Source organism: Triturus cristatus, chromosome 3_1 (genome assembly GCF_964204655.1).
Source record: "Triturus cristatus chromosome 3_1, aTriCri1.1, whole genome shotgun sequence".
Lineage (NCBI taxonomy): Eukaryota > Metazoa > Chordata > Amphibia > Caudata > Salamandridae > Triturus > Triturus cristatus.
The window spans coordinates 345,389,012-345,533,190 of NC_140583.1; the positions used below are offsets into that span (position 1 = coordinate 345,389,012).

General features: G+C 45.7%; 1 protein-coding gene across 1 annotated transcript; it reads left to right on the forward strand.

The window, feature by feature from the left end:
- Positions 1-42,207: 42,207 nt before the first annotated feature.
- On the forward strand, positions 42,208-102,079 carry LARP6 (La ribonucleoprotein 6, translational regulator). The gene is made up of 3 exons (XM_085644060.1): positions 42,208-43,427; positions 79,015-79,225; positions 100,512-102,079. Exons 1-3 carry the CDS (start codon positions 42,241-42,243, stop codon positions 101,568-101,570), a joined length of 2,457 nt encoding a protein of 818 aa, XP_085500186.1. The 5' UTR covers positions 42,208-42,240; the 3' UTR covers positions 101,571-102,079.
- Positions 102,080-144,179: the final 42,100 nt, after the last annotated feature.

A 144,179-nucleotide genomic window follows, 5' to 3' on the forward strand; every position in this document is an offset into this window, starting at 1 on the left:
GAAAGATGTGTATTTATGTGTTTCTCCAATAGCTTGCCCAGGAAAGGGAGAAGAGTGATAGGACGGAGATTGGAAAACTCAGTAAGTCACCTCCTTTTTCCTTTCCCGGACATTATTTGCTTCTGCTTAATGAATTGGACTTATGTTTTACATTTTCTCTTCAATACTGTTTTTTTCTACATCCTCTGAGTATGGTGTTCATCACACCTGTGTCTCATTCTCTCTTTTTTTATGCATTTTCTTATCTGTTGTTACATCACCTATTTTGTCTCACCCTTTTTCTTTTTCTCATTTTCCTTTTCAGCTCATTTCTCCTTTTGCTTCTACTTCTATTTTTCACCCTGGCTTCTGGTCATCTATTCTTTATACTTTTCTATGTCTTTACCTTACATCATTCCTTAACTTCCTCCTTTTCTTTCTAATTTCTTTACATCTTTATTGTGGAAGGTTAGACTGTTGTTCCATCAATCCAATAATTTTTTAATTTTTTCTTGCATTTGCTTATTTATTTTCTATATTTCCCACTGCTCTAATTCAGTTTCTTTTCCTCCTCTTTTTTCTATATATTTTATTGTTATACAATTTGTTTACACGATATTGGACCTTTGCACTGTTATCTTGTATAATTCTGCTGTTGGTTTTCTTTATTCTACTGCATTGGATTATTATTTTTTTATGTTTTTGACATTTCATCTTAATACCTCATGTCACTTAAATTAGTCTCATGGAATATTAGGGGTCTAAATTCCCCTATCAAGAGACAAAGAGTTTTGTCGCATCTAGCTAAATTGAATGCTGATATTGTTTTCTTACAGGAAACCCACCTTACTGACGTTGAATCTCTCAAATTGAAAAGAGGTTGGGTGGGTGAGGCTTATTTCTCTCCAGGAGATGGCAAACGAAATGGTGTGGTAATACTATGTCGCAAATCCTTATCAGTTGCATTGGTATCACAGGAATCAGATGATGAAGGGAGGTGGCTCATTGTTAAACTATCATTAAAGGGGGTTTTGATTTCTCTCCTTAACGTCAATGCTCCTACAGGTGGGGACGCTTCCTTTTGGCATAATTTGGCACAGAGTATTTCTCAACATATGGAAGATAATTTTATTTTAGCTGGAGATTGTAATCAGGTGTTTGATCCCTTCTTAGATAGGAATTCAAGAGTGTCCTTTGTACCTAACAAATCACATAAGTCTTTTACTCACACCATACATATAACATAAATTGCTTGATGCCTAGGAATAATACTCCTAGAAGATGGCGTTTCAATAATGCGCTCCTTTTAGATCCCAATTTCACCACAGCTTTTGCTTTATTCTCCACAGATTATTTTGAAAGGAATAATACAGATTCCTTATCTCCAGCAGTTATTTGGGACGCCTTCAAGGCGTCAGCAAGAGGTTTTATTTTAGATTACGTGGCAAATAAACGAAAAGTTGCGCGTAAATTGACTACAGACCTTCTTCAAGACATTAAGGCATTAGAACATTTATATTATACATCAAAATCAGATGCAACTTTAAAGACCCTCATCAAGGCTAAGTTGGAATTTAATAAAAAATCAACAGAGGATGCCTCACTCTATTTATTAAAATCCAGCGTAAAATTTTACGGTGGTAAAAATAAAGCCGGTAAAATTCTAGCCAATTACTTAAAAATCTGCCAAAATAAACTAAATATTGAATCTATCTTTGATGAGCACTCAGTCTTAAAATGTAAAGATACTGAAATCTTACATGAATTCTCCCTCTTTTACAAATCTTTATACTCATCAGAAACCCAACCTACAGATCATTTACTTTCCCAATTCTTCTCCAGCATCCAAAAGCCTCAGCAAACCCCTTTAGATCTTTCCTCCTTAGAATCGAATCTTTCCCAGCTTGAACTTTTAAAAGCCCTTCAGACTCTGAAAAAGGATAAAGCTCCTGGCCCAGATGGTTTTACCGTTGAATTTTATTCCCATTTCTCTACACTTTTATTGCCTAAACTGCACTCACTTATAAATTTCTTTTATACCTCACAAAATTCTTCTGGATCATTTTCGGAAGCCCATATCTGTCTTATTCCTAAGGAAGGTAAAGACTCTAAATATTGCAAAAACTACAGACCTATTTCGTTGGTCAATATTGATTATAAAATTTTCTCTAAGGTCTTAGCTATACGTCTTGATTCCTACCTTCCAGAATTACTAGGCAAGGAACAATCTGGCTTTGTCAAAGGGCGAGTTTACAGACAACACACGCCTCTTCTTTGATATCTTATCCAAATCTTCGCATCTTGATCATCCTTTGGCAGCAATCGCACTGGATGCCGAAATGGCTTTTGATAGAGTTGAGTGGAAATACTTATGTTACACCCTTAAATGGTTTGGTTTTGGTCCCAATTTTGATAATTTGGTGTCTCTTCTTTACTCTAATCCTCGAGCAGCAATTTGTGCTAATGGCTTAATTTCCTCATTTTTTGATTTGGATAGAGGAGTACGTCAGGGATGTCCTCTTTCTCCCTTCCTCTTTAATTTGGCCTTAGAGCCATTTTTGTCCAAAATACGTCAAAACCCAAACATTTTTGGATTCCAAACAACGAATGTGCATATCAAACTTGCGGCTTATGCTGATGATATCCTCCTCTTCTTGTCCAAACCGGAAGCTTTCACTCCAGCCTTTTTAGCGGAGGTGAAATCCTTCTCGTGTATCTCCGGATATAAGTTAAATAATGATAAGTGCGAAATATTACAGCGAACGAAACATACTTTCAGTTCCCATTTTCAAGCTTCTCAATTTAAATGGAGTCCAAATCATATTAAATACTTAGGTTTATATTTTACACCCTCAATTTTAGAAACAGTATCTTTATGTATGAATAAATGCCTTCAAAAGATTACGGAATTGACGCCCAAATGGCATCCCCTTTATTTGTCTTGGTGGGGCCGCTTGGACACTAAAAAGATGATGCTCTCACCTATAGTCTTATATACTATTTCGAATATCCCAATCCCCATTCCTTCCAAATTAATTAAAAAGATTAATTCCATTTTATCCTCTTTCCTCTGGAATAATAAGAAATCTCGATTATCTTTACTGAAACTCATTCGTCCTAAAACGGAAGGCGGAGTAAACTTTCCGGATTTTCAGGCTTATCACAAAGCATTCTTATTGCGTCAGGCTTCTCTGTGGTTGCTTGACTCTGTAGATGACTGTCCTCTCTGGACTTCAATTGAACGCTTGTTTATGTCTCCTTACTCATTTAATGAATATCTATCTTTCTCACGTAAACCGCAATCAATTTCTACTCCTATATTGAAGCACACTTCTATATTACTCGGCTTACCTAATCGTCCAGCTCTTGATTCTAAGGAGTCTTTGTTAAATTCCACAATTTGGCATAATAAAGTTTTATTGATTCGTAATAGATCCCTTTATTGGAGGGCTTGGAGAGACAGGGGTCTCATTTGGATCCACCAATTATTCTCTAATTCAGAATTTTTACATTTTAATGCACTCATGAAGACATTCAAATTACCAATCTCCTTCATTCATAAATACAACATTCTTAAGCGAGTTGTATTGGAAGCATATTCCCATCTACCTGACACATCATCTTCTCCTAATGGATCAGAATCTTCTTCTCAACTACACGCCTTGCTGTTAACTAGCCCCAAAGCCTCTACTATTTACAAACACTTACAAGGTACTACCACAGATAGACAGAAAACAAAAATCGAAGTCGCTTGGGAGACAGACTTTGGGGTATGCTGGCCACTTTTACTTTGGAAAGGCATTTGGTCCATATTACGTAAGGCCTCTAGGGCAGCAAACACTACCCAAACATTATTTTTTGTTTACAATAGACTTTTATTCACACCTGCCAATTTATGTAAGCGTTTTTCAGATATTTCAGACACGTGTTGGACCTGTTCTTCTCCCAATGCTGATCTGTTTCACATGCTATTCGTATGTCCACAGGTGCAAACTTTTTGGAAGCAAGTATGGCTCCAGGTTAACTTGATATACAGCACTTCTTTCCCTTTTTCTGTTATTCATATTTTTTTGGGTAGTCTCTCTTCTATTTGGGAGGGGGTTTCTCTCAATGTCAAAATTATTGACTTATTGTTAGGGCTGGCCTTTCAACAAATTACTGTTAATTGGAAAGACTTTTCGAAGATTTCATACAGAGCTTGGTGGTATAATGTTTGCCACAATCACAGATTGGACACTTCCTTTGTTTGCCCACCTCAATTGGCTATTGTTGATTTGTGATCACCTGTTACAACATTTATCGACAATAGCGCAAGAATTTGCTATTTGCTAAAGCCATCTCAACAAGAGGTTCCCAAACCACCTTGATTTCCCTAGTAGTTCCATAACTTATTGTTATTCTTTTTTATTATTATTATCTATTGATTTTTATCTTTTTTTTTTTAGATACAGTGCATATACGCTTTATTTATTATACAATGTTTTTTTTTTATGTTTCATCTTTGTATCATTCGTCCAATTCCTTCATTTTTAAGCAGTAAGATTGAAGTGTGATGTTGCACGTTTTATATCATATATTTTGTATGAATGCCTGAATTTTCTTTCAATAAAAATTATTTGAACTTAAAAAATGGCTTGCCTCATGCACAAAGTCCTCCACACCAGGAAACCAGCCTACCTTGCGTCCAAACTATGAAAGTCAGGCCGGTCAAAAAATCTAAGATGCACCAATACTCTTCTGCTCATCCTATCAAAAATACACAAACAAAAAGCCCTCGCACGTTCCTTTTCGGTCAACGCTCCCAAAATCTGGAACTCGCTCCCAGTCCAGATCAGGACGAACCACTCCTATATGAGCTTCAAAAGACAACTAAAAGATCCTCTCCTCAATCGACACCTCAACCTTCCGGATTCTATCACATAGGCTACTACTTACTGTGGGCTTGCTCCTTTGCAGAACCTATGTGACCCAACGCTGAACAAGTCTGTGATTTCTGCAACTCATGTTTCCTTAACACTGTTTCCATCATGTCTAAAGCACTCTGATACCCCTGGGTCTTGCCAGCACTATATAAAACTCTTTTTAAAAAAATGTAAAACTGGTATATCATTGGGGACTTTTCTGACTACCTGATACAGATCATTGATGTAAAGGACAAAAAAGTGGGGTGCCAAAAGGCAAACTTTGTTTTACTCCATTTCTGATAGAGATCCAGTCTACTTTATTTTGATTAGACACAGGAGTAATGGGTCAATTCCAGGCGTTGACAATTTTTCCCTTAGGTGGTATTTGGAAACCAAACCAAACCTGAAGAGAAGCCTAAAAATGACACAAATACGGGCCTTTTTATTACTGTGCTAAATTTATGAATGATGTCAAAAATGTGAAGATCTTATCAATCATTGCAAATCATTATCTAAAAGCCTCCTTGTATGGGGGAGAGGATGTTCTTATTGATGATCCACTCATCTAAGGACCCAAGGATGAGTTTTGAAAAGATCTTACAATGTCAATCAGACTAATTGGCCTGTACGACTTTGGGTTGTTTTTCTGTACCCTTCTTGTATACTGCTACAATGAGGCTTTTTTGACAGGAGGTAGGACACTGCTTTTTGATGATGATCTCTGCAAAAACTATTACGAGCATTTCAGCCCACCAATCTGGATTAGAGAGGAACACCTCTGGTGGTATTGTGTTAGGTCCCGGGGCTTTTCCCTTCTGGAGGATGGTTATTGCTTCCTTCACTTTATCTTGGTGAGGATCTTGGCCCATAAGTCTTTATTGACAATGCTAATTCTTTCGTGTTCTTTGGCCTGCATGCATTTGTCTTTTCAGCTGTGTTATTGAAAATTGTGGAGAAGTTGTTTATCCAGGCTTCTTCAGTGATGTTTGATTCTAGATAGGGCCCGGTTACGAGTTTAGGTGGTATTTATCTCATATGATATATAATGATAACACTGGGTACATTATTGATCAAGTGCGATAAATACCACCTCTTAAGAGCTGCTGGGGAATAGCATGCAGATTTTGGTGTTTAACTCATCAAAATCTGCATGATACAGTAATTACTACATGGTTTTACCCTGTTGAACGATGGTTGAGTTTTTTACCGCATCCGATAATTATCGGATGTGTTACAATACCTAACAACTGGTAATTCCAACCCATGCATAAACCGGCGTTTACGCAATGGGTCAGATTAACTACCCAACTCATAATCAGGGCCATGGCTTTTCCTGGCTCCTAGACTTTCTCCATGTTTTTGCCAGAAGGCCTGTGAATCATTTCCAAGCTGTTTTTGGAGTTCTTGTCACTTTGTATTCAAAGCATCATTTTTCTTATTAATTAGGGATTTGTAGCTGGATCCTGCGGTCCTTATTTTCATTTGTTGTTGAGTAACTGTGATTTATTTTTCTGCAATTCCATTTTCTTTTCTTACATTCCTCGTCAAACTTAGTTTATGCCACTTGAAGGAACCTGATTGTTCATCCAGTGTTTAGTGCCATATGACAACCACAAATGAATGCTTTGCAATCCATCATTACTCTCCCGGATAGAATAGTGTTTCATGTGCTATGCATAGTAAACATAAACCATTGCTATGCAAACCTGGCTTGATAAACTGTTCAAAATATTCTCTGTGTTCCTCTTAGACCCGTGTCCTTCCCCAGTACCACTCCTTTCTTTCTGGAATTGATTTTTCTGTGTGTTCACTACTGTGCTTTCTGTCTCTAAAATTCTCTCTCCCACAAGCGGCCCCATTCCCTGGTTCGAGGGCAAATTTCAATTACACCAGCATAAGTTGCGTTATTTCTGGCATTTTGTGTTACTCATTTTATTTGAAAGTACCATGACACTACATGGCATAACTGGAAGTGGGGGTAAAAATCTTATTGCAGACAGAACGCAATGGGTTCTTGTCCGTGGCACTTGCCTTTTTTGCACTACTTTTTTAATGCAAAGTGTATTCTTGTATCCAAAATTGATACATGGACACATTTTGAGCTAAATATAACGCGAAATGCTGTATTGCCATTTCGTTCAATTTCTCAGAAATGTAATTTAACTACGCAAAGAGAAATTACTAGATTTTTGCTCACCCTTAAAGAGGCCCTGCTTAGTTTGCAATGTTCTAAATGGTTGCTTTTTTAATTGGCATATTTCTGACTTTTGCCTTGCAGTCGCACTCTAATTAACATTCCTACAAAAATTGCATGAAAAACAAACAGAATAAGATTAGAAAACCCTAACCCTTTCCTGGGACACTTGCCAGAAGCACCATCGACCGGGGACAACAAAAACACATAAACAGGATCTCAGGGGCATACATTTTACAGATGGTCCTTAAAAGGGACGAGGACGTGAAATCAATTTTATTAGGGATAACTGTGAAGGGAAGTAGTTTGCATGGTGTGCTTGTTTCCTTCACTTCACATTCTTATGTTAGACAGTGTGCATAAAGCACACACGTAGACCTGGCTCTCCCGTAACGCAGTGCATGGCCCGGTTAGGGGAGACCAGGCCACCATGGCAGGGAACAGTGCAGGTCTGGCTCCAGGATTTGGGATCTGGGAGGACCATGAAGAGGAATGGGTAGACCGCAAAGATGCCTGGAGTTGTCCAGAAACTCCCAGGTGCCTGAGAGCTGGGTCTGGGCATTATAAATGGTCATTATAAATGGTCCTTTATAGGTGTGATCTGCCTGCCATATCTACTGCCAGGTTCTGTCTACTAGTTTCAGCTAAGTATTTCTAGAGGTTTGAACCTATGGGCTTGATCTTTTCTGCTCTCTCCACTTCACTCTCCTTTCTCTCCTTATTGTCCTCCTCTCTTTCAACTTCACTCTCCTTTCTCTCCACTTCACCTTTCTGTCCCGTTCACCTCAACCTCTACTTTCTTCCACCTCACTTTCTTCTCATCTCTCTAGCTTATCCACCTGCTCTTTCTTCACTTCAACCTCATATTTCTCTCCTCGCTCTCCTATTTCCACCTTATACTACTTACTCTCTCTCCTGACCTCACCATCCTCTCACTGTGCATCACTCCACATTGCTTTTCTATTTCCAACTCACCCTTCTCCCTCCACCTTGCCCTCTCTCTCTTTCTTACCTTTCTTTCTCTTTCTCACCTTTCTCTCTTCCATGTAGGGTGACCAACCGTCCGTATATTTCACGGAGCATCTGTAATTTGGATCTCATGTTCGTTGTCCGTGACAAACCCTTTTACGGACACCGTTTGTCTGTAGTTTTGGGCATTGGGCAACATCACGGTTTCCCTGCCAAAAACCTCAGCTCCCTGGAGGGGCCGCCTCACACTCCTCTGAGCACAAGTGCAGCCCCACCCCGCCCATTGTCATTCTGTCGGCGGCTGATTGCCACATACAGAATGACAATGGGCCAGTCTGTGCTCTTACTGCATGTGGTGGGCCTTCTCCTGCCTTGGTCCAGGGCAGGACATTCAGTCAGGTGGAAGAAATGAACAAAAACGCCCATGCCGCTAGGTGACAATCCAGTTCATGAAAGGGCGGTGAAACAAGTTTAAAAAAATAGGTTATGAGTTTTTCACTGTCTCATCATTTTAAAAATGATGCATTTTCAATGTAATATTCAACAAAGCCATGGTTGCTGGGTTTTTTTATTTCATGCAACTAGCAACCATTGACAAAGCCAATAGTTCTGGCTTGTAGGTGTAACACCACTTGTTGTGTTATATATCTGGATGCAATGACAAAAGCAGCAAATTACCAGTCGGGCAGCACACTATGCTAAGCACAGATTTTTAGCTTAGGTGTTTTAAGCCATGCCATTAATTACATCAAACACCCCCTTTGGAGAGACCCCCAGTTTTTTAATCCCACTTAAAGCCCTGGAAACAACACCATGTCACAGTGACACTGTGCATCATGCGTGACTCATGATTGCCTATGTACATGGGCATAGTGAGCCCTCCCCTGCCCCACCCCTTGCTTTAGGAACTACAGCAGGGGTGAAGTCCTTGATGGGAGTCTTCTGTCTGCAACTCAGTAGACAAAGGCTCAGCTCATAATTAATGTGAAAAGGTGTGTAAGTGAATGGATGGGTAGATGGCTGGATGTATTAGTGAAAGGGTGAATGGATGAATGAAAGGGTGAAAGGATGGATAATGAGAGAAAGGATGGATGGATGAGTGAGTGGAAGGATGGATGAGAGAAAAGTTAAATAGATGGATGTATGGGTGGAAGGGTAGATTGATGGGTAAAAGGATGGATGGATGAGTGACAGGTTGGATGGATGAGTGAAAGGGTGGATGACAGGCGAGTGAATGGGTAGATTGATGAGTGAATTGATGGATCGATTAATGAATTGATAAGTGGAAGGGTGAATGGATGGATAGATGGGAGAAAGGGTGGATGTAAGGCTGGATGAGTGAGTAAAAGGGTGGATGGATGAGAGAAAGGATAGATGAATGAGTGAAGGAGTGAAAGGGTGGATAAATGAGAGAAAGGATGGATGTAGGAGTGAAGGAGTGAAAGGGTGGATGGATGAGAGAAAGGATAGATGAGTGAAGGAGTGAAAGGATGGATGGATGAGCGAAAGGATGGATGGATGAGTGAAAGGATGGATAGATGAGTGAAAGGATGGATGAGTGATAGGGTCAATGGATGGATGAGTAGATGGATGGGTGGATCACACGCGGGGTCGACTTGCCCTTCCCGAAGGCGGCGGGGGTTGGGGGACGGCGAGGTTTGAGTGGCTACCTCTGTTCATTAGCCCCCGGGCGGTATGATACCAGTGGACCAATCAGAGGGGCTCATCAGTGACATTGGAAGGTAGCGGAGGGAGCGACATGTCTGACAGGGGGGGAGTTGGAGAGGTCGGGGGCGGGCGGAGTGGGTTGAGTTAATTTGTTATTTCTTGCGGAGACCTCTAGTGAGGCCTAGTAGGACACTGTTGACCAGGATGCTCTGGATGGGATTTTAGGCCGTGCCTAACTCGACACTAATGCAGTGGGGGAGGACTGGCAGACTAGTAAGAGGGTTATGGGATGGGGGGGGCGCTCCTCCTGGGGACCTCGATACCACAGCCGCAGAGCGGGTTAGAAGCATGGAGAGATCTAGGAACGGGCTTGTCTTATAGAGGGGATGATAGAGGGGTACCGATATACTGGAACCTGATCAGGGGGGCTTGACAGGGGTCCTGGGGAGAGTGGTTTGTTTAGGTATGTCCCACCCTGCAGTGATCACTGTAATGTATTGTATTTTGTCTTGTCGTAATAAACTTGCAATAAAGTTTGTTTTAAAAAAATGGATGGGTGGATGGAAGGATGGATGGCTAAATGGAAGAGGGATGAGAGAGAAAGGGGAGATGTATGGATGGATGACTGAAAGGGTGGAAGGATGAGTGACTGGGTAGATGAGTGAGTAACTGAAAGGATGGCTGGATAGATGAAAGGGTAGAAGGCTGGATGGAGGATGAGTGAATGGATGGATGAGAGGAAGAGTGGATGGATGAGTGTAAGGATGGATAAGGTGAAAGGATGAATGGAGGGATGGATGAGTGAAAAGGTGGATGGTGGGATGGATGAGTGAAATGATGGCTGGATGGAAGGATAGATGATGGATAGGTTTGCAAATGGTTGAATATTGATATGGATGGGTACACAGATGGAAGGACAGAATGAATGGTAAAAGACTGAATGATGGATGAAAGAACGATTACAAATTGTATCCCCCATTATCTTAAGTGCATTTCCTATAGATTGACTTTCACATTTTTTTTTTTTTTGCAAATCTGTTTTTATTGCTTTTGTAGGTATAGTAAAGAAAAATACATGGTTCGGTAGGATACATTACACACAGAAGTACATGAACATATGCAGGTTGCTGACCCGTGCCCGGCCTAGCCAGCTGAATATCCCCCGCAATCAAGTAATGTGCCAACCGCCCCCCGCCCGGGAGCCGGCTGCATTTACCTCATCAGTTCTGGTGTTGTCTCTTAAAGAGGGGCAGCAGCCATTGACTTTCACATTTATATGAGTCATTGTCTCTATATAATATGTGTGTGATGTAACGCACTCCGACACCCTGTCCTTACTTGGGATGAGTAGCACTATAAAAGAAATTAAATAAACATGAGAGAGGGTCTATGTGAATAAGAGGGTCACCATTGGATAGTGGTGGCAATGCCGCTAATATAAAGTTCTTTTCACTTGTACTTAAGTGGTTGTCTATTTACATACTAATATACTATTGCGGGACCTCTTCTGATGTGTCTGTAAAACTTACCTCTTGTCCTGAATTTTGACCTCCTGCCCTGACTTTTTGTCCTGAATTTTGACCCTTTGCCCTGAATGTTTACACTCACCATCCTGAATATGCACCCATGCCAGTTGGTCACCCACCTTCCATGCCCTTTTCTGTTCCGCGACCTCCACTTACTTTTGATCGCCCTTCTCTGTCTTTCCAACTTGCCCTCTTTCTCTTCACCTCACCATCCTCCTTTTTTCCTCATTATTCTCACTCCTGCCTCAGGCACCTCCATATTGCACTTCTGTCTCTCTACTTCACCTTTCCCTCACTCCATATCACCCTTTTCTCTCAAAACATCAGCCTGGACTCTCAACTGCAAGGATTTTATGTATGTAAAGGAATAGGGGGGGGTGTCAATCTGCTAGTCTGGGTGCATGGGTGTGCATAAACAGGCCTGGCACTACTGAAGCCTTGTATCTGTGTACACTAAGGCCTAGATTATATAGCACATATGCTTGAGCTTATGAGATCTACAGAGACCTGGAGCCATGCATATTTTATCTAAATAAGTGAGATAACAATTGGAAGAGCAATCAAAGGTGGCAACCTGAGCAACAAAACAAAACTATATATCAAATCTGGGCCTGTTTCTACCACTATCTGCCCACTGTGCCAAGACTCAATCTTCAGAGGTTGACAACTGGAATTGTAATTTGGTGGCTGGTTTCTCGGCCACTGTTTTTCTCCTCAGTCTTTTGAGCAGAATCTACCTGAACAGAAACAAAGAGGAAACACACAGCTCATGGGAGTGCCTCAAAATGGAACTGTCTCTCCTAAATAGTGACTGGCATACTTTCTCTTCTTTACTGTTCTGTCTCCCACCAGCCTTACCCATTCCCATCACCCTCTCTGTCCAACAATCTCCCCTCCCTCTTGCTCTACCACTATCCTCGAGTCACTTCACAGTCCTTTTCTGAACCCTCCTCTGCCACTTATCATTGCTCAGAACCCCACCCTTCAAAAGTGTCATCCTCTGCCTTCACCCTTTTGTATTCCTCTCCCTCTGCACACCTCTTATCGCCGGTCAAAGTAATTGCGTGCCCTTCTTCCTATTCACATCACTCATTTTGCTCATCAATACCCTGCACATCCATCTTACTTCCTCAGACTCCTTTTCCATCCTCCTTCAACCACCTCTCACACCATCTTCTTCACTTTCTCTACTTTATGACGCACATCACCCCCTACTCTTCACTAATCAACCCTGTCATATTTCTTCTCCTCTTTTAATCCCTTCTTTACTCCTGTTTAATGCATCTATTTCCTTACCATTATTTTGTTTAATCCTTCCTTTTCTTTTTTTCTTACTGATCTTTTCCACCGTCACGCTCGCCTCTAATCAACCTCCATCTCCATCTCTCATCTCTGTACCCCATCACCTTTTCCTCATCAGGATTCTAGAATCTTCAATTGTGTTTGTTAGCCATATGACCCCCAGTTTTGAAGGTGGTTGTGGGTTTTTCAGGATTTTCAATGAAAGGAAATGAGAACTTCCACAGTTTTGAGTTAATCATTAGCCAATATGATTAGTGGTCTAAGTGAGTTATACACTCTACCTTTTGAAATGCCTCAAACATCACTTTTATTTGATGCTTAAATAAATGTGTTGTTTATCCAGATCAGGGACACCTAGCAGACGAGGATTTATATATTGATAGAAACGTTTGAGTGAAATTTAATAAACAAAATGACACCAAAATGATAAAAATCCAAAAAGGAAAACTAGAGATACAGTTTTTAAATTGTAGGTGAAAATAGCATCAAAAAGCACATAGAGGCAATGGAAGTCAATGGTCACTGTAGACTGGGTTCAAGGCGGAATTTGAGGCAAACCACAATGGAGCCTGGGTCGCATACACCAAATGGATTGGTCCTGATGAAAGTCTGGAAGTAGACAAGTCCCATATCAGAAAGGGACTTTGGCCCACATGCATCAAAGCGAAAACCGGTCGCAAACGGGCAGATTCTCAGAATCTGCCCCTTTGCTACCGGTATTTTTGCATTTGGGATGCATCATCCCAAATGCAAAAATCGCAATTTAAGTAATCTCTAAATTGCGATTACTTCAATTGCCATTGCATTTAAGGAATCGCAAATTGAGATTCCTTAAATGCAATGCATTAAAGTAAAAAAACTAGCGATTTCACTAATAGGGGGCACAAATTACCATAAAGTTGAACTTCATGGTAATTTGCAAAAACTTTGAAAAATGAAAGTGCATTTTTCAATGTTCCATTTTACACACACACATGCCCTTGGGGCATGTGTGTGTGCAAGATGTACTCATATGCAGATTTAAGGGGTGCAACAGGGTGTCCTTTTGGCACCATGGCACCCTTGAAATAGCATTCTCAATTTGCTATTCTCTAATTGAGAATCGCAAATTGAGAATGTCTTCCCATTCATTCCTATGGGCCTCTAGGCCCATAGGAATGAATGGGGAGGTATTCCTTAATTGCGAGTCGCAATTTGTGAGTCGCAATTAAGGAATGTTTAGAAATCGCTATTTTTTAAGCGATTTCTACATTCATAGCCTTTTGCTATTCCTTATTAGCAAATCCTTATTTTTCGCTAATAAGGAATCGCAAATGGCATTGTTGATGCATGTGCCAGTTTGTCACTTTCTTTGGAAGACAAAGCCCCTCCACGCTGGTACTGCTAAAACTGTAGCCACTGCCATGGAACCAAATCCTGGATACCTGAAGCAGGTTGATCCCACTAACGCTCTGAAGCATTTGAAAATTCTGGCTGACTAACTTCTAAGTCCTAACTCAGAATGAGAGTTTGTTGTTTTTTTCCAGGGAGCGGAGATCTCTTCTGCGAATGAAGCTGAAATTCAGTCCGACTCTGTGGAAGTGTCGATCGAATACTTTCCTCTGCAGACCCCCCTGAAGCTCTTGAGAAAAAGTTTTCAAAAGTTTCCGAACTCTTCTGGTGCCCAAGCAACCATGGGAGTAAACTTATAAAGCCCCAGCACCTCAGAGGAAGGCACTTGAAGGCTCTCAGGGTGTCAGGCAAACACCAACTGCAAAGTTCAGTCCAGCTCCAGTTGCCACTGCTCAGCTCGGCGCTTCAGGGAAAATGTCTTTAGAAGCTTGTTGTGTACCTGTAACCACACAGGATGTCAGCAAATGTTCTCTTGGAGTCCAATTATTTTCCTATGTACAAGAGAGAGCAACTCTAGTCCTTCAGGTCTCCTCTCAGGTCATGGACAGCATGCCCGGTCCCCTTGTGATCTTCACAGGTCCAAATAGTGTTCTCAGGAGGGTACCTTGAGGTGCAGCATTTATGGTTGGCACTAGGTCCTTGCTGGAGTAAAAATTGCCGGGTCCTGGCCTCCTTCCTACTTTTCTCAGTAGTTCCTATTTGCCTTACTGCAAACAGGCCCAAATTAGTGTAATGGAAATTTAAAGATGGCTGAAGTCTTCAGCCATATTAAACTTTGGCTCTGATAGCTGGGGTGTTTAGGTGGGTGTGATATGGAAATGACTTGTGACCTCCCACATCTAACTATAAAATCCAGTTTGCACACTCTTACCCACAACAAAATATGAGAGAGACATCTGGTAAAAACAAAGCAGGGCCCTTTAACAACCAGACAGAGGATGCAAAATATTTGTGGTATGGCCCTCTTTGATCCCTTTAGAGGGCGAAAAAATGTACATGTGCCTCAGATAGGTCTTTCAGACGAGATTTAATACTGTTGGCCTAACAGAAGGGGCAGCAGCCCTCACCCTGAATGTCCAGCTGAGCTCAGAGGAGTCATCACCGCCCATTCAGGGAGAACTATTTATCAAAGTGTCTATTGTGTGGTTCTTGGAAGGATTGTCACACCTCGTTAAAGGCTAAGTACCAACGGGGAAGCTGTTGGAGAACTATTGCAAATTAGCCCTCAGGAGCTACAGACAGGTTGAATGTCACTTTCTAAAACGTACATTTCCTTAATAAAAAGATCCAACTCCACAATTGAATTGAATTTTTAGAACTATTAAAATAGTGGCTTAATTATTGTTCTTGCTGGCCCCACACCAAGATAGCAGTGTTATTATTTTTAATCTGTACTCTGGTTTTCCATATAGGACAGCCAGCCCTGCTACAGTGAAAACATCTGGGCTTTAGCAGCTACAACGAGGGTTGTGTCGTTTATGGGCCTCTATGTTTACAATACTGCAGAAAAAAAGTTCATAATCATCCCTGCAAGGCATACTAGCGATAGTGAAGGAGACGAGAAAGATATGTTTACCGAATTGGGAGCAAGGACAGCAATGAAAAAATAGACTAGCAAGCAGAACAAAGAAGAAAGAAAGACAGATAGAAAGAAAAGTGATGGAGGAAAAGTTAGAAGGAAAGGTAAAACACGTAGGAATCATGCTAAGAGACAACGATACATGATGAATGGAGCAGTTGGATGGAAGGTTAAAGGATGGATAGATAAGTGGCTGAACAGTTGAAAAAAATGAATGGATGGTAGAATAAAGGGGACGGTGAGTGTGAAAAGATGAATGGGCAAAAAAGTCAATTGAAGGTTAGATGGATAGATGGATAACTCAAGGGATGGACGGATGGATGCATGCATAGATGAAGGACGTGTGAATGTATGATTGGATAGAATGGCCAAATGATTGCTGGAATGGTAAAAGATTGAATGACGGATGAAAAAATTAATGGATGACAGAATGGAAAGGTGAAATGGTGGATATCAGGAGATCAACAGAGGTGTGAATGGAGGAATGGATAGAGTCTTGGATACAACAGTTAATGGAGCTTTCTAGCGAGTCATGCTCACTTGCATGGTGCTATTAGAGCTTTGGTTCAAAGTGGAATGCATTTTAATGTTATGGCTACTCCTTAACTACAAGGCCTTCCTGGAGTATTTTTTTTCATATTTAAATGGGACGTCTTTGTCAAAAACAATTCTTTTGTAAGGTTGCACTACAAGTTAGGTTACAATGACTGGCCTGATGCAATGTTTTGCAGGCCCACTCTGTGGCACGCACAATAGGTCCTGCAGTAAAGAAGTGTCATTTTACTTCCAGGTCTTTGATGCTTTTTCTAGACCATATAGTAGGGACTTATATACAAGTTAAATGTGTCACAGGAATAAGTGAATTTAATAATGATTAAGGGGGCAGCCCAGGCACTTTACTCCTGCTTAGCGGGGGTGAAGTGTAAAGAGTTCATAAACAGGGAAAAATAGAGACCACAAAAAGTTGAATAAATCTGGAGTAACCATGCAGAAAAGTCACAGTTCCTACACTGTCTTACTGCTTTACAGAAATGTAAGATTGTAGGAATATATTCTCAGCAAGGGCATTACCCCAGTATATTATCTTATCAGCTTAGGACCCGAGGAGAAACAGCAGTACTACAATCAGGTACATAGAAAACATGGAACATGGGAGGAGCAAATTATTCAGTGGTTTTGACTAAATTATGCAGCTTAATACAAGGTAGTATTACTTTAGCATTTTTTTATACATTAACACTGCCTGTAAAAAGGTTTCACCTCATTAGCACCAGTTTAAAATTCAGTTACAGCAATAAGTAGCTGAAAGCTGACAAGTAAATCTTTGTGAAGGGCCTTCCATTGTAGGGCAATTCGTCCCTGCATTTTTAGTAACATCTGATCCGTTTAAGACGGCTTTTTGTTAAAATCTGCAAATTATTCAGCAGATAATGATTATGTGGCAAATTTGCCAAATCCATTATTTGGGTAAAATGCTGTGGCTGCAGAATCACATTATTCAGTGGCACTGACTATAATCAATTTCTGTCTTTTCATGTCACAAAATGGGGTAATTTATTGGGAGCGAATAAATGCACAGTCATCAGTGCCACAAAGTGGGTTGTCTGTTTGTTAAGTTTCTTCTACTTATTTTAGTGAGCTCCGCCTTCTGCGGGCATCTCGGGAGATTTAGAGTAAGAAGGACAGCAGCAGCACACTCAGATCATCTATTCCCTTTCCTCTGACTCTCATTCCTCATCCTCCTCCCTCCGTACAGGTCTGTGTAACATCGCAGCCTGGATGTTGGGCAACAAACTACAACTAAATGGGGGTAAAACTGAGGTTCTTCTGTTCGGTCCCAACACCACCTTATGGGGACCCCAGCATTGGCCTTCACAAATGGGCCCTTTACCCACCCCATCTATAACTGCTCGCAAGCTTGGCGTCACCTTCGATAATCAACTGTCTATGAAGAATCATGTGGTTAAAACATCATCCACTTGCATCACTATCATTAAGTGGTTGCGGAAAATCATTTGGATGCTTCCCTTGGACACTCAGAAGACAGTGATCCAGGCTCTTATTACTTCAAGACTGGACTACGGGAACATCCTTCTTCTGGGAGCCAGTAAAGAGGTGACGCGTAAGCTGCAGACAGTTCAAAACATGGCTGCGCGACTTCTCTGCAAATTACCTAACACTTCTCCTACCTCCAATGCCCTTCGTTCCTTGCACTGGCTCCGAATTGAAAATCGGACAAAATTCAAGGCCCTCTGCATCATCCACAGAATAAACTCTGGCTTAGACCCCTCTTATCTCAACCCCTTGGCACAATCATACCATCCCTCTCGTAATCTTCGATCTTCTAATCAAAACCTACTGTCGGTTCCTAGAATCAAGAAAGCCAGAATGGGTGGCCGCTCATTTGCTTGGCTGGCTCCCTCACTCTGGAATTCTCTCCCTCTTCAGATACGAACTGAACCTAACTATCTCAGGTTCCGTGGACAGATAAAAACCTGGCTATTTGACATCTAACAGTTCTCTTCTGACTCTTCCCTCTCACTTTTTGGTTTTAGCGCCGGGAAACCTACGGGTAGCCTAGCGCTTTAGAAATTTAATTATAATAATAATAATAATGCCGCCAGTGCTGCCATGGAATTGTAGCCATTGCTTTTCTTTTTATATTAGGCGCTTGCACTGCTTCTTCCCCTTCTGTATCTGTGTTGTGAAACTTGGCAAGTCTTTTCACGTAAGAAGAGTCCAAACTTTGCCATTGTAAGTATTTTTGCTTAATATAGCGCCATAGTAAGGCTGTAGGAATTATGTAATTCTGCATCTGCAGAGTAGTTGGTATAATTATGGATTTAGCACATTAGTGGCATAATCCATCATCTGCTGCACAATTTGCGATATTAATGAAAAAATGTGTTAATATGGGAATCGATGCATACATCGATGAAAATGAAATATCGTCTTTATTAACAGAATCACCCGTTGTGAACTCTACATCAACCTCAACTTGCAAATATGCAGTTAGGCAGTCCCTGAGACCTAGGTCCAGGAAATACCGATTGACAGGTCACAGGTGGGATGTATGACGTTACAACGCACACTTTTACAACGCATGCACTTACAACGCATTTTTTACAACGCATAATCCATTACAACGCATGACATTACAACGCATGACACTACAACGCATTTTTAAAAAATACCTTTACAACGCATTACCATTACAACGCATACTACCTTTACAACGCATACCATTACAACGCATAATATTAAATTACATTTAAGGTAAGTATTCGATAGTATAGGGGTAAAAATTACTATTCTAACTCCAGGGGGTGCAACAGTAGGGTAAGTGTTGGATAGTATAGGGGTAAAAATTACTATTCTAACTCCAGGGGGTGCATCAGTAGGGTAAGTGTTGGATAGTATAGGGGTAAAAATTACTATTCTAACTCCAGGGGGTGCAACAGTAGGGTAAGTGTTGGATAGTGTAGGGGTAAAAATTACTATTCTAACTCCAGGGGGTGCAACAGTAGGGTAAGTGTTGGATAGTGTAGGGGTAAAAATTACTATTCTAACTCCAGGGGGTGCAACAGTAGGGTAAGTGTTGGATAGTATAGGGGTAAAAATTACTATTCTAACTCCAGGGGGTGCATCAGTAGGGTAAGTGTTGGATAGTATAGGGGTAAAAATTACTATTCTAACTCCAGGGGGTGCATCAGTAGGGTAAGTGTTGGATAGTATAGGGGTAAAAATTACTATTCTAACTCCAGGGGGTGCATCAGTAGGGTAAGTGTTGGATAGTATAGGGGTAAAAATTACTATTCTAACTCCAGGGGGTGCATCAGTAGGGTAAGTGTTGGATAGTATAGGGGTAAAAATTACTATTCTAACTCCAGGGGGTGCATCAGTAGGGTAAGTGTTGGATAGTATAGGGGTAAAAATTACTATTCTAACTCCAGGGGGTGCATCAGTAGGGTAAGTGTTGGATAGTATAGGGGTAAAAATTACTATTCTAACTCCAGGGGGTGCATCAGTAGGGTAAGTGTTGGATAGTATAGGGGTAAAAATTACTATTCTAACTCCAGGGGGTGCATCAGTAGGGTAAGTGTTGGATAGTATAGGGGTAAAAATTACTATTCTAACTCCAGGGGGTGCATCAGTAGGGTAAGTGTTGGATAGTATAGTGTAATATTATGCGTTGTAATGGTATGCGTTGTAATGGTAGTATGCGTTGTAATGGAATGCGTTGTAAAGGTAGTATTTAAAAATGCGTTGTAGTGTCATGCGTTGTAATGTCAAGCGTTGTAATGGATTATGCGTTGTAAAAAATGCGTTGTAATGGTAGTGCGTTGTAAAAGTTGCGTTGTAAAGGTTGTTCCCCCACAGGTGGGAGGGTGCATAGCTGGCAGGCAAACACTTGGGCAGGAAACGCTTGATCAATCCCACCGATACTCCCGGCCGAACTGTTTAATTAAACAAACTGTTCCTGTTTTGCCAAATGCCTCTTGTCTTCTGTTTTTTCTAAGGAATTCTAACTCAAGCCACCTTTTGGTAAGCCAAATAGGAGGATTGGGACCTCGTACCTGACTGCAGCAAAAGGAAGGTGATCCCGCCGAACAGATTCACGTTTGCGCAAGGAGAAAGGTGGGCAGACACTGCAGTTGATAGAAAGTTCTAGTGAATCCCCGGGGTGAAGGTCGATCCTGAAGTAGCCGTCACAGAGGGTAAGAGACTGCATACGAACCTAAAACGTAGTCTAAAGCATTTGGAGTATGGTAAACTAGGGAGAAGCATAAAAAAATAACCTGAGCACCATGCCACTGACAGGCTCTGGCATATTACCTATTTCATATGTCCTAAATGTATCACTCGTAAGGCGGCCTCAGAGGCGTTCCAGCGGAAGTCAACTTTGATTGATAGCTGACACCAGCTAAGGTGAATATAGTGCATATTGTGAATATAGCCCTTTATAACTCCCAGGACGCTGATTTTTGTGACATGGCTATCTTGATTGGCCAGATTTGACACCTTAGTCGCAGCTTTTAAGCACAACGGTTTCCCAGTGCTAAAGAGATTTCTTAACACTAGTATCTGGAAGGAGTGTGAGAGGGGCATCTGGCTTGACCCAGTGCATCACAGAGCGGAATTTGGATAGGGAAAACTTGGATACAGGAAACTGGGCATAGCTTTGTGTGGTCAAGAAGGGCTGGTGATTGCAGAGATATTGCTAAATGGTTTCTATGATTATCACCTTTGTCTAGGGGTGGATAGTGGCAGACTATCCAGTTCACTTAGAATATATTCCATGCTAGTCTTCTCTTGCTAGAGGATAATATGTGATGAACATATTAATTTTTTTTGACAAAGTACTTTTTTCTGTCAATTATTATTGAAATGTATTATTATATGTAGTGATATTGCATTGATTGTATTTGAAAACTGTATTGAGTGAAAATATGAGATTGTGCAGATGCTATTCTGTCTTATCGCATACTCGCCATATGTTGCAATACTACATATGTAGTCTTATCTTGTTTTATTGAAATGTTCATTCAAACTGTTTGATGTAACCATTGTAAGTGTTGAGCTCATAGTACATCATTTTTAAGAGTGCACCAGAAATGAACCCCCTATGATTAGACACACAAAACTAGAAAAACATCATCTGAATTGTATTTTTCCAAATTACTAAAATTGACAAGAATTCCCCATAAGGCATTTGGAAACTAGGTTCCGCCAACAGAAAAAAAGAATTAATAAATGTTGTCAAGAGTGGCATTTACACACCAAGGCACACACATTTCCCTGGACCCAGGAGGGAATATTTGACACAAATATAATTGAACACACTTAAACACATATAATAATACTAAATATACAGGACAGAAGAGAGACAAAATGAAGTCAGTGTTAGAATTGTGCACTATCTTTGAAAAGGTTCAATCCAATAATCCCACGATGTTGATAGTGAGCAAGGCATCGGCACCTCCCCCACCACATGCAGGGAAGGATGTACTCACACCAGCTTCCCCTGTACTAAGATATTCAAACCCAATAATAGTAGAAGCTAATGACCCCTCTCCCACAGGAAAAAGGTCAGTTATGTCTAAACCCGAGAAGTCCAAAAGCAAGCAAGGCCACTAGTGCAGCCCTTGTCTCTAGGGAGAGTCCCCAAAGGTTCGACTCCCTTTCCACCACGCTCAATACGTGACACCTCAAAGGAAGGCAAAATACAAATTACCACTGGTTCAGTCACGCATAAACAAGTGTCTGGGAGGTTTGTGGGGTTCTCAATAGTGACTCAGTGAGCTCAGGGATGAAGGGAGCTCTAGACCCCTGGGAACAGATGACTAGGGTGGGGCTAGAGTGTTTGCCGAGGTAGCCAAGGAGGAAATGAGGAGCAAATTTGAGGGCGTAGCGAGGCTAACAAAAGCAACACGTATCTCTAAGCAAAAGAGACAGACCAGACGGGGCGAGGAAGAGAGGCGGGAATGGAGGCTTGAGAGAGAAAGGGCACACAACTGGGAATTCGAGCGAGAGTACAGGACAGCCCACTCTCCTTATGAGGCCAGGTACAGGGCGCAGCGATGGGAAGAGTCAAAGATAGATGAAAGGCTACTACCAGGGCTCGTAGCCACATTGTTCGGTGAGCATAGGAGGGGCTGACCACAAGATACCGGAACAAGGCAGACCGGTATTTACCCACCTGCGGTGCAAGAAAAACAAAATGTCACCCGAGCGTGCACATGAGGGCAGCAGCGACGAGAATACGCGTTGCTCCTTACGGGTGCACGACAAAGCTAGACAAACCTCATGAGAGATAATAGCTAAAAGGGAAGGCAAGACTTTTGTGGACTGTTTTGCGGCCTATCAGCAGATTGGATTGAGGAGAGGCACAAATATGAGGTCTTAGCTGAGGGAAGGATCGTTTAATCAATCAATCAGTGACATTTATAGAGCGCACTACATACCCGTAGGGTCTCAAGGCGCTGGGGGTGGGGGGGTGCCGCTACTGCTCGAACAGCCATGTCTTCAGCTTCTTCCTGAAGGAGAGGTGGTCTTGGGTCAGGCGCAGGTCGGTCGGGAGGGAGTTCCAGGTCTTGGCGGCCAGGTAGGAGAAGGACCTTCCTCCTGTAGTCGCTCTTCGGATGCGGGGGACGGCGGCGAGGGCGAGGTTGGCTGATCGGAGGTGGCGTTTGGGAGCGTAGAAGTTGACTCGGCTGTTGAGGTAGCTCGGGCCTTGGTCGTGTAGGGCTTTGTGTGCGTGGGTGAGGAGGCGGAAGGTGATTCTTTTGTTGACGGGGAGCCAGTGAAGGTCTCTCAGATGTCCGGAGATGTGGCTGGTTCGTGGGATGTCGAGGATGAGTCTGGCTGAGGCGTTCTGGATCCGCTGGAGTCTCTTCTGGAGCTTGGCGGTGGTACCGGCGTAGAGGGCGTTGCCGTAGTCCAGTCGGCTGGTGACGAGGGCCTGGGTGACGGTCCTCCTGGTCTCGGTGGGGATCCACCAGAAGATCTTCCGTAGCATGCGTAGGATGTTGAAGCACGCCGAGGAGACGGCGTTGACTTGCCTGGTCATGGAGAGGGAGGAGTCCAGGATGAAGCCCAGGTTGCCTGCATGGTCTGTCGGTTTGGGTGCGGTGCCCAGGGCGGGAGGCCACCAGGAGTCATCCCAGGCGGAGGGTGAGGAGCCCAGGATGAGGACCTCCGTCTTGTCCGAGTTCAGCTTCAGGCGGCTGGTCGTCATCCACTCGGCTACGTCCTTCATCCCTTCGTGTAGGTTGGCTCTGGCGGCGGCGGGGTCGTTGGTCAGGGAGAGGATCAGCTGGGTGTCGTCGGCGTAGGAGATTATGTTGAGGTTGTGTTGCCGTGCGATGGCCGCGAGGGGGCTCATGTAGACGTTGAAGAGGGTGGGGCTCAGCGAGGATCCTTGAGGGACGCCGCAGATGACATCGGTGGCCTCTGACTTGTACGGTGGTAGACGGACTCTCTGTGTTCTTCCGTCGAGGAAGGAGATGATCCATTCCAGCGCCTTGTCCTGGATTCCGACGTTGCTGAGGCGCTGTACTAGGGTGCGGTGGCAGACAGTGTCGAATGCTGCGGAGAGGTCTAGGAGGATGAGGGCCGCTGTTTCTCCGTTGTCCATCAGGGCTCGAATGTCATCGGTGGCGGCGATGAGGGCGGTCTCGGTGCTGTGATTGGCTCGGAAGCCGGACTGTGAGGGGTCGAGGGATCCATTCGTTTCGAGGAAGGCGGCCATCTGCTTGTTGACGGTCTTCTCGATGACTTTGGCTGGAAACGGGAGGAGCGAGATGGGGCGGTAGTTCTTGAGTTCGGTGGGGTCCGCTGTGGGTTTCTTGAGTAGCGCGCTGAGTTCGGCGTGCTTCCAGCTCTCAGGGAAGGTGGCGGTGTCGAAGGATGTGTTGATGATGTCTCGCAGGTGGGGTGCGATGACAGCGTCAGCCTTGTTGAAGACGTGATGAGGGCAGGGGTCGGTCGGTGATCCGGAGTGGATGGAGTTCATCGTGCGGATGGTGTCTTCGGTGCTGATCGGAGTCCAGGCGTGGAGGGTGGTGGTGAGGGGTGGTTGTTCGGTCTTGGTGTGCGTTGGTTGGTTGCTGAAGCTGTTGTGTATGTCCGCGATCTTGTTGTGGAAGTATGAGGCGAGGGAGTTGCAGAGGTCTTGCGATGGGGTGATGTCGTTGTTTCCTGCACTGGGGTTGGAGAGCTCTTTCACGATGTTGAAGAGTTCCTTGCAGTTGTGTGCGTTGTTGTCCAGCCGGTCCTTGAAAGCAGTTTTCTTGGCGGCGCGGATCAGCTGGTGGTGCTTCCGGGTGGCCAGCTTGAAGGTGGTCCTGTTGTCCGGTGTGGGATCCCTTCTCCAGACTTTCTCGAGGGCTCGGCAGTTCTTCTTGGAGCTCTTGAGTTCGTCGGTGAACCACGGGGCTTTCTTGCTGCCGGGTCTGCTGGGCGGGGTCCTCAGCGGGGCGAGTTCGTCCGCGCAGTTGCTGATCCACTGTGTGAGGTTGTTGGCGGCCTGGCTGGGGTTCGCTGAGCTGGCAGGGGGGTGCTGGCTCAGGGAGGTGGCGAGCTGGTCTGCTGTGATCTTGTTCCAGCTTCTGCGGGCGGCCTGTTGCTGGTGGTGGTGGGTCGTCGTTCTCTTGAAGGTGAAGTGGACGCAGCTGTGGTCCGTCCATTGAAGCTCTGTGGCGTGGCTGAAGACGATGTCTTTGCAGGATGAGAAGACGGCGTCGAGTGTGTGTCCGGCGAGGTGGGTGGGGGTGGATACCAGCTGCTTGAGTCCAAGATTGGCGAGGTTGTCGAGCAGGGTGCTGGTGTTGCGGTCGTTGTTGTTCTCCAGGTGGAAGTTGAGGTCCCCCAGGAGGATGTAGTCGGCGGAGGGGAGGGCATGCGGGCTGACGAAGTCGGCGATGTCCTCGCTGAATTGTGTGCGTGGTCCCGGGGGTCGGTAGATCAGGGTGCCTCTGAGGGTGGTGTTTGGGTCGGTGTGGATCTGGAAGTGCAGGTGTTCGGCGGTGGTCAGGGAGTTGTCGGTGCTGGTCGTGAGACGGATGGTGTTCCTGTGGATGATGGCGATGCCTCCTCCCATCTGGTTGGCGTTGCGGTCCCTCCGGACGATCTTGTAGCCCTCCGGGATGGCGATGGCGATGTCGGGAGCTGAAGAGGCGTTCATCCAGGTCTCCGTGAGGAAGGCAACGTCAGGGGCTGTGGTGTCTAGGAGGTTCCAGAGTTCCACGGCGTGTCTGTGGACGGAGCGGGTGTTGAGCAGGATGCACTTGAGGTGGGTGCTGCTGGTGTTTGGCTTGGCGGCTGCTGGTGCGGGGCAGGTCCGGATGCAGGAGAACTTGCAGGCGTGGCAGCTGAAAGGTCCGTGGGTGAGTCGTGGTGTGGCTTGGTGGCAGTCTGGGAGTCGGCCGGTGTTGAGTGCGCTGAGGGTGGCGGCGGAGTACGTCAGGCGGGTAGGTCGGGGTCTTCGTGGGCCAGGGGTCCTGGCGCTGGTCGCGATCCGGTCGCGGACGGGCGCAGACGGGCTTACCTTTGGCGCGCCTTCGGCGCACAATCGGCGCGCCCGCTGCGCGTGACCGCTGCGCGTTCGCACGGTCGCCATATAAGGCGAAGTGCGCGGGTGGGCGGGGCAGCTGGGAGGCGGGAGCGGGGAGGGATACAGAAGGAAAAAGGGGCGGGGCTAAGCGGCGGTGGCGGTGGCGTTTAACCAGAGAACATGGCAGTAGCGGAGGATTGCATAAGACATGAAGGAGGAAACCCTTATTGGGAATTCCTCTACATGCAGCAATGCCTCGCAAGGTGAGAACGATATGTTCAGAAGAAACCCGTAGAGTCATCTAGAATGAGAATGTGCCTGCTACTACAAAAGGGCACTAGGATTATGGGCCCAGATGGACAAAGACAAGTTGAGAACAAAGTTACCGTCATTGCTGGATGGCGCAGGGAAACTGATTACATGCTTCAAGAAAAACACCGCAGGTATCCATCTAGCGATATGAGACATTAGGAGTCTGCTAGGCAGTCTAATTGGGGAGCAGACTAACGTGATGTTTGCCCCAAGCACGCATTCCAGCAATCGTGCTAACAGATAACCAGCATGACCGCCGCATTTAATAGGCACATCTACAAACAAAAATGTTCCCGGAGGAATTGTTTATACATTACTCAATATTAAATTGGTCATCAAAATTATCCTGCTACATATCATCACTCAATCACTCATGTATTCTAACACAGGCGTACTGAGTGAATCTCACTGAAAACTACTCACTACGGGTCATACAATTGTATGACTCTGTCCGTAACCCTCCCGACAACTCCTCAATGTGAACATAATATGAACAGGTACCAAATCTGGACCACCTTGAGTGAAATATTCCCTACACTCCTAGATGTAGGAGGGCTAATGGTAGAGACCATGAAGCCAGAGGAAAGCATAAACAATTTCCTAAATAGAATGAGGGAAAGATGGGGACAAGAAACCAGACATCCCTAGACAGATATGGGCACACAAGTCACATTTTCTACAATATTATTAAGGAAGGGTTACTCACCGAGATACAGTGAGGGCTGGACAGCGTAGTTGGTTTAGATACCAAACCCTGGCAGGAGATACAAGCTCATATACTCCACTACCATAAGAAAAAGCAGGAAAGGGATAGAGAGAATCAGGAGCAGGCCCAAAGAGACACAGCAAATGTAGTGCAACAAAAGTTGAAAAAGGCTGTCCTTCAAGGAGCAGCATTGGCCGCAGACATGCAGATGTGTCCAGTCACAATGGGGGCTCCACCGCAAAACTTTAGAGGGTTACAAACAGGAAGTCCAGGAGCACGAACAGGCTATGGCAGTGGAGACCATGAAGGCTGGTCTCAACCAGACCTTAGAGAGTACTATTATTTCAGTAGGCTGGGTCACCTGGTAGAAAGCTGCTGGATAAAAGCCCACGAATGTCCCTCCTCAGGACCAAGTACATAGTAATCTGAAAGTACCATATGATCAGTCGCACGGAGGTTTTCAGGCTGCCACACAAACACAGAAGGGATCAGGCAATTGGGCAAGCACGTGGCAGCAGCAGTCACAGACAGGGAACCCAGCGCAACAGGGACCGGGGCCACAACCCCAGCAAGGAGGGGTGACAGTGTGGGGAGGTAGCGCCTTCACGCAATCAGAGAGCCAAAATACACAGTAAAATAGGCCCCTTCAGTAAATAAAGACAGGAAATAATAATAATACCATCAACCTAACCCCTAGTAGTTCACCTCCGATAGTAAAGACAAATAGCATCCCCCTTTTCACAACAGAAAAGACTACAGACAGCATTGGGTGTCCAAAAGGCTTTTACTTGCTCCCAGGAATTTAGGGTTGCAGTGGGCTGTGTCGATCAGGTGTCCACACTAAGTTCCGCATCGACGGTGAATACGTGGGAGCACAGAATAATCAGGTTGCTCAAAGCGCTTACAGAAACTAGGCCCCACTCTGCTGCTGATCTCCCAGGGTGGGGTTCACCATCCACACCCCAGGGGAAGGGCAGCCTGACGAGGCGGCAGAAAAGATAACTGGTTACAATGCCAACACCCAGGTCCAGCAGCCGAAGTCTAACAGGACGCACTCCAATCACAAAGTAAAAAGGTCCCCATTTTCGAGCATCATGCCCACACCCAACAATTCCTTCATGGTGTGTAGTCCAGACAGCATCCCCAAATGTTCCAAAAGCCTTCGAAGCGGTGAAAGCCTCCCTTTCAGTTAGGAACTAAGCCATCCCCGGTAGCGGGAACCAAGGTCCTTCCTGTGCCTGTAATGGTAAGACCCCCAAAAACTTCACAGCGCAAACACGCAAGAGTCAATAATCCTAGAGGCCTCAGCATAGGGTGACCAGATGTCCCGGATTCGCTCAGACAGCCCCATTTTTAGGTCTCGCCTAGCGTTGCAGCGCGCATGTGCCGCGCGATTTGCGTGGTATGCAGTATACACTAGAACGTGGAAGCTTGGTGGAAGCTCCGCCCACTCTCGTGCATATTTTTTATTAGCTTATTTCCTAAATGCAGCCTTCCGATAAGTTTTAGGCTTGTTAGTCCTGCCTCATGACGACCATGTCGTCATTTGTATCCTGCCATGGCTACTGGCCCCTTTACTTCAAGCACTATTTTGTTCCCCTGCCTTCCCCCCTCCCGCAGTCCGTCCTTCTCGGCCCCTGCACTCCCGTTCGTGCCCTTTTGTCCGCCTGCCCGCACTCCCCTCTCTCAGGCTCTCCGTACTGAGGCTCCCGATAACCGCCACCTTTCTGTGGTAAAACTAAATGACTTCACTCACAGTCCTAACCCTGCACTGTGAGCGCCTGCGAGTCAAGCCTCGACCTCACATATGGAACGTACTTCCGTTATGCATGGTTCACACAAACAAAGTAATAGTGGGGGCCATTTTACATTGGGAGGATTCAACAATTTAAATGCAGAGACCACGGACTTTCAGTTCACTTGGGGAAAGATATTTACCCCTATAGGATAGAGATGGGCAGGGTTATTCCGGTAATTTTAGAATGGGATGTTCACGTTATTTCACTGAAAAATTTGCGAGATAAAAGTCAGTACCTCTTTTATAAATCCCGTACTTGCAAGCGGCGTCCATTTATTTACAGTACCATTTGTGGTTTCACTTTTACGAAGAGCAAGAAGGGCAGACATCGTAGAACGTGAGTACGGTTACATTTGTCATGGCACTCACGGATTCTTACAAGTGGTACAAAAGCGGGCTTGACTGTTCATGTCACTTCATCACCGTACATGCTAACAGTTACATTACACAATAAATGTTGGCATCTATGCAGGGCTTTAAGTAGACCTGGTCTTGCCGGTGCTGAAGTTTTAACTAGCATTTTCAATGCAATAGGTCTCGCATTTAAGCGAGTTTAAGCTATTGGCATTGTATTTATGTTTTAAAAAACTAAAATAATAGGCATTGTCATTTACAATGCCAATAGCTTAAACTCGCGTAAATGCAAGACCTAATGCATTGCAAATGCTTGTTTTATTATCTGTCCCAGCAGATTTCGGTGGATCAAGCATTTATCCTAGGTTTTTGGAAGAGACCCCACTGAATTAGCCTTTATGCCCTTGGTGCACACAATCTGTGATTGCTCTGTTGGTGAACGCTGCCTTCAAGGCATTCTGCATCCCTCTGTGACGCACAATTGTAGTCCTTCTCCTATTTTTATGAAATGTCACAATTTTTGGGACTTTAGGAATCTGGTCACCCTACCTCAGTGAAATGACGAGCTTGAGACTCCAGTCGGAGGTTCACTGAACCTTTCAAGGCAGCGTGTGGCCCGAGGGAGAGGGGAGTGCCAAGGACATAGGCTCCCAAGTCTCTACCCCTGCTCCAGATGGATCGCATGGCACTGTGGAAATCTGAAATAATTTCTGTTAGCATGAGCTGAAGCCATCTTGGTTATGGCATCCATTTTGTTGGCTTTGTAATCATCCCATCCTCTGCTGCTCGTCTTTTTCCCTGCCTGTGCAGTCTATTTTAGTTGATTTCCTGACTCAGCTAAAAGCAATATGCATGCTAAAGAATTTGTGGTTTGCCAGAACACCTGGTCTCAGACTCAACTGTCAATCTCTTAGTGCTGCTATAAGCACTCCTGCTCCCCCTCCCACTTTGCTGACTAAGTGATTTCCCATCTGCCCATATTTGTCGGTAACTAATCCTGTGTAGGACTGTACCTTCTATTTATCCACATGCTTACCAGTGCAGAAAAAGCTGGATATAAGGCCTGTGTTCTGTGACTTAAATGCACTACCTCAGGCAGCACTTGAGAGGGCTGTGTGGATGTAGTCTCACTCATGAGTGATTAATAAACTTGTTATTTGAATTCCAGCTTCAGTGCCAATCTCTATTTTGTTGGTCTAAGGGAGAAGGGAGACCCCTGCACTGGTGTGCTCATTCAAAAGCACATTTCCATAGCACCGGGTGCACACCTTCCAGGCTCAACCTCCTTCCAAGCATAGTCCACTCACCTCGCTCCAACCTTGCAAGCACAACCCAGGAAAACAGTCGGCCCAGAATTTGGACCCCCACGGGCGGTATAGGTAGGAAGGGAAGAACCACAGAGTAGCCTTGGACCCTCTCCCTGAGGGGCAAGGTAAACAATGAATTTTGCGATTCAGGGAAACACCCAAACTAAACTAAAAGGAAAAAATGTGCATAAATCAGCCCAAAAGGAAGATTCCAGATAAAAGGCAGGGTCGAAATCACCAAAACCTGGTTTCTGAGGCCACAAGGGAGGACCACATTACTCACCACGTGTCGGGAACAGGGAAGTGCCCAAGCACCAAAAACATGTTAACAGGCACGTGGCAAATAATAGGAACACCAAACGGCAACACGCCCCCTCTTCACCCATTTCGACGCACATTTAGCAATAATGAACTACGCAATGCATAGAAAGAGCAACTAGAGTTAATATCAAAAAGAAGTAGCCCCCAGCAGGAAAATAACCTCAGGAAGGGGCTGCACAGCACCTGCGCTCTTAGGCATGCACCAGACTTGGCACCCTTGGCATAACTAGCGGCACCCACAGGACTCCTGCTAAAAGCCACAATTCTATCCCTCTCTGTACTCATGAGTCCACCTCACAAACATACCTAACACCGATCTCATCACTCAGAATCGAAATGTTAAAAGTTCCTAAACTACCCAAGTACAATTGGGGGGGGGGATAATGGGGGCTTAACAGCTTATAAAAATAGGATCTGGTTAGAGAATAATAATTATCGTCACTCCCCAAATCACTAAAAGATGTTTCTAACAGGGGTTGCCTTCCGATACCTCACTAGATCGCGACTAGTAGGTTGACAGGATCACACTCCTGTGGTAAAATACAGGGTCTCCAAAACCATTAATAACAGAGCAAATGTGACTAGCTGAATTAACAAACAACTAAGTTATTTCAAAACAGGTAACCGAAAAAACAAGTGCACCAACCCCGATTTTTCATCAGTCCCCACGACCTAAAGGGAATAAAGGAAATTTTCGGATTCATGCCAATGGAAGGAGGAAAAACCCATGGCCTTCAGTGAGGGTTCTGCTTAACACCTGATAAGGTATACCGTTTCAACGTACAGTTGAACCCTTTCATGGCGATGACACCGTTGAACTAAAAACTGCAAATTTGTTTTACTGGTCCTAAGAAATACAGCCACCCCAGGGGCACAGATGACTCCTAGGGCACCCATACCTCAAACTGCAGTCTCACAACAAAAGTTATGTATATTTATATGGTTATGTACGATCCGCCTACTATGGGTAATCCCACACTTGAGTACTACCGAAAGTATGCCAAGTCAAAAGAGATTCACTAATGGGGAACTATAGTTCCTGCGTAGGGACCCCTCGCACGTCACCTACAATTACAATAAAAAGGACACCAGCATCCCCATATTCACTGCACAGCACTCTTTTACATAACACACGGTATCAGCACATGACCACAGTCAGCTCCCAAGCATCAGCCAGGTCATATTATGTCTCCTCGTCGATCCCACACGCGGTAGAAGCAGATAGACTGTACTTGTCCCAAGAAGCTCCCTATGTAGGATAAGGGACAAGATCCAACCCAACAAGATAGAGCTGCATAGGGTAGTTGTAAACCTAACCCGATATGACACCAACCCAACAGCATTATACATATTCACTGAACCCACTGATATCCAAACCGAGCTGGACAGAAAGCTTAGGAAGGGCACCACAGGGGAAGAATTTATTTGGCACAAGATTTTCCAGTAAAGAGATGTTTGGAGCTAGCCAAACCCCCAGTTCAGTGCACAAACATGTCTGCTCCAGCATTCCTCTGTGGGCAGAGAGTGGCTCTTAGTGTATTCAGGCAGTCTTTTTTAACAAGTGGTCGCCCGACATGGAATTCCTATGTAGGGCCGTTCAGCTCAGGAAAAAAAAGGGAAATGAGTCGCATGGGGGAGGGTTAATGAAAGTATGACTAATCCATGTCAAGAAATCTGGGACACTGAGGTAGGTGGATACACTTGGCTAGAAGGTGAAAGGCCAACCCCTAATTGTATAGAAACTTACACTGTATTCCTTATGTTTCAGAGGAAAAGGAACGCTTCGGATGTGCATAAATGCTAACTACAGAGTGATACTACATATTTCAGATATGCAATGGGGCACCTCCACACTTGCGGATTTTTTATTGGCAGTACGGCGAGCATGTCTATACTCAGCTAGTTCCTGGATGGAGAGAACTGTGTTCCCTGGTCCCACTGCACAACCCGACCCTGGTCATTCGTGGAGAAGAGCGAACAGACTTGCACCGGCACCCATTAAGGAAAAAGATCACCTTGCTGCGAGTGGTGGACTATTTTGGCTGGGCTCAGTTCAAGACATTCCACAAGAATTTAGGCTGTTCACGGAAGCACCACTGGGGGTAGGGGGCTGGGTCGATACGCTTCTTCACCCTGCAGACAAAAGCTAATGTCCACCGGCTGCAAATAGCCTGGTGGAAAATGCTCAAAATGCTAAACATCACTGAGCTTGGCTTCAATTCGATCAAGGAAGATATGTGAGCCATCCACTTCATTGTAATTCAGCACCTTTATGCACTGGACTTATGATCGCAATCAAGAAAGGGTTCTGTGCCAAGATCGGTGCCTCCTGTTCACGTTCATCCCAAGGAATGACATGGACAATGGAACACTGATGCTTGCCATTCAAGCACTGCATAATCTACAAAGAAGCATTTGTGAAGAGGGAGTTGCTCCTGAGCAAAAGTGGTTTTTCAAATTGGTTATCCTGGCTCCCACGATGGGTATCCAGTTTATGTAAATCACGGTTGCCAGTTATCATTGTGCTTATATTGGTATACAGGGTTATACAATTGGGGATCACCTGCTGTAAAAATGCAGTCCTCAAACTGGGTAGGATACAAGTAAATAGGGAGGTAGTGGTTGTCAATAGAGAACTTAAGGGTAAACAGGCCCTGAATGCAGTAATTGTCGAAATGCATGAGTCAGGTAGTGTAGTTGAAAAATCAACTGGGGGGGGGGGGGGGGGGGGGGGGGGATTTTTCATATGGAAATCGATACACACATCGATGAAAATTAAATATTGTCTTTATTAACAGAATCACCCGTAGTAAACTCTACATCAACCTCGACTCGAAAATATGTAGTTAGGCAGGCCCTGAGACCTAGGCCCAGGAATTGCTGATTTATAGGTCACAGGTGGGAGGGTGCATAGCTGGCAGGCAAACACTCGGGCAGGAAACTCTTGATCAATCCCACAGATAGGTGCAGCGACGTTACAATGGTCTGGGGAGATCGCCTCAATAAAGCACTCATGGCCAGAGGGAATATGCATGCTCCTAAAAACACCATAGGGTCAGATACCACATGAGTTAGGAACACATAGACCACGGTTACTCATAGGATGGCCCGCGGACCTTGCAGACATCCTACCTGTGTTTAAAAAAAAAAATTAAATAGTGTTAGCAAACACTGCCGGGTGCAGCAGCCCGGACACAGACTCTGCTCTGTCGGGCCGGGGGATTCCAGTGATTGTCAAAGTGGAGATGCAGGTTGTCAAAGTGGAGATGCAGGGGCCTAAGAGGTGAAATACAACAAAGCTTTATTAACATGTAAATGGTCTTTTAAAGACCTGTGAAGTACTCGGGTGCGGCTGTGTGTGCTGCGCGCTGGGAAGCTGTCTCAGTGCAGCTGTGTGTGCGCGCTGGGAAGCTGTCTCAGCCGGGCTGAGGGCTGACACACACACGGGGTGAGGGGTGAGATGACAGAGGGTGACGGAGGGAGGGAGAGGGAGACAGAGGGAGGGAGACAGAGGAAGAGAGAGGGAGACAGAGGAAGGGAGAGGGAGACAGAGGGAGGGAGACAGAGGAAGGGAGAGGGAGACAGAGGGAGGGAGAGGGAGACAGAGGGAGGGAGACAGAGGAAGGGAGAGGGAGACAGAGGGAGGGAGACAGAGGAAGGGAGAGGGAGACAGAGGAAGGGAGAGGGAGACAGAGGAAGGGAGAGGGAGAGGGAGGGAGGGAGACAGAGAGAGGGAGGGAGGGAGACAGAGAGAGGGAGGGAGGGAGACAGAGAGAGGGAGAGGGGGAGGGAAGGAGACAGAGAGAGGGAGGGAGGGAGAGAGACAGAGAGAGGGAGGGAGAGAGACAGAGAGAGGGAGGGAGGGAGGAAGAGAGAGGGAGGGAGACAGAGAGAGGGAGGGAGGGAGGGAGACAGGGAGACAGAGAGAGAGAGAGGGAGGGAGGGAGAGGGAGGGAGGGAGACAGAGGGAGGGAGACAGAGGGAGGGAGACAGAGGGAGAGGACGGGAGGGAGAGAGAGACAGAGAGGGAGGGAAGGAAAGAGAGGGAAGGAGGGAGAGGGAGGGGAGGGAGGGAGGGAGGGAGAGAGAAGGAGGCAGGGACTGATATGGAAATGAAGATTGAAATGCATCAAGGGTGCTGGTGATGAAAGGAAGCTTGCAGCACATCAAGGGAGCTGGTGTGGAAAGGAAGCTTGCCGCACATCAAAGGGAGCCAGAGAATGGGAAGCTTGATTCTAGTCCTTGAAGGTGAGATCAAATCCCCTCTAAACTCCTCCCCTACCCTGTGGGAGCCTGTTAGAAATTGGACTTCTGGTTGGCTAGGGCATGCGTCTAAGCCATTCAGAAACCACCACTCTAATCAGGGCAAGGGAGTTACACGCTGAAGATAACCCCTGCTCACCCCCTTGGTAGCTTGGCACGAGCAGTCAGGATTATCCCAGAAGCAATGTGTAAAGCATTTGCGCAACACACACACACAGCAGCGACACACTAGGCACACCACAAAAGAAACTCCAAAAAGGTTATATAAAAATAGCCTTTGTATTATCTATATAACACATTAGAACATAATCACATAAATACTCTTTGCCACCTGGCATGACTTTAAAGGTAGTATATGCACTACAGGGCCATTCGGGCCACTGTCATAACCATCATAATTCACAGTTAGTGAAAGCAACCAGTAATATTCGGTAAAGGTGCCCTTCGCATAAACACCTTATGCATAAACCATCAGTAGCAGTGCACATATCGTAGTCACAAACATCACAGTTGTCCCCACCAAGTAACAACTGGTAGGAGTATACTTAGTATAGCATTTTCAGCATGTATCCTAATTAGCAACAATACGCCACAATAACACCTACCACGGTGCACATCTCATTAGCCCTTCTCAGGCGTAAATGTAATAGCTCACGTGCAACAATATCTCTGGGAGCCCACTGGCCCCCAATCGGCAGTCCCAGCGCCTCCGCGCTTACCACCTGGACTGGGGGGTAGTACGGTCACTCCTAGCAGGCTCAGCCCTTAAGGCTGGCCCCTGGCCCACTGGTTCCTCCACTGGGGACCGCATCCCCCTCTCACCCCTCCATCTGGACTTCTGCACCGTCCACTCAGGAGTGGAACCACCAGACACCAGAACTGGTGGAGCTCTGCTTACAGATGCTCCATGTTCTCCTGACACTAGGAGATCCCCCTCAATGGATGGCCTAGCAGTACAGCCTAGGCTCCCCACCTGGTGTTCACTTAGGGAACCCTCCAGGCCCTGAGACTGGGTTTTGGGCACCTTGGGACGCATCCTATTCTCATTCCTTCTCTGCTGAGACATGACGTGAGTCACTTTACCCTTCCTACTACACCGGGACCTATCTGGGCTACTAAGAACCTTTCCCACCACTCTTGGTTGGAAAATACCTGAGCCACTCCCCTTAGGGTCACTCCCAAATGCATTTTCAGATTGTCTGGCACTCACCCAGAGGTCTGACTCCCGTGCAAGCTCCATGGGATCAGAGAACTCACACTCCAACAGGTGTTGGCGTAGCCCCAGAAAACAACAATGGAACATGTGCTCTCTGACAATCAGATTGAACAGCCCTTCAAAATTGTTTGCTGTGCTACCCATCACCCAACCTTCCAGTGCATCACAACACTTATCCACAAACTTCCCTCAAGACTGGTGAGACAGTCTTCTATTTCCCCTAAACCTCAACCTATACCCCTCAGGTGTGACACCTTTTTCCTGGGAACTAGGTACCATGCTCTGGGATCTGGGAGTGGAACTTCCTATGCTGAACTCTATACTGCTGCCACCACTGGACTCCACCCTCACTGGTGAATCCAGACCTCTAACACTACACTCAGGGGACAACTCCTCAAGAGCTAGCTTTTCTCTGGCAAAGCCCTCTCTGCCTCCGCCCTCCTCTACTGCGCTAGGACCCTTTCAGTCTCCAACTTTTTCTCCTCCACACCCAGCTGTGCTATCTCCTTGACATGCTCCAATCTGAGACTCTCCACAGCCAGCTGATGTTCCCTTTCTTCCTTCCTGTCCACCAACTCCTCTAGGGACAGAGAAAGGGAGAAGACACTACTCCTGGCACTAGACCCAGCAAGGGTGCTCACTGCCTACTGGCGTGCCTGCCCAGTCATTTCCTTCCTCCTCTTCAGACTCTCCAGGGTCTCCCTCAGAACCACCACCCTCTTGGTATGCGGACGGGAAACCCTCCCACTCAGAGTCTTCATAGATCTACGGGTATAGCCTAGGCCCACAATGTGGGTTCCCTGTTGGCACTTTCTCATAGTAATCCCTTAAGAAGAACAGCACAGTATTTTGCAGGTTCAGATATGTATGTTCACCATCTATCACTCGCAACCTCCACTGTCTGCAGAAGCCCTCAAAATCCTCACTTGTATAATCTGCCAGATTTTCAACTTTAAAGGTTGACTTCATTTTGGCAAGGTACTAACCCACACGTGCAACAATAACATTCCTAGGTAAAAGAGCTGAAGCAGGAGTATACAATAAAAATGACTTTTGAGAGAAAATCAGGCAAAATCCCAATACACATGATTTGTCTAAATGTAGAGAATGTAGTGCAACCATGCGTCACTGTGGTACTGCGCAAACGCAAGTACTATCCTCACCGCTGACAACCAATGTTAGAAATGGTATTTCTGGTTGGCTAGGGGATGCGCCTAAGCCAGGCAGAAACCACCACTCAAGTCAAGGCAAGATAGTTACACGCTGAAGATAACCCTTGCTCACCCCCTTGGTAGCTTGGCACAAGCAGTCAGGCTAATCCCAGAGGCAATGTGTAAAGTGTTTGTGCAACACACACACACACAGCAGAAACACACTAGGCACACCACCAAAAAAAACTCCACACAAGGTTATGTAAAAATAGACTTTGTATTATCCATAAAATACATTAGAACATAATCACATATATAAACTGTGCCACCTGGTATGACTTTACTAGAATTATATACACCACAGGGCCAATTGGGCCACTGTCATAACCATCATAATTCACAGCTGGTGAAAACAACCAGTAACTACCAGTAAAGGTGCCCTAGCACAAACACCTTATGCATAAACCATCAGTAGCAGTGCACATATCGTAATCACAAAAATTACAGTTGTCCCAACCCAATAACCACTGGTAGGAGAATACTTAGTATAGCATTTTAGGCATAGATCCTAATTAGCAACAGTGTGCCACAATAACACCTACCACGGTGCACATCTCATTAGCCCTTCTCAGGTGTAAATGTAATTGCCCACGTGCAACAATATCTCTGGGAGCCCACTGCCCCCCCCCCCCCAATCCACAGTCCCAGCGCCTCTCTGCTTCCCACCTGGAATGCAGGGTTGTCCGGAGTAGTTGCTTCCCCCCTGGGGACTACTAAGCTACTCCCCTTCCTCAGTAGGGAGAGACCCTCAACAAGGCTTCTGCCCCTAATGTAGGGCTGTGGGGCCAAGAGTCACTCCGGCAGCTGCCCACTACCACCCGGGATAGCTGCTGCCCTAGCCACGTATGGTGACGCCGACTCGGCGCCTCACCTGCTTTTTATTCCCTAACTGGCGAGAGGGAGCACTGCTTCACCCAGTGCAGACGAAGCAAAGAGCTACTGCCCCCATGTTGTGGCGCATCCAGGATCCTTCAGGATCTCCCAGACCACTGTTGGCCAGACTCCTGAAGTGGAGACAAGGGCGCCTCTTCAGCCACAGAGAAAGCGCGCTGACCACCTTGCCCACAACCAGGCAACTGCTGCCTGACTTCTTGTAACGGGCAAGTCCTGCCCTCAGTGTCCACTTATACTGTTACAGGTCCCACCCACAGTCAGGCTGAGACTCTGTCTGACTTCCGGCCCTCTGGTAACTGCGGAGCGAGGTCTCCGTCTGCTTCTTGGTCACGGCACGACTTCTCTCTCTGCGCCTGCCAGGCAATCATGCCACACGAGCCCACATCAAGGCTCCAAACCCCCAGGGCACAGAAATCCTGGAGCGCTCTCCACGCTGCTACAGGCACAATGCCTCTCCCAGGCACTTCAGGTCACGGGTCACGGGAACTGAAGCGCTCACCACGCACTGGTTTTAGAGGGCAGATCAGGAAGAAAATAATGCACTCAGCCTGTCTCCCACCTGCAGTCACCTACAGGGAGTAGGCATGGTGCTGGGCTGACCTACCGCCAGTACCGGGGATCGAACTGTGATCCCCAGCGTCCGGTGTGTTAGTTGCCCTGGCTGCTGCGCCACACCTCTTCCCTCCCTAGAAGTGGCATTTCTAAAATAGTGATAATAAATCTGCAAACACCCTTACACAGCATTTATCACCACTATTCCAAACATACCAGACTTGATCACGCTACCCCTCTCATATCTGGAATTACCACTGAAACACATATCTGTGAATCCCCGATGCATTCATATGAGAGGGCAGCCTCACAGCAGTGAGAAACCAAATAGGCTGTTTGTCACTACCAGGACATGCCACACAGTTAAGGCACATGTTCTACCTTTTACCTACACCGCATCCTGCCCATAGAGCTACCTAGGGGTGAATGATATATAGTAAAAGGGGAGTCACAGACGTAGCAACCAATGTATGTGCCAAGTCACAGCAGCAGTAAACTGCTTGCACAGGAGGCCCTGCAATGGCAGAGGCCTGAGACAGGTTTGAAAGGCTACTTTGGTGGGTGGCGCAAGCAGCGCTGCAAGCCCACCAGTAGCATTTAATTTACTGGCCCTGAGTATATGAGATACCACTTTACAAGGGACTGATAGGTAAATTAAATATGCCAAACAGGTGTAGACCAATCTTACCAAGTTTACCATAGAGAGCTCATGCACTTTAACACTGAACAGCGGTGATAAAGTGCACAGAGTCCTAAAATCACCAACGACAGGTCAGAACAAGCATTTGCAATGCAATAGGTCTCGCATTTACGCGAGTTTGAGCTATACGCATTGTAAATTACAATGTCTTTTATTTATGTTTTGGTTTTTAAAACAAATAAAAGGCATTTTCATTTGTAATGCTAGTAGCTTAAACTCTCACAAATGCGAGACCTATCGCATTGCAAATGCTTGTTTTTATGCGCTTCAACCGCTGCGTGGACCCTCGCCCAAGTCTGGTCTCAATCTCCATAGGCACAACAGTAAAGGGGTGACACCCTCTCGGTGGGTTATCGGTTATCGTATTTGGTTTTGGTTTGCGGTGGGTGTTGGCTGCAGAGATTGGTAGCAGGCCAGGCCGAGAGTATCCCCCCCCCCAGTCATGGCACTGCAGTATTCCAGGCCCTTCTAATATTCACTGCTGTTGTCAGGTTAAATGTTCTATTAAACTGTTTTTTGAAGTTGAGTTCTATCTTCTATCTACAAACAAAACCTCTGGCTGAATATTGATCGTTAGTAAGTGCATTGGTTTATTCAATATATTGTATCTGTGTCCAGACTTTACTGTTCGACACAGGGGATTCAAGAGTCTTGGCTAACCTTTGCAAACAACAGCATCCCAGGGCAGTGCTGGGAGCGGGCAGCCTCGCCTTTGACACTGGTCGGTACTCCCTGCAAAGCCCAGAGCCTGCAGAGGACGCTGGAGAGCGCACTTCAACACAAGTGGACACCGATCCTGGCGCTATCGATCCGGCAGCAAGCATTCTGTGACACCTGAGCCATAAAACATGAGCAAACACCATGTTAAAGAGGGAGGGCACTGATGCTTCACAAGAACCTCTGAGAGATGGCCTTTCCAGAGGGAACAATATGAAACACGTAAAATGCTTTTATTATAACCGATCAGCAATGATTTTCATTGGGGAGGACAAACAGGAAATGTGTCCGCCACATCTCTTGCGCTGATACCACTTCAAAACAATGCAGGTGGGGCCAGGACCTCGATGCCTGCCCTCTCTGCGGGCCAAAGGGGAAGTTAGGGCTGAGAAAGCCACGTTCTCCTCCAAACATCTGCTCGCCAAATGCAATGTGTGCTTTGCTGGGTTTACTTAAACAAGAAAAAAGTGCTTAGCATCTAATTAGAAGACACCGTGTCACGCTGCGAGTAAAAGATCCAGTCTGTGTGGGCGGGGCCAAAAGGAGACAGGGTGGTAACAAGGAGTGACTAAAAAGCCTCACTCACAATGGAAAGCCAGGGTTTAGCATGTACAATGACGCAAGCCAATGGAAAGAAGGGACGGAGCCTAGACTCCACTTCTGAAATTTGCTTGATTACAAGAAGCCTCACAGAGCGAGCATCGCATGCGCTCTGCAACGCTAGGCGAGACCTACAAAATACCAGGAGGAAGGCAAAAAGTTCGGGGATGACCCTGCAAAAAAGGCCAAGTCTAACAGAGCCTGTACAAGCAGTAGTTGGGAAATAAAGGCCAGTGAAACAGGCCCCCACCTTTCTTTTGGCAATCTCTGGGGGTATCAGTGTGAACTGGCACTCTGTCCAGCCACCACCCTCCTACAGCTAGCCAGTAGCTACTGGACTAGCGGGATTCCAGTAAACTGTGCCAAGACATCAGGCACCTGTGATCAGATCCATGACGTCACTAGAGCTGTGTCCTCACTCAGGACGGGAGGGCACCTCTGTTGCTTTGGGTGGGGTTATGGGGCTGATCAAGAACCTTTGACTTCAAATCATATACTGCAACTATATCCTTTCAATCCAAAGATTGGTATAAATGTTCTAGCTAATGAGAGCAACCCTATGCAACATGGTCTGTAATATGCAATGCTAATTGTGTGTTTTCAGGTTAATTGTGTTTTATAGTGCTTGGCATCTAGGCGCTATAATACTGTTTGGGTTCAGAACTCTGGCCCAGGGGCTTGTAGAGACATATGGTTGTCACTGTCTATCCTAGTTTTATGTGTAGTATAGTTTTCTTGTGTGTATTAAAGTACTTTTCTTTTATAAAAAGTAAAGCACTGACTGGACATTGATTTTATCAGCTGGCAGTACGGTGTGCACTGTATTCTGGATCTCTAACCCCACCTCACCTCCTTGAGTAAGCCTTGGACTGCTCTGTCTTGCTACCCTGAGAGAGTCAAGTGCTGGAGAGGACTACTTGGTTATCCAGTTTTGGGTCCACTAGTATGAGTCCCCGGGACACCTGCGGGGAACACTCCAGTTGATGCGATTGGAGAAAGTAACCCCTGAGTGTTCTGGTGCCCAAGAAGCCGGGTCTAACAAATACTATCTCAAAATGTGTTGCCTTATGTAACATAATTTTCCTTTTCTTTCAACATAAATTAGTCAACTCTTCCGCACAATTTAGTTTTTCGTGGCCGTATAATTCCAATGGTCCTGACCATAAATTAATAATAGGGTCACAGCAGAAAGAAAATAAAACATACCATTACTAAGATACATATCATATGATTGTAGGCACAATTTCACTTACTTTTCTTGCAGTTGCAAAATCTTTTTCACAGTTTCTACCATAACATACATTGTAACCTCCTAATTACTGTATCTTGTGGTCTCGATATAGTGGGGGTGTACTTCTATTTGCATTGCACAGCGATAGCAACCGTCCCCCTATCTCCATGCATTTAAAGTAGCCCAAGGCATTGGTTATGCATGAACCGGGCTTGAAACACAGTAACATTGGGGCAGAGACCTGTGATAAAGGTATAGAGCCAGGGTGACCCTAGGCAGTGTGAGGCACTCTCGCCTGGGGCGAAGAGAAGCTACCTTTTGGGTATAAAACGGAGCAGACTAAAACATAAAGGGAATGAGAGTCTCCCTGGACACAGCATGGGGCGCAGAGAGGACACTGGAGGTGGAGGTACAGAATTCGACAGTTTGGCCCTGAACCCCGGGCCGGAAGGGTATAAAGCCCGTCAGGGGCTGGGCGGCCCCGCCTCAGGATGTTCGCGCTACTCAGGCTTTTCCTGCGCTGTTGGCTTTGGCTGCTGCCGAAGCGGGGCCGGGCTGTGCTGGGCTGGGAGCGGCTCCCAGACTCCTGGCCCAATTGGCGGACTGCGGGAAGGCGGGGGTGCGCGGCGGCGGCTGGATGCGCCTCCCCCCGCCGCCACCGCGTACTAAGCGCCCCAGACTCTGCGTCCATCACCCCGCAGCATGCCTCCCCCGGCTCCCTAAGCCACCACCTCCGGAGGCTCCAGCGCGCCTGGGACTGGCTTCCGGCCGCCCCGCTGCTACTGCATAGTCTGCTGAAGAGCCTGGGCTGGCATAGGGCCTGCCCCCTGGCACACATGACCGAGCTGGAGCAGCCGGCCAGGGCTGGGGCGGCTGTGGTCACCGCGGGCTGCGCAGCAGAGAGCCAGGAGGAGGGCCGCCCAGAGGAGCAGGAGGAGGGCTGCTCCGGGGTTCCGGAGGAGGGGTGCGTCGGAATTCAAGAGGAGGGCCGGCCCGGAGCGCCAGGGGAGGGATGTGTCCTTGTACAGGATGATGGTCCTTCCCTGGTACACGAGCAGCTTGGCGGCTGTACCCAGGTGGAGGGGGCGGAGGGCGACCCCGAGGTGCGAGGGGAGGTCTCTCCTGGGGTAGAGCACGACAACTCCCGTAATCTGCATTACTGCTCCTTTCCGGAGGAGGAGTTGGAAGGCCACCTCCCGGCACAAGCGAGCTGCGTCCCCGAGGCGGAGGCGCCCCCCACGGGCTGCACTGAAAAGAGCCCAGCGGTGGAGGAGGGCTGCCTCGGGTCCTGGAAGCATTCAACAGTCGCGTGCCGCTCGGCGATGGGGCCTCCGGCAGAGAGCGAGTCGGGCCCGTTCCTGGAGGGTTCCGGCGATCCGCTGAGCGAGAGGCCGGTCAGCCTGACCCTCGAAGCAGGCACCATGGGCATCGGAGCTGAGGGCGAGGAAGGTGACAACAGTTTAGCCCCCCGTGGAGGCAGTAGCCGTTTCCTTGTCACCAATGGTCCCGGTGACGACAGTGAGGGGGAGAGTGCTGGCCTGGCCCCCGAGCGCAGCGCCCAGGTGCAGATCACGGTTGCTATAGAGGCGGTGGAGGATGAAGACTGCTACGTCCCTTTTTCGGGTGCCCTGGAAGGAGGGGGCAGTTGCAGCGAGGACGACAGAAACGACAAGTACAGGTACCCCCCATGTGTTAAACAGTGTATAACAGTAGTGTAAACGACAACATTTCACGCAGCCTTAGTAACGTACAGCATCTGGAGTTGTATTTCTTTAATTAGCAACACAATAATGCATTATCACGAGTGCTAATGGATAAAAATGCGTTTTAATGTGTACATTCCCAGAGGGCGGTGCTTGTGCGGGGAGGCGACACTAATGATGGAGCGACTGCTCACACTGCTAGGGTGCGATGAATAACTTGTGATTGCATCAGATGGTAAATTGCGGGTGCACGGCGGATCAGTAGGTCTGACTCACTGTTTACAGCAGCAAAACAAAACGCCCCCGTAGTTTTAAAGTCTGAGATTGGGCCTCCTTCGCTTGACACCACTCTTAGGGCCGCCCCTTTCTCACCAGGAATCAATGTTTACTAAGGCACTGAAATGATGTGTCTGGAGCGCCTTTCTGCCTGACATCGTACACATGCGTGGAGCAGTCCTTCGACCGGAGGCCTTTAATTATGTACAATGTAGAAAGTCCATTCTAACGGCCCATTCACTATAATGTATTGGATCACGTAGTGTCTGGTCCATCCCTGGTTTGTAGAATCGCCGACTGTATTAACAGATTCAGATATGCAAAGCCAGAAAAAGATCCTTGCCTGCCTGAGCGGCGCGATGTATGAGATAATACACCCCATAACGTCCTTACACGAAGATAAGACAACGAACGTCCTTTACCACTATAACGCCTTCCTATGGAGTAGCGTTTTATATCCCTGACCTCTCCTTTCCTAACCTCACCTTTTCTCAACTTAGTTTGCCTCCACAATACAACTGATCTACCTGAACGATTGTCACTCAGTGAAACGCTCAGTCGTGAAAAGGTAGACGTGTTTTGTGTTTGTTTTTTGCGGTACATGGGTCTACAATTTAATGCAGAGCCCCACCCAGCACCTGCCCCCGAGTGTAATTAAGTTGTTTTCACTGAAGGATAAAATGGGGCATATCCAGAATGTAGCTCCAACTATTAATACAACTGTCATGGCTGACTCTGCAATAACGGGGCAGGGCTGAGACCCCATCTATAAATTAATTTTTCAGCATCAAAGTCCTTAAAATTCTGGATCCTGGTTCTTGGTTAATAACTTCTCTACTAGGACAGCCTCGAGGGTGGTCATTGGGACAAAGGCAAACACCCTGCTCCGTTTATTGAAGGTTAAGACCGTCCTAAATGGGGGTCAACGGGTGCCTCGCGCCCCACTGCCACTTGAAACTGCTGCACCCGTGATAGCTACAACACTCTTATTAGAACCCGGGTTTTCTTTCCCTTCATTCTTCATTTGTGTGTCAGTGCGCAGCTCTGCCATCTGTTGAACTGTCACTGTGAATTCCAACTTCTTTAATGGACTTCGGGATTGGGTTTTGTCTACAAACCCTGCATTTTGTAGAGCATGACTGCCAAGTGGGTTTAGTATGCCATTTACAAAAATGTAAACTGAAATAAAATATGTAAGAGCAGTTGTCTCTGACACAAGGACACTCACTGGGTTGCTGATAAATGGGCCCCGCCTTGACTGGAGATCTCAAACAGCCCACTGTTATCAGCTCAGCATCATGACTCTGGGCCCCCCGCCTGGATACCCTTGGGGGTAAAAAGTCGCGCTTTACACATATGGAATTTAGAATGGAGCCATCTGTTAACCAAGCGTGTAGATACAGGTGATGGGCTGGCAGCACCTGGGCCGATTTGAAAGGGCCTATGAGTGACTAGGGGGTCCTAGTATATGGCAGGGCAGCCCATCACTGCTGTGAGCCGCCTTCGTATCTGCCAGCGTGTGCCCTGACCGAGATGGCGTGAGTGAAAGGATGCCTATTGCAGGATGCTCGATGCCCTGAGACCTTTTTCTAACAGCACATAACACACGTGTGGGTGCTTTAACATGACCAGTCTCATCCCTTGTGACGTGGGCACCCGCAGGTATTTTCGTAGAGTCCAGTTTAGATGATTAACACCGTCATAATCTTCTTTCCTGGCAGCCCGTATCTCTGAAAGGATTGTCTGCCTCTTGTTCCATTATCCCGCCAGTCCCCACCTGTAGCACTGTGCTCTGTGCAGTACTTTGCCATCAGAAATGTAACACTAAACTCGCTCAAATGTAGCTCTACACGACACATTTACTGTTTCTATGGTGTAACAAGAACATATGAAGTGTACCACTGTCAACAGTGCTACGAAGTGGCTCCTGTTGTGTGCGCTTAATAAAACATTTCAATATGCTTGTTTCCGATGCATTAGTTATTTCGGGAGAGGCGGGCTGCTGGGAGTATGTTGCTATGCTTGGTTCCATTACTGTGAGGCGTCTGCCGTGACCAGGGACCATGGGTGACGTGGGTACTCCGTGGCGGTGACTTGCTGTGCCTGCGGGTGCCATGACAGTCGCTGCTCTTTGGAGTGATGTGCTTTGCTTTGTGCCCCGGGGTGCAGTTGTAACCGCTTGTTTCCCAGCAGTAATCTCCTGCTCAGTCCGCATTCCTGTCGCCACTCCTTGCTGCGAGGCCGTCCTCCCCGGTGGGAAGGGGCGGTGCTTCGCCGCACAACAACAAGGCGAGCGTGGTGTGCTGCAGCGCGGGCTGTGATTGAGCCGAGGCGCAGCCGCCCCTCCGAGCTTCTGCCCGGCTATACCTCAGCCCCCGGCTCCTTCGCGCCCGACCCAACCCCAATTCTGACGCACTTTCCGACCTATGATGATGAACGATCTGCTGGCGGAATACAAACCTGACCCGTGTCGTCTGTAGGCTGGCTGAGGCCCTGTAACTACCCCCACCCCCTCTAGGCCGCCGGTGTGTGCGTGCACGTAGCTGCAAGACTTCCGCCGCTCACACCTGCAGCTGAAGGACATGTAGACGTCATTCATTGATGTTGAAATCAGTACACCAGGCGTTTTCGACACGGTCAACCATAATTGACATAGGGCTCGGTCTGATTTTGTTCACACATACCCAGCTCTAGGTCATACCCGCCCCTCAGAAATGATGTTTGCTTATATCATTATTTTTCTAATCTTTGTAGTAGAAACCTACGTTGATTGGTCACATCTCTGCCTGGAATATGATGCAAGTAAACGGTTTGATGTAAAACCTTGTTACCGCTTTGCCAACGTGTTCTCTTGAGCGCTTGAATTTCCTTCCTTCTTACTTTTCCTAACATGAATCTCATTGTGCTTTCCTAGCTTTTGCACCATAAACTGACACAAGATAGTGCACTGCTAAGACACGTAGGACACACGTTCTCAAGTATGCATGCTGCATGTAGTTTTAATTATATTGCATGTGATAAACGCATCTGTAAAATCTTCCCTAGAAGAAATTGGTAGTGTAGTTTATGCACAAGCAACAACTCTATCCTGCAGACTTGAGCAGTTGTATCTAGGTGAAGTTTGGGAGAGCTCATTTTCATGGACTACAGAAGTATTATTGCTCCTTCTACCCCCTCTCCCCAGTGCACCTTATGACATTGGATAATTGGCACAGCACTGGCAAACTACCCATTGGCCCTTTGTGCAGATATTGATTTCCAGATGTGACGGATACTCTCCACTGATACATTTTGTTGTCAGACTAGGTTTAAAACAGTTTAAAACTGCACCACAGACTGCAGTGGAGGCCTGAGACATGCTTTTAAAAGGCTACTTTAGTGGATGGCACTATGATGCTGCTGCCCACTAGTAGCATTTAATTTATAGGCCCTGGGTACACGGAGTACCATTTACTAGGGACTTGCAACTAAAATCAACTAGTCATGTTTATTTTCTGAAACACTTTTCACTCTGAACATCATCAGGGCATTCTCTCATTCATCTCGTCATCTCCTATGTTCAAGACGTTCAATAGGTAAAAGATGCATATATGAAGCGTCATATTCATATCCTGACTGCCACGATCACCATAGAATTCCAATTCTAGTAATCAGACACGTGCAAAAATAATTAAATGGTTAGCAGGGTGATAGACTTGTATGTTCAACCAGAGTCAGAAGTCTATCATCAATCATGTGAGTCTTTAATACTCCTCTATTTATTAACCCAGATACTTCTGTAGGGTATCAGTACAGTATTCCATGTTAGTAATGCCACACACATCGCAGATCTGACAAGTCTCCCCCTGTTGAAATCAAAGCCGTTCAATCGTCCTTTTCCTGTGCATTAGCATCTTTGTGAATCTCTTAATAGGTAAGTCCGCTGTATAGCTCAGGCATATCGCAAAGGATCTTGTGGACTCGGAATTTTGTTCCACCCTCGCAGTGTGGAAGGGGGTCGGATGGAATATCGATACCCGGGGTAGGGTGATCCTGAACAATCGATGGTAGCCAGACATAACCTATGCTGCCACAGAGGGTCCAGTTTAGCCAGAGACCGCTCTTAATGAACACCATATTGGAAGGTGGTTCTTGGGATCTCAACTTGGGTAAAGACTGGGAAAGGGGTTGGATCAATTTGTTTAGGTATGGTTACATTACAAACAATGTTTACAATGAAAATATTGCCCTTTCTTTGCCAGCAGTCCACGGGCAGCTGATAGTAAATTAATATTAAGCAGCTAAAGGTAATGACTGGGCAAAGGCAGAGTCACCTCTTCGTGGGTGAAATGAGCCGTAGAGTTCAGGAATAAAAGTATCCAAGCAAGCACAGATCTGCACGTTTTTCTTTCCATTTACATTGAGTCTGAACCATAGCCCCCCCTCTCCTCCCCCCCCCCCCCCCCAAATTGCAGTAAATGGCTACAGAGTCGCCAGCATGAAGAAATAGTCAGGTCCTGTTTGTACTGATCCAGCACCTGCAGAAAAGTATGGTCTTTGTACATCGATTGATTGTTTCTCGCTAGGCACTGGACTCTGTGCAATTGACTTCCATATCTCAAATAGCCCCCTCCTGACACAGCCACATGATTAACCAAGCAAGCTTGCAGGGAGGGACACCAGCCCGACCATGAAGAGATCAGGCAGATTGCCAACTTCTAACTACCAGGGTTGCAGGCTATAGCCATGGGAAAAAGGGTCTGCACCCTTGTTGCCTTCTTTCTGGTGCACCTGTGGTGGCAGGAGCAACTCTGATTGCCGATCAGGTCTTTCTTGACCATGTGGTCCATTTACAGTGTGATGGGTGGATCCAAGCGGCCAGTCCTCTGCTCTCGATTGCAGTGTTGGAAATGAGCGGGGCTTGGTAGGACCTAATCACTGGGGCTGAAGCGAGGACATATTCCGGTTAATCTTGATGTGGATGCAGTCCTAGTGCTGCAGATAATGGCATAGTCTTGTATTGGTCTCTTGGTCACAGTAACTGCTCCATCTCAGCATATGGGTAGAGTTCCACCCATCCAGAAAACCTACAAACCTGTACTAAGTCAAAGACATACGAACAGCATTGTGACATTTAAATGAAGTCTTTGGCTGTGTAGTAAGTTTTCCAAAGAGCAGGGTGGGCAGGTGCTCTTTGCTATAATGTAGGCTTGACAAGCGGCACAAACGTGACAATACTGCTAAGCACTGGAGAGAAAATAAGTAACAAATCTGGCAATGATTGCAAAACGGATTATCCATCACTGGAATGCAGTGCAACGATCTAAGTGGGCCAAATTTGGAACCAGAATTCTTGGAACAGAGCATTTACCAATTCTTAGCGTGTCACAGCCATCTGGATGTCACCCATACCCCTTCCAAGCCATCATTTGACTTAATATACCTGCACTTGTGAGTCTGTAAGATTTAATTGGGTCTGTAGTCTGGAACTCGTACCAGATCACATCAAAGTTGAATTTCTTAGCTGCACAGTCACCAAAGCATTACTGTTAGTTACTTCCCTTTGAGCAGATCGGCGAGCAGCACACTCAACAATTGTTACTTTCTTTGGCAGTTTGAACACATTAAGGAACCTTCTACATAGTATCTGGTTTGATAGGATCTGTTTAATGCAAGAACCTGCAGATATGAGAAACCCTAGTTGAATCCACATACAGAACAAAATTGTGGACAACACCAGCGGTATCATTGGAATCGGGCAAGAGTTGTGCGTCTCTGAGAGGCCAACATACTACCATGGGTTAGTGTAATCAATACAGCTGCTGTGTAAACACTGGCAGTCAACACCTTTGTGTATGATGCAGACAACTTATCCAGCAACAATACAGAAATCCTTTGCCATTTCTAAGTCGGGAACCCTAAACATAACGTGCAGTGTCAGTTAGATGTAGGTGCATTCGTGAGATCGATGTGGGGCATTTGTGTTTAGACAGTTCGCACTTTGACAGGTGCTGCATTTTAGTGGTTAACCATGTGGCCACAATATGATGTACAAGGACAGTGAGCAGTTCCCCAAGGACAATACTTCACTTCAACATTATGGGCCACTCCTGCACACAATCCTGGGTGCAGCGTGGCACCACATTATCCAGAGCAGAGGGATTGAAGAAATAAGCAGTTCTCACTTCCACACTCCATGGTGCCCTGCACCAACACCCGGAGGATAACGGTGTATATTTCATGACCATACAGCGATTTTGGGTAACTCAGAAATTTCGAAATAGTGATACCTTTTCAGAGCTGCAAAAGCGTGCTCTTAAATTGACCAAGGCAAATGTTTGGGGTGTGTCTTTAGTGAAAAGATCTTGTAACATTTTCACAATACTAGCGTAATGTAAAATGCACTGATGATGACCAGCAATTCCTAAGAGTGCATATCGAAGACTAACAGGTCGGGTTAACTTGTGGCTAACCTCCCTGCGATCATGCCCCTCTGACTAGCTGGAGACCTGGGGATGTGTAGGTGACCTGCCCCCTTGTCTGGCTCCTGGATATTATTTCAAGGGGAAGAGTCAATCGAGGAGGGTACACTGGGGGCCTACACTTGTCCACTGGGCATGAGCACACGTTCAGAGTCTTTAATTCTTCGTCCGCGGTCAGTCGCAGGCTAGCCTAGGTTATTGTCCTACTCTGTGCCCAAACGCGCCAAGCATGCAGTTCGGCCTGGTGAGGTGCCAATTGGGACCATACCCATAGAGGTGTCTGCAAACCTCTTGTCTAGGCATTGCACTTCATGCACTACTGTCACTTGGGCTGCTGTTTGCCACGCTGCTCCAGCTTGAACGCCTTTTACCTGCCCGTTAGTTTGTGCTGTGCCATTCTCTGGTGCAACCACTGGTGCAATCAGGCCAAAGTTGGAAACTCTTCTTTTGAATAGCATTAGTCATTTGGGTAAAGAGATCTAGAGGAGATTATGCAGTGGGGCTTAAGATGGATATCCACACCAATGTGAGTAATTTGGTATCTTTGTGTCGCTTTATAAATGAGGATCCTGCTAGCATTCCATGGCTTCCCCTTTCTAATTCAAGCTGCCCCTCCCCCATTATTATGGGGTTCATTTTTTTTGGGCTCCATTAGTCCTTCAAGATTATTTAGGCATTTATTGTCAAATGTATTTTTGCCAAGTCTTGTATCACTATCCGTTCACTTGACCCATGTTTCTATAAACCTACTTGCTTCTGCTATATTGGTTGTGCATGTTATTGGTGAGTCCACCTAGGCAGGGCCTTTTTCGCGTTTGATTCTTTTTATCCCATTTTCCTTACTGCGTTTTGACTCCTATTCAGGTAAAGCATTTGGGTAGTCTGCTTCAGCCTATTCCTGTGGAGGGGAGGACATTTCTGGAAAAGAAGGTAAGGGTGGGTCTGACAGCTCAACTTAGGAAAGTCAAAGTATATTCCCACTTGTCCACTAGCCGCACCCACTCCACTCCCCCTCCCTTGCCCCCTTCAATCAGAACACCTTTAGAGGGTAACAGAGCGCGATGGCTGAACCAGTGTACTTTATAACACATTTATCCATATGGGTTTAGAAGATCCTGCTATTGTGCTTTGGATTTTCACTCCCTTATCTCCTAGTTCCAATGACTCCCCCACCCATCCCTCTTTTCCTACCATGGATTTTCACTCACGTTGATCTTCTAGTTCCCAGTTGTCCTACTTTGCTGACCAACTATCTAATTTTGTCACCTTTCCAGTTGACTTGTATCTATAATTAAAGTATTGAAAAAGTAATTGGTGTACAATCAACAAAAACGAAATTGTCCCTTTTTAATGTAAGGTAATCCTGTTAGACTGTATAATCCAGCTGGCAACACGAATACTAGGCTGTGTTCGACCCAAGTTCCCCCACCCAGAAATCTCCATCTTACCTTGGCACCCGGATTGTGGGTGGATGGTGTGGTTGAATGGAGGTCTGATACAGTTCCAATCACTGCTCTCAGCCATGGCCAATGCACCAAAATTGGTCATTCAGCTCACAATTCAGTTAAGTCTTTACACTGTTTCTTGTAAAATAAGCCTGTGAATTGCTGAAATTTCTGACCAGAGGATTCAACTTGGCAATGGAACCCAGCTCCATGAGGAAGGGCGGGACTCGTATACATATGCTGTACTGTCAACACAGTTTCTAGTATTGATCCTATGATTAAGTACTAACCACGAGTACATTACAGTACAAGCCGGTGCCTAGCTTAGTGCATGAGTTTTAGTAGATTGCCTTTGAGTTACAAAAATGTAAACTGCTTTGGCTGACCAAGATAGCAAATTTCATGTGTGTGATTCCAAGGTGTCTTGTAGTCAGATGGGTACATTTGCTTAGCATTGTTGGCATGAACAAAAACATGCCTCTGATTATTTACAGTACTCTAGAGTAAAGCAAATGTATTTCAACTTAACACCTTCCTTCCGAAAGCCGAATATAGCACCAGAATGCAAGGCTTGGTCCTCGCATCCCTAATGTTGTGGTTGCACAACTACCTGACACCATATTGGCACCTTCGAAAGGCATTGGCCTTCAAACGGTCTTCCTCTGAAGATGCTCCAGAGACTTGGAATGCTCTCATGAGCCATGTGGGAGAGGCCATGACACATTCTCCTTTTAAAATGGACCTCAAACATTGCTTTCCAAACGTCTTTTAACATCCTGCACGTATCTCTCATAACTGGTCTCCCCAAATCTTCACTACAGAGATGTTGCCAATCTGAATAGCCTAACTTCTTTTATGAAGTGTGTGAGTTAACATTTTGGAACAGTCATGTTGTCAACCTCTCTACCACCCTACGCCCAGCGTCTTGATGCACCACACCAAGAACCAAAAATAAATGAAATGCTAGGTAACCATCTGGCTTTGTGAGCACTGTACCAGGAACGAATGCATTGTTATAACTAATAAAGTAATGCACGAAGATAAAGAGCAGAAAACAGGCCTTTTCCATCTGTGCCCCGTGCATCAGGAACAGCTTAGTAACTGCTGATACCTTACGATTTAGAAAGAAACTGAAGACCCAGGTCCTCAAGGCGCACTATCGCCTTACATAATAGAATCCAGATATGTGCCTTATTGTGATTCCTATGTCTGGGCTCTCACCTGATGGTTTGCACTCGGTTGGCCCCCAGATCTGGTGCCTAAGTTTAGGTATTGCTTGAATCAAAAATTATGATGGTTATTCCTAAATGTTGTTCTAGAACTAAAGGTAAACCTATACCAGGGACTAAAACCGACTTTCAATGGTCCGTCTGGATAATTTTAAATAAAAACAGATCTTGTGGTGCACCACTGAAGGTGGTTGCAGCAGGGATAGCGACCAGTGTGCAGAGGAATATGTTGGGGACTTCTGGATCATGGCGGGATTCCTTGGTTGCGGTGGGTGCTGACTAACTCCAATATATGTACATTGGGACATGTGTAGCTCCACTAATCTGAGCTTCCTATAGGCTCATGGCCCCATATTTACATAGGAGACTGGGAATACCGCATATTTCATCAAATAAAACCACATTGAGACAAGATAGTGTTATCTGGTCTGCGGTTCAAGGTGACCTATAAATCCCGCTTCACCAAGAACAGCAGACCTGATAATACCACCCAACTATAAACTTCAACTCTTGGCTTGTTTGAATTATGCTGCTTATTCAAATAGCCCCTGTGAGTTATGATGGTCTCGCGTGTTAAAACGTTCACAAGGTGAATTTCCCTAAATCCGAAATTTTTAGACTGTAGCGACAACGTTGTGTCTCTATGAATCGAAATGCTAAATTAAACTCCTCTCCCCAGTGCTAAATTTTTGTTGGGGGTGGGTGGGGGGTGTAGAGGCTTTGGAGCCCTGTGCTGCAGGGATACCAACCAGCCAGAGTGCCTAGTCTTGCTTTCCTCTCCATGGAACTTTAGTGCTGTACTGTCTTTATCTCTTGGGTACTTTCTTCACCCCTGGTTTCTCCTTTTTTTTTTTTTTTTTTTTTTTTTTTTTTTTTTTTTAGGTCGAGCCTAGCGCAGCGCACATGCGCTGCTCTAGGAGATGACAGTTAGGAATCGGTCCGCTCTTTTCAAGCATTTGTGCTTGTGCTGGCATCCATCTTGTGGGAGCAAGCAGCGGTGTGCAGGGGTCATCTGTTTTCAATTAGTGTGTCTGCGCGCGCTTGTTTACATTTCCCTGCTCGTGGTCACTTTCACTTTCTAGCCGGCTCGGTCTTTTGGAATTCTATGAAAGGGTTTGAAGGCTCTATTTGTGTACCATGAAACAAGCATAGGAGCATGGCTGTCGTGGTTTGCTTGGAAGAGGTCCGTGACCTGAACGCCAACACTGAAGCAGACATTTCCCGCTCATCCGAAGATATTTCTGCAGGTCGGTCATAATGTGCTCTTCTTGTTTACCCTCCCACCCAGTTTCTGGAACTGTACGCTGCTGCTGCCGCCTGTTTAGCAGAAATAATAAGAGACAATCACTTGTAACGCGATTCCTGCAGAATTGCTCTTCCCGTGATTTATGCTGCCTTTCATGACAGTCTCTTCAATTGGAAAAAAAAATGTTTGATTTTCCGCGGGTTGATTTTTGTAAGCTCCAGGTCCTGGGAACTGTTATTATTTTCATAGCTTTTTTTTTTTTTGCACACCATCCAAACCGGCCTGATTGAAACACCCCCTTCTTAATCTTGTAATCAATCCCCCAAAAACGGGTGAAGCTGTTAATTGTGTTGCATATTGATTTTTCTGAAGCAATTTGCAGTTGTATGACAAGCTGGGTGAGCTCACATCGACCGTTAGGATTGTTGATAGAAAGTACGATACTGTCAGCGTTCTATCTCAGGTGTGTTCTTTTGGAAATAGGTATTTGCATGCTTTTTCCATTATGCAGGCGGGATCCTTAGGGTCTTGGATTCAGTCAGGAGTTACATCAATGATTTTACTTTACAGCGATCTATAGCATAACACGATTAAAAAACTGATTAAGTACACTTTAATTTAAAGCGGCCAACGGGCTGTCAACGCGCTATGTAAGCAACACTTTTAAAGCAAGAGGCATAACGCAGAGCCATGCCGTCTGTGGCACAGAGGGTCCCCCGAACTCTTCAGGGGACCTCCCCCCCCCATCCTTCTAATGGCCTCCACTCATCCCAAGGCCAATGAATATCTGAGAGCTATGGGAGATTCAGGCGCTGCCACGCCCGCATCATATTTTGTAAGGGGGTGGGTTGTTTTGCGTTACTCCACTGTGTAAACCATAGCCAATTTACTCTTATACGGAGTCTTGTTTACATACAAAACATTCAGGTGTTCTCTAAACTTCTCAAATGCCCAAACTGGGTAGATCTATATCCCAATTCGTTTTCCTTTGATGCTATCTTTAGTTTAGCCACTCGTACACTGTGTCTACCAGCATTTGTTATTACCATGATACTTTTCCACTGATCGTCCTGCCACATAATTCCACTACAAGCAAAAACGCATAGGTCGGTCAATAGCAGGTGTGCAGTCGTGTATGAGCAGGGCACTGGAATTATTAATCAGGAGAGGGCCAAAATATGCGGCAATGTTGAGTAAATTATGTGGCAAGAAAAGTCAAATTATACAGCATAATTTGGCACATGTATTCATTATTTCGTCGGTTTTAGGTCTCTCCTAGCGTTGCAACGCGAATTCGTTGCCATTGCTTTGCGAGGCATGCAGTATACACTATAGTGTGGAAGCTCTGCCCACTCTCCGGACCATCTTCTTAATTTGCTTAGGTTATAAATGCTGCCTTCCGATTGGTGTTAATCTTGTTAGTCCCTCCCCATAACAGCCATGTCAGTCATTTGTCTCCTTCCATGGCTACTGGCCCCTTCACAGCACAGACTACTTTCTTCCTGTGCCCCCCTCCCACAGTCTGATGCCTTCTCGCTGCCATCCCGTGCCTAGTCGCCGGCATGCATTGCCATTTTCAATGCAATAGGTCTCGAGTAAATGCGAGTCCTATTGCATTGCCAATGCTTGTTTGACTTTGAATAGCCCACACAGGCATGTCACTGAACTCACTCCACAAATTAGTCTTATTAAGAGGAGCCTGCCCCCGTCCACTTAAGCTTCACTACCTCCTGTTGCCATACACCGCTCGTGTGCGAGGCAGCGCTGGGATCCTCGCGGCATTGTAATCGGGTTCCGAGCTCCAGGAGTTGGAGATGTTCTTTGTGGCAATTTCACCCACACCGAGGGGAGCCGGTGGCAAGCTGAGCTTTGCAGCCTCCAGCGCTCGTTTCTTGATCCGGTAGACAACTCCGGCTATCAGGAAACAACTCTGCAATTGAAAATGCGCACCCTGGAGGCCAAAGGGGCAAACACTGGCAAGGTCTGCTCAGCCTTTCACCCTTTGTAATATCGATAACCGACGTCCCATCAAACTGAGAAATCACTACCAATTACAATTGACAGTGCTATGAAGTGACAGCTGCAGTTTCAAGCGCTACATCTGAAAACAAACTCTCGTTCTCAGTTTAAAAGCCACACCTCGGCAAAAAAGGCTTTTTATTCAGAGAACAGCATTTGGGAAGTCTGAGGACAACAATGTCTATTTAGCCGACTTTCAGCACATTATTTATTTAATTCTTTGGTGCACGGCGCTGCTTGCAGCTGCTCGTGTCTTTGAGTGTTCATACGGCCCACCACGCTGCTGCCAGTCCACTTAATCTCCCTGAGCCGTCCCCCCCCCGACCCCTAACCACCTCCCGTCCATCGCAGCTCATTTGCAGTGTTTTCTGTGATCGCTGCACCTCCACGCTTTTAAGGCGGGTTTCCCAGCTGCTCAATTTGTGTTTGTAACAGGAAAATTGTCTACAATTTCCTTTTTAATGTTATGCAACGTTCTAAATAGTTAAAGACGTGATGTTTTAGAAGCTAACATTCACTTGTATTGTAAGTCAAGAGACAATATTTTGCTGTATTTGCACAATGAGCACGTTTATGCTGCTTCCCGTTATGTTTAGTAATCAACGAGGATGAGGTGCCATCAATGAATGCATTGCCCTCCATCAGATCTAGAGCCCAGGAGTATAGAAATATAAAAGGACTCGTCTCACATTGCTGGGTTAGTAATAATCTTGATTAAACTGGCAGCTCCAAATATTAAGCAATAGTGTTTTTTTATGCAAATGGTTCCGATACCTTAATGCCTTTGTTTTATGTGGATTATGGTAGACTGGACGAAAATGAATTAAGTAACTTCGATTTCACTGAAATCAAAAATATTGTCTTTTTTTCGTGTTTGAAATGTGATACCAAGCCATAAACATCTTGTAACTTGAGTTGGACTAATGTGAAAATACTTTTTCCCACAATATGGCACCCACTTCTGTGAGGTTGTATAACTCACAGCGGCTCTGCTCAGAAAAAAGTCCCCTTTCTATGTCCATGACTCAGTATCCCATTTAGCTGCTTCAGACGCACAGGACACAGTTGAACAGTCTTTTTAGGTCTCTCAGACCTTTAGCAATTGCTTCAGCTTTGCTGCCAAAAACGTGCACGCATTGCATTGCTTTGAATGCAACGCGTGCACGTTTGTCGATTGCCTTGCGGGAGCGAGCTTTCAAACCATGTGTTAATTACAAACATATGGTTCCTGCTTGCTCCCGCAAGGGAAACACACAGGCCCCCCTCCTCTCTCCCCTCCCCCTGCTGCCGCCTCCTCTCCTCATCTGTTTTTATTCTCCTTCAGGGCGAAGCGCGCGCTTGTTTTATTTACACAATTGTCGTCGTTTTGCTGGGCAAGGCCTGTTTTTGGTTTTTTTTTTACGTCGGGTAGTGCTTGGCGGATGATCAGTTTTTGGCGGCAGTAGTGGGATTTTACCCCTCCTCCTTTGGCCGCTGGTACCAGCTCACAGCAGCCGCACCAGCTGCACAGGGCTTCATGGCGTACAGTCATGGGGGTACCAAGAAGGTCTGCTACTACTATGATGGTGAGTTGTAACGGTGGATGGCGCAGCTCAGGGTAGTGGATCTGGTGTTGGTTGATTGAGGCTTTGGGGGCAGATTTCCCTCTTGTTTGCCGCTGCTTCTGTGTAATGTTTACAGTGTACAAAAAGTGTGCTCACCGTAGAATCCGGTAGCAGCAGTCTAACACCTGCTGGCCCGCGGTGTGAGGCAGCGGTCTGCAGCCCTCTGCGCAGCGTGTCCTCCTCCCTGCCCACCCGCCGTGCACCCCTGTCTGCCCGGAGGCCGCGACCCTATCTCTGCCAAGGCTATGTTAAAAACCGTGTTTATTTCCTATATACTTTGGGGAACTAAACTGTGGAAACCTGGGGTCCTGCTCTCCGTGCATGGAAGACCGTATGGCACGTCTAGGATGCAGGACATGGTACACTGTGTGGTGTGCACGGCACGATGTGTCACAATGCTGGGCACAACTTGGTGTGCAGGGCATGCTGTAGTTTAATGTAGGCTGTGTTGCACCCTTTTTACTGGCCATGGTAAGTTATGCATGATGTTCTACATATTTCAGGGTGCTCGACATGTGGCACAGTCTAGATCATGGCACAGAGCCGAATTTATTCTCTCTGGTATGACAGTGTAGTGCATATGGGGCAGTGCAGATTTTCTTTTTTACTCTGCGTGGTGTTTTATGGTGATTTGTAAAGCACCGGTAGCAATGCATGGTACCCATGCAGACTTACACCAAGCACCGATTGATAACTAACAAACTCCGCTATTGGAGTATCACCGTGCCGCACATTGACACGGGCTTAGTAGAAGTAGTTGGGGCGGAATGGAATAGGCCCTGATGTCCCCACAATTATTTGATTCCTAAAATGTCCGCATTTTGAGAAGGCATTCAAAGCCGCTGTCTGGGTCTCTTGGTATGCAACTGGACTGACAAAGCATGTGAAATAAAAGATTTAACTGCTGCCGCCCCGTTGATTGCAATGAGTGCTGGTCACCCTCTTAGTCCCAACGCCCCATGGTGCAGTGGGACACTAAATTGAAGTGGGCGTATTTGCTTGTTGGCCATTGGAGCCAACAAGCTGAAACTTTCAGGAGATGGGAAGCATGTTCTGTTTATTGGTTTTTGCTAAAATACTTTAGGCCAGATGTAGTTTTAAATATATTGAATGTCTGCAGTTAGATATGAATTGAAATGTAACTTGCACTCCCTAATCCACTCTATAAACCGGTTTGTTTGTAAGCACTTAAATATTTTTTTTAATTGTTGAAGCCATTTTACAGTATTTCTGAGACTTTCCTGAGCTGTATAAATATACAACATGCTAAGTGTCACGTTTCAGACCTATTATGATTTCACCTAGGAGGTGACCAAACTAGATTAAAGCCAAATTATTTTTATGCGTCGCTATGTGGCTGCGAGCTCATGGAATCCCAATAAATAGGAGACATGCCTTCATGTGTCCATTTTGACTGTGGGCTCCTTTAGATAGCATGAGCCCTTGAGGTACAAACTTAGTTTGCTTGAGTTTCCGAATGACGAGATAAGGTCATAAATGCATGTGTTGAAGCTTAGCTAAGGAGCAACATACACTCCACATAATAATGATTGAGGGGGGACGTTTTAGAATCCTATACAAAACTGGGATTGGGAAGTTGAAGGAACAAGGAAGTTCTGTTCATGATGTGGCCACTGTGGAAAAAGTCTCGGCGTTTTGTTGTTGGCTGGGAATGTAGTGGTCTCTGAAAAGTTTAGGTTTTAGCTCCTTTCATAAGTGGAGGAGTGATAAGCAAGTCCTATGTTATTGGACGTTATTCCAGATACAGGGTGCATATTTTGAGAAGACTTGTTGCATGGCCTTTTTTATTTTGCATATCTTGCTTTTGGGTTTTGCTGTGTTGTGGTCGGTGTATGATGTCTTGGCTTGAGACAGTGAGGTTATGCTAGGCAGGCTAATGTTTGTTTCGATCATTTAGGTCAGGGGTCTCCAACCTTTTTTGTTGTGAGTTACTTCTGATCTGTGAAAATCATTGTGAGCTACTGAAGGCTAAACCACGCACATTGTTACCAGACACCCCCACGCCGAGCTTCATTGACTTTAAGGCTAATATCTATAGAGCCAGATACTATGGTTTGAAAAAAATTCTTTGAATAGGGGCACTATGACAAAGCTGCCATGTGCGCCATTGAGAGTGTAGTCTGTAGGGGACGTACGGACGTGTGTGTATGAATAAGATGTATGTGCATGAGGGACTGAGAGCCTGTGATGTATGTACTTGTGGGACAGTACATACCTTTGGCCGTATGAAGCACAGTTACATATACAACAAACATAACCATTTTTCTAAATGGGGGAAATTTAAAGTGCACTTTAAATTTCTCCCGTTTAAAAAAAAATGACTGTACTTTTCAAGTCTACATATGGCTCGGTGTCTACTGGCCATTAGAAGGAAGAGGCCTGCTGATTTTAAATGCAACACTTTGACATGGCAGAAAATTAAAATGAAGAGTTAACTTAATCATTAATGTAACTTTTCATTTTAGTTTTCTCCCATTTAAAAGCATTTAGAAACATTGTTCTCGGGCTCCAATATTGATTTGTCAAGCACTTTTATTTAAGAGTTAAATACCTCAGTCCTTCAGTTCTTCCCCTATGTGGCCTAGCCCCTGCCCCAGCCAGGGTCGTATAACTAACTGAGCACTGCTCATTATCAGGCCCTGCTATCTGCAGCCCGGTGATAAAAAGATAAAATAAACCCAGCCTTTCTAACTTTAAAAGGAAATTTTGACACTGTACTTATTTAAAAATGAACTAAAGGCTCCGAGCTACTCTGAAGCTGTCTGGGCGCAAATGGTTGCTCGTGATTGACTTGTTGGAGACATCTGATTTGGGTGGAGCACTAGTTCTTCAAGATAAGTTGTGCATCAGTGGGCATCTAGTTGAGGCTCCTAATGGTGTGAGTGATTTGGTTGTACTCCTGTGGCTGTTTCAGTGAAGGGCTAGGAAATAATTATGGTTGCCGATGAGAAGGGTGTGACACTAGTCATGTGGGAAAGGACCAAGACACTGGCATTGTTTCTCAAGTCTGATGTGCAAAAGTAGTTTTATCATGCACTGAAGGGATAATTCGTACTGTTGTGTCGCTACTTAGGCCTAGATTGGGCTACATTGGGGCACATAACACCCACTCCTCATCCGAAGGTCAACTAATGCTAAAATATACCTGTTTAAAAATCATAAAAACATTGTCATAAAACCAGTGTCTCAAAACATCTAAAACAAGCATTGGCATAGCCAATAGGTCTCGTCTTTGGGACCTTATAAGTATTTAGTTATGCATCACAATATCCTTGGTGCAACATCAACTGTTGCATGGCTAAACACTTAGAAGGTCCCAACGGCGAGACCTATTGGCTATGCCAATGCTTTTTTTTCTGGTCAGTATCTACCTAGTCTTTTAGCCTCTGACCCCCTTCCACCCTCATCTGTACTTCGTCTCGGAAAGCTTCAGTGGTGCTCCCATTCTGAAGCAGCTGTGTGGCTCTTCTAACTCCTGTAGTCCAGGGTCCAGTCTTCCTGCCTCCCATAAACAGCCTCAGTGTGATATTGCTTAAAATAATACCTAGAATCCCCCACATAAAACCTCATTTCTATTATTGCACCATCATACAAGCAGAATCTTGCGTATCTTTCCCTCGCTGGAGCCATGCGGGTTGAATGCTCATCTTCTGATTAGGGTGCAGGTGCGCCCACTCGGAACGGGATGGAAGCCTTTTCACTTTATCTGGAAGTGAGGAACAAAGAAGCTAATTGCCTCTTCTGCGCTATCTCATTCTTCGATTAGCCCGTAATACACCTTGCGCACGAGCAGCAATTGACTCCTGAAGTAAAGGCCTCAAAGTTATCACAAGCTGCCATATTGCGCTCTCACGATGGCAGCACAATAGTCATTGACTCGACTGTTCAGCACTGCTCCCTACTCGCTGAACCTGAGGCTAAAGACTATGTGCCCTTTGTAAGGAAAATTAGTTATTGTCTGGTATTTAGACGCCATGACTGTCACAAATGCTTTTTATGATTTAAAAGCAGGTTTTGGGCCTCAGGGGTTAAAGCAGTGGATTTTGCTTCTCTAACAATCCTTCTGTGTGTTGATAAATGAGTACTCTCTCCGTGTGAATAATTATTTTCCTTCGTTGGCACGTCCATAAAGTATGTTTGTTAGCAGTTTGCCCCAATGTCCAACCGATCGGATCTACTTCAGCTGTGATTAAACTGTATGCGAAGGCCCCTGTCCTTTCTTTGAGTGGGAGGAGGGTAGTTTTAATACCTTGGACGACTTGGAAATGCTCCTATGAAGAGTCTACGTTCAATTCATCTGGCCATTCGAAAGGATTTGCTACGATCAGAAAGGTCTCTCACTCTTACGAGTTCTGGTTTGCGTTTTCGGTCTGTCGAGGCATAGGTAGTCATCTGTCTTTCAGGCCACTTGAAATGATCTTGCAGTGTTCCCTTCCTTTTTATTGGTGCATTTTTGTAGATACTGTCCGTTAGAAATTCTGTATTCAGTCTATGGCTGCATGGATAAATACTTATAAGGTCCCAAAGGCGAGACCGATTGCATTGCAAATGCTTGTTAGACTTGGTAACACTGAATGGACATTGGTTGCACCTAATTAGCACCAGTTTGTCACCCAAATATAGCAATAAGAAGCAAATGGGTCACCAGTACAGCTTTGCTATAGCTCTTCAGTACCTGGGGGTATGTACCCAGGATAATGTGATGCATGGCTAAACGCTTTTAAGATCCAAAAGGCGAGACCTATTGGCTATGCCAATGCTTGTCTGTATTTCTCTTCACTCCCCACTGAGCCAAATTGAAAGATGAAAATAAATGCTGGTTCCAACCACCATCACAAATTAAGCACTGTCCGTCTGGACAGATGGTTTATACTTTGTTTACTAGGATGAATGACTTAATGATAAAGTATGCTGATTGGGGGTGAGGGGCAGGACGAGAGCTGCTCTGAGTGAGATACTCTGTTGGATTTAAATGCCATGTTCCATTGTGGTTCATGTATGAAGTACTTACTACTTTTACGTGTTAACCAATTCATCTTCTAGAGGGCAATGAATGCGCACTCTCGTCTGTAACAATAACAAACACCATGTAGCCGTACTAGAACATGATTTTCTACAAGGGAACGTGTTGAGACACCTCTGCTGGTGTGCGGCAGCTGCTAGCCTGGCTTTTATAGGGGAGAGGCGCCTCGGACTGACTTCCGCCTCATAAGAGGGTCTGCTTTTCCACAAAACGTTAACTCCCCGGGCAGTTTCTCTTTCCAGGATGCATCCGGTGTTTCCGGTTCTTCTTTCGTCAGTGCCTCGTGTCACGGATTGCGAAAGTGCGTGACGCGCTAGGCTTTTCCTGGTGGTGACTAGCAGTGCACCACGTCCGGTATAAATAGAATGGTTAGTAATATTTCTCAGAATTCTGTATTGTCCACGTCTAGTGGGGATTGCTGTCCGGGTAGAGAAGGGGGTGGGGAAGTTGTTTAAACTGACATGTCCGAACTAGGACCACATTTGGAAGTTTGTTTTTTTTATCCTGGAAATAGATTTTGTATCTAATTAATCTGTGTAACGGGAGTTAATACGTTCATCCAAGGCAAGTGAAGATCTATTTGTAGTTTATTACAAGAAAATACAGGAACCCACGGTGCTGCGTCCTTCCCCACGCTCTCACGTCGTTAGCGCCCAGCAGTGGCGTTCAGAACAGACAGAGCGAGACGGCAGCCACGGGCCACACCTCACAGCACGACCTGTTTAGAACTGGCATTGTACATATATTTAAACCACAACACGTGCATTTGCATGTACAGTGATTGTAAAGAAATAAATAAGACCGCGTGCACGTCAATACATTCTGCTACCTTGTAGTTCTTGGTACTTTCCAGTAAGAATTTGGCAGGTACGACCGGTTTTTATCGCTCAGAAGCCCTTGTTCTTGGGATCTCTGGGTGAAAGCTCTTGTTGCCTGGAGGGATAATCTCCGGTTTCAGGGAACGACAGAAGGAACATCTTTTGAGTCTATCGTATGGCCAAGTGTGAATATATACATCCATTTCATAACCCATTGCCCATGCCGTTTTGGTATTCCATTACTCATCCAACGAATAAGTGGGAGCACCGAAAGCTTGAGCCAGCCGAACTGGAAATCAAAGCCAGGCCCGGCCATTCCAAATACTGCGCTCCCAATTGTAGCAAACCAAGGCGGACTCTACGAATAGCTCATTGGAGAAGCAGTGGCAAACGTCTAGGCACACTTTTTGTAAATTTGGGGGCAGCACGCTTCCAGTTTACTTCTAGGTTCTGCTTCCTTTCAAAGGAGAATTACTCTTCTGCGGCAAAAGCGGTTCACGTTTTACAAGTGCTTTGGGAATTCTCTTGGGCTCCAGCCTAGCCCTTGAGGCTGCTCTGAGGCAGGAGTTCTCTCACTGTCACGCCCAGCTTCTCAGTTGTGTGTAGTCTCTTTCTAGATGGGGGAGCAGAGCGGAGCGGTCTCCCCCCGGGGGTCATTCGCCCGAATAATACGGACGAAGGGTGACGTAGGCGGCGTAAGCGCGCGAGGCGTAGGTTGAATAAGGAGGCAGGGGCGCGAGCCTAGAGTGGCGCAGCGCGTTTAAGGAAGCAGTTAGGTGGGGGACGTTTGTTTTCTCCCACCCTCCCACCCAAAAAAAAAATATGTATAGTTACATGAAGGGATCATGAGGGTTGGATTGGGGAGGTGTCTCGCCACAGTTGGACAGGTACTCACTCAGGCGCGTATAGTTGTGTAGGCAAGATGGGGGAGGGTAAATTTGGAGCGGATTTTACCCAACCCTCGTTATTGCTAAGTCGTTAAAGAAAAGTGAAGAAAAAGGTTTGAAAACAAAATATGGAAATGCAAAAGTAAACATTGGTTTTGCTTTGAAAATGTACAGTTGGTTAAGCATAGTGATAATAAAATGGTTTTGGCCCAAATTGTGAAATTGTTCTAGGGTATTAAGTTGCCTGAAGTAATGTGAGTTACCTCGTCCAATAAAGTGGCCTTTTCTGCTATCGAAGTATATGTGTAGTGTCCGTTATTTTGGGCGAGCTGGACCGTGGCTGTGTGACGGGAGGAGTAGTCTGAGGAAAACAAATTGCCAAAAAGATAAACCGGCATTGGCAAACACAATAGGTCTCGCCTATACAAGAGCTATTGGCTTTGCCAACGTGTTTTAGCCATGTTGCACACCCCCATGGCTGCTGTAAAACATGGCTACAATTTAGAGTGGAGTAAGAGCGTGGAGGGTGATGGACTGGAGTGTCGTGGAGCGGACTGGCATAGAGTGGAATGACATAGTGTAGTGGAGTATAGTAGAGGTTCATAGTGGGCAGGGTATATAAAAAGGCCCATTAGTTTAGAAAAAAAACGTGTTTTAGAACATATTGCATATCTGTCTGGTTCAGGAAAGCCTTCATTGAGAACTAATGAAAGGCAGAAGTCTCCTTAGTGATGCCCCAGTTATTGAGAGATCTGGTAGGGCCATTTTAGTTATTCTATCACCCCTCACACCAGACCTGCTAGGACCCTGGTTTGTAGCAAAACCGAGGTTTGATCCATTTCAAATATGCACTCCAATCCTCCTTTGTACTTTTGTCTTGGGTTGAGGGAGCAAAAAGGGGCCCGTTGCTGTCTTCCATTCAGCGGGCCACACCACCTTGGTATGGTTCATGTCCCTGAATCAGTGCTTTAAATGGGCCCTAACTGAATACCAGCACTTTATTTTGAGCGGGAGAGTACCAGCACTTTTCAAGAGTGAGGTAATACTTTTAATTGGAGAGTACCGGCACTTCTCAGAAACAATGGTCCTTGACCAGATTGTTAATTCAAGAGAGCCAAATGCTTCACTTAGTCAATTAATTTTATGATCCTGAGCTCAGAAACCAAAACTCTTTTTAAAGGAAGGAGCTCACAATACTCAATATACAATTCAATCCAACAAAGAACAACATCCCACCTTGTTTAAATTATTATACATATTCATTTATTATTTAATAAGGCAGTACAAGGTTGCTCCAAGGGGAACGTGCGTCAAAGAAGAGTGATTAAAGGGTGAGTAGGTGAAACAAGGAATGGAAACATAGTGATAAAGACATTCATTTAGTTTACAACAATAAGGATCGGTTGTAATTCACCGTCCAGTAGACCTGGTCACATTTCTCAATCGCAGAAACATATTTTTATATTTCAAAGACCCAACAAGTGGTCTAGCACGAAGGACTGTATGTGTGTCCCAGGTAATAAGGAGTAAGCGTCGACGTTTCGACCCGTCTTGAAGGCCTTTAGGAGATTTAGACCTTGGCCGTGCGGATCTTCATCAGGACCAGAGGGGGGCAACCTGACTGGGTGATGATATTGATCAACCACCTAGAATGTTAAAACTAGGGGATGTGAGGATGTTGTCCTAATTAAAAACAAACACTAAAACCACATACGTCATAGTCAATCGTGTACCTGATTGAATTGAAGGATTTCAATTCAATAGGGGTCACCAGACTTCCAATGGATGGAGGACTGCGTGTCAAGGGTAGTTTTTCAAGCTGTAGGGGAGTTAATCCATGCTGTGGGGAATATCAAAAATGAAAGAATTCTAAGTATGGGCGGTGTAACCTACACGCACTTACACTGAAAGATTATGGTGCCAGATACACCATAGGTGTAGTGTCACACAATATGTGCGCTTAGTTAATCAAGTGACGGGAGCTAATGACATAGGACTAACGCTCATTAGTGTGGAGAGGAGCATTTAGTCACATCGAGCGCTAGCGCGTGATGTAAATAAAAATTACAGGCTAACCGATACTAATAACGTTACTGACATTCATTAGGTGAGTGGGAGAAACTTCTTACCGCAACAGACGCTACTGTCTGGTTCGGGTCAGTCACTTGTATGATCGTGGCAACGAGACGTATTGTTCACTCGAGGCTAAAAATAAATCGAATGAATTGAGTTCGAAGGAAGCCTTGGTGTTAAATTAATTAATCACGGGGCTAAGAGTGGAGTTAATCTTACCAAAAGGCACAGTGTATGTGCTCGCTATTAAGGAGCGTCCGTCTCCGTCAAAGCTCCCGCTTGGTGTGAGCTTCGTCCGCGTCTGCGTACAATTACCGGGGCAACCGTCTACGTGTTAATGACGGTTACCGGGGAGTAGACAGAGTTGAAAGACTGACCGAAACTTACGGAAAGCAGTGGAACTGGATACATAATTAAATATTGGACGGTGCAGTATTTAATAAATTCGGACAAAATAGCCAAAAGATAAATAAAATTACATGGAATTGTTATAATCATAGCATACTTAGTGAGAAGGAATTCCACATATACTTATAAACAATCCATGTATCGGAGGACAAACACATTTAACAATTATGCGTGCAAACAATCAAAAATATGTAAACAATTAATTGACATATACATCAACATACATTACAATAACAGTTGGTGCTCTACAGTTAGACTAGATTATACACTTAGTCTGTAACTGTAGAGCACCAACTGTTATTGTAATGTATGTTGATGTATATGTCAATTAATTGTTTACATATTTTTGATTGTTTGCACGCATAATTGTTAAATGTGTTTGTCCTCCGATACATGGATTGTTTATAAGTATATGTGGAATTCCTTCTCACTAAGTATGCTATGATTATAACAATTCCATGTAATTTTATTTATCTTTTGGCTATTTTGTCCGAATTTATTAAATACTGCACCGTCCAATATTTAATTATGTATCCAGTTCCACTGCTTTCCGTAAGTTTCGGTCAGTCTTTCAACTCTGTCTACTCCCCGGTAACCGTCATTAACACGTAGACGGTTGCCCCGGTAATTGTACGCAGACGCGGACGAAGCTCACACCAAGCGGGAGCTTTGACGGAGACGGACGCTCCTTAATAGCCAGCACATACACTGTGCCTTTTGGTAAGATTAACTCCACTCTTAGCCCCGTGATTAATTAATTTAACACCAAGGCTTCCTTCGAACTCAATTCATTCGATTTATTTTTAGCCTCGAGTGAACAATACGTCTCGTTGCCACGATCATACAAGTGACTGACCCGAACCAGACAGTAGCGTCTGTTGCGGTAAGAAGTTTCTCCCACTCACCTAATGAATGTCAGTAACGTTATTAGTATCGGTTAGCCTGTAATTTTTATTTACATCACGCGCTAGCGCTCGATGTGACTAAATGCTCCTCTCCACACTAATGAGCGTTAGTCCTATGTCATTAGCTCCCGTCACTTGATTAACTAAGCGCACATATTGTGTGACACTACACCTATGGTGTATCTGGCACCATAATCTTTCAGTGTAAGTGCGTGTAGGTTACACCGCCCATACTTAGAATTCTTTCATTTTTGATATTCCCCACAGCATGGATTAACTCCCCTACAGCTTGAAAAACTACCCTTGACACGCAGTCCTCCATCCATTGGAAGTCTGGTGACCCCTATTGAATTGAAATCCTTAATTCAATCAGGTACACGATTGATTATGACGTACGTGGTTTTAGTGTTTGTTTTTAATTAGGACAACATCCTCACATCCCCTTGTTTTAACATTCTAGGTGGTTGATCAATATCATCACCCAGTCAGGTTGCCCCCCTCTGGTCCTGATGAAGATCCGCACGGCCAAGGTCTAAATCTCCTAAAGGCCTTCAAGACGGGTCGAAACGTCGACGCTTACTCCTTATTACCTGGGACACACATACAGTCCTTCGTGCTAGACCACTTGTTGGGTCTTTGAAATATAAAAATATGTTTCTGCGATTGAGAAATGTGACCAGGTCTACTGGACGGTGAATTACAACCGATCCTTATTGTTGTAAACTAAATGAATGTCTTTATCACTATGTTTCCATTCCTTGTTTCACCTACTCACCCTTTAATCACTCTTCTTTGACGCACGTTCCCCTTGGAGCAACCTTGTACTGCCTTCTTAAATAATAAATGAATATGTATAATAATTTAAACAAGGTGGGATGTTCTTTGTTGGATTGAATTGTATATTGAGTATTGTGAGCTCCTTCCTTTAAAAAGAGTTTTGGTTTCTGAGCTCAGGATCATAAAATTAATTAAGTGAAGCATTTGGCTCTCTTGTATTGACAATCTGGTCAAGGACCATTGTTTTTGGTATCAAGTCTATACCCAGGTCCCCAAACCATGGGTTACCCCATTTTTGTAATGACTTCTCAGAAACAAGCAGGTACTCTGCTTCAGGGTACCTGCACTTCTATTTGTCCTTTTTCAAGCACTGCCCTGAATGATCTTTCTTGTTCCCTTCTGCGTCCTTTGTCTGGGCATATGCCCCTGCATCCTTTCACTATATAAAGGTTCCACAATGACCTTCAGTTAACTGCTTTGTTCAAACTATTTTTTTTTTTGTTTTAAACTTTCAATTTTGTTCAGATTATGTGTAAAGTTTGCTAGCACATCTACATCGTGCTACATACAACAGATTAAATAAAAATAAAAAATCTGTCTTGGTGCTTCTACTCGCAAGTGTGGACTGATTCTTAACATTCAGTTAATCAGTCACAGCAACACGAAGACTGTAAAGGAGGCCTCCTGTTGGTGACTTCAATAGGCCCTTGTATCCACTGCTGCTTTGTGGATGTTTATTTAGAGTCTGAGGAAAGTCTGGCATCGTCCTAGTATGTTTACCCCTTCAGTTGGCCTCCTGGTCTGTGGGTATTGCTTGATTTGGACTCTGTGCCATGTTTACACAGGCCGACTGCATCCGGTTAATCTACAGAAAATGTTCTGGCCGTTTGAACGAGATCACCTTATAGCTGTTGTTCTGTATTTCAGTCACATTTTGAGTTCACCTGAAGGTTTTGAGATTTGTAAAATGGGCGAAGTACTCCTTGCTCAGTGGCTTAATATGCGTGTGCTGTGTTTGTTTTATTTTACAAGTTTTGTTGATGTGTTTTACATACACTTCGGATGTACCAGTACTGTATGAGAACTGGGCTGTGGATAAAGTACGGTTAAAACTTCAGACAGCGCACGTATTTTGTATATGGCTCCTTCTCCACTGTAATATTTCAGGTTGTTTGTTCTGTGTTGTACCCTTTCCTGCAGCTCCTTTAGGTATTGTCATCTTGTCCGTGTCTGTGGCGGCCGCATTGTTTGATCCTGCACAAACCTGCCTGTGATGTTGCGGATTGAAACCTGCGCTGCTTTTCAGTAACACGAGCAAGTCTTTACCACTCAACAATCCTCTTCAGAAAGACCACTAGGAAAACGCATGAGTGAAGACTTTTGCAGAGCAGGGGTTGTGATGTAAGCGAGTGGTGTTGTGGGCTTGATGAGCATGCCCAGGTGCATGGCCCAATTATACAGGACCTGAACCCAATAAGATAGTAACCTGCTCAATGTCATATCTTGGTGAATATTGTGGTTTTACTTTGCACCGATTTGGCCCAAAACAATGTGTAAGGGCAATCTTTCATGCAAATAAACCTATGGCCAAGGATAGTTATATCGTAGTCAAACATCTGTGGTATCCTTTCCACTTTTTTATTGCTGTAAATGACATGGACTGTGCAGTGATAAAGCACCTAGTAAATGCCTCCAGTATTCGTAAGCAATGTTCCTTTAATTACATTTCTCAGTGTGCAGCAGCTGTATGTTTGTATGAACGCTTCTCTCGGTTGTGTGCACCATTGAGGGTCATGGCCTATCGATCGTGGTAGGCATGGCATCGATCGAATGCCAGATGTAGTGCGAGAAAGGCCATACGCAAGGCAGAAGAGCATTATAGAAATGGCAGCTAACAATGACTCAATTTACTTAAATGAAGGCAAAGGCTGCTGCCGAAGCAGTGGTGTTCGGTAGCTGGTAGGATCAGGGCTGGACTGGGAACCAAAACCGGCCCTGGCAAAGTGCCCAGCCGGTCCCCCTGGGGCTTGGGGGTGCCGCCGAGCTCTTTGCAAGGGCCGGTTTTCGGCCGATTTTGTTACAGGGCCGATTTTGCAGCTATGCTGCAAAAACGGCCCTGTAACAAAAACTGCGCTCAGGGGCCCAAAACCGGCCCCCACCCGTGCGGCGCACCGGGGGATTGCCCGGTGCCCGCTACGGCCAGTCGGGGCCTGGGTAGGATAGCTAAGTGAGTTGAGTGATCGCTGCCGACATACATTTGAGTAGGTCCTGAGTTTAAATACCAGTAAGGTTGATTTAGACTCCCATCCTTACAGGAGTAGTAAAGTGAGTACCACAGAAGGTGGTTAGTTGCCGCAGGTGTTCAGTGCTTGGACTCAATCATTTGACCACTGAACAGTCTAACATGAACTGTGGGCCTAAGGTAAGTAGGAAATGCAGATTGTTAGAAGTTACGGATCTTGTACAAGTGAAGCTTTGATGACAGAGTCCTACAGGTGAGAGACGGTGTTCTTTTCGAATGGTCAGGCCATCCTGATATCCAACTACTGTAAATATTAATGCAGGACACTTAAGCACTGCGAGGACCTTCTGTTTTATATATGCATGAATTAACATTTTTTAGCTTCTGTAATCTAGGTTCAAACTTAATAGCAGTACTGAACATACGAACGGAACACCTGTATAAAACAAATGAGAACTGAGTAATTCGCGAAAACGGAGTGCCTCGGATTAGTGGGAATGAATCTGGTAGCACAAGAGGTCAGAAAGCGAACAGTGAAGAGCGGAATAGAGTGACAATGAAGGATGTAAGAGGGGTGTTATGATTTGCCTCGCGCTTTTACCGCGCACATATTTAGAATGTTAACTGTACCAAGGTTCTACTGTTGCTGGTGTTCCTCGCGACCTCGGCAGTTGGTAGCTGGCTGAGGCGTGAGGGACGACCGCGTCTATGTGCTGAAGAATAAACCTATGAAGAAACGTTACCTGCTTGAGTGTTATTCCTTGATTTAAAAATATTTTATTGGCGATGATCTTCAGCCAGCACAGCACGTAGTCAGCGGCAAGGAATCTACGTGTGCGGTGAACTGTCATCGTGGATGTACAGTGGTAGCGGATCAGCTGAGTGGCTGAAGTTGGACACAGGAGAGCCCATCGAACAGTATTACCGGTGTGCTTTGTACAAGCACAGGGAACATATCTGGGGTAAGAACGAGTGTGTACTGACCCCCCCCAACGCATGAAGAATGAACTTAACTCACGACAGCGAGTGGCGTTGTGTAGAGTTGTTCCTTTAAACTCTGTTTTGAAGTTAAGCGCTGAGGGGTGTGAGGAATGATGACTGGAACCACGACGCATCTGCGTGTGATTGCGGGATAGATAAGGAGTTACGTGGTGTACAGTCGGGCGCAAGCAGTTCATGGTTGAGGAGTTACGTTCAGGAGAGTCGTGTGACAGCAGCGGATTTCTCATCTCACCGCGCGTCAAATGGGAGTGTGCGCTGTGAGACATTCTTAACACCTCAGAGGCTGACGCGCGAGCAGACTGCTTGCACTTGAGGCCAAAGATGCACATTGCAAGTTCGCTTAAGCGCTGAGAGGAAGTCCGGTGTAGTTAAGCTCCTAGAAGCTGTCCGTCACGCCCCTGTGTCAGTGGAGCTCACCCTCTTAAAGCTGCAGTCATCCTTTGCAAACACCTGTCTGTTTTTCACCATAACATTCAAGATGGGTTCGTTTTAGGAACATTCTCTTGCAGAATAGTAATCTTGAAAGCTTTTTGGCTAATCTAAAAGACAGTGACTGTAACAGGAACTTGTTTTTAAGCCATCTGGTGTTAATGTGACTGTCTTGGGAAACACATTGCATACAGCTGTCCAGTGGTATTTTTAAACTCTGCCAGAGGGTGCCCTTCGCAGTGTATCAAACCAGATTCCAGTAAAGCATCTTCAGTTTAAACATGGATGTCACCGCTTTGGACGTCACAGCAGTCTCTTCTCCCCCACATTTTCTCTCTCAACCTGGTACTCCTAGCATCGAGTGGGATGAGTGGATCGACATCTTTGATAATTATCTTAAGGCGTTGGATGCTCAGGATTTTAGCTCAAGCAGGAAAAGAGCGAACTTAACAGTCTCGGAAAAGAGGGACCACACATTTTCAAGTACCTCCCCAAACGTTGCCAACCCATTGAAGACTTCTATCAAGAGGCAAGGAAAACGTTGGAGAAAAGGTTTGCGCAAGAGACAAATGTCATCATGAGGAGACACAAATTCTACACAGCACAGAGAAGTGGAGAATAAATTGATGACTTTGTCACAAGGCTGCGTGAACTTTCTCTAAAATGTAGATTTGGTCCCATGGCTGAGGAGATGATACGGGATCAACTGATAGTGCAATGCAGAAGTAGAAAGATGCCATTGATATAGCAAAAATAGTAGAGTTGGAGTTTTGCATGAAGGAGATGGATCGCAGAGATTCAAAATTGAATAGTAATGGTGAAGGGGAAACATCTGTTGTTGAGGGAGGTGAAGGGGAAGTAGCTGCGTCTAACAGAGTTTAGGGCAAAGGTAACCAGAGCTATTCTGGCAGCAGGCTTTACCCCAGCAAGTTGGGTAATAGGATGTGTAGCAAGTATGGTAGAACATATCACACAGCCGATTCTAAAAACTGCTGGGCTATTGGCAAAGAGTGCACGAAGTGCGGGAAAAGAGGTAATTTTGCTAAAAGGTGTAGAGATGTCAGCAAAGGTAAGGTGGCCTTGTTGAGCAATGAGACCTACTATAGTGAGTTTGCCTGGGCCTGACAGAATCCTTTGTGTTGAACCATCATAAACCGAGAAAGCTGACCATGAAGAGGTCCTTACAACTAACTCTACTTGTTTAGACAGTAAGAGAAGACATAGACCAAAAGCAGAATTTGTGATTGCTAATAGAAAGGTTGACCTTATGGTAGATTCAGGGTCATTATACACCATCGTGCCCAAGAGAGTACACAAACGTGAATGGCCTAATGTACGCTTGTTACCCAAGGATATAAACCCAGGGGATATCAAGGTGAGCAAAGAGACATACTGGGTTATATTGGTGGACATTCATTTAAAAAAAAGATCAGTCAAGGGTAAGGTTTATGTAGCCTAATCTGGACCCTCCATCTTAGGTTGGTACCATCAGTACGACCTACATATTAAGATTGACCCACATGGTTTAGAGCAAGTCATGGTCATAGATGACCTCACCGTTGAGCATATCTTAGAGGGAGCAAAGAAAGTGTTCAGAGACCAACTTGGTAACCTTGAGGGTTACGTCCACAAGATAAAACTCAAGTCAGGTGCCATCCCCGTCCAGCATAAAGTCAGAAGGGTTCCCATCATGGTAAGGAGTGAAGTAAAAACAAATGCTAAATGAAATGTTATCCAGAGGAATCATAGAACCTGTGGAGTCCTCTCCTTTGGTTTCTCCAGTGGTCATCACGGAGAAGGCAGATGGTAACTCGCGCTTCTGTGTTGACCGGAGGAGTTTGAATCAAAATATTATTCCAGATGCCTTTCCCCTGCCCAACATTAATGAGCTTATCTTGTTGTTGCAAGGGGTGAAATTTTTGTCAAAGTTGGACCTTCGCCACACCAACCACCAAATACGATTGCATGACTCCTCTAAACACTTGACGGCCTTCATAACCATGGAAGGCATCTTCCAATTCACCAAAATGCCATTTGGTTTATCCTCTGCCGCCAGTGTTTTTCAGAGGATGGTGTCAGATGTGTTTAGAGGCATGAAGAACATCATCTACTTCCAGGATGATATCCTAGTTTTTGGTGATAGTGAGGAAAGTCACAACTTGGCCCTGAAAGAAGCACTGGCAAGACTGCTTGAGTCAGGTCTAACGCTACGCAGAGAAAAATGTGCATTCCTTGTAACAGAAGTGGAGTATTTGGGACACTCCTCTTCTAGTGAAGGTGTAAAACCCAAAAGAGATCTGCTGGCTTCCATTAGGGGGGCTCCAACTCCCTGTAACAAGGATCAATTACGGTCGGTCCTTGGGTTAATTAAGTATTCCAAGTTTGTCAGAAATTTTGCAAGCAAAACTGAACCTTTGGAAGAATTTATGAGAAAAGGTGTGAACTTTACATGGGGACCAGACCAGATCTGATGCTTTGAAAACATCAAACTTGAAATTTGTGATGCTGGTATGGTATTCTAGTACCATTTGATGTTCATGCTAAAACGATTGTCACAGTTGATGCAAGCGACACTGGTATTGGTGCCGTTCTGTCACAGAGAGATGGCACTAGTGAAAAAACTGAAGCTTTCGCATCACACACATTGACAAGTATTGAATGTCATTACTCTGATAGAAAAGGAAACTTTGTCTGTCACCTGGGGCATTGAATATTTCAGGACTTGTGTCTGGGGACGTAAGATTCTTCTCCATACAGACCACAAACCCCTACTAAAAATTTTGTCACCAGGGGGAACAGGAAAAGGATCGACCAGACTAGCTCGTCTGGCCTCCAGGTTGCAAGAGTACAGCTTTCAAATAGTTAATCTCGGGGTAGAGCAATGTCCAGGCAGACTGCTTGTCACGCCCACCTTTAGAGTGGGGAAAAAGTGGATGAGGATGGAGTAACTAAGAGTGAAAAAGAGCCATAGCATGTGTGGAAGATATTGTTCAATGGAGTCATGGGGTGGTCAACAAAAAAGAGTGGGCGAATGCTATGTCTGAAGATTAGGTACTCAAGGCTGTCCAAAATCTCATACTCTAAGGAAGGCGTAGAGAGAGCGCCTTTTAATGTGAGACCTTTTAATTCTATCATCCACAAATTATCCATCATTGCAGACCAGATAGTCATGCATGGAGATAAGATTGTCCCTCCCCTTAGCATTCGCAAGAGGCTATTTGACATGTCCCATGAGGGACACATGGTGCAGACCATTACTAAGAAGAGATTGAGGAATGTGTTCTGGTGGCCGGGAATGGATGGTGAAGTAGTTGATTGGGTTGAAAGGTGCAGCGAGTGCGAGTAAAGGTTAAAGGTTGGAGCACACTGTCCCAAGTTCCATTCATGATCCAGGAGTAAGTTGGCATAGTATTTGCCTTGACTTCATTGGACCCATGCCAGGAGTTCATCCCTGTAAGATTTGGTATGGTCGTCATGGATGTCCACTCCAGATGGCTGATTGTGCACCTTCTTCCCGAAATCACCACTAGAGTCGTCATAAAAGTGTTACGCTGCATTTTTAAAGAAGGCGGCTATGCCAATGTTCTTATTACAGATAATGGCACGCAGCTGACATCTGGTGAAATGGGTGAATTCTGGCGCCATTGTGGGATCAAACATTCCCTCACTGCACTTTATAATCCCCATGATTAAAGGTGTCATAGGCCTTGCTCTTGCAAATAACCTGGACGTTGATGAGACCTTGAACGAACTGGTGTGGGCTTACCGTACCACAGAGACTACCACGACCGGGGTTGTTCCTTTTGTTGCCATGCGTGGAAGGAAACCCTCTACCAAACTTGTTCCTTCTTGGGTTAGAGATTTATTGGAAGGGAAGTGTGTGAGATGCACCTGAATCTACTTCTGCACCCACTCTCGTTCGCACTCCGTTAATGCCCCACACCAGTCTCCAGGCAGGAGATTGGGTGAAAGTCAGATCTGGTTGTTGGGTTAAGGGTGTGCGTAAATTCCATGGCGTTTTCCAGGTTAAAGAAGTTCACCAGTGGCATGTCGTTTTGACAAATGGAGACAAGTGGAATCTACGTAGGGTAGCCAAGTACTGCTTACGAGACAATCCACCCAGGACTAAGGAGGGTAGAGATGCATGTTCTGGATATATGTTGGCGCATGATGATCAATTAGTTAACAGTTCTCGCTCTTCTACAGATATGCGAGCACCTGGTCCCAGTGGTTACAATTTAGGTGTGCGCCTGAGTCAAAGTATTGAAAACCAAGATGCACATTCTTCACAGACAACTCAACTTTGTCTAAGACCCTTACGTGTCAAAGGGCCCCCACACCACTTACAGGATTTCCTAGTGGGTTAGCCCCTTTCCCTCTTGCAAGTTACCTGCTTTTGCTAGCCACCTGCACTCATCTCTTTGCCCCCCACCTCCCCCCCCCCCCCCCCCCCCCCCACCCCCCTCGGGCTCAACCCCTCCTTCTCCCACCTCGGGTTCAACCCCTCCTCCCTCTTGCATTCCTACTTCTGCCTTCCGCTCTGCAGTGTTTTATTCTACCTGCGTGTAGAACAAAGGGGGATATGTTATGATTTGCCTTGTGCTTTTACCACACGCATATTTAGAATGTTAACTGTACCATGGTTCTACTATTGCTGGTGTTCCTCGCGACCTCAGCAGTTGGTCAGTTGGCGGCTGGCTGAGGCGTGAGGGACGCCGCGTCTGTGCTGAAGAATAAACCTATGAAGAAACGTTACCTGTGGAGTGTAATTCCTTGATTACAACAAGGGGCAGGGAAAGGAAGAGTGGTAATGGAAGCAGCGAGGAACAAGAACATAGTGATCACAACTTCTTTGCGTGAAGATAGATTTGTAAGGTGTTATTTTGAACACTTCTGATCAAAATCAGTCTGTAAGAGGACTACTGCCCAGGCCGCAAGGCTATGTGCCTGTCTCACTCCTTGAAACTTCAGATGTTTCCTTGCAGGGTGTTCATCGCTCCGCAGGTCTTGAAGTTTATTTAGGTGATACTGTTTTGGGATAGCAATCCGAATGTTTAATAGTTGCGGTCTATCCTTAACAGGCAGCTCCAAACTGACATGTAGGTTGTATTTTATTGGAATCTGGAAGTTTTTGGCGAAACCAGAGGCTCCCACCAGCGAGGAGAACCTTGTGCTCATTTCAATCTTTGAAAGCACGTGTCTGCCCTAATGGTTTCCTTCTAAGATCCAGGCGCCTTAAACTTTCGAGTCTTACACAGCCAGACTGAGTGGTGTTGCAACGCTGGCACCAAAAGTGACGGAGGCATTGATGCATACTACATGTCCTATTATGCGGATCTGTAGCGGCCAGTGTCCACGGCAATATGCTGCCGTCCTTCCTGAAAACACTAATCCCCAATAACCAAACATGTTATCTAGCACTGCCGTATTCTAGCCGTGACATCTGTCTGATCTTCTCACAATCCATCTTCTTAATCTGGGAGACTCACAACAATACAGCATGCAATTCGAAAAGATTGTACCCCCTCCATGCCAAAAAGTGATGAATGGTCACTATGGATGGCCACCTCTCGTATATAGAGCCCGTAAACCGGGCAGTGACTTCCGAAGGTATGGGGACCCTTTAGACCTTCAGTTAAACCTATAAGTACTGACTCTTGGTATTCTATTAGAGCTTTAGGTTCCTGGTCTGTTCGCTAGTAAGTTGGAGTACAGCGCTCTTGAACGTGTGTATCCTCTCGCTGGTCCTTTCTAGTCCATCTGCCTGGCTCTGTCCTACAGGACCTAGTTTGTGCCCACCCTCTCAAGATCTGGGGTTTGCCACAACTCCCTGTTCAGTGGCAGCTCTTATGTTGGGTAATGGGAGACTGCCTCGTCACAAGAGGTTGCATGGCTAACTTCTTTAACTAGAAGCCCATTAGTTTAGGCGAGAATGACACCTGGCTTTAGATCCATTTCGCCTTCTGTAGTCTCAGTCTCCTATTGGGACTCTGATCAAAGTTGTGCAGAGGTTTCCAGGGACAAGTCTGTAACTAGCCTGTCCTATCGATTAGAAACTGATGTAATTGGAGATACTTTTCAGAAATACAATGCACGATTAATTTTAACACTCCTCCTCTAAGCCGCTTTCCTAAGCAACTCTGTGCCCCGTCATTGATTGCGAGCCAATTTGTTCTGCTTTTGCCAAGATTATCTGTTTGATTGCTGTTGTAGATTATTAAATGGCATGACGAGTGCTTCTGAAAGGCCATTTAACTATCAACAAATGCTCTATGGGGGTAGTCAGGGGTACCAGACATTGGCTCAAGTTTTGACTTTGACTAGAAAAACACCTCCACTTTCATCGTCTCGCGTATGTGTAAGTCCCATTGGATGCTGAATGACCTCGTCCTATCGAGGTTTCCTGCTAAGCTTCCAAGGTGCTGTTTTGTTGTAATGGCAATTTTAGTGTATTACATTGAAGTGCTGATGCGCTCCAATAAGTGCACACTCCTGAACTTAGTGATCAAGTTCTGGTGGTTACCAAAATTGGTCGACATACAGATCCTCCACCGTTCCTACCCATCTATTACGATTTAGATTTGCTCTGACTTATTTAGGGATTGTATTTTAAGTAACTAGCGCTGGTATTTTAGATTTTATTTTTCCCCTTCTATTTGTTTTGACATGAATTGTGTGCTCTGCTCTGTTTTTGCAGTGGTGCTGCCACAAGCGGAGGGGAGAATGATAATGATGACTTGGACCCGAACTGGAAACCTCCAGAACAGGATCTGATCGAGAAGCTCATAGTACAAATCGAATACTACCTCTCGGATGAAAACCTTGAGAAAGATGCTTTCCTGCTAAAGCATGTCCGGCGGAACAAGATGGGCTACGTCAGTGTGAAATTGCTTACCTCTTTCAAAAAGGTTTGATTCCGCTTTATATTTTTCACTTATGTCTGCGATGTGTGCGCCTCGTGGACTTTAACATCTCCAGATATTTGTATGCCATGATTTAAACCTGGTTCAGCGTTGATCTCTATGAATCGCAAATTATAAAAATGCATTGAAAAACCTTTCTTTATGAAGTTGGCCACCTCACTCCAACACTGTTCTGCAACGTAGTGGTTGCTTACTTCGCTCCTCCCCCTCAGTGTTTCTTGATTGTGTGTGAGATTTCTTCCACTCTGGCAAAACGCAGTAGCTTCGGCAGTAGGTCCATTTGCACACCAAACCCACATCAGTGAAATCATTCGAGCTTCAGAACTAGCCCAAGAATTAAGGACTGTCTTATTAAAGTCATTCAACTATCTTTTGGACCTTCAAAGTACTAAATCCGGAGGGCCAGGGGGCAAGAGTAGTAGTTTGCTTTCTTTACCATGCACAACACCAGAAGCCCAAATGCAATAGAATTTGTTTGGTACGTTTTGTGCAACGCTTTAACAGGCTAATGTCTTGCGTTTTTTAACGAGACTTTTTTTTTTTTTTTTTTTTTTTTTTTTTTTTTTTTAAAATGTGCTCAGAAGCAAATGGCCAGCTTGATTAGTTTTCTAAACTTGTAATGAAGCTTTTGGCTTCGGTTCAATGGAGCTGTTTTGATGGCTACTTCTAACTGTACGCTTCTCACCTTTAGAGTATTTCCAGGTGCCAGACTGGATCTGGAATTTTTGCTCACTGCCAGTAGGTGGTGCCATATGGCTCGGCTCTGACTTAATACTGATACTAATACTTTGGTTTGCTCTCCCTGGCCTGCATTCAAGCAGTAGGGGTCACGTTATGTTTCTTCCCCAACTGGAGATCAATCCCGTCTGATTGATGGGTCTTAAAAATTGCCCAAAAGGGCTGTGCCCTGTCTTTTATTTCGGCCCCACCTCCTGTTCCCTACTGACACCAGAGCAGTTGTTAGCAGAGGACACTGCTTTCTTGTCTCAAGTCAATCACCTGCAGGGCAAAGGTGCCATTGAGCAGGTGTCAGACTCTGGGGGGGCAAGGGGTGCTGTTTGCACTACTTTCTCAGCAGGACACTTTTCATGCACCCATCCTGTAGACACACATCTGTTAACTGTGGTTAATAGTGGGGTCTGACCCTTTCCATTTCACAATGCTGCCATTCGCCTGTACCTTGGGTGTACGGGAAAATTATGGCAGTGGTGACTACTCTTCGAAAGGTCTGTAATGCATGTATTCCCAGCACTCTATAACTAGTTCGGTGTAGCTGGCTGCAGTCAGTTTTAGACCACCTCCAGATGATGGCCAGATCTTTATTTCCCCGAGGATTTCCATCAACAAGCCCAAGTCCCACCTACGCCCAATGCAGAGGATTCCCTTCATATGGTTAATCCTGGACATGTTAGCGTTCTAAGCCTTTCCACCATGCAGCTGGTCCACGACTTTCAGGATATGATCCTGACATTTCAGGCTTAGTCCTGGGTTTTGATGCGGTTGGTTGTGAGCACTGTTCCCACTAACCTGCGCGCGCGGGCGCGCGCGCACGACGGTCACCCGCAGCGCGCAGTGTCCTGCATTTGGCGCGCACACTGCGAGACATCCCTACAAGACCCTTCGCGCCGCCGTATTTTTAAACGCGAGCGGCGCGAAATCCCGGCGTGAGGCAGGGGGAGAGACATGGTGCTTGCAGGCGTGCAAAGCCCATTGTGCTTAAAGGGCTTCTGCTTCAGCCCCCCACACCCCCGTCGTGTGTCAGCCCGGCTGAGCCAGCTTCCCGCACCGAGTACTTCACGGGTCTTTAAAAGACCATTTGCATGTCAATGAGCTTTGTCGTATTGGACTCCTCTTCCCAATGGTTCCCGGACTACCAAAAGCACTCCGGCCCTCATTTGCACTCTGAGAAAAGTCACTTCTACTTCCATGTTCCATGACACAAACATCACACATTCTGCATAGAACTGACGAGTAAGTGCCTCCTGTTTTTATTTTTTTAACGCTCTTGGCTGTATTGTTTCTGTTGTGCCGAAGTTCCAAAGAGCAGACTTCCAACAATATGGTTTCAAGCACCTTTTCATATTTTAATATCCGAAAGTGATCAATATTGTGCTCCCAAAAAATGTTATGTCAGGGTTTTTCTGGAAGCCATAAAAGCAATGTTCTTTATTTACTAGATATTTAACTTACTGCAAATACGTTATTGACGTTATTGACAGTACATTTCTTCAGTTACTCCTATAAAGTGATTGAAAAATTAGGAATACGGGCACCTGAATGCTGCACAGGATGTGCCATCAGCACCAGGACTGCAGAATTCTCTTATCTAGCGCTTAGGGTATGTCCGTATGGAATTCTTTTCTGCTAGAACACTGCTCCTCTGCCATGCCACATGGAAGCATTTCTCATAATTTAGCCATCGCCGTATTAAACACATATTTCCACATTAGCAGCCTCTGTTTGTGTATGGGTGAGGGAGAGAGGCAGCTGTGTATGCCTGAGGTAGTGTGTGTGTTTGAGGGAAAGAGAGAAAGACATCAGTGTATGTGAGAGAGACATCAGTGTATGTGAGAGACAGCAGTGTAAGAGAGACAGCAGTGTGTGTGTGTGTGTGTGTGTCCTAGAGAGAGACAGCAGTGTGAGAGAGACAGCAGTGTGAGAGACAGCAGTGTGTGTGTGTCCTAGGGAGAGCATGGTGTGTGAGAGAGACAGCAGTGTGAGAGAGGCAGCAGTGTGAGAGACAGCAGTGTGTGGGTGTGTCCTAGGGAGAGCATGGTGTGTGAGAGAGACAGCAGTGTGAGAGAGGCAGCAGTGTGTGTGTGTCCTAGGGAGAGCATGGTGTGTGAGAGAGACAGCAGTGTGAGAGACAGCAGTGTGTGTGTGTGTCCTAGGGAGAGCATGGTGTGTGAGAGAGACAGCAGTGCCAATAGCTTAAACTCTCGCTAATGCTATTGGCATTTTAAATGACCATGCGTTTTATTTATGTTTTTAAAAACAAAAGCAAAAAGAAAAGGCATTGTCATTTACGATGCCAATAGCTCAAAATTTCGCAATTGCGCGAATTATTGCATTGCAAATGCTGGTGTTTTTACTGTTACTTATTAGCTGAAACAACGTCCCTCGCTTTACCTTCCAGTGGCTCCCCTTACCCCCCCACAACACTGCTCGCAGGCCCCTTGCTTTCCTTGAATCTCCCTGTGCATCCCCTCCCACCTCACCACCCCTCCGAGGCCAAGTGTCCACTGTTCATATGGCGTTTATGTTGTGAAGGGCCGGGATCTCTGCTCTGACCTTATATATCTTTTTATGCTGTCCGTGACTTACTCTGAGCTCCCCTTCACCTCCATCTGGGAGACGCAATTACTGCTTTTGCAATAACTTAATGGAAGGTACTTTCTAATTATAATAGGCAACATCTGTTTGATTTTAAAGAAAAATAATTACAAATCGTATCATTTACTGTGCTCACACCGGATCAGCTGTTTAAAAGGATGGCTAAATTGGGTTTTGTGACAATAGTGGGGTGTTTTATATAAAAATCTAGGCTTGTCAGTTTTTTGGGCACAAGTTTGAAATATCCGCAATATCACATGCAAATGGTAGAATCTTTTCACAAGTGTACGTTGTTTTTTGCGTAACATCTCTGACTGAATTCATTTACATTTAACTTGCATTTGCAGACAGTTGTCCTCATATATGCCAACAACAGTAATTTTGATAATTTTCGACAAAGTGTGGATTTTGTATAATTTGGATGTTTCAGGATATGAATCTGGTGTGTTCGTATTAGCATGTGCATTCGATGGGTCCCGGTTTCCATCCTGTGTGTGCAACCAGCATGTCTTTGTATTGGACTCCTATATGTTTTTTTTTATGACGATTATAGCAGACGAGTCCAGTGAGCACGTCTGGAAATTTCAAATGAGACCACGTCCACTTGCAAAGCGAACAAGCATTTGCAATGCAATAGGTCTCGCAGTTGTGAGAGTTTGAGCTATTGACATTGAAAAAGTCAATGGCTTTTATTTACCTGTTGGTTTTTAAAACATAAATGAAAGGCATTGTCATTTACAATGCCAATAGCTTAAACTCTCGTTCTAATGTGCGCCCGAGGGTTCCTTGGCACAGTATGACAGATGTTTATTACACCACCATCACTAATTGCTAGTGTGTGCCTACATTGGCTAAATAATACAATCATGCCATGATCCATCTCCCAAACCACCATTAGAGTGCCTGAAAGAGTCCAGTTTGAAAACAAACTTGGTGTAGTTTTAGCACTTCCAAATCCCCTGTGCAGCTGCAGGAATTTACCGAAGTCTTGATTTTGCCTCATGGTTCTTCCATCCACCATCCGAAACTCCCTGTCCCTTTATTTCGCTCTTATACGGTCTTTTTCCTCCCTGTTTTCTGACTTAGTCATTGATTTTCCAAATTTCTCTTCCTCCTTCTTTATCCCTTTTGTGTTTTCTTTGCTCTTGCTCAAGGTCGAAGTTGGATGAGCAAAAACAAGTGCCGGTCCAGAAACAACAAGCATTGAAAATGCAATAGGTCTCGGTTTTGATTAAGTTAAAGCCATTTGCTTTGCTAATGGTACTGTATAGCAAAGCAAATGGCTTTAACTTAAAAAAAGGCGAGACCTATTGCATTTTTAATGCTTGTTAGAGGAATGGGACACATTTTTCATTTTTCAGACGGAGTACGAGATAAAGACGGAAAAAGAAGAAGGGATAGGAAAACTGTAAAAAAAGGAGAAAGCATAAACGAAAATGCACCTTTGAGAGGGAGATAATGAGACAAGCAGTGTTGGGGGGGGTGGGGTGAAAAAACAGACATTAGTTATCCACAAGTCTAGCCACTCCAGCATTCGGCTGCTCCTGCAGCGGGCCCCTGAGAAAATCTTTGGGCCCCTGTGCTTGTTATTTTTTTAATTAGGCACAGTCTCTCTCACTAACTCTCATTTCCACGAGTTGACAGTCTATGCTTCCCAGGAGCGAGAACGGAAACAGTGAGGAAAGAGAGAGGGGTAGGGAAATAAAAGGAAAGGAGTGATAGGGATGGACAGGACCTCTAGGAGAGGTGAAAGGGAGGTAAAGGCTAATGGACAGGAGAGTTAGAAGGGCAAAATGAGGGAGAGATAAATGGAATAAGGGGAAAGGGATGAGACAAGGCGATGATTGAAACAAAGATCACCTGTGTGATTGAAGGATCAGGGAAAACTAGAGAAAAGGAAGGAAAAGTAGGAAAAGAGAAAAATCAAGTAAGGCGACGATAGGTGAGGACAGAAGAAGAGAAAAGCAAAAAGAAGAAGACGAGGGGAGCAATGGGAGGAGACAGAGACAAAAGGAGAAGCAAGACACATGAAAGAGAAAAGGAGAGAAAAAAAGGTTGGGTTAGAAGGAGGCATAGAGTCTTTTGGGGGTCCACTGCCATTGATGTAGTATCTTAAAATAACTATCTTTCAGACGGGCCTCCCTTAACCATCAATCATGTTTTTCTAATGGCTCCTCCGAATCCCCCTCAAAGAATTGTGTCTGTAATTGCACTTCTCTCCAATTATGAAGTGCATTTGAGGTGGCTTGCAAGAAGAGCTTAGCAATTAGAGTTGCATATAAGCCAGAATCTGTCCCACCATATTCCTTCCAGGTGAGTAGATATTGAAGAATTGGGGACTGTGGTATGTAGATAGGTCATGGGCCCAGTTTTCCACGTATTGGGTGCACCAGTAGAGCATATCTCCACTGTAGGGTATGTGGGATATTATGAGATTGCACTAAGTCCTGGAAGGTTCTAACTAAAGTATGTCAGTTATCCCTGTCAGCTTGCAGGCTCTCCCCATCGCCCATCTAATTTCTTCTCCCCTAATTTCATTCTGACCATTCCGTTATAATGGCATTTTCAGCTGGAGAACTGCATGTACTTCAGGCAGTCTATGGACCCTCAGCCGTTGGAGTCTTGTGCTTTTCTAAACCTAAAGTGTACTTGCCTGTGTAACCAATTCATGTCATGTCGTTGCAAATCTGCCTTAAGCCCCTTAACGTGGGTTGTATGTGTGGAAATGCACCGTCTTTTCAGTTTTTTAAAGCAAACGTGTGGAGTGATATTTGGCTCTGCGCACAAGCGCGGTCTGGTTCCTGGCGCACACAGCCATGGCTGCAGCGCACAGAGACACATCACTGCCGCACACAGAGGAAAAAAATTAGAGGGAACATTGGTTGTGAGGGGTCTTGGGCTTCTGGTCTCCTGTATCCTTCTCTATCCGGGTGCCCGATGCAGGTGGACCCTTCAATGGAACCTGAGGTTTCAGTGGGTACAGCACTAGGGTTGCCTCTAACGCTGTCCAGATGTCACAAGAGATGGTTCAGGTGCCCATATAATGGCAGACAATCCTCAACCTGTTCTGCAGCAGGGTCTTCCTTCCTCACCCAGAATTAACAGTTCAATCAGGATTTATATAGCACTTCTAGTCACCCGATTGGGTATCCAGGTGCTTGTAGGTCCCAGAAGGCTCAATCAATCCTTCCTTGAGGGCCCTTAGGAATTTCGGAAGTGAGGTGGTGATCCGAAGCTGTGTTGGGAACCTGTTCCAGGTATTTGCTGTGATGTAGGAGAAGAAGCATCCTCCACTTCTGATTCGATAGATGCGTGGAGTGTGGGCAAGTGATGGGGAAGTGGAACATGGAGTTCGAGGCATATGAGCTGTAGATCATATGCTATGCATAGATCGCCATCTAGTGTTGGGGCCGAATGTTTGCACTATGGTTTTCTTCAAAGAAGTCTTTCCAGTCACGAGGTAGGGGACTCCTCCTTTCGGTGATAGTGCGCATGGGCATTGACTCTATTGTTAGAATGGTTTTTTATTTCGCCATCGTGTTCGGATGTTAGTCGCTGTGCTCCGGTTCGACACCGTTCCTTTGGTTTACTGATAAAAAAACTCTTTCGATCGGCGAGCTTGTGGTAGGCCATCGGGCCTACCTGCGTCTGTTCGGCTCGCAGTCGATGGAACTAACTTCATTTAATTTCTGCCCTTGGTGCCACGCGAAGACCAGTGCACCGACTCAGACGAAGTGTGTAGCCTGAGCTTGTCCCCTGCTCACAGTGAACAGGACTGCGATGCATGCAGAGCTTTCTGCTCCAAAAAGACCCTTACCGACCATCTGGCTCGACGTTGCGACATGCAGAGCCAGCACACAGGCTCTATTCCGGAACTCTTTGGACCTTAATCGGAGGAAGAAGCGGTGAGGCTATTCGGGCCGAGGAGGAACAGGAACCGATCTCCATTTCGGAGTATGGCTCCGACCAGCATGAAGACATCCCACATGGACAGCGTAACATAAGTACAGATCCTCCCTCGCCCTGAAATCCACCTCAACCGGAAAAAAAAGCTCTGGACCAACACGTGCCCTCAGGCTCCGGTCGGCACCGAGACCGCGCTTCTGACGCCCTGCCTTCTGGCTCAGCGCCAAAGCCTACAAAAATAGCCTTCGGGCTCTGAAAAGCCTCACGCCAAATCGGGCACCGAGCTGAAAACCTCTGGATCGAAGCCTATGTCCGGCTCCGACCCACAACACTCTGCACCAAAACACACTTCGGATCCCAAAACGCCAACCTCTAAGACGTCGGCACCGAAATCTTCGGCGTCGAAACAGCCTGATGCACCGAAGTCACCAAAAAAGCAGAGTTTCAACGATCCGCTGGATAAACCGGACCCGATACAGAAAGTTTTGTACATTCATCCCACTACTGGACATCTTACCACCAAAGGGACTTTATAAAGGAGAACTGATGCAGAAGAGGAATCTCACATTCCTTTAAAGAGAACGGTTGGAACTAACCCTTCCCACGCCTCCTTCTCCTCCTCTTCATATTCCATCACCTCCTTCTCCTCCGTCTCTACCTGTGCCAACTTCACCTGAGCATACACCTGACAATCAGGATGATGATATTCAGCCAGTTCCTACAGACCCATGGGAGAACTACAACACTGACTCGCCACCAGGCAATGATTCTGACTTCTACCCTACCAAGCCCTCCATCAGATAACAGTGTAGGATACACTAAATTGCTGGGTAAACCTGCTAATTATCATTGGGTGCAGCTCCATATGGAGTCCCTCGAAGAGGATTTCCTCTTTGAAACGCTTAGCAGTACACAAAAATCATCACACACTTTACCCATGCTCAAAGGAATGATTCGGCATGTCGACGATATATTTAATAATTTTGTTCAGGGCACATATCCTTACTCCTAGGGTAGATAAAAATGTCTGCACCATCTGACCCAGTGTACATAAAGGGACAATTACCATTGGATTCATTAGTGGTATCCAATTCACGTATAAGAGTCAACTCCCAAACTACAGGAGATTCTCCACCCCCAGATTAAGAATCTAAGCTCCTTGATGCTTCAGGGAAAAGGGTGGCCTCTCAGGCAGCAAATTTCTGGCGCATATCTAACACCCAAGCATTACTAGCCAGATACGACCGTGCACACTGGGTCGAAATGGAACAATTACTCCAATTTCTACCACATGTGCATTGAGCTAAAGCTCAAGACCTAGTGAGGGAGGGTCAACTGATTTCGAATAATTAAATTAGATGCTGCAGACAGAGCTGCTAAAGCAGTAAACACTAGTGTCATTTTAAGAAGGCACGCCTGGCTATATATATCCGGGTTCAAACCAGAGGTCCAAACCTCCATACTAAATACACCTTTTAATATCCCTGCCAGATTCAAGAATAAAGGGAAACTGGGATCTGACAGTGGATTTTTAATCTTTATCCCCCTGACCATATATATGGTTTAAGTGATCCCTGGAATATCGGTTGCGCCCACCACGACTTATAGGGGTCGTGGTGTCCCGATGATGAAGCATGACACCACTAGGGTGCGTGGGGTAATAAATAAGAAAAGGAGCTTTTCTCCTTCACTACTGCAGAGTGGTGCTATATCCACCACTTCATATAGGGACTTTCCACCCTTGTCTTACTAATACCTAACCGTAGATATAACCATCACTGACGGTTAGATTAAGAGGGGAGTACCGTTACGTGGACTAGTGTTGAAAAACAAGGGAGGGTGTACTCCTCTTTTGAGTTCCTCTCAGCCCTTTTGAATACTGAAGCACTTCTGTTCTTCAGTATTCGTTGTGTAACCGGGGTTACAGAGGAAACCACGGCTGAGGTAGAGGTTCAAACACACTCACCTCCCCCCTCCAATACAAAACAGTGACTTACCTGTACTACCCCCCCGCCGACCAATTAACAACGGTCGAGGGAAGACTGTCAAATTTCCTACCAACTTGGCAGTCCATAACGGGCAAATGGGTTCTAGAAACTATCCGTTCTGGTTACTGCCTGGAGTTCATCAAAACTCCTCCAAACATTCCTCAAAATTAAACACAAAACTTTCACTGGATCACCTACACCTCAAACGAGAGGTACAGTTCTTACTTCTAAAGGGAGCTATATAACCCGTACCACTACATCACCAAGGATTGGGCGTGTACTCCTCTTACTACCTAATACCCAAAATCGACTGCTCACTCACATCAATATTAAATCTCAGGGAGCCACATTTGTACATGCAGTCAGACCATTTCCACATGGTAACACTTCAACAGGTACTGCCTCTTTTGCAAAAAGACTTTCTGTCGCCTCTAGACTTAAAGGACGCCTACTTTCATATTCCAATCCACCTTGCTCATCGCAAATTTCTCAGGTTTCTGTTAGCGGGCCGTTACGAGTTCAAGGTACTTCCATTTGGAGTCGCCACTGCCCCCTGGAGTCTCCACTGCCCCCAGTCTTCACAAAGTGTCTGGCGGTAGTAGCTGCTCACCTGAGAAGACAAAGCACCCATGTCTTCTTATACTTGGACGACTGGCTCAGCAAGGCCAGCATGTACCAACAATGTCTCAAACTTACTTCTATAACCATTCAGTTACTACATCAACTAGGGTTCACAGTCAACGTGCTAAAATCACATCTTCAACCAGCCTATCTAGGAGCCACTTTTGATACTCAAAAGGATCTAGCGTTTCCCAATACAGCCAGAGTTCTCCAGTTTCAACCCAATCAATTACTTCTAGCTCGGTTTTATATGCAACTGCTGGGGATGATGGCATCTTGCATCATCATTCCCCATGCCAGGTTGCACATGCGTCCACTTCAGGAATGCTTAGTCAATCAGTGGAACCAGTCAAACCGTATATTAACCGATCTAGTGTTGGTAAGCGTCCGTACGCCTCGCTCTCTGCACTGGTGGAACACACAATTTATCAAAAGGACGGCCGTTCCTAGACCCAGTTCCACAGATAGTACTGCCAGCGGACGTGCCCTTCACTGGCTGGGGAGCTCATCTACAACAGCACACAGTGCAAGGCTTGTGGAGCCAACACCAGAGGTTACTTCACATCCATCACCTAGAGCTGCTTGCAATATTCCTAGCACTAGGCATTTCAAAACTCTCCTAAAGGGAAAAGCTGTCCTAATTTGTACAGACAACATGACAGCCATGTATTACATAAAAAAACAGGGGGGGCACACTCTCTCCAACTGTCCAGCTTGGCCCAAAACATCTGGAGGTAGGCTATTCACCACAAAATGTATCTCTTAGCGGAACATCTCCCAGGAATCGACAACCAGATTGCTGTCTCTGCCTGCTGAGAAGATCTGCAAATACACGAATGGGAACTCCACCCTTGGGGGCTCCTTCCATACTTTCAACGTTTGGGTGTCCCTCACATAGACCTGTTCACCACATCCCACAACGCAAAATGCCCAAACTTCGCTTCCAGGTATCGACACCCACTGTCCAAAGGCAATGCACAATGGATGAATGGGTCAAGGAAAGTTGCTTACGCTTTTCCACCTCTCCTACTCATTCCATTAGTGATTCAGAAACTCAAACAAGCGTCCCTGACACTAATCCTAGTTGCTCCCACATGGGAATGGCAATCATGGTTCACAACCTGGAACACACTAGTTCCTACCCAAAAATTACATCTTGCACCCAATCTTCTCACACAGAGCCATGGAGACAGCAGTCATCCGGACCCCAGTCAAATCAATCTGGCGATCTGGCTCCTGAAGTCTTAGAGTTTGGCTATCTTAATCTACCGCCAGACTGCATGAATATTATCTGAGGCTAGATGTCCAACTACAAGAGCCTGCTATGCAGCAAATTGGAAGCGGTTTGTAATATACTGTAGTAATCACATCAACCCGCTTGATGCTTCTGTCCAAAACCTTGTTATTTGTTACAGCTACAGTGGTCCAATTTAGCATACACTTTCATACGCCTACACTTGGCTGCATACCTACAGAATAGGCAACGTCTATCTGTTTTTTAGAGTGCCTGTTATCAAAGCCTTCATAGAGGGACTAGAGTCATTCCCCAAGACGTCCACCTGCTCCAGTATGGAATCTCAACATTGTCCTCACCAGACTAATGGGTCCACCCTTTGAGCCATTGCACAAACGTGAACTGCAATTTCTCACATGGAAAACTGCTTTCCTTGTTGCGATCACATCACTAAGAAGAGTGGGTGAGCTTCAGGCATTAACTATAGAAGAACCTTTTTTACAAATGCACCAAAATAAAGTGGTTCTTCAAACTAATCCTAAATTCCTTCCTAAAGTCATTTCTGCCTCTCACATCAATCAATCTGAGTTACCCGTGTTCTTCCCTCAACCAGGTTCAGTAGCAGAACGTGCCTGACACACATTAGATGTAAAGAGCATTGATGTATTACATAGAAAGGACAAAACCTTCCCGTAACACGAATCAACTTTTTGTCGCTTTGCTCCACCACACAAAGGCAATACTATATCAAAATCGGGAATTGCATGGTGGATAGTCCAGTGCATTCAAATATTCTACGCAAAAGCAAACTAACATTAACAGTTCCACTTTGAGCACACTACACCCAAACTGGGGGCTTCTATGGCATTCTTAGGAAATATACCCATAGATGGCATTCTTAGGAAATATACCCATAGATGACCTATGCAAAGCTGCAACATGGTCTACACCTCACACATTCACAAAACACTATTGCTAGAGTAGGCCGGGCAGTTTTACGTACACTATTTCAGACCACTGCAACAGATACAGGTTAGCCACCGCTTTGGGAGATAACTGCTATATAGTGTCTACAGCTCATATGCCTCGAACGGAAAATGCTACTTACCCAGTATGCATCTGTTCTTGGCATATAGAGCTGTAGAGTCGTATGTGCCCACCTACCTCCCCGGGTACCTATACCTGTTGCAGTAACATCTTATTTAGATGCATGCATTCATGGACATCTCCTTACTACTCATACTATCTCCATTATCGCCCTCTGTGGGGAACACAATCTAACAATGGAATCGATGCCCATGCGCACTATCACCGAAAGGGGAAGTCCTACCTTGTGACTGGAAAGACTTCTTCGAAGAAAAACAAAGTGCAAACATCCAGACCCAACATTAGATGGCAATATATGCATAGCATATGACTCTACAGCTCTATATGCCAAGAACAGATGCATACTAGGTAAGTAGCATTTTCCCTCCATGACAGTTGGTGGAAGTTCAGACTGTGGTTAATGTCGGCGTGTCCTTGGGGGCGGGGTGGCTCAGTAGCTTGAATTGGCATCTCTTCTGTATGTGGAGCCAATGGAGTTGCCTGTGCTGGGGTGTGATGTGGGTTCGTAGAGCATGAGTGAGTCTTGCTGGAGCTTTTTGTATGGTTTGAAGTCTCTGTAGGAGGGGTGTGGCAATTTCTACTTGGAGCATTGCCATAGTTCAGTGTTGGCTGGTAAATAGGGCCGGTGTCACATGCGTCTCGTGTGGTTAGCCATTTGGGTCTTCAGGTGATCTGTTTGGCCCTGGAAGCCTTCCTGCGACAATCAGAGAAAGGCTGCTGCTAACAGGCAACCTGACCTCCACGTGGCGGCACTGGTGCTCGCCAACAACTCTCCCTGTGGAGCCATGGAGAGGGGTGATGCGCAAATTGGGTGCGTAGGAGGATACTCTCCGATACGGAGAGGTCTATCTAATACACCGACCCATATCCCCACAATGGGCAAACCTTGTTACTACGCTAATGCCAGGTACCCTGCAGCGACGACCTACCCCCATGACTCCAATGGCCCTTCCATTCCACACATTACTATCTCCCACCTGAGACTCCTATTTACGACTCATCGCCTCACAACCTACAATCACCTTGTTTATGGGTATCCATCCAGATGCCCAACACCTTACCGATAGTATTGCACTGCCAAATCTGCCCCCATCTAACATCCTGTGATGCATGCACCCCTAGTTCTGATGGATACTCTTATCCATGACACATCAACGACAAACACTCCGCCACAGAGCGACGCTAACACCAGAACAGCAATACCTTCCTCTCGTGCACATTATATCCCTACTTCTGTAAAATATGGCTCTTCATGTATACATTTCTGTTCTGTTGCCAACGGCTTAAGTATAATTGCCGTTCTTATGTTCATAAAAACCTAATCTAGTATTTACCCAAAAAAAAACATGACCATCATTTGGTATTACAGGGCTGGGTGGGTCCTATGCCAGTATGGTCTACATCTCTGGAGGTGGATGGAATAGCAGACCTTCTTGGTAGCTAACCACATAGTGGGGTCTCTAAACTCTAGGGCAGACTAGCTGAGCAGGCATGCTTGGCAGGCCACGAGTGGTGTCTGTCATGATATTGCACAGGCATCTTCCATCAGTTGGGCATGCACTTGATAGATATGTTCACCACAGTTTAACATGCAATGTCAAAGTTTGCATCTTCTACCTTTTTGTTTGCCCAACCAAACTTCTTTAAATCTCAGGTTTTGAAGCGTTTTCTGAAGGGCCTGATTGTCTCCAAATAAGTTTGTCATGTCTCAGTGGCACCTAAACCTAGTCTTAACATACCTTATGTGCACGCCATTTGAGCCTGTGCACAGTTGCTCGCTGTAGTTTTTGATGCTCATAAGTCTCATTTTGCCGTGACTTGTGTGAACTACATGAGTGATCAACAAGCACTCTTAGAGCAACCTCTACACCACTTTAATCTCAGACAATTTTAGTGTGATGGATGTGGGCTGCCTTACTGCCAAGGTGGTATCACCCTTCTGTGTTGGTCAATTGATCACCCTGCTGACATTTTTCAATCTGAAACATCCCCAAAGAGATTGAGAGGCTCTACTGGCATGTATGAGTTTCCACACTGATCTATGAGAAACCATTGTGGAGCAAAGAGGACTATTTTCTCGGTGGGCACCCTCCGCCTTAAATTGCTCTGCTATGGTTATCTCCCTTCTCTTTCCACTAGAGGTTCTCGACGGCAATCAACCAGCAACTTGCCAAACCTGCAATACAAGCTCCTGGACCCCCCCCCCCCTTCTATCAGGATTCAGAGCCAATCGCAGCACAGAGGTAGCCCTGAACCCAGCCACTGACTTCAGGGCCCTCATCCCCCTGGACCTGTCGGCAGCCTTCAACATCATCTCCCATCACATCTTGGTCAACAAACTCCACCACATCAGAATCCAGTGATACGCTTTCAAATGGATCGCCTCATACCTCACTGGAAGAACCCAGAGAATCAGTCTCCTACTATTCACCTCGGAACCAAAGATCTGTAGTCTCCCCCAACGGATTGTCCCTCAGCCCCACCCTTTTCAACACATACACGTCCATCTGGCCTACACTGTCAGATCACACGGACTGAACATCATTGCCGCCAACATAAAGTTCATCCTTCCGGCAAGAAGAGCCTTCTACCATTAGAGACCATGTGCATGATGAACGTCACCGAGTGGTTGAAGGACAACGGTCTCAAACTCAACATGGACCAGAATGAAGTACTCCTCTTTGAGAACACCTTGGCATAGAACGACACATGCTGAACTCGGCCCATCCCCACCCCCTGACAGGCCACACCCACAACCTCTGCATTTTCCAGATAGCAAGCTATCCATGAAGACACCAGTAACAACCAAAATATCGTTTTGTAGGCTTGCCTACTATCTCAGCAGCCAAAGTCTTTTTGTTTAAGGCCACAAATGAATCGCAGCAGGTGTTGCCATGCTGAGGAGAGGCACAGGTTATACATGGTGTGGAGATCAGCTCTGGGGTATTTTGAGTGGTACTGAGGGATCTCTTGAAGTGTCCATTCCGTCACCCGCTGTGCGCCTTCATTCTCTGATGCCCAACTGGCCATGTCTGAGACGAGGATGTTCAGAGTGGCAGACAAAGAGGAGAAACCGCAAAATGAGAACCTTGTGGATAACTTCTCTGCGATTAGAAAGGAAGCAACCATGATCCGTGCTAATTGCATTAATACCGGGAGCAACTTTGATACACATCCAAACCGGATGGCGGAGAAAAACAAGGAGTCTGTGCCCATGTACGTTCGCTACCAGGAAAAGTCCCTGCGATCTCGTGACTCAAAAGCCTTCTTTGACGAAAAGGATGTTACAACAGTCAGAGCTCAACACTAGATGGCAGGTGTACGCCGAGCAGGTGTATGTACAGACACATGCTACAAAGAGTATGCTTCCTTTTAAGCTAAAAGCACTGGATGGAGTAAAAGCCGCATTAGTGCTACTGTCTCCAACAGTGACTAACACCCTGAAGCCATTTAAGTACAAATATGACTTCAGGTCCTTTTGTTATGGATTGGAGAGAACCCTGAAGCTCTGGCACTATAACAATCTTTGTTGCTAATGTTTTCCTTCTTTGAGTAAAATTTGTCAACCCAAAACACTTTTATGGATAAATCCAAAGAGTTCACTCAATTGTAAGTTAAGCAGATTAGTTTATGTCAAATGAAGTCCTATCCGAAGGTAGCTACAGTAGGGTCCCCATTACCTGTCCCACAGAATGGAGTACTTTTAGCAAAATGCGAGTTGAACCAAGTGCGTTTTTTTTTTTTTTTAAGGATGGGGAGCAACATGTTCAGACTTGCATTTTACATCGTTTTTCATTGGAAGTTGTATCATAACAAGCACCAACACACAAGTAAAAATGTGTTCCTAGATTATGCAATTTGCAATGGTTCTGAATCAAACGTGCAAGTGGTCCATGGTGTACACAAGGCAAACCAGTTACTTCCCTTTGGCAAGACTTTTTGGTGGATGCTCTACCTAACCACAAATGCCACGTGCCAGCTCTGGGGTTAACGTTCACTATGATGACTGTAGGTTACTGTTAGTGATGTCATTTGGGAATATTGATCTACGTTGAAAACTACTAATCTGAATACATTTAATGTACTTTGGAGTTTGGGATTGCCTTTTTTCGCGCCTTGAGAAAGTTCTCTATAAGCGAAACACATTGGCTGAATGCTGAGTTTTTATTCAAGAAAAGTCTTTGGAACACGAACTGGTGTGTGGCTAACATTAATCTTTGCCCTCTATAGACCACAACTAGATGAGCTATTCGTAGTATTGGGTTTTGGTTGGAACAATATTGAGTGCTGTCGCAATCATAAGAAGTGAACGGATGCCTCACCTGTGGAATATTTCCAGGAGCCAGCCAAAGTCTCAGCCAGCCAAAGTCCATAGATTTCAGCATAGATTCGCGCTCACTGGTACTGTATTGTTTCCACAATAAAAACTCAGCCTTCAGCCAATGTGTTTCAATCCTAGAGAACTTTCTCAAGACGCGAAAAGTAAATCCCAAACTCCAAAGTACATGAAACGTATTCAAATTAGTAGTTTCCAACGTAGATATATCTACAAAAAAACCTTCAGCAGCTGACACAGTAGGCCGGCCTACAAAATGATGTTTGGGTGTCACCAGAGACACCGGACAAAATTGGCAAGGCAGAACTGCCATGGCGATGGAGAAGAGTTCAGTAACCCCCTGACAATCTAGTCTCCATTGTAGGAACAACTCCTCAAAGCAGGAAATTGAAGTCTAGGAGAAGCAAGAGGCACACTTAAATAACCCATCAACCTCAGTCTCTCACAGACCTTGTATTAAGGCCACGCTGAGCAGCAGGAGTACAATTGACACCCTCACCTCTACACAGGCCTCCCGGACCCACATGGCTGTACGTCGAACCTGAGCGCCCATCATTTAGGGTCGGGCTTTGGCCCTGTGCACAAGCCACCCCCACCTCTGGCTGGGCCACCGCACCTAGGCTTCGGCCAGCACCAAGTTGAGGCATCCTAGTCGACGCGTGATCCAACACAACCAGTTGCTCACCCCACTGTCCATTGGCCCTTGGGTTTAAGACCAGGTAGGTGCCAAACCTTTGATGCCGCAGTCTGCATCAAAACCAACATCGCCTCTGATTGTTGATAGCCGACTGAGAAGAGTCCCGTCCTAACTTCAACAGGATCTGAATAAAAGACCGTATTTGATTATTAATCACACCGAACAGTCACTGGGAAGACTTTGCTCAAAAAGCGATGACCCTCCTTTCTAAGGACGCTCCAGAAGTGGACATTACACAACCGGTGCCTCCAAGAGGCCAAACACTGCTCTTAGCCTCCCTTTCATTCACCACCTTCCCTACCCCCACCAGTTGCAACTCCACCAACTCCTGTTAGTTCCCCACAGGTGTCACTAGAGTCCTATTCAGATACAGGTAGCCCCAGTGCCTACTCTCCAGCAGAAGACTTTGGTGAGCCAGTCTACCTACAGTCCATCCTTGGGAGGACTGTGACGTGGACCACTGGGGGACCCTGACATTGGCCATGTCCTTGTTTGGGCTTACCTACTACACGTCTGTTCATACCACGGTGTCCTCCAACATGCAGCTGTCTACCACATGTGAACATGCCCGTCACACAAGAGGGTGATTAATTCCTAATGGAGACGTTCTCCAGAACCTATAATTCCCTCCAGTTTCTCCCTGTGCTAAGGGGGGGTGGTAAAATCCTCCCCATATATTTTTAGTGAGCCTATAACATCCTGGGTGGTAACACCCAGGATTGAAAAGAAATGAAAGTCTGCGCCTGCTGCCCCCCTCTTTATCAAGGGCCCCAGAGAGTGCCCTCAACCCCACTTCCAGACACTTCCGGTTACAAGACCTCTTTTGCTGCCTCTTACATTTGCAAAAGTCAGGACTATCGTATTCCTAGTTCAGCTATACTTGGCTGTTGTCGCTGCACACATGCAGAACAGACCGAACTATTAACTTTCATGAAGGGCCTTAAATGTGTTGTCGCGCTCTAGGGTGCCACCTACCCTAGTCTGGAACCTGACCGTTGTCCTCACCACTTATGGGACCTCCTTTTGTACAACTGCATTCTTGTCCCTTGCAGCTTTTGTCTTGAAAGGTTGCATTTTTAGTAGGTCTAACGTCCCTTAGACGTATTGGGTGAACTACAGGCCATTGCATTACAAGAGCCTTTCTTCCAGGTCCACAATGACCGGGCTGCCCTTAGAAACCAACCAGAAGTTTCTCTCTAAGGTGGTTGAGCTCTCGGTCCTTTCCTCCTAGCCTCACTCTGTAGCAGAGACACCACTTCACACACTTGACGTAAAGCATGCGGTCATTTATTACACAGATTGGGCCAAGTCTTTTCGTGAAACACAACATCTTTTTGTTGCCTTTGTCCGGCCTCATATCTAAGGCAGGTGACTTGGCAAATGTACCCTGATCCAGGGCTCACTCCACCCTCAAAGGGTGCCACTGACCTTTCTTGGAAACCTACCCGTTCTGACTTGTATAAAGTTACACGTGGTCCACACCACACACCTTCACAAAGCATTGCTGTTTACGGCAAGATGCTAGAGTAGGTCAGACTGCTTTAAGGACATTGTTTTAGACCTCTGCACCATCCTCTGGTCAGCCACGGCTTTGGGCAGTAGTGCTTTTCAATCGATGCAGAGCGTGTGCACCTGCAGGGCAGGGATTGTTACTTACCCTGTAAGCATCTGTTCGTCCCATGTATTGCTGTTGATTCACATGCACCTTTCCGTCCTCCCGGGAACCGGTGTTTGCTATAGATTTCTTCAACCTACATAATTCTTTACACTACACGCATGGTCACCATACTATCCTACTCTCTACTTCATGCCTGCTCTCGCCCACTGCATGGAAAACCTTTTAACATGGGTGTCGGAGCCCATGCATGTTCACTACCAGAGAAGGAATCCTCGAGACCTGGTGACTCAAAGACTTCTTCAAAATAAATCAAGTTGCAACAGTCTGAGCCCAACACTTGATAGCAGGAGTCTACATATCGCGTGAATCTACAGCACTGCACGTGACTAACAGATGTTTACAGGGTAACCTAATCCTCCTACTGACCTCTAAAGGCTACATATGAATATAGGTCAATTTATAAAGCCTGTATTAATTTGCTCGTTGTTGCTCTATCATAGTTCATACTTTTATTAGCTTTAAAAAAGGTTTTTATAATTAATAAGCCATTGCCTATTGGCTTTAACGGATTTTCACAATGAACCATCCCCTGCCAATACACTTTTACAGAGGGGTTTTATAAGCAAGATGCTATTGACTATAATAGGAATCCTCACAATCACCCATGGAGTGTGGGCTTTGACAGCAGAGCAAGTCAAGAGTTCGTGTTTATTTTCGATAAACTCCCAAGCAGGCACACGAAGCCTCATAGGAAGCGCAGGTTTGTGGCCAAATATACCCAACTGCTAAGCAGTTTTGGGTGCGGTTTGGAGGATGTTCTGGCCTGATAATGCCTTGAGGCAATTGTAGGCGGATTGGGTGTATGATTGACTTCTGCAAATGCTCATCAGTTAAAGCGCGGCCTCCAAGGACACGGCCCTGACCCCCGAGTGTTAAAGTTATTCCCTGCCCCTTCCTCACCTCCATATGGCCTCCTTTCCTAAGCAGTGCATTAATTCCCAGATTACTGCAATGAGTTAATCGGCTTGAAGCGCACCAACGTCTGTTTAGTAAACATGCAGGAGGCTCTGCCTCCAGTAAAAAAAAAAAAAAAAAAAAAAAGCAAAGCATAATGCGAGTCAATGAAATCTGATATGTGGACATTCTAAGAACTGAGTGTGACACAGTCCGCTGCCTCGTATCAGCCGTCGCCGCCTGCACTCAAAGCACTTTACCCACGCCATGCTGAAAGTGCTGCTGTTCTAAGGGTGGGGATTTCAGAGGCCCCTGCACTGAGTTTTAAAGACAAGACTCTGCCATGATGTAGGTAGATGCCGATCAGTAACCGGATTCACAATCGAAGGGACGGTCTTCAATATTAATGGACCGAGAGTGCGCTTGATCGGTGGCCGTTCGTAATTTTGGAATCAAGATGCCACTTTCTTCCGATCCATTTTGGATGGACTTAAACTGGCTGACCCGATAACGTCCGGTCAGTAAGAACACGGTTTGGAGGGTGGGGGGCACTTCACACCCTGCCGATGCTTGAAGAGGCGACTACTTAGACGAGAAATGACATTTATTGTCTCCTCTGTTATTCCGAACAGTGCCGCCCCGCTTTGGAAGCGGCTCCAAAATCTTGGCATTCAAATGTGGATTCCTTGAACCTGCAGAGCAAAATTTGTAATGGTATATGTAAGGAGCCCTAAACTATTCGCCAAGATTTAACCCTACATAATGATACTGGAAGTAGCGAAGCCTAGCTCCTTCAAAATCTTTACCATGCACAGGTCATTAAATCTCATTTAAACAAGCATTGGCATAGCCAATAGGTCTCGCCTTTGGGACCTTACAAGTGTTTAGCCATGCAACAGTTGCATAACTAAACACTTATAAGGTCCCAAAAGCGAGACCTATTGGCTATGCATAGCGGTCGTGAAAGTGATCGCGATTGCGATCACAATCAAACATCAAAGCGGCCGTGTGGCCGCAAAACCTAAAGTAATCGCGGTAAAGCACGGCGCGCGCGCCCGCGCACATGCACTGTAGCTCCAGGCTGGCCTGGTAGCACTTTTTGGAGCCCTCTCAATAAGTCTCGCCAGACCAGCGCATGCGCTGGGTCAGGCGAGACCTAAAAAGCTGGCATTATCCTGAATAAATGTAATTCTTCATTTTGACATCTTCGTATATCTGATGAGAAAAGGCTGTAATGTAAACAGTTTATTCCTAACCACTTTCTATTCATGACACATCTGCCCCCAAATCCTTTGTCCTAAAGTACAAACTAACATGAATGCAGAAGTGAGGTTCTCATATAAGTTGTGAAATACCGGAGTAAATGGTTTTCTTAACTTTTATGGAAGCCAGTGTATGGGATGAGGGAAGAGAATGATCAGAGTTGATGGATGTTCTTCCGTATAAATTGAGTTTTTTTTTTTTTTTCTTGTTTCAGGTGAAACATCTTACCCGTGACTGGCGAACCACCGCCTATGCGTTGAAGTATTCAGATTCACTTGAACTAAATGAAGACAACAGGAAGATTCGGAGAAAGAGTCCCGTTCCAGTCTTTCCCAGTGAGAACCTTCCGAGTAAGATGCTGCTTGTTCATGACTTTCACTTGTTCCCTGAGCTCCAGTCTCTGAACAAGGAGCAAGAAAATGGTGGCATGCAAGAGAAGATCATGGAGCAGCTGCTCAAGGTGTTTGGATCCTTTGGGGTGATTTCCTCTGTGCGCATTCTCAAGCCTGGGCGGGATCTGCCCCCAGATGTCAAGAGATTCAGCAGTCGCTACGCACAGGTGGGAACAAAAGAGTGTGCAATTGTGGAATATGAGGAGGTTGAAGCTGCAATAAAGGCACATGAGACCATGAGCACTCTGAAGGAAAATGAGGTTGGTATGAAAGTTATATTAATAGGTATGAAACCTCCAAAAAAGAAGATACCAAAGGACAAGAACGGAGCTGAAGAGTCGAACAAGAACCGTAAAGCAAAATCATTAAACAAGAGAGTTGAGGAATTGCAATTTGTTGGCGACGACTCTCCAGTCTATAGTTCATCCGATCCAGATAGCAATCCCACATCTCCAATGATGGAGCGGAAGTATAAAGTTTCAAACAAGCTGAGTCCTGCCACCTACCAAAACAATCATCTTAGCCCCAATGCTTCACCCAGATCAAGTCCCTGGAACAGCCCATCTGGCCAGCGCAAGGTCGGGAAGATTTCGCCGCTTGCAGATGGCACGAGTCCAGAGTTCCCTAGGAAGTGCATGGACTACTCATCGGATAGCAGCATTACACCTTCAACCAGTCCTTGGGTGCAGCGTAGGAGGCAAGCTCAAACTGTAACACATGAGAAAAGCCCCATTGGGAGCCCAATGTTGGGGCGTAAAATACAAAATGCAGATGGATTACCATTGGGAGTCTTGAGATTGCCTAAAGGCCCAGACGGGACAAAGGGGTTCCATAATGGAGTTGAAAGGAATAAGCCTATGCAGAATCTAGAAATCACTTAATATATTTTAACATTCATGTTAAGAAAAACACTAAATTTATTTTTATGCCTGGCAAAATGAATGGCTGTATAAAGTCTGTATTTAATTTTAACATGTTTTGTATGGTTTATGTAGATATTTTCATTTGTGAATTTGTAACTGCGCTGCACTTTTTAATTTTTTTTATTTTCTATCTTTAAATTTGTTTTTGGCTGGGTATGTAAAAGCTATGTACAGTAACTGTCCCTTCACGACGCAATGGTTTTTGTTTCAGAAGGTGAACGTGTAAAAGGATGTGTCTGTGTTTAAAGTATGTGTTGAGGAAGTGAACAGTCCTAAGCTGAGCCTCTGTGAGCTTTAAAGAAATTAATTATTCCATGTTTGGAAAGGGACTAAGGGTTGGCAATCCCTTGAGGACCTTTTGCTGTTGACCGTCATTGGCTTCCAGAGACATTGCAATCCTAAAAGGGGACCAAACTAATGTAAATATTATGTCCTGTGAATTAAAAGTCAAATGCTGAGCACTGAAATGCATTTGTTATTGATTTGTCCATCAAACCTAAGATGTTGGGCATGGGGAAATTGGACTCTTTTGGACCAGACGTCCAGTGTATTTTGAAGTCAGCAATACTACCCAGTAAAAAAAATTGCAAATGGTTTGATAATTGTTCTGAATGCACTGCTAGTCTCCTTTCCCATACTGCGAATTCTTGAATTGACTTGTATATCTTACTCAAAAGTTGTAAATACTTAAAATTCTCCTGGATGGTGAATGCAAAGACTGCTATGGATTATTCACCCTGAAAAAATCCTATTCAGATAGGATGAGTGAATAAAGGCAAATTGCTCATTCCACAAGAATGGAATCCGCTTGTAAGGAATCATTAGGTAGTAGAATTGTCGAACTCTGTAAGGGTATAGAGATGGGCAGCCAAATGTAAGCTCAGACCTGTTTGCCAAGTTCAGTTTCATGACCAAGACCATGTAGTAATGCTTAAAGGGATCCTTTTCTGTTATGTTCTAAAACTCACTGATGGTTAATTTCCACCAAATAGTGATATGTATGTGTATTTTTTTATTTTCTTGCAGTTAGCATAGAAAGGTATTAAGATCGAACCAAACCAATAGACAAAATAAATATGCTAATACACAAGCAAAATTAAGTATGTTATTGGTATTCTTCTCTTCATCCCCTATTCAGATTAAACTAATATTTTCATATGCATGCGCTATTTGTATAGCACAAATATAGTTAGAAAGACTGCTCAGTGCTGGGCATTGATCAAAGGCAAACATACAAATAACTTGTGATAGAGGTGTGTTTTCCTAAAGTGGAGCAGCGTGGGGGTGGCCCTTATGGATACAGGTGCGGTGTACCAGATTCTGGGTGCATAGATATCAGTCGCTTTCATAGGCAGTCTGCACCCTTAGACTCAGAGTCCATCAGAAAATTGGCATGACCAATATGCAGATCTCTAGATTTGGGACCTCTTTTAGATGTTAAAAAAAAAAAAAAATCATAGAACAAGGAGGGAGGAGGGTCAGTGAGGAATCTGCAATTGCAGTATCCACCAGAAAGAGAGTTACCCAAGGTATTGTGTTCTGATAGATAACTCTAACCACCGATTCCACACTTTGTGAATAGATACCTCCGCGATACATTTCCAGGAGGTGTCTATGAACTGGCTCAGACCAAAAAGTCCTGCAGGACCTAGAGGGCCAAATTCCTGTGTACAAACCTGACTGAGGCAGTAGTGCTTTGTAACCGTCAAGCAGCTATAAGGGTGTTGGCGCATACAATCGTCCAGGTGCTCTGTGTGCTTGTAGTGGTAGCAGCCTTGAATCTGGTAGAATGACCCTTGTATGCCCTCTGGAGGCTGCTCTTGTGCCAATGCGCACCAGATTATTTTAAAGAGAACAATCCATCATGAGATGGTCTGCATTTGCACTGCCTTGCCCTTCTTAGCCCTGTAGTAACAGAGTTGATGACCCACCCGACATTCTTTGGTGTAATCAGTATAAAGTTTGGTGTCCTCTTTGGTTCCAAACAAGGAAGTCTGTCTTCCTCCTAAGATGGATGAGGTAAGGCGCTAAATGCGATAAGGCTGATAGCCTGCCTAACATGAAATGGAGTGATCACTTTTGGCAGAAAGGAAACTCTGTCCTGAACACCAACTTATCTGGGTAGAATGTAGTATAAGGTGGGTGGGCAGAGCCTGCAGCTCACTTACATGCCTTGTTCTGGTATGGCGATGAGAAGTACCATTTTCAACTTGATGTGTCTTAATCAACATTTATGCATAGACTCAAAAGGGGTCCACATCAAAACAGTGAGAACTAAGTTCAAGTTCTACTATGGCATCCAAAGAGTTGTTGCAAACCTTTCAAAAAAATCTCCATCCCAATTGGTGGCTTAAATAAAGGTTGATCCGACAACCACAAAAAAGCTGCAAAGCCGATAAATAGCTTTTAACTGTGCACAAGGCAAGTCCTTGCTGGGTCATAGACAAAACAAACACCACAACTTAGCTTGTGGCTCAATTTGTTGGGTTCTGCACCAAGCCACAAAGTTATCCCAATGTATGGCATATACTGAGTTTGTGGAGGGATTCCTCGCCACTAAGATGACATCAATTACCTCAGGAGGAAGCTCGAAACAGGTCCACTGCTGCTGCTTAATGGCCAAGCATGGGGATGCAAATTGTGCAGGCCTTGCTGTAGGGCCCGAACTTACTGCTACAACAGAAGATTCTCCGGAAACTGCAGTTTTATTGGAGGGTGGATGCTCGTTCCCAGTAGTGCCAGGTGCACATGCTCCTGGCCCAATCTTTTGCCGCTAGAATAACTTGCGCCTGGTTGTTTCTAACTTTCAGAACTCTGGCCAAGAGGCAGCAGTTGGAAGGCATAAGTAGTTAATTCAATCTTTATTCTGTATAATTAAGAATAGACCATATGTACATAAAATACATTGCAAATCCATGATGCTCATTTTTATAAACTTAACAGTTAAATAATTAAAATATAAACAGCGTGCTTTTACAGCTCAGTATTTCAACACATGTCCAGATTTGAGTATGCAATTCATGTTCAAAATTTGATGCTTCAACATACTCATAGCTTAAGTCGTCCCGAGATCCACACTAGACAGGTGCCTGAGGGAACTTCCTGGGAAACTCCACATTGCTGGCATTGTGTGTCCTTGACCATGGTGGAAAGATCTAGCCAGGTTGCTCCACAGTAGTTGAAGGCTACCTCTGTATGCAACTGCCAATAGTGACCCACTAAGCGTCTGCAGCAGAGTTTCTCAATTCTGGATTTTAGAGACTTTGCCAGGTGGTTTACAGCCAAAGAAATCTTGGCAGTCCAGTCACCTTCAGAGGCATAGGACCCAAGACCTCACTCTGTCCTGCTTGTTGCAATATCACGTGGCAGTTGTGTGGTTTGTGAGCATATGCACCATCCTTCCTATCGCGATAGGCAGGAAAGCCTTAAGCACCAAGTGAAATTGCACTCCACTCCAACAAATTGATGTGGAGTAGAGTCTTCCTGACCAGAGACCAGAAGCGTCTGATCTCGGCCACTGGCTCAATCATGGTCCAGAAGCCACCACTGTATCTTTTGCAGTCTCTACTGAAATGTGCATACAGTATCAGATTCCCCTGGTGCTTTGCCCTCTGGGACTCTGTCCCGCTGCAGAGCCAGCATGTGCTATCTGGTATGTTTGGCAGGAGGCTAAAAATCCCAACCGCCTCAAAGCCTCTGGAATGAGATCCAGGCCGGAGGCTGGAACATCAGGATATTAGCCTGAATGTCCTGGGATCTCCCCTCCTAGGGAGGTGGGGGATGGGCAAGGAAAATGCACAAAATCGTACCGTGTCCAGAATGACTCCAATGAGGTGGAGCGTCTGCGAAGGACTCTTGAGCAATAGTGTCACGTTGATCGTGAATCCCAACATTATTATGAGGTTTACCATTGTTAGGAGGTGGTTGACTGCCTGTGGTGAGCACACCCTCAGCAGGCAGTCCTAGGCATCCCTGACCTTTTGAAGGTGTGCTATGACTACCTTCATCACTTTTGTGAACACCCAAATGGCACTGGTGAGGCCAGAAGGAAGCACTGTTAACTGCAAATGCTCCTGGCCCATGATCAACCATAGATGGCGCCTGTGGGACTGCAGGAGGGGATTTGGAAACTAGTGTCCTGCAGGTCAACACCACCATCTAGGGCAAAGGGGATTGGGGCTGACATGAGCATCTTGAATTTGTGCTTCTGCGGGAAGGTGTTGAAAGCATTTAAAATAAGACGAGTCTCCGCCCTTTGGCACAAAGTAGTGGGAGTAACACCAGTTCCTATGGCCAAGGTCAGAACTCACTTAATAGCCCCTTTCCATAGGGCCTGCACTTCCTGCTCCAAGACAGACCGGTGGTCCTCCATCAGTCGCCCTGAAGGTGGTGGAATGTGAGGTGGGGTGAAAAGACATGGGAGGATTGAGCCCTGATGTACAGTTTAGAGGACCAACTTGTCTGAAGAGACCTCTGAAGCAAATATTGGTTCCTGCCTTCAACAGGGTGGCTCTGTGCCGGCAAACACAAAGTAAAGCAGTTTTGCGGATGCAGAAGGGCGGCGGGTACTCGGCTGCACATGGTCTCTACTGCCTGGGGTGTTGTCATTGTGAACCATAGCCTTGGCCCCAAAAGGGCTGAAAAGGCCTGCTGGGCTGGTGGAAGGGTTCGGCATTGCAAGAACTGAAAATCTCAACCACAGCCACGGAAAGAGTGAAATAGATGATGTAATTGTCTGGTGGGGTATGAAAGACCCCAGGAACTTGTCGAGGTCCTAATTTCTTTAAACCATACCAGGCCCGATTCAGCTTTTTTTTTTTTTTTGCCAAAGAGGTGAGCCATTAAATGGCATGTCAATGAGGACATCTCTGGAGAAGCCTGTAGCTCTCATCCAGGTGTGGTACAGGTTCAACACTGGTATCCATAGCTTGACCTAAGGATTTGATGTATTCTGTATTCTTGACCTAAGGATTTGATGTATTCTGAATTTTGCTGCGGCCATTGTGGTTTGCTTAAGATGCCTGAAGGTTGTCTGGAACTGCTAGTAAAGCTTGTGCCACTGTTTCCCAAAGAGCATGGGAGTAGTAGCCTAAAGACAGCTGACAATCACTGATCTCAGAGCAATGCTTGTAAAGGAGAACATCAGCTTGCCTAAAGTCTCCATTCGTTTTGTCTCCTGATCTAGTGGGGCGTAAGGGAAGGTGTTGAGTTTTACCTTTCTGATGGAATCCTGCACCACCAAGCTCTCTGGCGTAAGATGTTGTGTAAGAAAGTCTTGGTCTTCTGGTGATGGCTGATTATTGGCGAGTGACCTGCCTATTAAGTGGTGGTTTTGAAAATGGTTTTGTCCAAGAGTATCTGTGAGAGCTTCATTAAATGGCAATAGAGGGTTCTATAGGTGCTAGACCAGTCTGCACTTGAGCTGTCAGAACATTAGTCTTTGCTTCCATAGTCTTTAACTGTAGGTCTAATACTTCTGCCACCCTATGCATAACTACGGTAAAGGAACGCTTTCGTTGGTGGCCGGCGGAGAAAAAAGGCCAGTATCTGGAGAAGTATCCAGGCCTCTTCATATGGGGGAATAATATCAGTTATCTTATGTGGCTTAAGGTCAGCTTGTTATTGAACTGTCTGTGTATAAACTCGAAGACCAAAAAAAGCTGAAAAGATTATGCAGCGGTTGGGCCCTACCGTGTGGTAAGAATCTGCAGAATTACCAGATGGTAATCCGATGCCCCAGTGGGAGTTGTGCACAGCCTTAGTCTAGGTCATGGAGCATTCTGCTCTGAGTTGGACAACACAATAGGCTTCAAATTCTCCAGCATCCGTGGTTTCGACACTGGATTTGATGTGCTCCTCCACCTTGCATAGAATGAGGCTGAATTCTAAGTCTGCACTGGAGCCAGTGCTGAACTCAATGCAGTTCAAAGGGCACAGACTGTGCCGAGGGTGGACAATTGACTAGTGGCCCCTGTGGATCCTCTGGGCATGAAGGCATGCCAGAGGGAACTGGTAAAGTACAAAAAATGTGCAGCACGACGGTCCCCTACTCACTTCACCAATGGACGTGGACACTAAGGTAGTAGCAGACTCAGAATCTGCTCCAATGAAGATCCTAAGTGAGACCGGGTGACACCCTTATGCCAAGTTTGGAGTCTGAGATTGCTTTATCTTGGAATTACCCTAAGACTTGAACAATTGTCTGCCACAGGAGCGGGACCTTCCTTCTAAACCTGTGTGGAATCCTCTTATTGTTTGGTGACAAAGCTTTGCCTTGCATTCCCATATGGCCTTCGGATTCATCTGTGTGCAGTCATCGCAAGTCGTAAAAGTGTTTTACAACCCCAGGCAACAAAAGATCCACTTCATGAAGGTCACTCGCAGACAAAGGGTTCTTAAAGACCAATGAGAAGCTCCAGACCCTCTTCTGAAGGCACAGAAAGACCGGTTGGTGCTTGTGTCACTGCCTGTCACTTCTGGAGTGATGAGGCATGGAGGTGCACAACACCGCTTACTGGTATGCAGGAGCACTGCCTTAATACCTAGATCCTGAAGCTTGAGGAATAGTCACAAGGTGAGGACTCGGCAGTTAGAATTATCTATCGGAATCCTATTTACTAGTTGCCTCAAAACCAATATCTGTTTTGCATGGTAGGGCAACTTTATATTCAAGTGGGTGGGTTCCAAAGTTGAGCACTGAATTTTCCCCCAATGCCAATCTCTCACCACCACTTGAAGGTGTGGAGAGGCCTGTGTAAAAGTGGAGTCCATATGCTAGCATTCTCTGTGGTGGAGAATGGCAAAGACCAGCAGCCTAGACTACAACTAACTTCAGTAAAGTTCAGAACCCAGTGTTGCATATATGTAGACCTGTTGTAGTCACACTCATCCAGTGCCTGCTGTCACCTAACCAAACAAAGCGTCTTTAAATACCTGGCCCAATTTAAAGTCAACTATTTATTCCAAATGTGTGACTAGAGGGGTGCCTGAACCTTGAAACCTGCTTGAATGGGTGGAGAGTATCCAGGGGCTGCAACAGACCGCCACCTACCTACACCGGTGTAAAATGCATAAGCCTCTGAATAAATGATTTATGTAGGTACAAGATCCTGTTATCTTGTAGCTGTGTCAGTGTGCAAGAAAGAATAAATACACAGTTGATCTACAAAATGGAGGTCCTAAGGAGGTTGAGACTAATGCTTTCGCTCAACACGGGGTACCCACATTTTCCTAAGGCTTGCCTTACCCTTTTTGTGCCCACATGCATAAGAAATCGATGTTTGCAAAGTCAGTAGGTTTAGTCGCCATTTATTTATTTTGTATTGGAAACAAAGGCCACAAACCGTTTGCAAAACTTTTTAAATTTAACCACTATCTCATAATTTTAATAGAATAATACAGATGCCTCCTTGCAAGCGGGTATAGAAACCCTTTTTTAGGTTTAGTGCACATCACAGTTAAAAGATTTATTAATGCAGCGAAAATAAACGCACAAGAATGATCGTGAATGATGAATCCAAGGAGGGTGACTCAGCCTTCCATTCTTTTAAGGAAACAAAAACACCTGTTATTTGCATTGCTTAAAACAGAAATGTAAGAATACACGAAAAAAAATGTATTCACGCCTTAATTATCAAACTCTTTCGGGGGAGGGGGTTGGTTGTTGGGGGAGGAGGGGGAGGGCGCGGTCGTCGGTCAGTGGGGTGGATCGGTGGGGGGCATGGAGATTCCTGTGGCTGAGCCAACATAGGGTTTTCAATCTGTCTGCTAAGGAGACCACGAGGACGGTGCATGCTCGTTTGGTAAAACCAGTCTGCCTAAAAAGATGATTCAGCACTGTCAGTTGTGACTAGGCCTAGTCCAAATCTTGCCATTGTGATTCTACAGACATAGTTTGAAATATTGGTGGGAAAAAGACTAACTCTGCCGAAACAACAATGTGAAGTCATGAGTGTCGCTTTGACAATACTGAAAAAGTCAAACTGAAATCACTATTTTCAATATTTATGAATGTTTAGATAACAAGATAAAAGAAATATGGGGTATGTCTGTCCACATTGCGAGTGTATTTCGCTTCATTAACCGCTTGAGGAGCCTGCTATCAAGATCCTTCTCCCTCACACTACTCTTAGTAGCCTCTACATGTGCAAGATGGGCATGTGTAGGCGCACTCACCTTTCCACAGACCCCTGGCATATTTGCACCCTCAGCAGCTCACATGTATTGGTCGATAGAAGTCACTGGGTGTCTCAGTGCTATGCAGGTGCATACTGCTCAACCTAGTATGTGTAGTGGAGAACGTAAGTAGCTCTGCATCCTTGGCCCAGTCATTCCTCCTTCCATTTTTGGGTTGAGCCTCTGGAAGATCTGTTGTATGTACTTTATGGGATCTGAAGATCAGCCCTAGGACTTGTACGCGTCTGCCTTTGCTTAGTGACTTTTTTTTTCTTCTGTTCAACTGCCTCTGTTTAACGGTCTTGATAGTAAACGACCAGTAGAGGTCAGTAAAATACCAGAATTGCTTTCTACTTGGGGACTTTATTTTTATTTTTCTGACAACTGCCTCTATTTAACTTTCTTGAAAGAAAACGACCATCAGAGGTGAGTAAAATACCAGAATCCCGTAAGAATACCCTAGATTCCAGGCCATAGAAACTCTTATTCAACAAGCACTCGTAGACCATATTTTTTTAATCTTGTATATGGTCTCCGAAGGGGCTGATTTTATATTAAAAACAGAGCTTTGGACAATAAAATGTCCCGCTGATGGGCAGTATTTCTCTTCATGTGTTCGTGTTCCGCAGTATGGCGCTTACTTTCCCTCCATGTTGAAGAACAGTAGATGTTTCAGCACCCAGGCAAATGTGCTGCATAGCTAAATACATATAAGGTCCCAAAGGCGAGACCAATTGCATTGCAAATGCTTGTTTTTTTCTGTCTGCACACCATCCTTTCTGATTAGAAATTCATGGAGGCGTATTGGAGTAATTTGTAAAATGTCCTACATCTGCAGAGAAATACCACAGCCAAAAGGAACTTAAACAAAATCTGCTTCACACACCATCTGCTAGTCGGGTTTGGAACTGTCCCCAATCTGAACCTTACTGTTTGTCCTACCAGTGAATGCACTGACGTCCTATAGCTCTCTGCAGTGTAGAATGGGATCTACAACAATGGCAGGTGCCCTTCTACCAAGGGCCGGAGTTGTGGCTGGTTGAATGCTAAGGTTTTAAATTAACCCTATTGGGAAGAGGTGGGTGTGCGCTACGTAGGCCAGAAATGACATTTCCAGCTGGTGCTCACGGGCAAAAATACTGCTATTACTAGGGACTCTCCAAGGAATGTGGAATGATTGCGCGTACCTGCTTTTTCCACACACAATTTTGCAGGGAACTGACCATTTGAAGGGATTGCCGGTCTCGCTAATGGCCTGCTCTGAGAGGTAAATGAGAACAGAAAGGGCGTGGTGAGTAGGTTTGTTGACGGTGGCAGGGAGATGGAAGGCGCGGATGCGGCCTACCTAAGTGGAGGGCCAGACATGGACCAGGGCTGAAGCGCACTTGCAGCCGTATCCCAAAACAATTTGTTTTTGAATCCGAGACCCGCATTAGGCGAGATATAATTCAGCAGCGCGGTATCCCAAGTGTACCCCAGGTTCTTCTGTCTATATCAATGCTGCCCTCTACTGTCCCACACTTTCTTTTGACCGTCACTCTACCAATGTGTCAGCGGAGGCTTGGAGTCTCCTGATCATTTCACAAACATTATGTCCAGGGGTGTACTTGGCGTTCCACCATGACAAACCTGAGCAAATGCACCTTAAATCTTAGAATTTTACAACTGTCTAAGAAAAGACACAGGATTACTAGGCAATTCAGATCGGCACTTGTATAACATTTCAATATTTGTATGATATGCCAGACATATCTGATCTTCCTCTGGCAAACTTGGATTATTTTCTCAAGAAAATGTAAATGTGGCAGATACAGTGGCTACACAGTTTTTTAGTCCACGTTACTTAATACCATTTGCCAGAAAGCCATAGGCTGTAGAAGACATTTGATTACACAATTTGATATGTTCATGATGTGTATAGCCTTTTTCTTCAATTCTACTACCTCATTTCAGTATCCCACCTTGGCCTTTCCAGTTAGCTTTTCATAAATATATACTATGACAGAGTATACATAGAGGGGTATTATGGGGGAAAATGAGAATGTCAAAGAAGCTTTATTAACCTAGAAGAAGAAATGTCTACACATATATTCTGAATTAATAGCCGTAGCAACAAGAGCCCTCTGGCACAAAGGAAATAACATTACTCAAAGGGGCCCCCAATTCACTGTTCTAATCATAGATGTGACCGCATGTTGGAGTATTGAAATATCATACATATGTTACACGCTCCTTCTCGAATTTTTAGAGACCGGCTTAATTGACTTGAATTAATACATCATGGCTACCAACACCGACATCATGGACGTGATTCCTTGTTGTAGGACTTTGCATTTGTTTATATATACCAATACAAAATCCCACAACAAGGAATCGCGTCCATGATGTCGGTGCTGGTAGACGACAACCACAGTTGAACAATTGCAATCATAAATTCAAATATTTTCATTCCCCCCAAGCTACTTCCCGTTGAGACTTAGCTAAATATTAAGGAGTGTGTCAGAAAACTGCACGAGATTCAAAGTAAGCCAAATCTATCTGCTCATATATGCTACATGAAGTTATGCGGAAGATTTTGCATTGCCTTTGCGCTATGCAAAACCTAGAATGACGTTTATCAAGCCACACAAGGCCACCTTGTGTGGCCCTGCAGAGCTTGGTAAATGTGGAATAACACAAGGCAGTACTCTGTGCCAGGGAGGCATTCTGTGGGTGGAGCTTGGGTGTTCCCATGCGTCTACCATTGGATTTTGGTACTTTCCCAGATTTTCCATTCATAGTAGATCTGTGAATGTGTTAAAATGCTGCGCCTCCTCCGGGTAGGAGTAATGAGGAGAAATCTGCTTAATTCTCCTTGTTCTTTTCCTCTTGCTACGTGTGCTGCATTGTGCAGCACACGTAGAAAGAGGAAAAAGCCTCAGATGATTGTATTTGTCCAGGAAGGTGTCCCAGTATTTTTAATCATGACTACAGCCCAGGCACACTTGCACCATGCTGGTGTTAGGCAGAGGTTTGTGCACCAGCACAGGCATGCGCTGTATAATGTTAAATACAGAGCATTCCTGCCCTCTGCCTTCCATGCAGCGCAACAAGGTGCCTTGTGTTGCCTGAAAATTGAATAATTATGACCCTCAGTACTTGTAGTAGCACAACAACCCGCTGCACCGTTTGGCCACTAAAATGTAATTTAATAACATTCTCTTAGCATCTTGTCTAGTTGTGCTGTTGCTTATCCTAAGAATTAGCGATTTCTTCAAAGATATCTGCATTTCATTTCATGTATGGTAACAGTGATTCCATAGATGAGAATTAAAACAGAAAAAAATTGAGTAGTAGTTGAATCAGCCTGTCTATCCCTGCTTTGTTCTGATGGAAACCTTGTAACCTCATGGCCCACAAATTAAATATTCATGACCTACTTGCTGGTGGTACTTATAAAGCAACAGCTCATGAGGAAAATTGTACCAAACCTTCCTTGACCTGTGCTGCCACTCTGCCTATTGGAGTAACTCCTGCGTGATGACATTGGAAACATACATTTAATTCTGCCTGTTTCTGGATCTGCGCAAACACTGCCTGTTGTGGTGGGTGGTGACATTTCTTTGAGCAGAATACTCATCAGTTAAAATGACATTTGTATTAAACTTTTCTACCTTGGGCACTGACTAACCGAGTGTGCTGGCATTTTCCCCCACTTCCTACCCAGGACTTGAAAAGTTTAAAAGTCCTTTAAACTGTAACATGCCAGATGAGACTTATCTTGAAATGATTAAGCAAGAATTTTTGCAAGCACCGAGAAGCAAACATTTTCACTGTTTTTGTTGAGACGCAGTTAATAGGATATTTAACTGTGGAGAACTTTAATTTCGAATTACCTCCTTGTGAGTACAATGTTGATTCATAATAATTCTAGGGATGGGCGGAATTTGCGAAGTTGCCTTTCGCAAAATACCGCGAAACTGCAAAAAATCTCAGTGAACACGTGGAATTTCACGTGCTTGCGGAGATTTTGGGGGCGGGGCTTCTTTGCTTTATTTCTGTAAGTGCTTCCTGCTGAGGTTTAATTTTTGTGACGGGAGCATCATGCCAGAATGAATCCTGCCCTGCATATTTATCCAAGCAGATGCCACCGTTTTGTGCAATGCCTCTACTCAACTGGAGTACTTTCTACTGGCTAATCAGTAAGTGCTACCTTGTTGGGTAAATGTATAGTGCTTTTCCTACACTACAGCTGCGTAAAGGGCCAGAAGAGTTGTCTCCCGTGACCATGTGTGTCTGTAACATTGCAACTGCGCGGAAAGGCGCCGGGTCCCTTAAGTGAGCTGTCCAACATATTGGGGAAAGGGCGGGAAGCTGTTTCATACTGCTAGTGTATGTGGGGTGAGGCCAAACGGGCGGGGCTTCTGGTCCAGTTCACATGCCTCTTGTGTATAAAGGGTCAGAGCAGGATCTCAGCAGCAGACGAGAAGGAACCTCCTGGTCACAGTTAGTACACGAGGATTGCGCTCGAGAAAATCAAAGATGCAAAGACCTCTATCAAGGATTACAGCTAACTTTTCATGGTGGAATGGAGAGAAGTCACATCTGCTTAGCCACGCTCACGAATTCTATACGAGGATTGCGCTCGAGAAACTCAAGGATGCGAAGACCTCCAGCAAGGATTACCGCTATCTTTTCAGGGTAGAAATGGAGAGCAGGCACATCTGCATAGCCAAAACCTTGGTCACTAATCTTTGGGCTGATTAATGCGTTACAGAATTTGAGCTTCAACTCTGGCTCCTGCTTTATTTATATCTGTTTGTGCTTCCTCCTGAGGTCGAATTTTTGTGACGGGAGCATCGTGCCAGAATGAATCCTGCCCTGCCTATTTATCCGAGAAGATGCCACCGTTTTGTGCAATACCTCTACTCAACTGGAGTACTTTGTAATCAGTAAGTGCTACCTCGTTGGGTAAATGTATAGTGCTTTTCCTACACTACAGCTGCGTGAAGGGCCAGAAGAGTGGTCTCCCGTGACCATGTGTGTGTGTAACTTTGCCACGGCGCCGAAAGGCGCCGGGGTCCCTTGAGTGAGCTGTCCATCATAGTGGGGAAAGGGCGGGAAGCCGTTTCATACCGCTAGGGTGTGTGGGGCGGGGCCAAACAGGCAGGGCTTCTATGTGAGTTCACATGCCTCTTGTTTATAAAGGGTCGGAGACCGATCAGAGCAGCAGATGAGGAGAAAGAAGCTCCTGGTCACAGGAACTAAACGCGGATTGCGCTCGAGAAAGTCATGGATGCACAGAGCTCCATCAAGGATCACAGCTAATTTTTGACGGTAGATATGGGGAGGAAAGCGCACCTGCCCAGCCTCGACCTAGCTCACGAATTCTTTTGGCTGATTAATGCGTTACTGAATTTGAGCTTCAACTCGGGCACCTGCTTTATTTATATGTGTAAGTACTTCCTGTTGAGGTTTAGTTTTTGTGACAGGAGCATCGCGTCAGAATGAATCCTGCCCTGCATATGTCCGTTCCGCCGCGGATTGCGGAAGTTTCGACATTTTCGTGCGGAACGCGAAAATGCAGAAATTTCGCAAGTTCCGCGAGCGGAACGGAATTTGCCGCCCACCCTTAAATAATTCCTCATTCTGCAGCAAGGATGTATCCCACCACCAACTAGTGACTCAGAGTAGTGTTAAAGATAGACCAGACCCACAGAGGGATCCGGTATCTGGAAAGAAGAGGCTGCTTCCCTCGGATGGAGGTGGCAATGATTAGAGGTTGCAAGTACAATATCACTTGGATGAGGTGGAGCAGGCAAAGAAGATGGACATTAAGAACCTGGTCAGTTGGCAGATAATGGGGCCACAACAGGAACAGTTCTGGAAGAGGATCTGTGGCAAGCACAAGTCCAGAAGCAGGGGCACTATTGTCTCTAGTAAAAACAGCTTTCTTGCAGTGAGATGAGTGGATCCAAGTCGTCAGAGCTTCACATTTAACAGCCGTGTTAATGAAGAGCAGGATCTGATCGGATTCAAACCATTGAGGCAGTAGTGCAGTCTTCCTCTGTTGTACACCGACATGAAACCCCTCCGGGCTGGAAGGAGTGACAAGCTTCAGTTGAAACACTCTGGTAAAGTACCTTGCACCTTAGAAAGGAAACCGTAAAGACATTGTAAAAACGTTCCCCAATATTGTAAGACTGCAGCATCGTTCAGTTGTAAATAAAACTTAGCAATTGAGACTGGGGGATTGGAGGGTAGCTTCATGGGTCAGTCCATGATTATTTCATACAGGCTCAATTTTTGTCTCCTGGAAAGGAATCGCTTGGCATGAGGCCATTTTGCCTGTGTTTCTGAGCATATCTTGTTCCTGATGGGACCGTGCCTGCAGACTTTGGGTTATATGCATAGTGAAAATGCTCATCTATTTCTAAAGCTTTCAAAACTGCCTCCACCACTGCTCACACAAAGTGCGTTCCGTGGTCACTACCAATTGTGTACAGTACTCCAAACCAAGGGATAAAGCCTCGGAGTTACCACTTAGATACTATAATTGCATATGCATAGGCCACTCATTCTGAGACCATACAATAAGTAGGACATACAAATAATTTCCGCTTTGGCTTCTGGGTGAGCACGAAGGGGCCCCAAGAGGGAGGAAGAGCAGTGGGGTTGGCATTTTGCAACACTGTATCAGGCAGTTGGTACATGGCTGGCAGTAATTCTGGGCTGTGGAAGAGAACCTATCAGTGGGTTGCTGCAGCACGAATCATTCCAAACCTACCAACATAGTGTTGCTCCATGATACAACCCAGCTAGATTGGGGAGTAGCTATATCCGTGGAGCTACTTGCACAACCTGGTCTCTTCAATGTTCCTCAGGGTCTCTTTTACATTGCTGCTTGATCCAAAACTGTTTTCGTTTTCAAAGGCATGCTCTTGCAATTGAGACAAGTCTTCTAATGTTGGAACTGGAAAGAAATCTGTTTTCATTACATACATAGCAATGTTAGCAGTCTTGGGCAAAGCTGTAGCCGCAATTAAATCGCTAGGGCCTTAACACTTCAGACATCATCATGAGGTTGCTGGTGGACAGCACACTTTACCACTGCCTCCTTCTCCGTTAATTGTAAACGTGACAAAAGATTTTGGACATGAGTTCCATTTTAATAGGGGTTTCAGCCGAGGTTAAAAAAAACATTTACACCCATATGAGCCACAGTTTATGAATCCCTTTAAACACGTTCTTTGACTCTGTGTATTGAGTTGCAATATTTTCTTTGGCTACCATGCACCAAAGTTTGTGCATCACTTCAAACACGTTCTTTGACTCTGTATTGAATTACAATATTTTCTTTAGTTAGGATGCACTTTTTCGTGAAAGCAAGCTCTGCAACTTGAGCCAATTTCACTGTTCGTAAATAAGAACTCTTCACAATTTGATCCACAGGGCATACAGCATAACCAGCAACTAAGATACCATCATTATTACTGAGAGATGATCCTTCAATAAAACAAATTAATTAGAAATTGTGTATCTAGTCGGCAGTGGTTTGCCCCCTGTCCAAGTAGGGACTCTCTCTCTAGTCAGGGTAAGGGAGTCACAAAGCTAAGATAACCCATGCTCACCTCCTTGGTAGCTTGGCACGAACAGTCAGGCTTATCTAAGAAGCAATGTGTAAAGCATTTGTACCCCCACACACAGTAGCATAGTGAAAACACTACAAAAGGAGTCCACACCAGTTTAGAAAAATAGCCAATATTTATCTGAATAAAACCACACCAAAAAAACAAAAATACAACATACACAAATTAAGATATCACTTTCAAAAGGTTAAGCAAGTTTAGTCCATAGAAATCAATGGATGCGTTCATTTTAGCACAGAGTACCATGGATGCATCAAAAATTATAAACTGCAAGGTGCAGTGCAGGGGAGGTAAGTCGCCAGAAAAGCAAAGCGATGCGTTGGTTCCTTACTACACAGGGGAGGTGATGCTTTGGTTCTTTACTGGCAAGGGAGGTGATGTGTTGGTTCCTTACTGCTGGGCAGGGGAGATGATGCGTCGATCCTTACTGGCAGGGAAGGTGATGCGTTGGTTTCTGGACATGCAGCCTTGGTGCCTTACTGCAGCACAGTGTTAATGAAGAATCGGCGTCAGGGGACGATGCGTCGAAAATCCAGACATGTTATGTCGATGCGACAGCGGTGATGCAGGTGCTGCAACAATTTCACAGCCGCGAAGCAGGTGCTACGCCGATTCCTCAGCCGCGTAGCAGGTGCTGCATCAAAGTCGAAGTAGGTGTCAGACGTCAGTGACGTGCTCGGGATGCATGCTGCGGCGATTTTTCTGACACACTGCGATGGTGAGCTGGGGCCTGGAGTGACAGCTGTGGTCAATTCTTCAAGCAGGAACCACACTTCGGTGCAGGTAGCGGCAAAACAGTGATCTTTTTCAGCGGTGCATCAAGAAAACAGGTGCTGGGAGTTAATGCATGGATTTTCTCTTTAAGATCACAGGTTACTATTCCAAGGGCCCAGGAACTGGATTTGGCTCCTTTTGGCAAGTCAGCACTCTCAGCAGAAGAGCCCAGACACTGGCAGGTAAGGTCTATGATGTCCCTGAGACTTCTTAACAGGAGGCAAGCACACACAATCCCTTGGAAGCAGGATGTAGGAAGCAAAGTCCACTCCTTACACTCCCAGGACAGAAGCAGCAGTCCAAGCCAGCAAAGCAACAGACAGAGTAGCAGTCCCTCCTACAGCATCCAGCACTTCTTCCTTGCAGAATGTCCTCAGTCCAGAAGTGTTCTGATTTTGGGGTGTCAGAGGTCCAATAGTTATACCCCTTTCTGCCTTTGAAGTAGGCAAACTTCAAAGGTAAGTCTTTGTAGTGCACAAGACCCTGCCTCCAGACACACTACACAGGGTGGAGACAGCTTTGTGTGAGGACAGGCACAGCCCTATTCAGGTGTCAGTGACAACTCCTCCCACCACTCTAGCTCAGGAAGGCCCATCAGCCTAGTGATGGGCCATCAGGATATTCAAGCCACACCTCCGCTATCTTTGTGTGACTCACTCGAGTGAACACACATGCGCCCAACTGTCAGCCAACCCAGATGTGTATTCTACAGACAGGCAGAGGCACACAAAGGTTAAGTAAGAAAATGCCAAAGTGGCGTTTTCAAACACGCAATTTAAAAAACAACTTCATCAAAAGATGTGTTTTTAAATTGTGAGTTCAGAGAACCCAAACTCCAAATCTCCATCTGCTCCCAATGGGAAATTACAATTAGAAAATATATCAAGAAAATATCCAAGTTACCTTAAGGGAGAGATAGTCCTTGCAATATGGAAAAACAAAATTAGCAGTGTTCACTATTAGGACATGTAAAGCACACCAGTAGATGTCCTACCTTTTAAATACACTGCACCCTAACCATGGGTGTGAGGAAAAATATATCTACATGTTTGCATCAGCCAAATGAGTGAATCAATCCCAAATTCTCCCCCACACTATCTCAGACCCCCTGAGCTAACTATGTCTGTCTCTGACCAAACTGCTTGCTCTGTGCTCCTAAAATCACCCCTCCTTTACAAATCTATTTAAGCTTGACCCCAGGACCTTTATTGCCCTCTTTGACACGTCCTGGGTTATCGGCTGTGAAAAGCCTCTGAATCTTGTAGGTTTTGCTTAAACTTGCTTTCTGTTCCCTTGTGTCCTTACATTGCTCTGTCTTGTGTTTGCATGACAATTCTATTTGTATATGTACAACCGAATTTGGCCTTGTCCACATCTAAGGATTTTACTGATGACCGCACTTTCTGCCCTATATATTTTCCCTGAATATCTATTGGGGGAAGAAGAAGCTTGTTCCAAGACGTGACACTGCGTCTGCCTTCTGCCTTGGCATGCCAATAAACGGACAAAGGTGCAAGCACATTTCCTGTGTTTTGTGGCAGCTGGGGTCTGTTTGCTTTGCATCGCTCTGCGGAGGGTTGGAAGATTTATTACCCAACAATGGGGCTGCCTTGGTCGTACCTTAGGGCTGACTGACATGTAGTAAAAGGGAAGGTTTGGGCCTGGCAAGTGGGTGCACTCGCCAGGTCGAAATGGCAGTTTAAAACTGCACACACAGTCACTGCAGTGGCAGGTCTGAGGCATGTTTGCAGTGTCCCAAAACTAGCAAAAACAAATTGCAGCACACAGTCATAAACACGAGGTCAGTAGCAAAAAGACAGGGGGAATCATGTTGAAAGATACCAGGTCTAACATTAATTCACAGTCAATAATTGGCACATCACTTAGATTGACATAAGGTTTGGTAACATGGCCAGTCACCAGGATACAATCGTGGGCCTCCCCATCCTCACTGGTGGGCATTAAACAGGTAGAGTTCAAAGAGTGACACCAGACCAGGGTGATATGGAAAGCAGACAGCAACAATATTTTATCTGGAGACAATTTGGCTGTAGAGTGGTACTGGGTTTTTGTAGTGAGGTGGAGTAAAACCACAGAATGAGACAAATGTTCAATAAGACTTGCAGCAGCGACCACAGACCATAAAAATACTGGGTGCAGAGCCACAACATGGTCTTAAATTGGAAAGTAACACATTATGCTGTATCTCTGATCTCCATGACTCTGTACCAACACTCAAAAGTACAATTCTATTACATTTATCATGACAAAGTAAAAGGTTTAGCATAATCAGGTGCAAAAGTCTATGCTTGTTTTGTTTTCACAAATGCATTTTTGGCCTCAGTAGACCACCATTATTGATTGATGGGTGTCTGGTTTTTTACATGATCTTGCAAAGGCTTTGCCATCACAGTATAGCCCAGGATTTACTGTCTATAATACCAATTGATGCCAGAAAGTTACACAACTGGGAGATAATAGCACAGGTCTATTCATTGCTACAACTCGTTCAAAGAATAGGTGGCATTTGTCAGCAGTGATTTCATAACCAAGGTATCATACTCCTGGAAGGCAGAAATGTAATATCTCCTTGGAAGCCGTGTGCCCTTGATATGCCAATTCGATTTATAGAGATAGATTGAGTCCTCTTTTCAGTGATCTAGAGTAACAGATTCCTAGTCATCAACATATTGGATTAAAGTAGAACTCCAGTGGAAAACTAACATCTACAGATCGTTCTTCAGGTCCTTGGAAAAGATTGAGGGAGACTCCATGAATGCTTGAGGAAGTTGAGCCCAAGAAAACAGAGACCCTTGGAATGTGAACGAGAGATACTGACTCTCCCCACGGATGGGTATGGAGAGGAAAGTAGAACAAAAGTCAACCACAGTAAACTATTTGGCACTTGGAGGGATGCACGAAACGATTGTGTTTGGGCTGGAGACCACATGGAAGCTAGGGATAACCAAATAATTAACAGCCAAAATGTCTTGTGTGTACCTGAACATGTTAGCTTTCCACATCTTCCGTATCGGGAGAATCCAGATATTGCATCTACTAATAAGAGTTACTACACCCCTTGCTTAACTGTTAGACCCGTCAGCTTTAGTGGGTCTTCCCCCAAACATTTTGCCTTACTTCTCCTGTTTTTTGCCAAATTTGTTTTTGTTGGCTTTAGGACTCTGCAAAGTTTACCACTTCTAACCAGTGCTAAAGTGCTTGTGCTCTCTCCTTAAAACATGTTAATGTTAATATGAAAAGGATTTATAGAGTGCATGGCTACCCAAAGGCTTCCCAGTGCTAAGCAATGGACTAATGGAATGACAGCGGGAGAACAGGCAATTAGTTGACCTTGGTAAACCATGTTTTCAGTTTTTTCTGAATGTTGCCTCTAAGGATGTGAATCTAATCTCCCGCGGTAGTGAGTTCCACAGTTTCGGCGCCAGGTGGGAAAAGCTCTCCCTCCCGGCCCTTTTTATTCTGGTGGTTTTTAGCAGGCGCTCGAGACTGACCTCAAACATCTGTCGGGAAGATGAATGTACACCAGATTCATAATCTTGCTGGGCCCTTTTTTTGTTTATAGCTCTGTGGGTTAGGCAAAGTGCTTTAAACCTAATCCTCGCTTCAATCGGAAGCCAATGTAAGTTTCTGCGGTGAACCGAAGCTGATTCTTTCATAGGGATTTGACACAGGAGTCTGACCGCTGCGTTCTGGACTACCTGTAACTTTCTAATAACATATTTAGAAGAGTCTAAAAAGAGCGAGTTCCCTTAGTCCAGTCGTGAGGTGACCAAGGAATGTATGGCCGTTTTCCTTAGCTGTGCAGGGATAAGCACGAGGATCATGCGGAGCATTCTTAATAGCCCAAAGCACGTGCCTGCCACCTTCCGTGCTTGGGTCTCCATGGTCAGCTCCTGATCCATCCAAAAGCTAACATTTTAATGGTTGTCCTGGTGGATGGGGCAGTCCCTAAACAGCAAGGCCAGCTTACTAGGGGTCTAGGTATTCCTACATTACCAAGGACCATCATTTCAGTCTTGTCACCATTTAATTTCCGACAGCTCCCTGTCATCCATTTAACTACTTGTTCCAGACAAGGGGCCAGCTGACCTGACTCCCCATTGGTCCTGGAGTCCAATGACCTCACCAACTAGGTGTCGTCCGCATAAGAAGCAACGGAGATCCCATTTTCCTGTACCATATCAGCTAACGGCTGCATATAAATGTTAAACAATGTAGGGCTTAGTGACGAGCCCTGTGGTATGCCGCATGTCAGAGGCTTTCTGTCCGACAAGTTGGCCTCCTTGACTTGAAAGGACCTCTCCTCCAGGAAGGATTTTAGCCATTCCATTGTTATGTTAATCACACTTATAGAGCGCACGGTTACCCTGGGATGTCCTCGCACTAAACACTGGCTGCTGGGGAAACTAAAGTGTATGCTACTGGGAGAAGAGCCAAGTCTTCAACCCCTTCCGGAAGGAGAGGAGATCCGGGGCATTTCTAAGATGAAAAGGAAGCTCGTTCCAGGCTCTAGACGCACAGGTGATAAAACTCCTGCCTCCCCAATTGACTTTTTTAAATGCGGGGACTTGCACTTGTTTGGCTCCAGTGGCCAGTAGCATTCTTCCGGGGACATACCATTGGAATTTGGGCCTAAGGAACTCGGGACCTGCTCCATTAATGGCCTTAAAAACGGTGGATAGTGCCTTAAAGCGTGTTCTTTGTTTAACCGGGAGTCAGTGTAATTGCTTGAGATCCTCCTTTACGGAGACAAATTTGGGCGTTCCTGACAACAATCTGACCGCTGCATTTTGGGTTAGTTGGAGCCGATTGATATGTTGCTTTTGGGCATTAAGATATAGGCCATTACAGTAGCCCAGGCGCGACATTATGAGGTCCGTTACCACTGTCTTGAGACTGCTTTCGGTCAGGAAAAACGTAATTTTTCTAATGATTCTTAGGACCAGAAAGCATGATGAGATCACCATATTTATTTGGTCACCCATGGTGAGTTTATTGTCCACCAATACCCCAAGGTTTTTTGCTTTCCTTGTGGGTATGGGGCAAGAACTAAGGTCATCCGGCCACCATTCAGGTGCCAACACACGAGGATTATTCCCAAAATGTATGACCTCGGTCTTGCTAGAGTTCAATTTTAAGCAATTGGAGGACATCCAGCACGAGATGGCACTTATACAGTCATGGAAACGCGCCCCTGTTTCCTTTTCCCCACCCTCAGTCAGTGACAACACTATTTGTGTGTCGTCAGCGTAGGAGGTGAGTAGGAAGCCAAAGGACCTGATAACTTCTGCCAGGGAGTGATGAGCCCTGTGGCACCCCACACGGAAGTGAAAACGGTTTGGAGGTATTACCATTCAGATCCACAGTTTGTGACCTATCAAATTACTATCAGAATATCAGACAACCATTCCATCAACACTTTGTGATGGACCGTGTCGAAGGCCGCAGACCGGTTCAGCAGGATCAGTATGGCATTGCCTCCCTTGTCTACGGCCTCTCTAATCTCCTCTGTGGATTTCAGTAAGGCCAACTCAGTGCTGTGGTCTGCTCTGAACTCATGTTGGGATGGGTCCAGAGAGTTATTAGACTGAAGAAATGCACTGAGTTGGATGTTCATTGCCTTTTCCAAAATTTTGGCAGGGAATGGGAGCCCTGAGATCATTCTATAGTTGTTGGGTGCCTGGATGCCTGTATCACTTAGTCTATGTTCCAGCAATTCATAACCCACTGTATCGCATGCTGCACTTAGATTGGGCAGAAGTTTTGCAGCAGATCCCCCCTGATCAAGAGTAATCTTTAATTCTTCAGTTACTGCTAGTAAAGCTGATTCCGTGCTGTGCTGTGGGCGGAATTCCATCTGTGTGGGGTGTACCCGGAGAAGATCTTCCAGGAATTGTGACAAAGTTTTATTAACATGCTTCTCCAAGATTTTGCTATTAAATGGGAGCAATGATATTGGACGAAAATTCTCTGGTAAAGCTACATCCAAATTCGGTTTATTTAACAGCGGTTTAACTATTGCTTGCTTCCATGCAGCAGGGACTCTACCTGTGTGAAGGGAAAGATTTATCATCTCAACTATTGAAGGCAGGAGGACCTCCATGGCCTTTACGAGGATGTGCGGAGGCGCCAGATCTGAAGGGGAGCCTGATCTGTTCTCTTTGATAATCATTGGAACCGTGTCAGTGTCCAGATCTGGGAAGAAGGATAGGACAGGAGTTAGGGCCTCCTGCTGACCTGATTCTGGAATGGCAATGTCGTTCAAAGCTGATTTCCCCTGTAGGGAGCTGTAGATATCTGCAACCTTTTTATGAAAATAAGTGGCTAGCGCGTTACATTTCTCTTTTGAGGCTTGGTGGTAAGGAGTGTCTTGATTGATCGTGGTTAGGGATTTTACCACTCTAAACAACTCTTTAGAGGAATTCTGTACCTGTATGATCTTTTTCTCGAAGAACACTGCTTGAGCCTTTATGATTTTCATATGGAGCTTCTAATCGCTTGTCTATATTTCTCTTTAAGGAGGGGGTCAAAGGTCTTTCTCCAGTCCCTTTTCAATTTTTTTGCAACCTTTCTTCAGTAATAATAGCTGGTCATTGAACCACGGGGACTTTTTGGCCCAGTTAGTTGGATTAGGATTTGTAAAGGGAATGGCTTCCTGCAGTGCCCGGAGGACCCACTCTTCTCAGTTAGCATAAACTTCGTCAAAGTTTCCGCCAGCATCAAAGCCTGAAGATTGCAAAGCTTCCACCCAGACTACAGATCTCAGTGTGGCCCAGTTTCTCAATTGCGGTACTGAGACCGACTTAGTGGGTCGAGAATAAGTCCTTCGGGTCCCCTCTTCCCCAAGATGATAGTAATTAGATAATGATCTGACCAAGGTACTGGGGCCTCAAGGCGTATTGATATTTTAGGGTCATTCGTTATGACCGGATCAAGTACATGCCCTTTGGAGTGAGTGGCCGATGTTATAAGCTGAGAGAGTACCAGACTCTCTAGTTCCTGCTCCAACCTCACAACATTCTGGCTACTATGATCACCAAAGTGCAGGTTCAGATCCCCTAAGATGGTAATGTGGGCTTTCTTAATCAAGAGGCTGGAGACTGTGTCTATAAATCCCTCTAAAAACTTTGCTTCCGCTCCAGGCAGCCTGTAAATTAACAGCCCTGAAAAAGTGTGGGTTGGTGAGAAGGCGATGGTAAATTGACCCCACTCGCAGTCAGGAATAGAGAGTTGTTGAAATAACCATTTGAACTCCTCCCTGATCACGATCGCGAGTCCTCCTCCCATCTTTCCAATTCGATTAAGTATGTGCATATGGAACCCCGGTGGCAAAGTCATCACAATATCTAGGGCTAAATTGTCATTGAGCCAGGTCTCTGACAAATAATACGTCAAAGCTACCCTCCTCCAGCAGCATACGAATTTGTACTTTATGCTTGGGGAGCGAGCGACTATTGATGAGGCCCAGGGTCAAGGAGGACTTCTCTATTGTATTCTTTGGTCCCTCAGAATTACTGTCCCCACCCCCCCAGGGTTTGTCAAGTAGTTACAACATTTACATAACTGTTTTTTATCAATATAACAATCTATAAGTCCTCCCCTACATGGTACCTGAGTTACTGCCAATTATAGAAACGGATCTCGAATAGTAGATTTTCAAGCAAATGGGCATGGTTCCAGGGCCCCTGGTCCCGGACGGGCGCAGACGGGCTTGCCTTTGGCGCGCCTTTGGCGTGCCCGCTGCGTGAGTCAACTGCGCGCCCGCCTTCCCGCTGCCATTTGAAGCATGGAAGGTCTGGACACTAGACCGCTAACCCCCAACGCCACGAGCAACTCGGTGGTAGAGAGGGGTAACACTACCTCTCTACCACGCTGACACTGCCGCTCTATGGTTGCTGAACAAAGACTCCAGTACTTCCAGCGGTGCTCTTGCTCTCAAGTAAATTTAACCTCTCGTGTGTCGCCCTCTGAACAGGCTCATTCCTATGGTTTTATTTAAAAACGAACTAAACAAACTGCTTAGTACTGGTTCAAAACCAATGATTAAAAATTGTAGTAGAGGTGAAGAGCGAGGTACCTTTCCTGATCCTGCTCGCTATCATTACAGTTTGCTGTCCGCCTGGCTTCCCGCTGCCATTTGAAGCGCGGAAGGTCTGGACACTAGACCGCTAACCCCCGGTGCCACGAGCAACTCAGTGGTTGATAGGGGTAACACTACCACCACGCTGACACTCCCGCTCTATGGCTCTATGGTTGCTGAACACCCCCTGCCAAGACTCTGTACTTCCAGCGGCGCTCTTGCTCCCAAGTAAGTTTAACCTCTTGTGTGTCACCCTCTCAACAGGCTCCAGCCTATAGTTTTATTTAAAAACAAATGAAACAAACTGCTTAAAACTGGTTAAAAACCAATGATTAAAAATTGTAGTGGAGGTGAAGAGCAAGGTACCTTTCCCGATCCTGCTCACTATCATTACAGTCCACCATGTGAAAACATGGTGAAATTGTCTTCATCAAATTGGCACTTGTAAGTCCCTAGTAAAGTGGTACTGCTGGAGCAGGGTTTTCTGTCAAAACCCGAACAACAGCTTATGTTTTTGTATGTCATAATTAAAATTACTAATAATAATTTACTAGATATTAATTATGTTGAAGCTTCTGACTAATCAACCTTACTAATGAAAGAATTACACACGGGATTGCAATTGCATGGCTTAATTAATAAGTGAACTAAGTTGGTGAGCAAATTAATTAAATATGTGTGGCTAAAGTGTTATTTGTTATGTGTTTGCGCTTTGAAATAATACGCTTTTAATGCTTCTTTATGTTGCAGTTGGCTAGGTAATTACATACACATAAGGGTATTAGTGGGAATTAACACTGTACAATCATTACGACGTATTAACGTTGTTTTGTGTTTCTTTTGATTAAGATTGTCCATGCTGGCCTAGTCAAAGATGGCCAATATTTACAGCCTGCATTTGAGTAGATGAAATACGAAGGGAGGCCTCGCTGAATATGGTTGAAAATCCTGACCACGGCCTCTGTCTGTATTAAAAGTTTCCGTGAGGACAGCAGCTCTGGGCTTGACGCCAGTTGTCACCAGTTATCCTTGGGAGAGAATAAAAGCCACAATGAACTTTGATAAACTTGCGGCGGCTTCACAATTCTGAGGAAGAGCATTCATGGATGTTACATTTTTTAGTTTGTGCTTCCTTCTTCCGTGTTTTTATTTTTGAGATATTCAAGAGCGGAGGTTTTTTCTAAATGTTGCGAGCCAACATCCTTTCCTGTTCGCTCTGCTCAACGGACGCTTGGAGTTTGTTTGTAACTTTTAATGTGTTAGTTTTCCTATAAATATTGTTAGACTAGAGAGGGTCTAAGGCCACTTCTTCCCGAACTTATGCTCGAGAGGATCGACGCTGATTGAAAGGACGGCAACTTGGGAGACTTTACTGAGAGACCTGTCCTGACCCAAATCACGACATTTAGCTAGAATAGGTAACTATGAGAATAATGATTTTGCTATTGATTGACTTTCATTTGAACTAATTTAGATAAAATAACCTTTTGTTTGAATCACAGTGTCGGGTGGTTATTTCTTTGTCATTTATTGAGTTTCCAGATATGTTCTGATCGTTTAAATCATGACTCAAGACTGGTCAATTAGGTCGCATTGACCTCAGTTTAGATGCAGATTGTTTAGGATTTCTCTCGTATATACAGTGTGGATAGAGTAATAGAATGAATGTTGGTGTGATGGGCCCTAGCGTATGATGAGTGTATGTGCATGTGACTGTGGAATTACTCTGTCTGTGGAAGTAGGGAGAATTTATATGCTCCGATCTGCAGCAGTTTCCTGGTAGCAGTATGATGGTTTTGATTATTGTCTTGATCTGATAGATTGCTTGTACATAGGCTTTTGGATTTATTGATTTATTGATTGATGTTGATATATGTACTAACACTATATGTTGAAGTCGTTGTATTGAGTTATATGTAGTGTGTACGGCTTCTGGAACGTGGGAAGCTGGTGACGGTTCCGTAGTAGGGCAGAGGGAAGTGAGTGCTGCTCTCGGGAAAAACGGGATTGTTGGCCCTGTACGTATGCAGGGAAAAACGTGTGACAATTGAAGTTGCGCGTCACATTGTCTGGTTTCGGAATCAGTGACATCGCCGTGTGTTACTATTAGAGATATATTTTCGGTATAAAGGGAGTGTGTATGGTAGCGAAGGTTATCTGTGAAACTCTGGTCTTAAGTCCCAGGGATCCGTAAGGTTTGCCGTTAAAGCTTACTGCTGGAGAAGTAATAGGTATTCTCTGAGCTTGTTTGAAGGACTGGGCAGAGGTAAGTGCTGCTTGGTTAACGTGTGTTATAATTCTGTAGTGGGACAGACTGTTCGCTGTTCTCGGGAAAGGCAGGATTCTGTGTAGATGTGCTATATTTTCTGGTGTGAAAGTGTGTGAATGTATGAGCATTTAGTTAATTGTGAGACTCTTTGGAGCATTCCTGGAGGAAACAGTTAATGGATGCATGTTAGAAGGGCAGAGTAGAGGGATGTGCTACTGTGTCAACGAAAGTAATAATTCCGTAGTGGAGCAGAGGTAAGCGCTGTTCTGGAAAGAAGCGGGATTCTTGTGAGAAAGACCTTTCTTTACTATTCTGTGGTTAGCGAAGCAGACAATGGAGATGTTTATATGTTGTAACTAATAGATTTTGTAAAATCTGAAACGGAGTCTACTGAGAAGGCTTTGTAAAGGAGGGGTAGACGAGTGACAGAAGACAGAGTAGAAGCGACTGCAGCGACTACTGACGTCAGACAAGACCGCGCCGTGATTGGGCAGTGGATTAGAACAGTGCTCGCGCTGTGGTTGGTGTGAGCCGTGCAGGGATTGGAAGGAGTATAGAGTGACGTAGACGCTCCAGGATTGGTGCGTTAGTATAAGTCGCGCTGTTATTGGACAAAAGATCGTACAGTTGCGGAAGGGACTAGAGGATAGGGGTAAACGCGAAAATGTATTACCAAACGGAGGAAAAGAAGAAAAAATCCTTGTTCGGTAAAATTAAAAAGTGGTTCGACAAGGATAAGAACATAATAACTAGAGAAGATGAATTGTTACCTCCGACAAGAACTCCTGCATCCTTCATGGTTGCGAAATATGGGAATCATACCTGTATATGGTTAGACAATTGGGCTAAGTACACTAAAGAAGATGGTGTTCTAGCGTTCCCGGAACATGGTTCATTTAATCTGGCCGTGTTGAGAAATTTACGGGAAAAGATGATGTGTCTAGAGCCTAGACCAAGGCCGACACAGTTTGAGGTGTTGGTAGAATGGGAAGATGAGGTGCATGAGCGAGAAAAGCAGAGGAGTGGAGGTAATTATAAGTATATTTTCGGGAGGAAATATGATCGTGAAACTCATCATGATCGAATGAGGAGATGGCGAGATGCTAGTATGTCAGAGGGACTATATCCTATGAGGGCTGTAGAAGAGACGGAAGGGAGAAAGGGTACGGAAAAGGTACCTGATACAGGATTGAAAAGGTATGGGGCTAATGATTATGAGGTCTTGGATGACATGATCTATAAAAGACCGCCACCATATAGACCAGAACCAGAAGAGAGAACGCCAGTTGCTACTCCCATAAGAGATACTTTGCGAATTGTTAAAACAGAGATTGCGACACCTGATCTGAAAAGTGGTAGCTCTTTCACGGAAAAGGAGAGAGAGAGAGACCGGGAGAGAGAGAATCAAATTGGGAATGAGAAAACAAGAGAATTAGCCAGAACGACATCTGAGTTGACTGAGAAAATTAGAGAGCTAACAAAGAATCTAGAAGCTGTTACAGTGCCTGTAACAATAGGTCCGGTTATGCCTATTTTTGATAAACAAAGAATGGGTGAAAATGGTTTGACAGTTCCCTACGTAGGAAATGGTTTGGTTGGTTCTTTGGAGGAATCAGGAATGAGGACGGAAGAAAATCATTTAAGACAATTGAGACATGACACATGTAGTGGAGGGTTAAATGTACAGTCTAATACAGGATTGAATACTGGTTGTTTAGGAGGATCAATATTGGAACCACAGAGGATGGCAGAACAAGTGGGTGCAGTGAAAAGGTCTACAGAAATAACAGCTGAAGACTTGAATGATTGGTTGAAAGTTCTTCAAAAGAAGGATAAAGATTCTCAGGCAATTGATGTAGCTAGGTTGTGCATAGAATTAGAGGAGCTTATTGCAGGGACAATTCCTACAGAAATGTTGAAAAATCATCATGATGGAGAGTTGTTGTTCATGTGCAAGAGTATCACCTGGAGGGCTAAGAGTACACATGACAGGTTAAAAGGAATAGCGAGTGAACTAGGAGTTGATATGAATAAGGTGAAAGCTTTGCAGAAGCCTTACAGGGTGGATTTCTCTGATAAGGACATTGAGAATCTAAATGATGTTGGCAGAACAGGGCAGATTAAGGAAATGATTTCCTTATTGCGAAAATGGGGTGATGTGGAGAAGTGGAAGGATAGGTGGTACAAGAAAAGAGAAGATTCAGTGGACAGGACTTACTCAGCATTTCCTATGAGAGAAAAAGAAAAAACAGTGGATGCTTATCCTATGAGAGAGTTTGACCTGCTAAGGAGTATCCAAGAGATCAGAAAACAGGAGCACCAGACCCGGAGGTAATGAAGAAGTATGAGCAGGTTATTGTGTTCCTGAAGAATAAGGTACCCCCTAAAGAGACAGACTGGGTTAAGATAGATCGGACACATGAGGAAGCAAAAGAATCAGTTCATGCTTTCTATGAAAGGTTGATACTGGCTTTTAAACAGTTCAGCGTAGATGAACACCTGGGTGATAAGGATTTGAGTCATTTTGTATACAGATTTGTATATGGCTTGAGACCTGAAATCAGTGAAAGGATTCGTGAGCACACAGTTGATTGGCAGAGTAAAAAGATTGATGAAATTTTGAGACATGCGAAATACTTCAGTGATGAAATTGAGGCAAAACAAAGAAAGCTGAAGGAGAAAGCAATGTGGGCACAGGTGAAGGTTGCAGAAAGACAAGAAGCACAGCTGGTTGAACAAGCGAATAATCCAGGAAATAGGCCCAGATATGGTACAGGAAAAGGAAAGGGGAATTTAGAGGAGGCCAAAAAGAAGTTCCCATGTCACAACTGTGGACAGTTGGGGCATTGGAGATCCGAGTGTACGAATCCACCATTACTGAGTAATGAGAATAAATCATTGAATCAACAGGTGCAGAACGAGGGGTGTAATCATCAGCAACAACAGCAGAAGGTTGTCAGACAGCAGAGTCAAGAGCCAAAGCCGCCCTTGCCGCAGAATAGAGGGTCTCAGAAATATAACCAGGACTCAGGACTCTACAATGATGAGCAGGTAAACAAACCGAGACGTTCAAACCCGGTACAGCAGTACTGGTTAAAGAATGAGGGGAGTGAGTCTGAAGGGGACTACTGACGGTGCCGAAGAGAGGAGGAAGAGTGCATACTTGGAGCAACTCTAGAAATAGACCAGGCAGGACCATTTGTAGATGGGAAAATAAATGGGGAGAGTGTTACTTTTTTAGTAGACACAGGAGCGACGAGATCAACTGTCAGGTCAGCAGATATAAGAAATCTTCCTCTCTCGGACGAAGCAATCCAAGTGGTTGGTGTAGCTAATACACAGATTAAGACTCGTCTTACTGAACTAGTAAGGGTAAGGATAGGGAAATTTTCAGATATGCACAGATTTGTAGTCTGTGACACCAGTCCAGTGAATTTGTTAGGTAGGGACTTGTTGTGTAAGTTGAATTGCACAATGTTCTGTACTCCGGATGGAATAGCTATTGAGACACCAGATGAGGATGTCTTGTACAGGATGACTTTAGATAATAGAGAAAGTGAGATTGTTGGAACATATGCTGTATTTAATCCAGATGATTTGCCTCAAGAGTTGAGACACACAGTAAAAGCAGCAGTTTGGGATTTTACTGGAGAGGATGTGGGATTGATGAATAATGTAGATCCAGTGAAGATTACAGTGAAAGAGGGAATCACTTACCCTAATATCCCACAGTACAGATTGACACCAGAAATAATTGAAGGGATAACACCAATCATAGATAAGATGATTCAGCAGGGTGTTTTGAGAGAGTTACTGAGTAGCCCGTGTAATTCACCGATAATGGGGCTGAAGAAACCAAATGGGAAGTTCAGGATTGTACCAGATTTGAGAAAGGTTAACAAGATTGTGGTATCATGTTGTCCCATTGTGCCAAATCCATCAGTGATTTTGTATCAGATTCCTCATGATGCGGAATGGTACACAGTAATTGATTTGTGTCACGCTTTCTTTTCAATTCCATTGCATCATGACAGCCAGCCGATTTTTGCATTTCGGTTTGGACAGCGTATTTTGGCATGGTGCCGTATCCCACAGGGGTATACAGAGATTCCTTCAATTTTCAATCAGTTGCTAAAGAAATCATTGGAGAGTTTGACTATGCCTGAAAGCTCAGTACTAGTGCAGTATATTGATGACCTACTTGTGGCATCGAAGACACGTGAAGCTTGTGAAGTAGATACCATAGCTTTACTGAATCATCTGGCGGATGGAGGGTTGAAGGTATCGCCGGCCAAATTGCAATTTTGCAAGAGAGAAGTACATTATCTTGGACACAATATTGAAAAAGGTCTGAGAAAGGTGACAAATGACCGCATCAACATTATCAGAGGAATGAGAGCCCCAATGACCCAGAGAGAGGTGAGGATGTTTCTGGGGATGGTGGGTTATTGTCGTCAGTGGATAAGTAATTTCTCCCTGATAGCAAAGCCACTGATTAAGTTGACTAAAAGTGAGGTGAGAGACCCATTGGAATTAAATGCAGAACAAATGGCAGCATTTGAAGAATTGAAGAGCAGAATGTGTGAAGCTCCTGCTCTGGGAATGCCAGACTATGAGAAGGAGTTTGAATTGTACTGTAGTGAGAGAAATGGGTGTGCACTTTCAGTGTTAATCCAGAAACATGGACGATTGAGAAGGCCAATTGCATACTTCTCATCAACACTTGATCCCGTAGCTGTGGGTTTGCCAGGTTGCCTGAAAGCAGTAGCTGCTACATGCAGAAGCTTGGAACAGAGTGAGGGTATAATAATGGGATATCCTGTAAGGGTGTTCGTACCTCATGATGTGGCGATTCTTTTGACAAGAAGCAGGACTCAATATATGTCACATAGTCGGCTGACTAAATATGAGAAAATCATTCTGGGAGCATCAAATGTGACTCTTGAGAGATGTGTGAATGTGACTCCAGCAACGCTTTTGCCAGATGCTGAAAATGTGAATGTGGGAGATGATGTTGATCATGATTGTTTGGATGTGCTTGATTACTGCACAAAACCCAGACCAGACATAAGAGATCTGCCACTACCTGAAAGTGATCATGTGCTGTTTGTGGATGGATCATGTTTGAGAACTGAAGATGGTGTGCTGAATGCAGCATATGCGGTGTGCAAGGTTTCAGAAGTTATGGAAGCTTCGCCTTTGAAAGGAGTTAGATCTGCTCAAGTAGCTGAATTGCTGGCATTAACAAAAGCTTGCAAGATTGGGAAAAATTTGAGAGTGACTGTGATGACTGATAGTCAGTATGGATTTGGAGTGGTTCATGATTTTGGTCAACTTTGGCTGCAGAGAGGTTTCTTGACGTCGAGTGGGACTCCTATAAAGAATGCTGAAGTGATTGGAAAGTTGCTTGAGGCAATACAGCTGCCTAAAGAAATAGCAGTTGTAAAATGTGCTGCTCATGGACAAGGAGATGATTTTGTTACTCTTGGTAATCGCTTTGCAAATGACATAGCGCAGTATTGTGCAAAGAACAATCATTCAATTAACCGGGGACGAGAAAGGGAAATGTCTTTTTGTTCTGTGATGTTTACTAATGTCCTGGAAACATGGGATGAGGTGAAACAGTTGCAGGATGAAGCAGGAGATGAAGAAATGAGAGATTGGATTAAGGCAGGTTGTGCCCCGAGAGAGAAAGATCATGTTTGGATCTATAGAGATGGAAGACCAGTTATGCCTAACTCAATGTTGTCAACAATGGCAAGAATGTATCATGGCCAGGGACACCTGGGGAGGGACGCTATGATTAGTGCCTTTAAGCAAACCTGGTATAATGCAAAGTTCAGGCTGATTGCAGAGAGCATCTGTCAAAGATGTTTGATTTGTCAGCAATTCAATACTGGAAAGAAAACAGTGGTGAGCCTAGGAACAATAGGCAGAGAAGGAGGTTCTTTTACCAGAATGCAAATTGATTTCATTGAAATGCCACAGGTCAATAGATTTAGGTATGTTCTAGTGGTAGTCTGTTTGTTTTCAAGGTGGGTGGAAGCATATCCGACTAGGAGAAATGATGGAATAACAGTGGCAAAGTTACTGTTAAGAGAGTTGATTCCTAGGTATGGGTTTCCCAGTGACAATTGAGTCAGACAGAGGTGGACACTTCTACAATGAGCTCATGGGTTTAATTTGTGAAGCATCGAGCATACAGCAGAAGCTACATTGTGCATACAGACCAGAGGCTTCTGGTGTTGTTGAACAGATGAACGGCACAATCAAAAATAGAATTGGTAAAATGTGTTTAGCCACTGGAATGAAATGGCCTGATGTCTTGCCTCTAGTGCTAATGAATATTAGGTCTACTCTAGATAGAACTTCAGGGTTAAGTCCACATGAAATACTGATGGGACGAGCAATGAGACATGCATTCGTGCCTGTCAACAAATTGATGACAATAACTGATGACATGATTTTGGATTACTGTAAAGGCCTGGCTGACGCAGTTCATTCTGTGTTTCACCAGGTTGGAGAAGACGCTACCACACTTGAAAAGAAGCAAGCCCATTGTTGGAAACAGCCCACTCCCACTCCGCAGGGTGGTGGTGGACTCCCCGAACACACTGTGGTAGCTTGGCTCGAGTGGTCAGGAAACAGGCACAGTGCTAAGCATACAATATACCCATACAATAACCATGCGTGCATCCGTTCCAAAAACGACTCTACACCGTAAAAATTATGAAAATATTCTTTCTTTATCTTTTTCTCTTAGTTGCTGATTGGAAAAAAATAAATAGGTCAATCACAATATACAAGTTTCAATTAGTGCAGGTCAAATAAATATTGGCTGTTTGATGAAATAAATAGGGGTGATCATAAATAACAGGGCATAAATACAAGTGCAATATATACAGACAATTAAATACTTTGAGGCAATAAATACTGTACCAATAAATATTGTACACCAACAAGTCCTGTGGACCTATAAATATAGTGCAGCAATAAATAGGTAAAAACTCAATAAATACAGTATCCCCAATAAATAATTAAAAGTATACCGCAACCCTCATATAATCAGATGACACTTCAATTCTTAAGGGCTGATAGGGCCCAGGCACAGCTTGTAGGGTTGTGGAAGGCTTGAGGGGGGCTACTCCCTGGCTGGGACAAGGCTGAGGCCTAAGCTGAGGTAGATCAAAGGGGGGAATACCAGTGCCCTGGCTTTCTCTCTCCACACAACCTCTCTAGGTTAGTCCCAGTTCACCCCTTGCACAGTCAGGTTGGTTTCAGCACCTCCCTAGCCCCTTAGAGCAGTCTCTCAGGTCTCCACAGGGCCTTAGGCGCCCTCTACTCCACTTACTGCCCTTTTTCTGATGTTCCGACGCCGCTGGAGTCGTGTCGACGCCGTGAGGCGGTTCCGGTTCGGTCTCGGCGGCCTCGGCACAATGTCAGTTCTTTGACGACGCCGGTAGGCGGTTCCGGTCCGATGTCGGTGGCCTCGGTTCGATCTCGACCTCCGATTCGACGGCGTCGGGCAGTCTCTTCACGATGTCGACTTCGGGCGGCTCCGATCCGATGGCGCTCTCGGCTCCGATGACGTCGGCCGGCCTGGCCTCGATGTCGACTTCCGGCGACTCCGGGGTGCGATCCTCACCCCCGACCTCCGGTGCTCCTCCACACAGGTTCCGGGCGACTCCGGAGTGCGATCCTCACTCCCGACCTCCGGTGCTCCTCTACCTCGGTCTCCGACGACTCCGGAGGGCGGACTTCACTCCTCCGATGACGCCGCTCGCTCGACCTCGGTTCACTTCCTCCTCGACCTCTGGTATTCCTCTCGACCCCCGTCGGCGCCCTCTCACGACCTCAGGCGGCTCCGGGTACGACGTCTGCTACTTCAGTCAGCGCCGCTTCTCCACCTCGGGCTCCAGGTCTTCAGGCTACTCGACGCCGGACTCCAGGGAAACCAGTTTCCAGGTCAGGATCTTGCTGCTTTCTGCTTCTAAGGCCTGTTCCTGCTGTTCAGGTCCTTAGGATGAGTTTTTCTGTCTTCTTCCCACACAGGGCTACAGGCTGGGATCCATCAGTAGGGACAAGTATCAAGGGTGGGTTTATGGACCCCACTCCAGGCACAAGTTTCCACCCCTGCTGCTTCACTCCTTCCTCCTTCACTGTTGTGCTCCTCTCTCTTCACCAGTCAGGTGCCAACTGCCAGCTCCAACTGCCAACTGCCTCTCTTATCCTCCCAACATTCTAAACGGTCTCCAACTGTCACAGAGTTCTGGAATCTCCTGGAATGTTCTGGAAGGTGCTGGTAGGTTCCAGTGGATGCTGGTGATGTCACAGGTGGCCACCATTGTGTGCTCCAGGCCCTCAGACAGAAGTTTCAGGGGTAGCTAAAATGGCTCCCTGAATCTGCAGCAACACGAAAAAGTCTGGTGGTTCCCAAAAAGGAAAAATTCAAACAGGGTTTGAGGCAAAAGTGGGACAAAATAAATAATGATGAGGAGGGACCACCCAAAGGGCTGACAGGTCTAACACGCGTCCCCCCCAGCTGAAAGTGGGGAGAGCTACCCAACCCCTTGGGAGTTCTCATCACTAAGGCGGAAATACCTTGAGAGACCGTCTGCATTGGCGTGGTCCACTCCAGGCCGATGTTCCACCTGAAAGTCCATCCCCTGTAGGGAAATAGACCACCTCAACAACTTGGGATTCTCCCCCTTCATTTGCATCAGCCAACGAAGGGGTCTGTGGTCGGTCTGAACCAGGAAGTGCGAGCCAAACAGGTATGGCCGCAACTTCTTCAGAGCCCATACCACTGCAAAGGCTTCACGCTCTATTGCACTCCACTTCTGTTCCCTGGGAAGTAGTCTCCGGGATAGGAAGACCACGGGTTGATCCAGACCCTCTTCGTTGAGTTGCGATAACACTGCCCCAATGCCATGTTCTGATGCATCTGTCTGGACAATGAACTTCTTGGAAAAGTCTGGGGCCCTTAAGACCGGGGCCTCGCACATGGCTTTCTTCAATCTCTCAAAGGCTTGCTGACAAGCCTCCGTCCAGACTACCCGTCGAGGTTGTTTCTTGGACGTGAGCTCCGTGAGGGGGGCTACGATGGTACCGTACCCCTTCACGAAGCGGCGGTAATATCCCGTGAGGCCCAAAAATGCTCGGACCTCAGTCTGTGTCTTGGGGGGTTCCCAGGCCATGATGGCCTCGATCTTCGCCTGGAGGGGTTGCACCGCTCCCCTACCCACCAAGTGTCCAAGGTACACTACCGACCCCTGCCCGATCTGGCACTTGCTGGCCTTGATCGTCAATCCAGCTTGTCTCAGGGCCTGGAGAACAGCTTGCAGGTGACGCAAGTGATCCTCCCAGCTGTTACTGAAGACGGCTATGTCATCCAGATAAGCAGCAGAGAAACTCTCCATTCCGGTGAAGGATCTGGTTTACCAGGCGCTGAAACGTGGCAGGTGCGTTCTTGAGCCCAAAGGGCATCACACAGAACTGGTAGTGGCCATTGGGCGTGGAGAAGGCTGACCTTTCCCTTGCTCCATCAGTCAAAGAGATCTGCCAGTACCCCGAAGTAAGGTCAAAGGTACTTAGATATTGGGCAGCTCCCAGCCGGTCAATTAATTCATCCGCCCTAGGGATCGGATGTGCATCAGTCTTTGTCACTGAATTCAGTCCCCGGTAGTCCACACAGAACCTCAGTTCTGGTTGGGCACCCGGTGGTGCAGCTTTCGGTACTAACACCACCAGACTGGACCAGGGGCTGCTGGAAGGTTCAATCACTCCTAGCTCCAGCATCTTAGTGACTTCACTATGAATGCTGGCCTTCACCTTGTCTGACATCCGGTAGATCTTGGACTTCACAGGTGGGCTGTCTCCTGTGTCCACGTCATGGACGCACAGGTGAGTCCTACCCGGGACAAGGGAGAACAACGCAGAGTACTGCCCCAGGGCCTGGCGACAGTCCTCCTGCTGTTCAGGAGTTAGAGATGGGGAGAGAATCACTCCCTCCACCGACCCATCCTTTTCCTGAGACGCAAACAGATCAGGGAGAGGCTCGCTTTCCACGTCCTCTCCTCCGTCAGTCACCATCATCAAGATGACTTCGGGCCTCTCGTGGTGGGGTTTGAGGCGGTTGGCATGCAGCACCCGCAGGGGCTGACGAGGGGTCTTCAGGTCCACCAAGTAGGTAGCCTTACCCTTCTTCTCCAACACCTCAAAGGGTCCTGACCAGCGATCCTGGAGGGCACTAAGCTCTCCTGGTTCGATCACCCACACCTTCTGGCCAGGCTCCAACTCCACCGGGTGAGCGTTGTGGTCATACCACGCCTTCATTACTGCTTGGCTGGCTTCCAAGTTGTCAGAAGCTTGCTTCCACAACTTAGCCATTTGGCTCCGGAAGGCCAGCATGTAGCTCACCACATCCTGGGGAAGCTTTCTGGGAGTTCTTTCCCATCCGTCTCTCACCAGGTTGAGAGGTCCACGTACAGGGTGCCCATACAGAAGCTCGAAGGGGCTGAAGCCCACTCCCTTCTGTGGCACTTCCCTGTAGGAAAAAAGTAAACAGGGTAGGAGGACGTCCCATTTCCTCCGCAGGCTTTCAGGCAGACTTCTGATCATGCCCTTCAAGGTTTTATTAAACCTCTCCACCAGACCATTGGTCTGGGGGTGGTAAGGAGTCGTGAACCGGTAGGTCACTCCACACTCCTTCCACATTGCCCGCATATATGCTGACATGAAGTTGGTCCCCCTGTCGGACACAACTTCCTTGGGAAAACCCACTCGGGTAAAGATTCCCATCAGGGCCCTAGCCACAACAGGTGCTGTTATGGTCCTCAGAGGTATTGCCTCTGGGTACCGTGTGGCATGATCCACCAGAACCAGGATAAACCTGTGACCAGCTGTAGTTGGTGGATCTAATGGACCCACAATGTCGATGCCCACCCTTTCAAAGGGGGTGCTAACGACAGGAAGTGGTTCCAGGGGAGCTTTCAGCTTCACCCCTGTTTTCCCACTGGCTTGGCAAGACACACATGTCCGGCAGTAGGTATCGGACGTCACTTTCATCTGAGGCCAATAAAAGTGTGGGACAAGACGGGCGAAGGTCTTGTCTTGCCCCAGGTGTCCTGCCAATGGTATCTCGTGAGCCAACTCTAAAAGGAAGGCTCGATAACGTTGAGGAACTACCAAGGCTCGTGACGATCCATGTAGGGGTGCCTTGGGTTCACTGTAGAGGAGGCCATCCTCCCAGTAAACACTGTAGTTCCCTTCAACGTTCCCTGCTGCCTGGGCTTCGGCCTGTCGCCTCAGCCCCTCAAGGGTAGGGCACTCCCTCTGGCCCTGGCAGAATTCCTCCCTGGACGGGCCTCCCTCCACGTGCCACTCGGCCGGGATGGGTAGGTCCTCCAGGTTGGTAACGTCCCCCTCCGCAGACTCCTGGTCCACCACCTCCGGTGGCCTATCCGTCCTACGGGGTGGAGACGCCGAGGCAGGCTCCTCCTGTCCTCGGTTCTTCCCTTGACTGGCAGCTGGCTGGGCCTTTGTTCCAGGCTCCAGCCGGAATGAACTCCCTCTTCGGGTAGTCTCGGACCTTGTGCTAACACAGGCCCAGTCAGGTGTACCCAGCATCTCGGTGTGAGTCCGGTATTCCACCTCCTTCCAAGCGTTGTGCTCCATGTCATTGCCCAGCAGACAATCGACTGGCACGGCAGGGCTTACGGCAACTCGAAGTGAACCTGCAACCCCCCCCCATTCAAAGGGAACCTCGGCCACTGGATAGTGACCTGTTCTGCCGTCAGCCATCGCGGCTGGGTGGAGTACATCGGGAATTACCTGCTCTGGAGACACCAGCTGGCTACGCACCATAGTCATACTGGCTCCTGTGTCTCTCAGAGCCTCCCCTCTTTGGCCGTTGATGGTGATCCACTGCCCATACTTTGCGGTATTTGCGGGCACCTGGATCTTGGGAACCATCTCCCGTTCTCCCAGGGACACTAAAGTGACACCCGCCCACTCCCTTCCCTTAGTTAAGGGCATCTCCTCCCCGAGCACTACACTAGCTACTCCGGGGGGCTTTCCTCCAGTGGGAGGGGGTGATCGTTTCTGACACTTCGGATCTCCTTTATAGTGTCCAACGCCACCGCACTCGTAGCAATGGACAACCCTTGGCTGCTGGCTCTGGCCAGGATTAGGGTTTCTGGGGGGGTTAGCCTTAGAGGTGAATCCTGTTCCCTTCCCTTGGAAGTTATTTTGGGGGCCTTTGGAGAACTCCTTTTTCTTTTCCCCTCCTTCTTTCTTCTGGGGGGCGCCCTGTCCGGCCTTTTGAGTATCCCCTCCAGTCCCCCTTGTGGACACCCGGGTACTAGCCCAAATGTCCGCCTCCTCAGCAAGCTTCCGGGGGCTGGTCAGCTTGCTATCCACCAGGTGTTGCCGCAGTTCAGGGAAACATTTCTCGAGTAGGTGTTCCTTCAGTACTAGGTCGAACAACTCCTCGTAGTTCCTTACTTCACTGCCCTGAATCCAACCTTCTAGTGCCTTCTTTGCATAGTCCAGGAAGTCCACCCAATTCTGTGTGCCCAGCTTGTGACTACCCCTGAACTTCTGTCTGTACTTTTCAGGTGTTAGTCCAAACTTTCTGATGAGCGCCAGTTTCATGGTGGGGCAGTGGGTCTGCTCATCCTCTTCGAGGGCCAATAAAGCATCCCTACCAGCTGGAGGCATGTACTTATACAATCCCCCTCCCCAGTACTTCACCGGAACCCCATGGGCCCTCAACGAGACCTCATAGGCTGCTAGCCACTTGGCGATGTCGTCACCCGCCCCATAGCTAGCTACTATGTCCTTTGGCAGGTAAGGTTTGGGTTCCCTGGTGGACTCTTGGATTTGGCTGCCACCATTAGGAACAGTTGGTGCTCCAATTCTTAGGATCTGAAGCTCTATCTCTTTCAGTCTTATCTCATGAGCCATCCTCTCTTTCTCCGTCTCATGAGCCAACCTCTGTTCCTCCTTCTCCTTCTCCAGCTTTGCTAAATCCCATGTGAGCTGTCTTTTCTCTCTCCGATCTGCTAACTCCACGCTGGATAAGCCCCCGCTAGAGACAGTGCTGCCCTTCCTAGAAAGTGTCCTGGGCCCTGCTGACAGGTTCCCCACCTCAGGTTGGTACATCTCAGCCCCCTCGGGGTCAGGCTCTCCATCCCTGTCTTCCTCCTCAGCCTTGCTTTCTCGGCGTGCCTCCCCCCAAGCCCTTAAGCTGGTTTGGAGTGCACCCTTCTTTGCTCCTGGGGGACAGTACACCCCCTCCCGCTGGCAAAACTCCCTGAGTTGGGCCACAGTGTACGTTTCTAAATCTTCCAGTACAAACTCCATCTTGCCCACTCAGGTTAGAGGACAGGTTTTGTGCAGTAACAATGCAGGGGGGTACCTTTAATAATACCTCCTCCCACCACCAGAGTAAATTTGGAAAAAACAAAAACCCACAATTAGGAAGGCCGCTGTGAGAAAACTCCCGGTGTAGGCCTATGGACTACCCACAGTTATTGTTGAGTATATGTAGGCACAGCTCTATCCCACCACTGAACACCAATTTATGTTGGAAACAGCCCACTCCCACTCCGCAGGGTGGTGGTGGACTCCCCGAACACACTGTGGTAGCTTGGCTCGAGTGGTCAGGAAACAGGCACAGTGCTAAGCATACAATATACCCATACAATAACCATGCGTGCATCCGTTCCAAAAACGACTCTACACCGTAAAAATTATGAAAATATTCTTTCTTTATCTTTTTCTCTTAGTTGCTGATTGGAAAAAAAATAAATAGGTCAATCACAATATACAAGTTTCAATTAGTGCAGGTCAAATAAATATTGGCTGTTTGATGAAATAAATAGGGGTGATCATAAATAACAGGGCATAAATACAAGTGCAATATATACAGACAATTAAATACTTTGAGGCAATAAATACTGTACCAATAAATATTGTACACCAACAAGTCCTGTGGACCTATAAATATAGTGCAGCAATAAATAGGTAAAAACTCAATAAATACAGTATCCCCAATAAATAATTAAAAGTATACCGCAACCCTCATATAATCAGATGACACTTCAATTCTTAAGGGCTGATAGGGCCCAGGCACAGCTTGTAGGGTTGTGGAAGGCTTGAGGGGGGCTACTCCCTGGCTGGGACAAGGCTGAGGCCTAAGCTGAGGTAGATCAAAGGGGGGAATACCAGTGCCCTGGCTTTCTCTCTCCACACAACCTCTCTAGGTTAGTCCCAGTTCACCCCTTGCACAGTCAGGTTGGTTTCAGCACCTCCCTAGCCCCTTAGAGCAGTCTCTCAGGTCTCCACAGGGCCTTAGGCGCCCTCTACTCCACTTACTGCCCTTTTTCTGATGTTCCGACGCCGCTGGAGTCGTGTCGACGCCGTGAGGCGGTTCCGGTTCGGTCTCGGCGGCCTCGGCACAATGTCAGTTCTTTGACGACGCCGGTAGGCGGTTCCGGTCCGATGTCGGTGGCCTCGGTTCGATCTCGACCTCCGATTCGACGGCGTCGGGCAGTCTCTTCACGATGTCGACTTCGGGCGGCTCCGATCCGATGGCGCTCTCGGCTCCGATGACGTCGGCCGGCCTGGCCTCGATGTCGACTTCCGGCGACTCCGGGGTGCGATCCTCACCCCCGACCTCCGGTGCTCCTCCAGACAGGTTCCGGGCGACTCCGGAGTGCGATCCTCACTCCCGACCTCCGGTGCTCCTCTACCTCGGTCTCCGACGACTCCGGAGGGCGGACTTCACTCCTCCGATGACGCCGCTCGCTCGACCTCGGTTCACTTCCTCCTCGACCTCTGGTATTCCTCTCGACCCCCGTCGGCGCCCTCTCACGACCTCAGGCGGCTCCGGGTACGACGTCTGCTACTTCAGTCAGCGCCGCTTCTCCACCTCGGGCTCCAGGTCTTCAGGCTACTCGACGCCGGACTCCAGGGAAACCAGTTTCCAGGTCAGGATCTTGCTGCTTTCTGCTTCTAAGGCCTGTTCCTGCTGTTCAGGTCCTTAGGATGAGTTTTTCTGTCTTCTTCCCACACAGGGCTACAGGCTGGGATCCATCAGTAGGGACAAGTATCAAGGGTGGGTTTATGGACCCCACTCCAGGCACAAGTTTCCACCCCTGCTGCTTCACTCCTTCCTCCTTCACTGTTGTGCTCCTCTCTCTTCACCAGTCAGGTGCCAACTGCCAGCTCCAACTGCCAACTGCCTCTCTTATCCTCCCAACATTCTAAACGGTCTCCAACTGTCACAGAGTTCTGGAATCTCCTGGAATGTTCTGGAAGGTGCTGGTAGGTTCCAGTGGATGCTGGTGATGTCACAGGTGGCCACCATTTTGTGCTCCAGGCCCTCAGACAGAAGTTTCAGGGGTAGCTAAAATGGCTCCCTGAATCTGCAGCAACACGAAAAAGTCTGGTGGTTCCCAAAAAGGAAAAATTCAAACAGGGTTTGAGGCAAAAGTGGGACAAAATAAATAATGATGAGGAGGGACCACCCAAAGGGCTGACAGGTCTAACACCCATGATCTAAGTCCAGGGGACTGGGTGAGACTAAAAGTGCACAGAAGAAGAAATTCCTTGGT

What these genes read in the sequence shown, in the direction of transcription:
- LARP6 (XM_085644060.1), top strand. Translation starts at nt 42,241, where the DNA reads ATGTTCGCGCTACTCAGGCTTTTCCTGCGCTGTTGGCTTTGGCTGCTG. An exon ending in GACAGAAACGACAAGTACAG is followed by an intron (nt 43,428 to 79,014) that starts GTACCCCCCATG and finishes CTGTTTTTGCAG; the next exon opens with TGGTGCTGCCACAAGCGGAG. An exon ending in TGCTTACCTCTTTCAAAAAG is followed by an intron (nt 79,226 to 100,511) that starts GTTTGATTCCGC and finishes TTCTTGTTTCAG; the next exon opens with GTGAAACATCTTACCCGTGA.